The 141,057-nt window shown below is 40.7% G+C and overlaps 9 protein-coding genes across 14 annotated transcripts; 3 read left to right on the top strand and 6 right to left on the bottom strand.

The window, feature by feature from the left end:
* The first annotated feature begins 18,912 nt into the window (after positions 1–18,912).
* dnmt3ba (DNA (cytosine-5-)-methyltransferase 3 beta, duplicate a) lies at positions 18,913–36,252 on the top strand. The gene is made up of 26 exons (XM_074681262.1): positions 18,913–18,975; positions 20,307–20,439; positions 21,315–21,460; positions 21,681–21,861; positions 21,971–23,682; positions 23,763–23,862; positions 23,960–24,019; positions 24,139–24,194; positions 24,506–24,643; positions 25,065–25,127; positions 25,230–25,379; positions 25,469–25,576; positions 27,408–27,537; positions 27,641–27,766; positions 27,854–27,898; positions 27,987–28,066; positions 28,213–28,325; positions 28,498–28,681; positions 30,338–30,422; positions 30,587–30,732; positions 30,882–30,972; positions 32,228–32,376; positions 32,472–32,557; positions 33,720–33,789; positions 33,886–34,004; positions 34,138–36,252. The coding sequence occupies exons 2-26, from the start codon at positions 20,316–20,318 to the stop codon at positions 34,277–34,279; spliced, it is 4,404 nt and encodes a 1,467-aa protein (XP_074537363.1). The 5' UTR covers positions 18,913–18,975; positions 20,307–20,315; the 3' UTR covers positions 34,280–36,252.
* Positions 36,253–39,891: 3,639 nt separating this feature from the next.
* LOC141798792 (uncharacterized) lies at positions 39,892–53,425 on the bottom strand. Its single transcript, XM_074680642.1, has 9 exons — positions 52,658–53,425; positions 51,300–51,524; positions 50,170–50,328; positions 46,251–46,322; positions 44,984–46,159; positions 44,784–44,903; positions 41,586–41,635; positions 40,334–41,507; positions 39,892–40,247 (listed from the first exon to the last, which is right to left on the bottom strand). The coding sequence occupies exons 1-9, from the start codon at positions 53,288–53,290 to the stop codon at positions 40,092–40,094; spliced, it is 3,765 nt and encodes a 1,254-aa protein (XP_074536743.1). The 5' UTR covers positions 53,291–53,425; the 3' UTR covers positions 39,892–40,091.
* A 2,197-nt stretch (positions 53,426–55,622) lies between these two features.
* Positions 55,623–63,680, top strand: LOC141799803 (oxysterol-binding protein-related protein 2-like). Its single transcript, XM_074682166.1, has 14 exons — positions 55,623–55,732; positions 56,027–56,172; positions 56,275–56,368; positions 56,733–56,808; positions 57,238–57,372; positions 58,214–58,311; positions 58,407–58,589; positions 58,780–58,887; positions 58,972–59,061; positions 59,152–59,278; positions 59,728–59,847; positions 59,943–60,066; positions 60,155–60,245; positions 61,651–63,680. The coding sequence occupies exons 2-14, from the start codon at positions 56,136–56,138 to the stop codon at positions 61,751–61,753; spliced, it is 1,386 nt and encodes a 461-aa protein (XP_074538267.1). The 5' UTR covers positions 55,623–55,732; positions 56,027–56,135; the 3' UTR covers positions 61,754–63,680.
* An 838-nt stretch (positions 63,681–64,518) lies between these two features.
* On the top strand, positions 64,519–74,696 carry LOC141798905 (proteasomal ubiquitin receptor ADRM1-like). Of its 2 annotated transcripts, none has more exons than XM_074680835.1 (10): positions 64,519–64,622; positions 68,842–69,069; positions 69,152–69,268; positions 69,355–69,478; positions 69,571–69,657; positions 69,794–69,896; positions 71,558–71,799; positions 73,408–73,565; positions 73,963–74,065; positions 74,342–74,696. In XM_074680835.1, exons 2-10 carry the CDS (start codon positions 68,860–68,862, stop codon positions 74,443–74,445), a joined length of 1,248 nt encoding a protein of 415 aa, XP_074536936.1. In that variant the 5' UTR covers positions 64,519–64,622; positions 68,842–68,859; the 3' UTR covers positions 74,446–74,696. The 2 variants fall into 2 exon arrangements, with proteins under 2 accessions (XP_074536936.1, XP_074536937.1); XM_074680836.1 differs by lacking the exon at positions 64,519–64,622 and adding an exon at positions 67,499–67,690.
* Positions 74,697–76,217: 1,521 nt separating this feature from the next.
* Positions 76,218–83,621, bottom strand: LOC141798904 (CDK5 and ABL1 enzyme substrate 2-like). Of its 2 annotated transcripts, XM_074680833.1 has the most exons (9): positions 83,026–83,621; positions 82,488–82,580; positions 81,079–81,156; positions 80,822–80,921; positions 80,563–80,734; positions 80,377–80,474; positions 78,404–78,510; positions 78,061–78,265; positions 76,218–76,668 (listed from the first exon to the last, which is right to left on the bottom strand). In XM_074680833.1, exons 1-9 carry the CDS (start codon positions 83,565–83,567, stop codon positions 76,528–76,530), a joined length of 1,536 nt encoding a protein of 511 aa, XP_074536934.1. In that variant the 5' UTR covers positions 83,568–83,621; the 3' UTR covers positions 76,218–76,527. The 2 variants fall into 2 exon arrangements, with proteins under 2 accessions (XP_074536934.1, XP_074536935.1); XM_074680834.1 differs by lacking the exon at positions 81,079–81,156 and having other exon boundaries at positions 76,219–76,668.
* Positions 83,622–85,233: 1,612 nt separating this feature from the next.
* xkr7a (XK related 7a) lies at positions 85,234–94,266 on the bottom strand. Of its 2 annotated transcripts, none has more exons than XM_074680830.1 (3): positions 93,418–94,266; positions 88,697–88,896; positions 85,234–88,524 (listed from the first exon to the last, which is right to left on the bottom strand). In XM_074680830.1, the coding sequence occupies exons 1-3, from the start codon at positions 93,951–93,953 to the stop codon at positions 87,569–87,571; spliced, it is 1,692 nt and encodes a 563-aa protein (XP_074536931.1). In that variant the 5' UTR covers positions 93,954–94,266; the 3' UTR covers positions 85,234–87,568. The 2 variants fall into 2 exon arrangements, with proteins under 2 accessions (XP_074536931.1, XP_074536933.1); XM_074680832.1 differs by lacking the exon at positions 93,418–94,266 and adding an exon at positions 92,591–92,788.
* Positions 94,267–95,542: 1,276 nt separating this feature from the next.
* Positions 95,543–108,762, bottom strand: rap1aa (RAP1A, member of RAS oncogene family a). Its single transcript, XM_074681393.1, has 9 exons — positions 108,634–108,762; positions 106,842–106,972; positions 104,541–104,628; positions 102,640–102,708; positions 102,475–102,531; positions 102,238–102,378; positions 99,953–100,096; positions 99,158–99,276; positions 95,543–96,242 (listed from the first exon to the last, which is right to left on the bottom strand). Exons 3-8 carry the CDS (start codon positions 104,595–104,597, stop codon positions 99,187–99,189), a joined length of 558 nt encoding a protein of 185 aa, XP_074537494.1. The 5' UTR covers positions 104,598–104,628; positions 106,842–106,972; positions 108,634–108,762; the 3' UTR covers positions 95,543–96,242; positions 99,158–99,186.
* Positions 108,763–113,097: 4,335 nt separating this feature from the next.
* kdm5bb (lysine demethylase 5Bb) lies at positions 113,098–132,554 on the bottom strand. 3 transcript variants are annotated; one of them, XM_074681130.1, is made up of 29 exons: positions 132,176–132,554; positions 130,711–130,788; positions 130,220–130,342; positions 129,760–129,930; positions 129,245–129,301; positions 128,339–128,494; positions 128,115–128,208; positions 126,507–126,643; positions 125,751–125,801; positions 125,399–125,557; positions 125,167–125,286; positions 124,914–125,072; positions 124,360–124,541; positions 124,110–124,272; positions 123,908–124,027; positions 123,623–123,817; positions 123,151–123,332; positions 121,252–121,376; positions 120,467–120,617; positions 120,229–120,343; positions 118,000–118,355; positions 117,384–117,522; positions 117,113–117,292; positions 115,877–116,038; positions 115,324–115,788; positions 115,151–115,235; positions 114,607–114,815; positions 114,261–114,515; positions 113,098–114,095 (listed from the first exon to the last, which is right to left on the bottom strand). In XM_074681130.1, the coding sequence occupies exons 1-29, from the start codon at positions 132,326–132,328 to the stop codon at positions 113,958–113,960; spliced, it is 4,680 nt and encodes a 1,559-aa protein (XP_074537231.1). In that variant the 5' UTR covers positions 132,329–132,554; the 3' UTR covers positions 113,098–113,957. The 3 variants fall into 3 exon arrangements, with proteins under 3 accessions (XP_074537231.1, XP_074537232.1, XP_074537233.1); XM_074681131.1 differs by lacking the exon at positions 125,751–125,801; XM_074681132.1 differs by lacking the exon at positions 129,245–129,301 and having other exon boundaries at positions 132,176–132,553.
* Positions 132,555–135,533: 2,979 nt separating this feature from the next.
* Positions 135,534–138,221, bottom strand: tuba5 (tubulin alpha 5). The gene is made up of 4 exons (XM_074681259.1): positions 138,046–138,221; positions 137,346–137,494; positions 136,229–136,909; positions 135,534–136,017 (listed from the first exon to the last, which is right to left on the bottom strand). The coding sequence occupies exons 1-4, from the start codon at positions 138,146–138,148 to the stop codon at positions 135,718–135,720; spliced, it is 1,233 nt and encodes a 410-aa protein (XP_074537360.1). The 5' UTR covers positions 138,149–138,221; the 3' UTR covers positions 135,534–135,717.
* Between the last annotated feature and the right edge of the window lie 2,836 nt (positions 138,222–141,057).

Below are 141,057 nucleotides of genomic sequence, written 5' to 3'. Positions count from 1 at the left end.
ATGAAACTGGCAACTTGCCTCTGACTTTTTGAATGAATATCTCATAAATAATCTGTTTTTTTATATATCAAAAGTTGTCATCAAATATCCCCAACACAAACAACAAGAAGTTTTTAAAAATCATTATGGGCATAGTTATGTGGTTAAGAGCCCTGCTGCGCCTTCTTGTTGACTCAAGACTTAACTGAGACTTGAAAAGAGAGGACTCAAGACTCAACTTAGACTCACAGAGAAGGCAACCAAGATTCAACTGAGACTACAAACAGAGGGTATGTGAGTCTCAGCTGAGACTCAATCAGAGGAGACTCAAGACTTGACGGAAACTCAAACAAAGGAAACTCGAGACTTGACTCGGACACAGAGGGGGCTCAAGACTCAACAGGACTTGACCAGATGGGACTCATAAACTGAATTAGTCCAAAAGAGAGGACTTGAGACTCAACTTGAACAGAGGGGACTCGAGACTCGAGTCTATAAAAAAATTAAGCTAATGCGAAAGTGCAAAAAAACTGCAGTTATTCAAGACTCCACTAGAGGATCCATGAGAGTGCTGCAAAAACACCAAAAACCCAAACACACCAAGCCAAAAAAGACGATTTTTACAGCAAAATAAACATGTTTAGAGCTTGGTTCAAAGTTATAAAATGTAAAAGTTCGTCCCATATAAGGACATGGATAACTTGGGCTGGTTAAAGGCCAGCCTCTTTACGTAATCTAAACTCTAACAAAGCTAGGTCTCAATTTGTATTTCCACCATGGCATCCTCTGACAGCAGATCTTAAAACTCTGTATCAGAAACAAATGGGTGATGTCACAGAGAGGACTTCCATACATTATATGGTCTATGGGAAAACATTGTGTATGCTCATCATCTCACTATAGATATATTTTCAAGAACTGAAAAAAAAACTTTGTACTGTGACATGTGTGTACATGTGACATATTTTTTAAATAAAAAAATAAGCAGTGAAAACAAATTCATCTTCATTCACAAAATCAACCATTTTCCTCCAATAAGCAGTAAACTGCTGTGACTCATGATGAACATCCTGTAGTCTTTTTTCTATACTTTAAATGTCCAGTGTAAATTGTTTAAAGTTGGGTATAGATGATAAAAAAATGTAGAAAGCTGGGACAAGAAAAAAAACAGCATACAAAGAAAATAAAACTGGGCTAAACAAAAACCTAAAACGAAAAGTAACTTTTTCTGATTTGCCTCTGTTTCAATATTTATTATACATGTTAAGTTAGAAGCCTCGAGTATAAAACAGTTTAGTTATGAATAATTAGATTGTAAGAATTATTATTATAATAGTAAGGTTTTTTTGAAGGGTGTCAGTAGTGCATGTATTCAGGATTTATAAAAAATTTCACCTTTGTTGCTTCTGTGTCAAACATGAGGCAAAAATCACATTAAGTTTTGTCAACAAATATAGCAAAAAGTAGAGTCAAAACAGCCCTTTGGTAAGGTTAAACTAACAACATGTCTGTGCAAGTAAGCCCACACTGGATACATTTCCATATTAATGATTTCCTCTTTTCGGATTTGTCACATCTATAGGACTGTGACACAAAAAAGGGGTGAAAGTTTCTAGTATTTTTACACACTTAAGAACCTTAAGAAGGCACCAGGGGGTAAAAGCATCACAAATCTTGCTCATTTTGAGACTTTTGAGAGGATAAAGACGTGAATGTGTTGAGTATTTTACAAGAAATCAATTGGTTTAAGTAAAGCTAGAGTATGAGGACACATTTGAGGGATGTAGTCCTCCCTTAAACCATTTATTGATCCCTCTCATCTATCCTTAGGCCATTTCCTTATAGCATTCAAATGCTGTCCCTACATAAATGAAGCTGTTTAATAATCAATAGCATTATCCTACTATGTAACACTCATAGGAGCAGTTTTCTTACAGTGAGGTTTGTGATTTTTGATGCTTTGAATAGAATACTAAACCCAACATTTGAATACTTTAGCCAAATTAAAAATCCAACTAGTCCTTCAACCAGCCGACACACACCGATAAATTGACCAGGCCTCCGATTGTACTCCCATAATAAACCAGAAACCCCTCCTCCTCTGAGAGGCGATCATCTCTCAGCACCACCACGGTGGTTCAGCTGTCAGACCTGCAGGCAGGGTCACGCCTCCTCACTCCTAATGAGGCAAAACTGCTGTAATTATGCTCACAATCCCCCACTGAGCGCTTTCCCTGCACCAAGAGGTGGACAAGTCCTGTCCTGGAGGGCTTCAGCAGGGGCTGCCTCACACTAAGGTACCCCACATCCAGAAATAAACCCCTCACTAAATAATCCCAACCTGATGACAGCAGATTCACTCCTATATGTTTACACTCTGACCTGAAGCACCAACATCTGGATTAACTGTGAAGCTTATTACCCTCTCTGTCCACACACTCTCGTCTTCATCCCACGTGTTCCAGGGGGCATGTTTTCCAAGGGTGGAAGAAGTGTCCGCATACTTCTCTCAAAAGGGCACTTGACTGATTTTAGTGCACTCCACACTCCTGGAGCAGCCTCTCCCTCCTCCATTTTCATCTTGTTGAACATTTCAGCAGCTTTTGACTCAGGAACCCACCAATATCTGCTCTCCAACATCCAGGAGCTGGCAGTCTTAAGTTTTTCATCCTCTCTGTTTCAAATCCTTCCTCATGGTCTAACTATGGCAGAGTCTGTTTGAGCTCTGCAGTCTCACCACTGGCATTCCTCAGAGTCCTGTTCTGGGTCCCCTACTTTATCTCTCTGACTCGTGATATCAGCTGTTTAAATGCCTTTTATTACAAATTATAATGAGTGTAGTTAAGTAGTTAAGGACTTTGGTTTGCCTCCAATAGTTGACTCAAAACTCTCAAACTTAAGATTAAACAGAGATGAAGTCAGGACACAGGACTTGAGAATCAACTCAAGACAACAGAGGGTAGTTAAGACTTGACTCTACAGAGGGGACTCGGGACTTGTGCAGAGAGGTCTTGTGGCTCAACTTTGCCTTGAGCAGAGGGGGCTTGGGACTTCATTCAGACTTGGACAGAGGTGACACAACTCAGAGTCAAACAGGCAAAACTCAAGACTGAACAAAACGGATAACTGAAAGAATTCAAGACTTGACTTTTTCCAGAGCAGATGGGACCATAGACTGTATACAGAGTGGACAGCGAGGCTCCGCCATTTACCATTGTACAGTTTTGAAGCCAAAATACCCCCGTCACAGGCGCAGCCATTGAAGCAGTTGTGCAGCCAGAGTCTGCACAGTAGAGACTGTGAGGGATTCTGGGAGAATCTGAGTGGAGCGGAGTGACAAAAATAATATTATTTTTTTCCTTTCTATAGTCTAATCTCTTCTTGGCTCTACCTCCTGACATATTTTACAATCTCTAAAAAAATTACACAAGAACGACAGCTGTCAATCGTCTTTAAATGTGACGTAAAACCTCATTTTTAACCTTGTATAACTAACGAAAACAAAATTTTTCAGAAAAAAAGAGGGCTTGAATACAAGGCAGCCAATTGATATCTTCAAATCAACACAACAATCAAGACAACAAGCTAATAAATCCAACGAAGAAGAAAAACGCGGCACTGTAAACAAAGAGCATAGATGGAAGACGTGCAGCGTTTCGTCCAAGCTTTGTTTCAGAGGAGACTGTGTGCTGCCAGGCTGTCGTAGGGTAAGTTACGATTCTCATGACCAATCAACGATCTGCAGTGTTGTTGCTCCACCTTCTGAGAGCGGATCGGTTCAGTCTGGCACCCATATGAAAGGGTCCCAAAAAGTGTGACAACTTGTCTTGGTTATTTGGAGATATGTCCCAGGGTAAGTCAGTGGAAATGCCACAAAATGAGCGCCGTACCGAGACAAACCGAACCAGTCTGCTTGATGGAAACGTGGCTTTGGATATGAAGGATTCAAGAATCAACTCTTACAGAAACAGAACAGAGAAGACTCGAGACTCAAGACCTGGACATAAACAGAAAGGACTAAACTCAGACACAAGGTTTGGTGAGTTGAGTACAATACTGGACATTTAAAAAGAAAAAAAAAGTTTAACCAAAAAAAGAAGGAGAGAAAAATATTACGCCAAATAGACGGTCCAGAGTCGATTAAGAATTCAGATGCATCGTTCAAAGTGCCACCTTAAATTTCATTCATGTCACATGTAAAAATAAGACTTTTCAAGACATTTCATGACCATGAATTTGTAAAGTCTACCATTGTGGAATTAAAAGTCTGTATCTTTCTCCAAACTGCAGCAGACTAGAAGCATAAAGTAGTATAACACTCTAAAGCTTGAGTAAAGTGTATCTAAATTGAGTCTAAGCACTACACCACACTGATGGTATCACTGCGTGCTCAGCAACCACACTCAAAGTTTTTCTCTGGGGCTGTTTACACTGCTAACAAAGAGGATGTCTGCAGATCTTGCTGTAAAGAGAATTCCTGTGTAGTTGCAGTGTAAACAAACAAAATCTGTCTTGGAGGAGGGTGCAACAACCTCAGCAGAGCTTAAGGGGGGACACAGACAGTAAACAGAGAGACAGACAGTGACACAGAGCTGCTAGTGTTAGACTGAAGACGAGTATGAGAGGCAGACACACTGTGAGGGGGAGTGATGGTGAATCAGCCTCTGTAAGAACGACAAGTTTACCCTGCTCTGCCCCATGTGGATCTCCCGGCGTGAAACAGTCAGAACGACACTTTGATCACCACTGCCCCCTCATGGTGAAGACGGATACTGCACCTCCTTTGTGTCGGCCATCCTGAGCTGGACCCTGTCCTGCACATGACCAGCACATCAGTCACCGCATGTTGTTTTGGCACAGTTGTAATTTTTACAATCATATACTGTTGAATCTTAACGTTAAATTGCCCGATGCACACACTTTAAAAAAACAACACCTTACCACTGGTTGTATCGGGACAGAAGAACTGTTCATTTGCAGTTTTCATATGCAGTGGTTGATAGGTTTCTTGCTGCATCCTATGGAAGGAGAGGAAGGTAAAATCAATATTTTGTTTGTAGGATTCCTACAAGGAAAATATTTTTCATAATCTGAGTGAATTCTTTTAAATTAACAGGATATGGTTTTGTAAGACATATGCTTCTTTTCAAATATTGTTTTGGGATGTTAAAACCCTTAAACCCCCTTAAAAACCCACAGATCATTAATCTAAATGGCAGTTCTAAGCACATTTTCTTACAGGTTATGAGCCTCACAGGTGGCTGACACACTGGGGATGTTGTCCAAAATTAAACACTAAGAAAAAATTCTATTAATGGAGGTTAATATGACAAAACAAATCCTCAAAGATCTATTGTAAGATTATTGTATTGTTTGAGGCAGAGTTATCGTGTTTCATTAAACTACAGTAGAATAAGAGATAATTCATCACTCGGCCCTTGAAATTGGACAAAATGCAGCTATGTATAAGATTTTTCAATTATAAACAAAGAGTATATATTAAGAATAATTTTACAGTATAATCATACTGCTTAGCCTTCAGATTACACATGCTTTCTCTGAAAGTGATGATTAAATGCCAAGTCATCAAGGATAAAAAGCTTTAAATGCTAAATGATTTGACAGTAAGCACTAAACAATAACCCTCTTGTTACCTGAGCAATAATATACCTTTTAAACAACACCCTTTATTGTATGATGGCATCCTAAACAGATAAAATTAAGCTCATAAACTTCAAATGATGCCAAAACATCAAGAAGAACCTTCATCAAGTTATATTTACATCAAGAAAAACAACACATGTTGTTTTCAATAGATGTTTCATTAATGAATCATTTAGATCCCCCATTTCACCAGCAAGGTAGCAACTGCTCTTTTCTGAGGTATAAAACCCTGAATCACACCTTTAAAAAGTTTTAATAATAAACTCCAAATGAAAAGGGTAGAAAAAATTTGATTTTTGTCAGAGTAGTTATGTTTATGTAGAGAAATTTGTATTTGGTGGATCATTTCTTTGTTGTATCAATGCCTCCTGGTGAATCATCATATCCTTGGAAAGAATGTTTCTTTCGCTATTGAATGGTGCCACATTTGTAGGGACCATGCATTTGTGTCTATGAGCAATATGCGCCAACGAAAAAAAATGCCAGATCTTTCCTGCCAATGCCAAAAATATGCCTTATGTTTATAATATTGATAAACAATAATAAAAAATGAGGAAAACATATCTGAAAAATGTTTTAAAACATCTGAGAGAATATAAACAAGTTTCCTATGAAGGATTCAGATTTGGTATTTAATTCTCTTGGGAACAACTTGCACATGTTGTTTGACTTTCGAATCAGAGAACAGTGTTTTTGTTCCTTTTTTTTATGATTGGGCGACTGCCTCTCCAGAACAACCGTCAGGGTTTTGTTCATACTGATGTCGTGTTGGATGTGAGATGAGATGAAGCAGCGTGGAGCAGACAGAGAGCGAGCTGACTGAATATTTAGTGTCTCTTTTAAAATAAACTCTCTCTTTGTCTGTTCAGGCAGACATCAACGACCAGCCAGAAGTTACACACACACACACACACACACACACCCTCACACACCAGTCTGGCATGGTGAGGGGCTGCAGTGCGACGCGAACACACACTGACAGCCTTATGGGACCGTGATGGAGGGGGGTTGTGGGGGCTGTGCTGTGGGTCAGGGCCCGAGGTGGCTACAGGCCATTGGGACACTGCAGCCAGGAGACGACAGAATGGGCACAGTCACCATGGAAACACAAGCGGCCCAGGCAAATCGTGGCAACTGGTAACTAAGTAACAGGAAACGACGGACCATAGAGGGCGATGAGTCTGGTTAATCACAAGCAGAGGGGGAGCACGGGGAGAGAGGAGGGACAAATGACAGGAAGATAAGGGCCTCTGCTCCTCCAAAGTGTGAGCTCATTCCCTCCACACGTGCTCCGCTTTGACTCTGGATTAGTGTCAGTGAGAGCTGGAGAGGAGGCCTCCACCCATTTGCTTTCCCCCTCATTTTCTTTGTAAATCCATGAGGGGGTGTAAATGAGCACACAACACCAGGAGAGGAGCTGGAGTGCAGCCATTCAGCTGAGCTTCTGTGTGTGTCTGTGTGTGTGTGTGTGAATGTGATATTAAAGCAGCTTTGATCAATATATTTACAATGAAAGTGGAGGTTGAAGGCATGAAAAAGCTTGTTTCTGCTTATTAACCTACAGAGAAAAACGATCCACAGCTCTACGTCTACTCAGCTTCACAGGGCTTTGAGGCTCCTGTGAGGTGATTTTAGGAGGTTATGAAATGTATGGAAATCAATATGATGCATCTGTAGAAACAACAGAAACACACCAGACGATCTAGATCTGGATCTTACTGTTTCCACCTGGTCAGTGTCAGAAATAAAGGTTTACAGCTGCAAAAAAAAACCCAGCTGGTTTCTGTTTTCCACAGCTGAGGTTTACAATGTCCGAAACATTTGACTGTTAAAGGAGAAAGTAGAGGTGTCTACAGTCTAGCTCAGGATCAGACAGGTTTCTATTCAAGTCAATGTGTCATCTCATACTGGATCTGCTCTGCTGTGGTCTAGTTGCGTCCCTGCTCCGGGACAGATATGTAAAAGTAAATTGAATGGGACGGGAAGTACTGCACAAAAACTAAAACGCCTGGAGACTTTCAAAATAAAACAAACTGACTCAAAACCAGATTGTTTTAGCTTGACTACAACAAGAAACCGACACTGCAAGTGGAGCCAGGCCAGGAGTCAATGGGTAAAAAAGGAGAGGATTATTAAAGGGGACATATCATGCTGATCCGTGATTTAATACTTACATATAATATAATAAATTTGAAAACAAGACCTTACACCCCCTGAATTTTCAAAAAATGAGATATTGTACTTTTTCTGATGTCCTAGAATGAGTTTTGATGCCTCTGAAAATAGGTCATTGACATTTGGCTTCGAGATTTCAACCTTCATGACGACACAAGGATCCTCTCTTTTTATTGGAGTAATCTGATAAAGCAGCTCCTCCTCTGTGATGTCAGTTAGTCACACAACCGCCACCGAGGGATACACCCACCCGGTTTGACTCACCACACTGAAGCGTCCTGAGATGATCTGTGTCCAGGTGGATTTTCTTCCTCCTGAGCTGCAGAACCGTCCGGGTCTGACTCGGTGTCCAAAACAAAAGGACGTATCCTACACTCTGCCACTTTATTAGTGCTATCAATGCCTTACGGTGAAGTTTTGGCAAACAGCAAACTCGCTCGGTCTGCTCCATTCAGTGTGGCGATTTTGTAAATACTGCCATGCTGCAAACACCGCCCCCTGGCTCTACCCCCTCCGCCCCTCTGATAGACCTGACCAATCAGAGCACAAAGGGCTGTGACGTTGCGAGGTTACTGGAGGTCATTCTCCAAACGGAGCGTTTCAACGAGATCTTCAGAATGGCCTAAAATGAGGATATTGAGAACGCCATTGTGGGGCAATGAAGGAACTAAATGACATGTACCGAGGGCAGAAATGCTTTACAGGCATCCTAGTCTGGCATAGTGAAAAGGAGGAACAAGCATGATATGTCCCCTTTAATGGAGTTGGAAGTGAGGGAACTCCTCGGTCTCACAACTCCAGCTGTCTGGTAGTCCTGCAAGTTAACGGACTGCAAATGCAGCCAGTCCAACAGAGCAGAGCTGGACTGCAGACACATCTGGTGTATATACAACGTCAGACTGGCCACACACAATAATTGCACAGCTCTGACTTTCTGGTAACTGACTATTTAACTTAATAGTGTTCAAGTGTGTGACGAACAAAGATGCAAACTGCTCTTCCTTTGTGCTGCCGTATCCTTGACCCTTTCAGGCTCAAATTCAGTTTTAGTTACAGAAAAAATCTGATATTTGTGGAAAAATATCATATGGGGTAGTTATATACAATTCTGACTCTTTTTGAGAGAGACCTTCACATGCAATGCATTCTGGGATGTTGCAACACTGTAATAAAGCTACCCCTAGGGAAAAACCCAGAGGAGATAAAATCTAGTAATAGGCGTGTGCTGTATATATTCAGGATTCATCTTATGCAGTTTTGGTTTCAAATTAATGGATGTTGGTAGTGAAATGAAATTACCTGAAATGATGCCTTGAAAATCTGTTTTGGTGAAACCAAGGAGGCAGCCATGTTAAAAGTGACACAGCTCAGCTAATTGGTGGGATAGTGGGAAACTGTTTGTTGCTAATGCACGACTAAATTCTGCAGTGGTACTTCTGAGAAAAAAAGGCTCATAAAATGTGGATATGGAGTTATTACGTAGCTAGCAATTAGCTGTTGCAAATCTGCAACATCTGCCAGGGTTAACAACACCAGCACATTAGCTATCACGGGTTTTTGGCCACAGTCATAATTTGAAAAAATAAATACCAAACATGTGAAAAGGTCTTTACAGTATTTAACAGCATTTGACTAGATTCTTTAAACAACCTGTTCATAGATACATCACTGAATAAATCTAAAGTGTGATTTTTCCCTCAAGAGGTGGTGGAGACCAAAAAGGGGAAAAGTTGGGTTGAGGCAACCAGGCAGTAAAAGAAAACAGACCCTTAAGTAAACAGATTTTAAACTGAGTCCAATTAGTTCAGGGGCCGTTTACAGGACAACGGTTTTAGGGTGAAATGCAAATTTTTGTTGCGTTTATACGGAAACAGTGTTTCAGCCAACCTAAAACACAAACTTTTGAAAACGGCCTCCAGAGTGGGATTTTTCTGAAACATTGCTGACACCTTTGCCGTGAAAACTGTAAGCCAGCGTTTTAGTGGAAACGCTGACATCACGCTCTGCTTCGTGAGTGCATACAACCAGGGGCGTATTTAGCCGTTTGGGGGCCCAAGGCAAACCCAGTCAATGGGGCCCTCCATGTCCTTGTAACTCATCTTCCTCAGAGCTAGACTGGCCTTCCCTGGGTCCACTGTCTCTTTCCTAGAATCAAGGCATGAGACAGTGCTAATCTTGTACATGGTAACTTAACACAACTAAATGCATTTACTCAAGTTCTGTACTTTAGTTTGATTTTGAAAAAAGTGAATACATAATTTAGTCCACTTTGTCCTGGATTTGAAATCTTTTATGGTCAAATGAATCTTATTTGTTCCACAGTGGGGAATTTACAGAGTAACAGTAACAAACAAGAAAGTATGCAGTGAGAAACATTACAATAGTTAAATATTGAAAAAAAAATTTAGTAAAGAAAAAAATATGTAAATATCAAGCACAACATAAAACTGGAAAAAAAAATCTACTGAAAGAGGTGATATTTACAGTTCCCATACTTTTTGATACTATTATTTTAAAGTTAAAGTATTTTTATTTGACCCCCTGTCCAGTGAGTTATGTATCAAAAAAAGAGATTTTGTACAATAATTTTTATCACTAACTTAAAAAAGTTTGATTTTGAAAAAATTATCCTATTTCCTGGGCTAGATAAAGACCTTAAAATCCTAAAAGTCTATATGTTTATCTCAGATCAACATTGTTTTTATTTCCGACTTGGTTGAAAATAAGAAAAAAAATGGAGAAAAAGTGTTTTTACCACTTTCTTCCTGAATCAAATGTGTTGTAACATGGAGTAGCCCATTGAATAAGAAGGGAGGGAGAGTACCCAAAACGATCATTAAAGATTAAGCCTTTTGATGTATTTTGAAGCATGTGAAGTAAGACTTAGAAAAAAGAAATGCTTTCAATTGAAGACAACTTCATAAATCAGTTTTTAAGAGATGCTTTGGGGACCCCTGGGAATCTTGGGGCCCCAGGCAACTGCCTGTGTTTGCCTAATTGTAGCTACGCCCCTGCATATAACAGGACAACAGAACTGTTGTGACAATCGGCGGGAACTACCATGTTGTTCTTGTGCTGCTCAATCTGCTGAATCTGCTGACAAAATGTGCATATGTATCTCCACTTTTGCACTTAGGATTCACCTATACACCAGATGATCGGCTCAACTCTACTTCGGTGGAGATCTACCAAAAGCGACTTCTGGACAAGACAGTTATAGCACCACCTACAGGCCTGGCATGCTTACTACAGCGTTTTCAGTCCCTCAGCGTTTCCGTGTAAACACTGATTTTTCTTCATTTCAGTGAGACTGCATTTCTTTCAACCAATAAATACAGATGAGCTCTAATTTACCTTCACAGTACCTCATTAACAAACTGACACTATCAGACCACATCACTATAGCCGTCAAAAAACGAACCTGCAGACATTGAACATGCTCGACATAATTGAAACAATCTGGACTCAGTAATAACAGTTCTGTCACAGTTACTGTTGCATGGTAACAAAGCTGATATGAGCACCTGATTTGGTAACATTGCATTCAGGAGTTAATCCACTTCTCTACCTCATCGTCTTATTTTTACACGTTCACGTCTATTTCTCTCTGACAGTTAGCTTTCAGAATCTGATCCCACCAAAAAGAAACTAAACAGCTTCAAATTGAGGTGACTGACTGTGACTCATCTGCGGTGTCTTTGGTCTCCTGAGCTGAGTTCAAGTCTCTGCAAGTTGATTTCCATAGCTGGCTGACATTAAAAAAAGCCACAGGATTTCTTAATGGCATCAAAAAAAACTTTCTTAAGAACTCTTTTCACATAAAGTGGAAAAAACTGTGCTTTTAAAGCTATGCTGTGTGTAGCCTTAGCTGAAATATTTTTTTTATGAGACATGATTAAAACGGAATTAATGAAAGTGACACTTCCACTTACAACCCTTCCCCTCACTCTTTTTCTAAAGACAAGTTTCTAACCAAACTTAAACACCCCTCTGTAGTCTGACATGCATCAAGAGGCCCAGAGGAAGCCTGTTTCTTCAACACAAAGGCAGCTTGTATTTGTGACCCCAGTGACCTAACCACCGCTCGTAACTAAAGCTTTATCTGTGACACAACATCTGCATCTTGAACCGGCACGAATAAACGGCTGAAGTGGTCAGAAATTCTGCTGGACGGGTTGTAAACAAGAACAAGCAAAAGAAACAGCTAACCCGACCACTTCCTCTACATTCCAGTACAGCTGATTTCCATGTTCGATGGACGCCTCTCTCACACACACACACACATGCGTTCGGGATGTGTCAGAGCACCTGTGCTTGCAGCCCTGCTCATGCCAGTGCTGCTCTGCCTCGACAGCTGTAATGGGCTTACTGCAGAGAGACACAAACACTCCCTGCTGCCCAAACACTCTACAGCTCTTACTCTGTCCTGATGATTGGCTGTGACGTGCTCATGGCGGCCCCCCACGGCTGCACTGACATCCACTTTAGTACGTCTGTGTGACACATCTGATTGCACCTGTCAGGCTCTGTCTCTTAAGCCTTATCCCCTGAATGCTCCCTCTGACCTTTGCCTCCCTGTTTTCTTCCCCCGTTCAGACTTTTCTTCCCTGGTTTTTCAACCACGTGTTGTTTCTTTGCCTGAACCATGTGTCTGGCTCCAGAGAGGTTTTTCATCTACAGAGCCTAAAATTTGCCAGTAATAGATGTTTGCTGTTATAAGAATCATCTTTATGGAAATGTCTGTTTCTTGTCAGTAATCATTAGAAGAAACAAGCACGAGGTGTTCTTTAATGCTCTTCTATTGCAGTCAAGTATTTCCATAAAGAGCTCAAACCAACAATTTGACAATCCTTGTTTTTCCACTTTCTTTACTTTGTTCCTTTGAAAGTAGCAAAATACGAAAAATCTATTCAGAAATTCATCAGGGAGAGAATAATGAACTGGAAAGAAAGCAAATTTGTGCCAATAATCATCTGCTGGACTGTCCATCTGTGTCTGCTTTATGTACAATAATTCATATCAACTGCAAAATTTAGCATGTCAGTTGTTTGTAATATTTCCCTACTGCCCCCAAGTGGCAAAAAACTTAACTTCAAATAAAATAGGGAACCATTCTATTAATGTACAACCTCACTGGTCAGCACAAGATTTACTTGTCAGATCAAGAGGTCAAGATTTATTCATGCTTTATTCTGGTAGGCCCAAAATACTGTTTATCTTACGCCACAATGCTAATATGCTCTACTACCTGGATGTAAACAAACACAGATGACGGTATCTTGTCACATGAAATGGTTTGGCAGCTTACTGGTCTAGAAAAGTATCATGTTAAACTGGTATAAAATTTCTAAAACAGTATGTAAATGCATATGGGCATAGGGGAACAGATGGCCAGGCAGTCTAGATTGCACTAGGGATATCCCGATCCTATACACTGATCAGTATCAGCGCCCAATATAGCTATTTTTGGAGGATCAGATAGCATCAGATCTCATTACATAATCGGGACCAATCAAGTTTTCATGTGTTTTCAGCAAAGTCATGCTTTACAGCTGCTGTAAATCAAACCATAATGTAAACATGTCTTTTGTGTGGGACTACTTCTTCTTGGAAAGCAATGATAGTAAAACAGCGTCTTGCAACGTTTGTAAAGTGAGTGTTCCTCTAGGAGGTACCAACAGGGCTCACTTTAATACAACAAATATGATTCATTGTTTACAACAGAATCACCCTACGGAGTACAGGATTTATCGGAGAAAGGTGTCATATGGGATCTGTATCGGCAAAACTTATCATGAAAAAATCTGTATCGTGATATCCTTAGATTGCACCCCATAAGGTTAACCCTCGAGTGGACAGCCAAGGTTTAATCTCCATTGTAGCAGTTTGCAGCCAGAGTCTGTGCTGTAGAGATGATGAGGAATTCTGGGAGAATCTGAGTGGAGCCGGGTGACAAAAATAATATTTTTCTTTTTCTTTCGAGAGTCTAATCACTTCTTGACTCCACCCCCAGACATATTTTACAATTCCTGGAAAAAATACAAGAGAACGGCAGCTGTCAATCATCGTTAAACGTTACGTAAAGCCTCGTTTTTAACCTCTAATAACTAATGAAAACCAAACTTTTCAGAAAAAAAGAGGACTTCAATACAAGACAGACAAATGATATCTTCAAATCACCAGAACAATCAGACGTGAGAAACATTTCTACGAGGAGTCATCTGGAATGGCTGGAAAGCCTGATTTTTTAACCTAACTGCAGCCAGCCACCAGGGGGAGCAGTTTTTGAGGAGAGCTCATTTCGAGCCGAGCAAGCGGACGTCCATTTTTTTTTTTCAGTCTATGGTCATTCCCCATTGCCACACTGTTTCCTACTCTATCCACTGTCCTTTCTTCTCCAATTAAAGGCATGAAAAGCCCCAAAAATAACTTTAAAAATGCATGTTGACATTAAACTACAAGGACAACTGGTGATGCCAGCTCTTCTGATGTTAGCTACATTTAGAAGATGCTGTTATATCATTTTTAGCTGTCATGACTGTGCTCAGATTTGACTCTTTTTTAAAAAAAAAATTTTCCTACATCAAGACTAGTCAGTTAAATCTAAACTGAAAAGTCTGTTGATATAACAACTAAATTTGTCACTTTAGAACAGTCTTTAATGCGACAAAGTGTAAGTACAAATATAATCTTGTAATCAAAAGATATTGTACTCTTGCCAGTATTTAAATCAATCAGCAAAGAGAAGTGCCTGCACATTCCTCAGAATCTGCATTTTTGCACAGATGTACTTTTCTAGACTTCAAGCATTCTTCAACAGTCATACTTAAAGCAGCGGGCTGTATAGACTGATGGCCGGGTAGTTAAATTGTTCTGAAAAGCTTTACTGCCTGCAGAGTGACCGTTCTCAAAATGATACTCATTCATTAAAGTGTCAGACAAATAGCCATTTCCCCTGAGTGCTCCCAAGGACCTTTGTGTTCTTTTTTCCAGTCTTTCCACCTTGTTCCCTGACTTTTATGCATTTCTTTCTTACCACACAGCATGACAAAAGTGAGAGTGGTAAGGATTTTTCCTCTGATACCTTTATGTTACACAATTGATAAACTAATTTATGAAGCAAGAGCAGCAGTGACATATTGCATAGTAATGGCAGGGGGTTAGTCAATAAATGATTTGATCCTCTGACACTATGGAATGGTATTTCTTTGATATGTGATGAAATAACATCCTCTATTCTAGGTTTGCAGGACAAGAGAAAAATCTTGATGACATTGGGATGATGTTACAAACTGATATTTGTATCAGTATATTTGTAACCTGTAACAGGTTTATAGTTTTAAAAAAGCAATGCTTTTTAAAAAATATATATATTTCAAATTATTTTTAAGTATTCTAACCCATGCTTTTTTTTCTTTTACTTTGTAAATGCTCATATTGCAGAAACAATTACATGGCCTTTCACTGAACGACCCTACTCCATACCCTGAGTTAATCACTAACAACAATGGCTAAACCCTAAGCGTTTCTATCCTTGACTAGAGCCAGACTGAGACTTAGTCAGATAAAAACTGCTATCGGTGATTGGATTAATTGAATATGTTCTTACATACTTTAGGGCAGGCTCTCAGATCTTACTGCGAATTATTCCAGCTTGAACAAGTGCTTTCTTGACTTGGTCATTCTGGGAAGGGAATTTATGGTGGGGTTTTTCTTCCTTTTGTAGGCATGGTCACAATTAAGACCCCTGAATTCCTTTGTCTGACCTTTTAACCCATCACATGATCAAACTATGAAAAAACGTCAAAATTGCCAACCTTTTTGAAATCATTTAACACCTTCCAAGAACCCACACACATCTCCAGGTTTTTCCCCATTTAACTATCACTGAACACAAGCTAAATAAAGGGAAGTCAAAATCCAATGTCTTTCTCTTTCTCCTGTCTTTGATTACCCCTCTCCTCTGGGAGGAAGGGCCAGTGGAGGTGTGGTAGTGCAAACAAAGCCAGCAATGACCCCTATGACCCCCCCTTTGGGCTACCATTGGAGTGGACTTTAGTGCACAACAGAGGGTGTCAAAAAAGGCTGACATTATCCTTATAACAGCATTACAACAAGACATACAGGGACAGTTTGATGTTATCAGTATTAAAGCAGTATTTCACAGGGTAGGAGGGTTCACACATCACTGGTTATAAACCTCTGTACACAACAATAAACACTGGCAAACACATAATCTCAAACCCTTTGTGATCCTTGTCTTCATGACTGACATAAAAAAATTACTCACACGTCATTCTGTGTGGCACAACTGTATTATGTATGATGTTTGAAGAAAACATCATACATAATACAAAAATGCTGTAACTTTTTTCAGTCATGCAAGCCAAGAACAAAATAACAGTCACACTTCAAGGGAAGCAATTCTCAGAAATTAAATGCAAAGTTATCTAAATTGGTGCATTTTACCTAACTGTGACATGCTTAAAGCGACTTCAAGGACTATCTGTTTGAAGTGGACTGCAGCAACACCTTAAACTAGAATTGTGTGCACACTGTTGTGATGGCGTGACTCTTAACAAGGGGTGTGTTTGTTTTGAAGAATGAATGGAGATTGTATTTTCATTTTAACACTACTTTTCTATGTTCCAGACAACTTTTTACCGCATACAACGCGACAAGGTAATGTATTTATCAAATTACGTAGCACTGCTGTTTGAACGTTCCGACAAGCAAATTTTGTCAGTTTGTACCATAGTTTGGTGGCAGCCTAAATCAAATGCTACTCACAGCCTGACGCTCTGAGACATGTGTAACATGTAATGTTAGCAAGTCCTGGTTATGTCCTGCCAGTACTCGTCTTCCAAGCAGAGTAAACACAACCTCAGTCAGAAGCTTTCTTCTGCTCTTCTGTCCTTTTGCTTTTTTGCCAGTCCAGTTATAGTGTGCACCATTACCACAAAATCATTCCAAGAAATCCTTTTAAGCAGCACCAGTCAGTCTGGATTTAAAAAAAATCTACTTTTTTAGCCCTCACAATAAAAATATATTACTGGATAGTACAACAATGGCTTTGTTCTATTTAAGATATATGACCAAGTGTAAACAAACACTCTTCTCTCCCTGTCCATGGGAAGATGGTAAAAGAGGAACTTGCTTAATAAAACTATTCTCAGCAAAACACCAACCAGTGTCACCAGCGAAGACATCCCTTTAAGCACATTGGTTTCCTGAGCTTCTACTAGACAACTTTAACGCTAAATAAGGTAAGTAAATCCATTTGAAATACCAATAATGAGGATACCAGAACAAATTGTATGCTACACCAACAGTTCATTATGTGCGGCCATAACCAAATCAACACCATACTCTCTAAATATCAAAATTATCGTATTATCTGAACAAGTCATTGACACTAAGGATGCAACAGACACACATAGTTCAGCAAACTGCAAGAAAAGGCCTAAATAGTGACATTATAACCTTACTTCTTGGGATGAGGTAGTTTGTTATATTTTGAATATTTTTTAAAAGGTAACTGCCTCATACCTTTGAAAGTTAAGTAATTGTAAAACCTTCTTACACTTTTACAAGTACTAGAGATCTGGTCTGTCCTGTTTGGTGTTTTACGTCTTTGCATTTGTTTTCAGAAACCTAGCTTTGCTGATTTTACTTGCTATACTACCTAGCTTAGAATTCTGCTTTGTGGATTAAAAATGTAAACAGCATATAACCTTGATATAATATATAATATGCTTTGAATTACATAAAATATAATATTTATATATAATTAAAAAACATCAAAATTCGTAAAGTCTAAACTCTCAGAGTTTGGTGGCCACATTTGCAAGCGATTTGAAATGTGAAAAGGCTCTGCCGTTCGTTTGAAAAAGAGAAAATTGGTCGCCATTTTGGAAAACTAAGCTAGCCCATAACAAGAAGGGTACTTGCGGCATTTCACATATCATTCCACTGACTGCCATTCAATTTTATGTAAAGGGAGCAAAGCCTCACTTAATGCCTGGTTGTAAAACAGTCTTTGTGAACGTTGTGAAGGTGGTGTAATGGCGACCGTCTGAACATGACGACACAAAATGGCAATACGATACGCTAAAGTTTCAAGCTGTCTCATTAAAAATTCTAATTATGTTAATCTTAATGGACATAACACCGTGTGTCGCCATATTTTTTCGGCTTCAGTTGAAAACTAACCTGCTGATACCGTCGCGATGGAAGTGCATGTTGGTCAAAGGACAAAGCAGACATTTCGCTGCCATTACAGAGAGAGCACGAAACGTGTGTTACATTACTGTGTAATAGTGCAACTATAAACTCGTCGATAAGAAGTCTTTTTTTTTTTTTTTTACTTTTTCGAATTATAAATATATCAACGACGCTATTTAGGGTATGTACACAGAAAACAGACGAGGTATCATGGAAATATTTAAGCTTTCAGACGTCGCTGCGCTGGGGAGTAACCGTCCCGCCTCTAACGTATTTTTAACGTTTTTTTTCATCGGCGTTTATAGACGAACTCCCGCATTTTATTTTTTGTCTTATATTTCCAGTAACGAGCACACAGATCCATTATACAACAGTATACAGTATGCAACTCACGGTAACTTAGGGTATGACTGTAATGTATTATCGGCTCGTATTCGGGAGAAGTTTCCGGGAAAATCTATGACAAACCGTCAATCTTGATATCTAGAGGTTTCGATGGTAGCGATGTGGAACTGGTATCTCACTCGTCAATAATCAATCGCACAGCTCTCGTAATGTTTATTTTATGATAGCTTTCCCAGTAGCAATACAAGTTGTTCATCGCTGTAAACAAACCGATAAAATATGTTGCAATGTTTGGCCTGTTGATGCAGTTACTGGCGCAATGTGTGGTTTCATTTTACGACTGATGCACGAATCAAGTGTGCTGTAATACTTGTTCCTCTTCGGCGCAAGGAAATTAACAGTGGTTTCGTAATACCGTGGCGTGTCAATCGCTAGTAGCCATACTATAGGACAGCCCCTCAGTATCGTTCCTCCAATGGATCTTTTCCATACAACGCGGACGTCATGAGGGTCGGTGGTTCGCGTCTGTGCTGTAGGACGAAGCCAAGAGTCAGCAGGATCGCTTAAATCTATAGGGGAACCACCACGGTAAGTTACTCATTGTTTTCTTTGGAGAAATCCTAAAGCTTCAATTCCAACAACACTTTCTCCTGTAAAAGCAGGCTTACGAGTGAAACACATGGTCCATGTTGTTACCGGTCTGTTGTTAATTCAGCCTTCTGCTGGCTTGCAACACAAAGACCGGCGAGCTCGTGGAAGCCCACGGCGATCATAGTAGACGGGCTGGAAAGCCGGGGAGGTTCTGACGTCCTGATAATCATCACAGTTGACTTTGATTAGTTTCTCTTAACCGTTTACTGTTGCAGTATGATGTGAAAACATAGAAGATGATATTACACCGTACTACACGGCTTCGTATGTTCCTCGTTTTGGTTTGCTTTATTATTCTTTCATTTTCAAACATACAAATCGCGACTCCCGGCGAAACCAGACTGGAGCCTCATGTAATATGAAACTAGACAGACCCAGACAACAGGAATCAACACCGGCCGGCACTGACACGTTGTTTCTTGAGAAGTATATTGCACGCTCAGTGACAGGAGCTCGTTATAAAGCTCAAGTTTCTTTCATGGTGAAAAGTGGAAGTTGCACACTGGGACGTTCGCGGCAAAATACGGACAACGCGAGATTTCGTTATCACTTTCTTTACATTGAGGAGGAAGGGGAGGGGAAAGCAGAAGCGGCGTGGCTCGAGTGGCCTCAGCCCCTTTGCACAGCCCAGAGCGAAAATGTACACAGAAGCCGAAAATGCCCAGATTGAAGGAAAAACCGACTGACAGCCTTCATCCTTTATCTTTCACAGTCAGACAATAGAGGATTAGAAACCACCCCCCTGGCCCAGTCTGATCCACCACCCCCACCTCTGCCATTCTGCAAAGGGGTAGGGGTAAACACCGGCTCGGGCAATACTGACAGCCATGTTGTTCTTAGAGAAAACCATGAGGACATTGTCATGAAAAAAGTGAAGGAGTATGAACCACAGATAAACCAAGCTGTTCATCACAGGATGTGTGCAGGGATTGGAGTAATGACAGCAGAATTGGCACAAAGAGCGTCTGATACGGGCTAATTACACAGGACCCAGTCATACAATTTGAAATTACTATTTACATTAAACAACAGCGACAAAAGATGAAGTAATTTCCTGTTTTACATCTCTAAATGTACTAATAATCTTTTCAGTGAAGCCGTCCTGTGTTAGTTTAACATGTAAACATAATTTCAAAACAATAAAGAGAGCAATGAAATATAACCAAACAGGACATGGTTATAATATTTCATAAAAGTCAGAAATATAATTAAATGTGTATTCTGCGTATAGGCTTTTTATTTCATTGTTGTCATTTCATTTCTTACAGGGCTGCAGGATGACCAGTTCAGCGATTGTGATGCCAGGTGTCATCCATGATAAATCCAGTCGCTCTTATATCCTGACCTGGGTCAACAACCTGTTGAAGACAAACTTTAGAGATGTGCGGCACATTGGCTCAGGTGACTTTATCAGTATAAGTAGAACTCTAGTTTCTCTTTGCGTAATCACATCAATTGCATACATGAATATAGTGAATTAATGGGTTTTCAACTGCCGCACAGCTATTTGTAAAGCTGCTGACCTTCGCTGTTGTACGGTTCTCTTCACATTAAGTTCTGTTAAGTGCTAAAGTAGGTGATTCTGCTCAACACAGAAGTATATCAACACTGGTTTAAAGGGACTCAGTGTCTGTTAGCTGTTATATATGACTGCCATGCAGCTCAGGGAACTCAACCCCAACTTTGTAGCATTGGGAGGGCTGCACTCTGTCATTTCTAAGCAATACCACCTGCTCCAAGTTTTGTCTTTTTGTCACAAAAATATCAGAAACATGGACAGATCTTGTGTTGTACTTTGACTCATGTGACAAAGATGACTACAAAGCCAAGTCTATCTGCTCCCAGCTGCAAGATCCCAAACTCAGGGCAACTGTCATGTTTCTCAATCAGGCCATGAAACTTTTGCAATTATCAGAAGCATCTGCAGATAGACCTGATAAGCTGCTCATTCTGGAGGAAGCCAGTCACCTGCTAGATATCTAGACCTCTTCTTTCTTTATCCTCAAGCTGCCGCCCATTTTCTCCTTTTTGTACTCAAAATATAACAGCTGCCTTTACTGTTAAGTGGGGATTTTTTTTTAGATATTCATAAGCAAGGACATCTCTTTAGTATATGCCATTCTTTAGCAAGAGATGATCAGAGGATGCCATCAGACTCAGAGGATATATGCCGTTGTGTCTCACAGCCCAACCCAATTAACAAAGAATTGCTCTTTCTCCGCAAAAAAAAAAAAAAAACATTGTGATTTATTCTTATATACTTGTCAATCCTACAGGTGCTGCTCACTGCCAGATCGTGGACTGGGTTATTCCTGGATCCATTGACATGACCCAGGTGAAGTTTGATGTAAAAGGTGACGATGACTGTCGGCACAACTTTCGTCTTACCCAAGAGGCCTTTGCCAAACACCGGATTGTAAAGGTTGGCACACCTTGTTTTCACATTTGCCTTTCAATAGGGTATCATAAGCACATTGCTGTATCTTTACTCTTAACATTAAACACAGAAATCCAAACATTTTCCTCTAACTACTGATCTAAAACGTCTTCAATGTTTATTAAAGTTTGTTTGAATTTTTATGTAACGATTGCGTCATTATTGAATGATAAAAAGACTGAAACTATTTCATGTTTTGATTTAGACCATTCCAGTTGAAGAGCTCATCAAAGGGGATTTCAGATGCAGCTTTGATACGCTAAAGTGGTTCAAAGCTTTCTTCGCTGCAAACGAAAAAAGTGGTTATGATCCTGTGAAAGCTCGGAACAGCTGTGATATCCGCCCGATCCTGGAGGACACCATCATGTTGCCCAAAGCACGTACATGTAAGACATCATTGTGTTTCATTTCAGTGGTAAGCTTAAGCAGTGTGCTTATTTGCACATCAGTCACAGTCATCGTGCAGTAATATTTCCCCTCCTCTTACTTTGACAGTTAAACCGAAAGTGGAGTCAGACGAAGAGGAGAACTACACTGCAAAAAAGTTTCCTTACAGTAAAGAGTGGAAAGAAATTTACAGCTGGGCTGACCAGAGTGGGCTTGGAAAGGAATTTACATTCTGCCTCATTTGTAGGAATGACCTGGCCACGAACAGGAGAGGCCTCATTGAACTCAGGCGACATGCGGACACACAAAAACACACAAAAAAAGCTTTGATTTGCAGAAGAGCTCTACAGCTGAGCCAGTCCCCCGAGCCACTGCCTTGCAGCGAAGCAGCCCTTCGATTTATACAGAAAAAGTTTTACACTGACTCTGCTGAAGGTGAACAACTGTCAAGATATTTTGCACGCTCTAAACTGGGGCCACATTACGCTGAAGATATCATGTCTGTTTGCCAGCACACTCCTTACTGTGTTTACGTTTATGGAGGGGTAACACTGGAAAAGGACGACACTGTCTCTGTGGTCCTTCTTGGGTTTTTTGATGTCGACGCCTCAATGCACTGTACCCGATTTCTGGATGCTCTTCCGTCAGTGGATGGTGATGAAGATCAGGCAGCAGCAGCCGTGGTTGAAACCTTGAAAAAATTCAAGTTACCCACGGAGAATCTTGTGGCTGTGTACTGCGACGGTAACGGAGCAGCTTCAGAGAAGATCTGCTTACAGCTCAGGGAACTCAACCCCAACTTTGTAGCCTTGGGAGGGCTATACACTATCGCTGATGCTGCTCACCGTGCTTTTGCCAAGGAGCTCTCCAATCAGGTCCAGGAGTTGATGGGCGACATGCACGCTCATCACATTAACTGCTCTGAGAAGAACGATAACCTCACAGCTCTTTTTGGCTCAGACGTCAACACGGACGCTCTGTCATTTCAGGTCAACGCCAGCTGCCTTAAGTTTTGTCTTTTTGTCACAAAAATATTAGAAACATGGACAGATCTTGTGTCATACTTTGAGTCATGTGACAAAGATGACCTCAAAGCCAGGTCTGTCTGCTCCCAGCTGCAAGATCCCAAACTCAGGGCAACTTTCATGTTTCTAAATCAAGCCCTGAAACCTCTGCACAGTTATCAGAAGCATCTTCAGATAAATGAGGAAGCTAGAAGAGTGGATATGCTGCTGATTTTAGAGGAAGCCAGTCGACTGCTGGATATCTACACGTCGTACTTTCTTCATCCTCAAGCTGCCGCCCGCTTCCTCAAAGAACACGATCCCCAGATACTGAAGAACAAGAAGTTTCATCTGTCGAGCCCGGAGCTCAGTCTTGGAGGTGTTGAAGACTTCCTGAAAGAGTCTGAGGCTGCAGATGCACTACCGCAGCTCACAGAGGACGTGTTGTCTTTCTACATAGCAGTCACAGGTTGCATCGCAGAGGAGCTGCCTCTGAGTGAAGGAGTGCTGAGGAGCATCGCACAGCTGCTGAATCCACAGAGCAGGGACAAAGTGACGGGGAAAGCTGTAGAAGAACTCGGGACCAAGCTGGGAATCTGCAACTCTCCTGAGGAGGTCAGCCAACTAACAAGTGAATTCCTGGTGTATCAGCTGGCAGAGGAGGGAGAGAAGGAAAACCAAGAAGAGGCTTCACTGGAGACACACTGGGCCAGTGTGCTGAAAGACACCAAGCCATCCTCTGTGTTCAGAAAGCTGGTCCTGACCCTGTTGTCCTTCCCGTGTCCTCCACTTGAGGCGCAACAGGTTTATACCCAGGTATGCAAATTATATCACCAATCAAGATGTTTTCTGTGTGTGATAATGTCCTCATCTTTAACCACTGCTCTGCTTTTCAGGCCTTTGAAAGTGAAGATCTTGCAGAGTTCTCGGAAAGTGAATATGACATCACGTCTGACAGTTTCCTGTCCGAAAAGGAGTCCTACGTCTACACTGAAAGTATGAGGTTTCATCACCTTTACGGGGATGATAAGTATGATTTATTTTACCGTATGTTCAGGGTTTTAAGCATTGCAATGCATCACTTATTTTCCAGATCTGAATGGACACTCTGGGTTGGTGAAGCCATGTGAGATCCGCCTTACAAATATAAACGGTAAACATATATCAGTTTTATCCAACTGTAGCTCACTGGCTGTATATAAAAATATATATAAAAGCAGAAGGTCACAGATCACGCATCCTAACACATCATATTTTTGTCGCCCTCCAAAGATCTGAAGGATGAGAATGGTCATATTCAAGGAGAAAACGGCATCATTTGGAAAGAGGTAACACATTTTTTTCCTACATTTGTTTTCTGCTTTCCTATCTTCTACAGCTACAGAGAACTTGAGTAAAGAGAAAGGTTTGTGTTGCGTTTAAAGCAACATTCATGAAACTAGGACGTGGCAAAACTGTCTTCCTTCATTAGAAATGGCTTCAGATTAGTGTCGTAGTTCTCGCTCTGATCCCCTCAGTCTACTAACACTCTTTTGCTCTAATCTTTTTTTCACCGAGAAGGTATGTGTGTGTGTGAGAAGAACATTTGCATGTGCATGACATTTGATTTTTGGTGTAATGGGAGTGTGTTGTCTCTCAGGAGGCCGTTAGGGGGAATTATGGCTGGGAGAGCAGCTTGCGCCAGAAGCCACAGGCCCGTACAGTGTTTCAGGCTGGTGCTAGCGGCTGGTCCAAACCTGAAAATCTTGATAAAGGTCCGGAGTCCAAAGATGAGGGGGTAGGTATACTTCAAGTATACTACCAGAATACCTCTGGGCAATGACAGGCCTCTTTGACCGCGGCTGAAACATCACTAGGAAGTCCAAAAAACTTGATGCTGCAACATCCTGAACTAAAATCAACACGAGTGCATGATTGGACGGTTAGAACGAAGGGAGGGTTCATCACGTCTGCATGTTTTGAATCTTGGAAAACTCTGATCTGATTGAAATCGCAAGTTATGTTGAAATGAATACTAAAAAAAAGAGATAGAAAACTTAATATCTTTTTAAAAGAATATGAAAAAACAGGATTAAAAAATTAACAACTCAGAAAACTAACCAGAACTGCTGCTAGCATTTTATAACAAATGCACACTCATTTTCTTACTGTACTATCTACCTCAAACTTTTTATCTATAAATACTGTCAACTTTCCAGGCTGAAGACGAATCACCATCCTGTAAATCAACACCAAGAAGACGTCGGATACAGGCCTACCAGGTAAAACAACACTATCAGGAAGCTCTTGTCAAAGGCATACCTGTATGTAATTTTCGTTTTGTTTCTAATGTGCTAATGTTTATTTTGCTCTTTGGTCTCCAGGATGGAAAAGGGTTTCCAATTGGAGAGCTGGTATGGGGGAAAGTTAAGGGCTTCTCCTGGTGGCCTGGGATGGTGATGCGTTGGAAAACCAAGTCGTCCCCTCCTGGTATGCGGCTTGTGGAGTGGTTTGGAGACGGGATGTTCTCTGAGGTCAGCAGAGCAAAAAAATATACTCAATCAATATGACGCATGTCACATTGGCTGAGATGACTGTAACATCTTTGATGTTTTTGTTGCAGATCTTCACGGAGGGTCTTCTGCAGCTAAGGTTCTTCACCAAGTGTTTCTGTCAGAACTCGTTTAACAGCCTGCCCACCTATAAGGAGGCTGTCTTCCAGATTATTGAGGTAAGACTCAAAAAACAAGAGAAGGGCTGGGCAATTTGGCCTCAAAAATAAAATCCCCAATTTTTTCATTTTTTGACAAGTTCTTCCAACCTTTTAAAGAAAACAATAAGTATGAATGACAGAGATAACCGAAAACCAGTTTTGATTTAATTTTATCCAAAACTTAATAAAAGTAACCTCTATTTGACTCTTGGAATTGAAGTTTCAGCTCTTCTTCTGTTTCAATATCTTCACTTTGTAGTTTTAAAGGAGGCAGACTTATTTACATTCACATTGAAAGCTGCACCATTTTATACATTTTGAATCTAAAAATACAGCTAAGAAAAGTGTGTACAGTACTGTTACAGTGCACTACAGCACTGTTCAATTATATTCTACTTTTAAATGAATTAAAAAATGCTGTGTTTAGTCTATTTGTATTTTTGTTAAAACTATAGCCTGTTCATCCCGTAATTTTAATACAAACAAATAAGCAAAATTAAATGATATTCATTCTAGTGGGCACACAAAATTCATGCCTCCCTGCATAATTCAGTGCCCTGGTCGGGGCACCCGAGTCTAAAAAGTCTGGTCCACCCCTGCTCGTCAGAGCGCACCTCGATGCTGGTTCGTTCTGTTGCTCTGTTTGTTAGCGGGTGGATTTATGCTGAATAAAGGATTAAGTTGGTGGAATAGAAGGAGTTAAGTGAAAGACAGGACTCAGCTTTCTCCCAGGTAAAAGTCAAACACTTTCTCACTCACGTCTGTCCGAGCAGCGCAAAGCTCTGGTCCATCGCCCATCGTCATCACGTCTCCCTACCCACAGTCTATTTTCACAAATGATGATACGTCCATATCGCCAAAAAGAGGGGATTGTCTTAAGTAGAGTGGGGTTGTTCTGAGAAAAACTAATGTATATTTCTAAAACATCAAAATATAAAAATTATCTCAGTATCTTTTTGAAGTTTTACGTGTCGGTCACATCATTAATAATCTGCAGGTGAACCTAAAAGCATCCCGGTTTCGTAAATGTTTCAGATCTCAATCAAACTCCTGAAAAGTGACAGATTGAAAACAGAGGATTGGAGGAAAGAGGTTTAAACTTTTACTGATGAGAGGTCTAGTTCATGTTGAACTCTTTGAGCTGTTGATACCGACCATGAGGAACACGTGTCCGTTAAGGTGCTCGGTGTCAAAGACGCACAAGAACATTTTTATAACATTCTAGTTTCTGTTGTTTTGTTAGTGAATTGTTGAATCACGCTGCACACACGCAGAGTCAGCGCTTGCTGCGGTATAACCGTGAAATCGTGGGGGAGAAAAATTCAAAAATTTCATTTTTTAATTCGTCCACATGAAAAATTTGAATCAATCAATATAATCGATATAGCGCCCAGGCCTAACTGGGAGCATTGATCAGCTTTTCTGTTTTTGTTTTCTCTGTGTGCAAATCTTCGTGCACATTAAGCTGCTGTTAATCACAAATAACTACAAACAATCTTCATGATAAACATCTGAGAGCAAGTTTTTCTGCAGCAGGTCACTGAGTATTTCTATTTCTGCAGTATTAGCACTTTATGAAGTTAAACTTCAACAAGACAATTTTGAATCTACCTGAAGTGAACATATGGGCTGCCACAGCAGCTTCAAGACCTGAATATTTCCCAGAAGAATCAAACTGTCAAGCTGTATAAACTTCAATCAGGATGATAATAAAACATCAGATGCTCCCTGCCTTTCAGTTACCTGAGTTATCATTCAGCTTTCGTAATTAATTCATGTTTTATGTAGAGATACATCAGGCCGACTTTGCAGAAGCTGGTGATAAATCGTCTTAAACACTCCTTCGCAGGTGGCAGGTCAGCGATGTGAGAAGTCTTTTGCCTCAGCAGAAGGGAATAAAGAAAAAGAGCTGAATCTGATGCTGGACTGGGCTTTTGGAGGATTTCTGCCTACAGGACCAGCAGGATTCGCACCTCCAGGTAGGAATTTACAGTGGACTGGGTCATACTGTATTAGAAAGTACATGTGTCAAGCTTTCCTGTCATGAAATGTCTCTAAAATTCATCTTTTCTTGTCTTTCAGATTCTGCTCTCTATGATGGACACAGAGACTCATCTGACTCCACCCTCTCAGACTATCAGCCTCCAGCAAAAAGGAAATATGTCTTCAAAAACAGGGCAAATGCAGCTGCTATCGCCTTCAACAGAGGTATGATTATGGTCTCCACAACCACAAAAAACATCTCGGATTCCTTCCTGAGTTTTGATGTAATGTGTGTGATTTGTTCCTTCACAGAATCGATACCAAAAAAGGTCAAAGAGAAAGGCAAAACAATCGAGGGTAAGAAGTCAGGATGGTGTGGCTGTTTGTCAGAATCTTTGATATTCACGTAAAATCCTCATTCCAAGTTATAACTTTGTGATTTCAGATGTTTGTTTGTCTTGTGGATCCTCGGAGATCAATGTGGCTCACCCGTTGTTTGAGGGTGGTCTTTGTCTAAGATGCAAGGTAATCCAGTCACGCTCTAACTCTTTTTACTTCCTGTGGTCTGCTTTACTCCATCTCACCTCAGTGTGAGTGTCTAACCTCCATCTGAAACACAGCTGCCATTAACATCCTAAATGCTGCAAAACCACCTTTGTCACCATTTACAGATGAACTTCACAGAGACGCTATATCGATACGATGACGATGGCTACCAGTCATATTGCACCGTGTGCTGCGCCGGTCAGGAGGTCATTCTGTGTGGGAACTCCAGGTGTTGCAGGTAAAGACCGCTCAGAGTAATCAGTGTTGATTATTCTCCACTTTAAACAGTTTATTTTATTTTTAGTCATGTCGTTCAAAAGCTAAAATTTGAAAAATCTGAGGCACCCTGAAAGTGTCTCTGAGTTTACACACTGAGCTGATATTCACTTGTGTGCTCTTGTCACTTCTAGATGTTTCTGTAAAGACTGCTTAGACATCCTGGTCAGCCCGGGAACCTTTGACAAGATGAAAGAAATCGATCCTTGGAGCTGCTACTTCTGTAAGCCGTCGCAGTGTGAAAGGAACCTCAAGCTCAGACCAGACTGGAGTGTGAAGGTCCAGGATCTCTTTGTCAACGACAGCGCCATGGAGTTTGTACGTACAACACAGTTTGTTCACTCTTTGCTCTTCTAGTTTTCTTGCTATTTATTTATTTTTTTAATGAATAGTGCTTATTTGTATGTGTCCATTCAACTAGTGTTAAGTAGGGCTGCAACGATTAGTCGACATAATCGTCGACGATAAAGATTCATCGACGCAAATTTTAATAGTCGACGCGTCGTATTATTGTTTTTATTGTCGTTGTCACATGGTGAAATCAAATACCAGGGAGTAATACTCATTTGTAACTTCAGTTCACAGCATGAGGTGCTGTGTTATTGGATACTCTTATGGGAAAAGATCTCAAAGTTCATACGTGAGGAATATTGATGAGGAAAAATCTCCATTCCCAGAGAGCACTGTGTGCTGACGGAGGCTCTGCATCTCCGGCTTGGACAGCCTGACAGCCCCTGGTGTTTAGCTTCTGATAACGGGATTTAGAGAGTCTCCTTCACTCTCTGTTACAGACAGTTTTTCAGGATCTGAGTCACAAACTAGTGTCAAAACTCCCCTAACTTTTGCAAAGAGAGGACATTTATCTGATGGAGCTCTCACTCTCAAGCTCACACTGCACCGGTAACACTCAGCGGGGAGGAGGAGGGGCGGAGTGCGCATGAGTGAAGTAGCGCATGTAGAGAAACGAAACTTAAAACATTGTCATGGAGAGCTGGGAGAGAGTCAGACGGGATCATACAGAGAGCAAAGCCCCAATAAGCAAATAAACATTAGAAAACAAGCCCAAAGTTACTAATAAGCGGTCTGTCCAACACTGCGTACAACAGCTTCATTTCCCTTTTACCTCCTTCATTCATTTTGAGATTATTTTTTTTTTGTCTAGTACTTACATTTTTTTATGTTATTGTGAATGAAATAAAAACAAATAAACAAACAAACATGACACAGGGCTGACCAATCAGAGGTGAGAACCTAACTCTGGGTAGATGCAGTGAAAATGCAACACACAGGTTGAATTTTAAAGGTCTGCACATTTTAAAGGCCAAATTAGGTTGAAACACAGAATAACCATGATTAATCGACTAATCGGAAAAATAATCAATAGATTAGTCGACTTTAAAAATAATCGTTAGTTGCAGCCCTAGTGTTAAGAGACACCTAACAACATTCAGTTATCATGTGGCTATAGGTTGTTTTGGCGATCCTATTTGGTTCAGTACAGTTTGTTACGTTAGAGCCTGATCCATCTTGAATTTTCACAGCAAACTGTAGACTTGGGAGCTTCAGACAGGAAGTGAGCTGGCTGCTAAATGGCTTTATTCTTTTTTTGGTGTGTAACAGGTTGAATTTTGTAAACTCTTCTGAAGGAATGGACCGGAATGCTGCTTCTGTGGTCGAGATGTGTGTGCATCTTTATAAAGATGTAGACTGAAAATCCCTCTATATGATACTGCCCAGTCATTTTTGCATTAGTCTACAGATATGTGCATCACAATCAATGAAGGAAAACATCACTTCTAGTGACAGGATTTTCTTAACTTAACGAATTCGTAAAAAAAAACATTGCATGACTGTGTGAAACTGTTGACCCTCAAAAATTTAAACTATAGTAGAGAAGAAACCAATTCCCACAGGCATTTATTTTTGCAATTAATAATTTCTAAATCAATATTTGTTTACTCTTCCTAATCACAGGAACCTCACAGAATCTATCCCTCCATCGCTGCTGATCTGCGCCGACCAATTAGGGTGCTGTCACTTTTCGACGGTATCGCTACAGGTTGGTCCATTAGTTATGAAAAAATCTACTAAACTCAGATGAATTCATAGAGTCTTGGTTGCTTAGTATGTAAAGTTTATCAGGACAATACCATAGAGTTTCTGTTGCGTTTCTTTATCAATAACCTAAATTTACCCACGCTTTCTGCTGTGTGATCGCGACAGGGTACCTGGTGCTCAAAGACCTCGGCCTGAAGATTGATCGCTACATCGCTTCAGAGATTTGTGAGGATTCGATCGCTGTGGGGATGATCAAGCACGAGGGGAAGATTGAGTATGTCAATGATGTTCGCACCATCACGAGGAAACATGTGAGTACAGGCCAGACTGATTTTATGACGTATGTTGTTTAACAGAGCACACTGAAAACAAACCTTTTTATATATCTTAATTAATATTACTTACATCTGTGCGTATGTATCACACTAAAATACTCAAATCACTCTGAAATATGTTGCAGCTGGCCGAATGGGGTCCGTTTGATCTCCTGATTGGAGGCAGCCCGTGTAACGACCTGTCCATGGTCAACCCTCTACGGAAAGGATTATTTGGTAGGCAGCTTCCAAACCTCTGCTTTTGAGTGATTCTGTAATTAGGGGAACATTTCATGTCCATGGGATATACTTATCAATTTTACAAAGTATTCATTTCAAGCAATGACTAATTTTGGAGCAGGTCATTGGGGTGATATTTCACTTTTATTTAATACAGAAAGTCAACAGGTTCCATCATTTATTTAGCTGAAAAATGCTGTATTTGGAAGTTTTGGAAGCAGTTTTTGTGCTGCCCAATTTCTCAAATGTCAAGTTTGCTCTTTGAAATTAATACTAGAATACATGTTTGTGTTAATTATTTTCAGTATTATTTGTTTCAAAAAATCATTAAAACATAACAAAGAGGCAAAAAAATGAGAAAATGTCAACTGTGTGACCATGTGGTTTTTGTGCCATGATTCTTTTAAATTTTGGCTAAACTGTAAAATAAATGATGAGGGGCATTTCCAGGGAGTGTGGTCTTACAAAGAAATGTTGAATAACTCTAAATTCATAATAATATGGATTTATGTTGAAAAATAGTCACAACTTTTGTCCATTACACAGTTGACAAAATTATGCTCCAAATTTCTTTTGGTTACTTAAAAATTTAAGAATGTATAAGAGCAGGGGTGGCCAACCTACGGCTCGGGAGCCGCATGTGTCTATTTGCCTTTCAGCGTGCAGCTCTTCGATCCATTCATAAAAATATATATAGTTAAGAGTAGTGGTGTGCCGATCAATCTAAAATATTGATATACTGATGCCAACGTTGGGATCAGTTTTGATCAATGTTTGGGTGTACAGGCTGATACTTAAGTTTCAGTTTCTCTTCTCTAGTCCAAATTTAAACACACAAACACAGTAAATCTTGCTTTGAAAGTTGGAAATGTTGTGATTTTCATTGTATGTCATTTCATTTATGTGTGATAGGAAGTGTGTTTGTAAGACCCTGTGTGTGGCGTGGCTCTCTGTAGTACCACTGTAGTTTTTGTGGCTCTTGGTCTCTGACTGGTTGGCCACCCCTGTTCTAGAGCTTAAGCTTGCCAACTTATGAATTAAGTACATTTCAGGTGCATCATTTGCAATCATCAAAAATTCAAAACAAAAAAGTACATATTTTTTTTCTCTTTTTTGGATACCTGAAATGTTCCCATAATTATGGAATCACTCTTTTACTTCAGAAAACAATGTATCTTTACTACAAGCATCAGTACCTTCAAGTCCTGTTTATTAAACCCCAGCTGTTTGTCCTCCTCTGTTTGACCTGCAGAGGGCACTGGAAGGCTATTCTTTGAGTTCTACCGCATCCTGTCCTACCTAAAGCCCAAAGAGGACGACGACCGGCCGTTCTTCTGGCTGTTTGAGAACGTGGTTTTTATGAGCGGAAACGACAAGTCTGATATCTGCAGGTTCCTCGAGGTGATTATATTTGATAATTAATTACAGTTTCATCTTAAAGGTGGTCAGAGTGAACCGTTTTTATGCTCATATTTTACATTCTCTCTTCTTTTCAGTGTAATCCTATCCTTGTTGATGCAGTCAAAGTCAGTCCTGCTCATAGAGCACGCTACTTCTGGGGAAACCTCCCCGGCATGAAGAGGTATACATTTACACACACACACACTATTTTATTTCCTCAGTTTTCTGGGGGGTTTTTTGGGATCACATCAGTCCAGTTCTGAAGTCTTTACACTGGCTTCCTGTTTGTCAGAGGATAGACTTTAAACACTCCTGTTGGTTTACAAAGCTCTGAATGGATTAGGCCCAAAATATTTCAATGATCTTTTGATCCCATATGAACCATCAAGACCACTTAGGTCAGGGGTGGCCAACCAGTCAGAGACCAAGAGCCACAAAATTACTGTGGCACTACAAAGAGCCACATCACACAAATGCACTTCCTCTCACACATAAACGAAAGGACATATGATGATAATCAAAACATTTCCAAATTTTGAAGTGGCATTTATTGCATTTTTAAGCGTGTTTCTATTTGTACCAAGAGCCATGTCAAAGACAAATTTTTGTTTTTACTGCAGAAGAGACTAAGTTTCATCCATCTATCTAGATAGCTATGAGCACATGTGCGACGGAGAGAAAAGAAACAGAAACTTAAGTATCAATCTCATCACCCAAGTGTTGATCAATACTGATCACAACATCAATATATCAATAATTTAGATTGAGTGGTACACCAATACTCATAACAATAATGAATAGATCAAAGAGCCGCATGTGGCTCGGGAGCTGCAGGTTGGCCACCCCTGACTTAGGCCATCTGGATCAGGTCTGCTTTCAGTCCCCAGAGTCAGAAGCAAACATTGTGGAGGCAGCATTCAGCTTCTATGCTCCAAATATCTGGAACAAACTGCCAGAAAATATCAGGTCTGCTCAAAAACTGAGCTCGTTTAAATCCATGTAGCAGACTCACATTTTTACAGTTGCCTTTTATTAGAGCATTTTAACGATTCATTTTAATAACTTTTCTTTAAAAAAAAAAATTGTATCTCTGCGCTGCGACTCTTATCTTAAAATCTGTTTTAAAATCTGTTTTAACTTTTTTTCTTTTAATCTTATTTTGTTTTATTGTATCTCAATAATTTTGACCTGCCTTTTAATTGAATTTTAATTGTTTTATTTCAATTTATTCTGTCTGTAATGCACTTTGAATTGCCTTGCTGAAATGTGCTATATAAATAAACTTGCCTTGCCTTACACCAGGAGGCGAAAGATCAGTTAACATGCCCTCTGTTTCATTTTAGGCCTCTCTCCACTTCCCTAGATGACAAAGTTAGCCTCCAGGATTGTTTGGAAATTGGCCGCACAGCAAAGGTAGGGGAGGGGTATCAGCGAGTGATAAGAATGCAAAATGTTACCAAAATATCAATGTAAATAAATGTTACTAAAATTCTTCTTCTCTTCCCTCAGTTCGACAAAGTCCGCACTATCACGACAAAAACAAACTCAATCAGGCAGGGAAAGACAGGGCCTCTACCTGTCAGCATGAACGGCAAAGAAGACTACCTGTGGTGCACTGAAATTGAGCAGTAAGCATTTCTGTTATTTTCCTTTGAAAAATAGGGATGCACTGACATTTATCTGATTCCAGTTCAAAGTCAGCTGTTTAACAGACGATGAGTGTTTTTTTTTTTTTAACTTCTCTGTCTCTTAAATCCTCAGGATCTTTGGCTTCCCCAAACATTACACAGACGTGAACAACATGGGCCGAAGCCAGAGGCAGAAAGTCCTGGGCCGCTCCTGGAGTGTCCCTGTGATCCGTCACCTCTTCGCCCCTCTGAAGGATTATTATGAATGTGAATAACCACTGTGAACATGACCTCCACCTCCGTAGCAACAGCATAAACCTACGGCCTTATCCTGCTGCAGTGCAGTGTTTTTAAAACCCTCTTTTCTCCTCTGAAATGCTTCACTCAGCTCGTGCTATTTTAACTTTGGCAGTTGCGTCTTTTTTTACACTGTGAGTTGTACGTCATCAACAATGGCCAGCAGGCACCGACACTTTGCTTTAGTTTTTGGGTTTCTTTTGATAAATGATGGTGCTGTTTTATAAACAATCATGTTGTTCAGAGCCTGGAACAGGAAGCAAGTGTACACGTTCAGCCAGCGTTCTTTGGGTTTAACTCAGGTTTTCAGTATCATGAAGCTGGTGGGAACAGAGGAGCAGCAACCTGAGTGATGTCATCATTTATAGTCCTGACACAACCTTGAAAATGCCTTCAAACTAACTCAAACAGCCTGTAGAGTTCCTCTCCCTATCTGAACAAAAACAGAATCCAGTCTTATGATACTGTTTCTTCAGGATCTCTCTGTGAAGCCAGTCAACCCAAAGAGAGTCGTCTCACTTGCTTCCTGCTCCGGGCTCACAGTCTCTACCTCAACACTTTTTTATCGGTTAAAAATCTGCAGTTACACTTTTTATATCCTGTATTTATTAATGAATCTGACAAACACTTTCTACATGATCTTTTATATTGTTTTATTGTGTAAGCTTACCGATTTTAGGTCTGATCTAATTATGTCCATTGTTAGCTGTAATTAATTCTGTAGTCTTATGAGCTAATTTTTATTAAATCTGTGATTTTAATACATTTCAGACCAAATAACATTCTTCTGATTGTGGTGCACCTGTGACTTTGGTCCAGAGTAACCTCCCTGGGTTTGCACATTTTATCTGTTTTTAAGGAAAGCTGTTTGTACAAAACCAAAAATAATGTGTGGCTCCTCTGTGAGTGCAAACTGTTTTATGTCTTTTTTTAATACTTCAACTTAGATGTTTGACTGTGCTTTGACTTTGACATGTTACTTCTGGGTTTTTAATTCAGTCTACACATACAATAAGGGATCTACGGATGATGACAGAGTTGTTAGCAGTTATCTCAGTGTCCTCAATGACTCAACTCGCTGTTTTTCTTTGTCATTTGTTTGTAAATGTACAGTTTGTGATTTTAGACTTCCCTGAGACAAAAGAGGCCTTTTGAAGATGGCACTTTGACACATTTATCTTTTTTGGCATTTTATTAATCAATTAATAATAAAAAATAATTGCAGCTAAATCTGTGTATCTAGTCCCAGCCCTAAATTGATCCTTAGCTGTTTGATAACAAATATCAAAAATGACAGCTGAGCATATTCCACAACACAAAATCTCAGAGTATTTTTTAAAAGATGTAAGGGCTGTAAATGCTTTTTAAATATTCATTTGAAGAAGAAGAAGAAAATTTGGTTTAACTATCCAAATTGTTTTAATCTGTTCTTTTAAAGTTTCTTTGTCCAAATTACCCAAGAAGCCAAGAATAAAAACTCAAATTGGGATGGTGAAACTTGGTTAGTCAGGAGTATGTCAGCAGTAATTTGTGACCTCAATTTAATGAGTGACATTTCCATTTTCTTTAAATCTTTGGTTTTTTAAAAAAAAAATCTCTAAAAATTGAAAGAACTGTTTGGATGTGTACAGATTATGATTGTAGTTTGTTTTTTGACTGTATAAATGGATCATGTTAACTTGACTGAAGGTTCGCATCATGGAGCTCAATCACTCTTTTGCCTCATTTATTGTTTGAGATTCTATGTGGTGCTTCACTAAAGGTGCTAACTTAGCATTTATTGTTCTGCTTTGATTTTGTTTGGTTGATTTTTACACACCAGCAAAAAGTTTGAAACTTGTTTCGTAGGTTCTTGTTCTGCTGTGGGACTGTTAAGATTGTTTGTGCGTTGTTTTCATGAAATTACAAAGTGATGTTGGGGATGTTAAGTGCGATGTGTAGCTCATTTCTTTTGAGGGAACAACAAATGGCATGTTATATTAGGACAAAGTGAATAAAACAGTTTGACTAAGGCAGGTGTCCCATGTGATTTCTTATTGGGGTATTTTTTAAGAGTAATAAAATTAAACTTCTCAGAAATTTAAGTACAAAAACTTTGTGAATCTTTGTAGTAAATTTGCTCATTGTGAGTCACAACCTGGATAAGAAGTTATTTGGAATTTACTGAAATATTCAAAAAGTTGAACTTGTCAAGAAAGCAACAGTATATGTACATTAATTTAATGATTTGGCCATAGGGTGATAGAAACTGTTAAAAAAATAAATTTATAAAGAAACATGAAACAAAAATTAACAAAACAAATTACAGGTAACTCAAAATGAGATTTGTGAATATTTCATGTAAGTTAAAAGTATTACTGTGTCATGTAGTGCAATGCTTCATTTCCCATTCATTAAAAAACATCCTTCATTTTTTTTCACACTTCTAGAAAAACTGAAATGTCACTTTGAAACTGATGACATTTCCCAGGGTTTCAGTATTCGGTCCATCCGAGCAGGAGTCGGACTCTGGTTGGTCGGTTTTATGTCCAGTTTTTTTGCCCCAGGCACTTCCTTACCCTCCTGAACCAGTTTCATTACCTCTGCAAAGGAAAGCTGAGCTGTTTCTGTCTCAGTTTCAGATGTTTGGTTTTCCCGGGAATCAGAGTCTGGATCTGAAAGTGTCCTCTGGTTCTGCTGCTCTGCACTGCAGTCTGCTGATGTTACACCAGGTGAAGAAGAGCTCCACTGTTTGTAGCTGGTCTGGTCTATCGGTTCCACAAACCTGGTGATGATTGAGAGGGATTATTTTCAACAGTTCAGGAAATTTGAATCAAGTAATAAACTAAATATTAACCTAAAACTTAACTAAGAAATTGAACACAGTCATGTAAATCTGTCAGTTTTCACTAATAGTTATTGTGCTGCTTTAGAAGCTGAGGGTAAAATGTTGCCTCGTATTACCGCACTTATTTTGTCCTGGATGTTTAAGTCCTCTTTTGAACAAAAAAATTTCACCTTTTTGAGAAACGAAAATATTGCACAATTGGTTGTGTAAGCAGTGCGAGTTGTTTAAATATTTAACCTTGATGAGGATGGTCTGGTTTGCTCCTGTACCTAGCCTGTAGCTAATGTAAGTATTAACTTTAGTCTGTTTTTAACTCATTAAAAGCTCCTCACAGGAGCTTTAATGTCACACACAAAATTTAATACTCAGATAATTTAGTGACATCAACAAAAATAGATTATACCTTACAAGCTAAGGTTAAGTTAAAAAAAATCTGACTTAAAACCCACATGCTTCTAACCAAGAATGTATTTTTAAAAAATTAACGGAAATTTTAAAATTGGTGGTTTACAGTGTCTGTTTTTAAAGTGCTTAACAAATAAAGTTGGATTGGATTCAAATGAATAGAAAATAGCTATAATCAAAAAAAAAACAAAAAACACACACATTGATACAAATAAATAAAATTTTATGTGAGCTAATGAAAGACTTGCGATATGAAATTAAAAAAAGGAAGAAAGAAAAGAAAAGGGAAAAAACAGGTAAATCAAAAGAATAACGTCAGCATTAACTGATTAACTGAGATGTTCAGTATGAAATACTTCAAAACTTGTTATATATGTAAGTTATATACAATTCCTTAATGTGTCGACATTTTAAATTCTGAATACATTTGAAGCCAAAGTTGCAAAGATGTTTCAAACCTGTTGTAAAAGAACAGTTTCATGTCCAGGAGTTTCTTTTCATCCTTGCTGCTGCTGATGTTTAAAGTCTTCAGTCCGTCCTGAAACCTCCGATCAGATTCAAAGTCATAAGAGTCAAACCTCGAGAAAACAGACTCCATTTAAACTGAATTAATGTTAAATTCATCCAAAAACAGTTGATATTACAGGCACATATCTGAGAAATCAGAGCGCAAGGGGCACATCCGTATTTACCCCTTATTGAACACCAACAAATGTTACCAAAGAGGAAACACAGCCGACAAGAAGAGAAGAGAATCAGCTGCAGCGCCCTCTCAGGTGAGTTCCGGTACTGCATGTCAGGTTTCGTTTAACGTCCTCCTGTACTTTAATGAAGTAGTGCCGTGTTTTCTCCACCTATACTACACCAACTCTTTTTTGGAGCTACTTTAATTAATCTTTTTTCACCCGTGAATGTTTGATCTGATCATAATAATCACACAGGATGATACGTACAGGTTTAAATAGCTGTTTGGGGTAAATGTCCACACCAGTGACTGGTTTGATTGTTGTTAGTGGCTGTTTGGGATGGATCCAGGATTTCAATTTGGATGGGCCGTAAATTACAAAATTTAGTACATTTTTTTAGAAATTTTTTTTATTTGTAGATATAAATATAGAACTCTTACTTTATATGAATAAAATCAGATTTGTTGCTTTTTGATCCTTTGACATTTGATAAAATTTTATAACATAATAGTGCACCAAACGGCAATGGCTCTCAAAAGTATTGGACAAAGAGTAGTGCTTTAACGCACCAATGAGCTGCACCACCTCAGCTTTCCATGTATTAAAGGCTTTAAGAGCAGCAACATTAACCACAATTAATAAAAGACAAAAAATCTAAAGTCTTTCCCAAAATTATTCTGTAGTCCTACTGGTATAACATAGGCTGAATGTTTTTTTTTTTTTTTTCACCAAACAGGCCAAAGATTGCCAAACTTGGCTCATTTTATAAATACAGGGCATCTAACAATAGCTAAACAAGTGTAAAGTGACAAAATTCTTTAATATTCCTCTTTAAAGACGATTTTTAAATAAATAAATAAATAAAATTAAAAAAAATATAAAAAATTCAAAGAAAGTCAGACAGTTGGTGGGCCTGGGACAATTGGGCCGCCTCAGGTGTCTGTGCATTTTTCATCTAGAGCTGGGTTGTGTTAGCTTCAAGTTAACATGAAACTGGGTTATGACTGAAAAGAGGACCCTCCACTGGGAGCTAACCCACATTGATCTGTGTGTGTGTGTGTAACATTAGAGGATGCACATGTGAAGCGAATAGAAACACAACACCACATGATTGTGTGACCTCCTTCCTCCAACTCGCTGTCCTTGACCACAGCAGGTGGAGACAAAGTGTTTCAGCTGATCTGCTGTCAGGAAATCTGATCCCCCTCCCTCTGCAAATCAAAACTGTGTCATTTAAAGTTTATTTAACAGCCTCACAACAAGCTGGTGTCCTCTGATGTTTCGGCTGCTGAGTGACACTGACAGTGACAGTGAAAGTCAGGATGACCCAGCAGAGGGAGGCGAGGGATGATGCGCTTGACACGCGAGGAAATCTTATCCCATTAACTTCTTAACAGTTACTTTTTCTTTTTCGAGTGCGTGACGTAACAGGCTGAAGCTGCGTCCTGCTGATAATCTAATGACACGTCTCACACCTCAGAGAGAGTTTGACTCGAAAGCATCAACAGCAATGAGTTTAATCTTAAAACATGAGATTATTCTCTACAAAATAACATAAAGATTATACAAAATTGAAAAGAAAGTTTGAAACTCAGACTATAAGTGCAAAATTTGTTTTACATAAAGTTTAAAAACTGTCAATACAGATGATTTGAGTTCGAAGTATGAGAAGTTGAGATTAAGTCAGACTGCAGAAGATGAAAACTTGAGATGAGCTTGAAATTCAACATCATACAAACACTCTCACAGTTTAGTCTTCCTGCATCACAGCTGTGTTTACATTTGAACATTACATCTCAAAGTCTTAATCCACAGCTCGGACTGCCCTCAGCTGTCCTGAAGGATCACGATAGCTGCTGATTCTCCTCGGGCTCACTCACAGCTGGAGTCTCCAGCCACACTCGCAGGGGGAGAGTACCTGTGGAGCGGGAGTTTGCTGTGATGAGATGTTTGTCTCTGGGTGAAGCGGGACGGACGGGAGAAGCAGAAAGTCAGAGAGCTGCTGGAGCTGCAGTCGTAGTTTCCTTCCTGGGGAAAAAAGAAAAGAAAAGACTGACACTCTACACCCTGACATCTCCTCAGTGAAGGTTTTTCTGTCGGTTTGTTTCACTGACCTCTGAAGTGGAGGTGCTCTGGCTGTGTCGCACACTCTGGCTCAGACTCCCCCTCTTCTCCTCCCTCGGCGCTCGACTGGCCTCCTCCCTCTGCTTCATGAACCTCTGGTTGACGATCCTCGTCACGCTGTCGTTCCTCTGCAGCGGCGCAGCAGGAGGCCTCGTCGGAGCACGTTCCAGATTCTTCAGCCCGCTCTTCATCTTCTGCCCGGACCCCACACCTGGCTTATCTGCCCGGCCGCTCACCCTGCGCAGGAACTCTGTGACCATGCCGTAACGGTTGGCTGCTGCAGGTTTGCTGGGAGGCTTCGTGCTGCTCACAGGGCTCTGGTTCTGTCCTCTGAGGCTGGTTTGTCGGGCCCACGAGAGGCCGGTGTGGCTTTGGTGAGCCAGGTTCCACAGTGCTCGGTCTCTAGTGGTGGACTGTGTTGATGAGGAGGAGCTCAGGTTAGCGGACGATGGGGGTGAAGATGGACTAGATGCAGAGTGTCTCCGGTACAGTTTAGGAGAAGATCTGGACCGCTCCACTCGGCTCGGCGAGCTGTCCATGGAGGTGGAGATGTGGTGAGAGCGAGCAGAGACCAGGGAGGGGCTCAGGACTCGGGATGGACTTCTTCTCGGAGTCACAGACCCTTGTGTTCCTTCTGTCTGCTGAGCTACACTCACCATCTGTGGCTTCGTGTTGGTCTGAACACACGAGCATCCCCCCTCCTTTGACCTCCCCTGTAGCCTCCCTCTCGCCTCCTGTGACCCGCTCTGCAACGCCTGCTTCCAGCTGGCCGTCATCTCTTTCATGTCGTCGCTCAAGTTATTAGCCGAGCCCAGACAGAGCTGAGAGAAGGAGGTCGGCGGTGTGCACCAGGGAGAGGCTGAGTTGAAGGATTCTCTGTCTGTGACGGGGCTTTGCTTCAGCTGAGCCAGCTGGACCCTGCGAGCTGACGGGGGGCTGTAGTAGATGCGGCAGGCCGACCTCTCTGGAGCGGTGTGGCTTCTCTCCAGGGACATCTGCTCAAAGTCGAGATCAGGGAAGCTGGGCGGCATGATTAGATGGTCCCACGTCTTAACCGGGTCCTCTCTGTCCAGCTGCGCAGCGTCTTGGCACACATAGCACCAGTTCTTCCTCTTACAGCTGTGTGGAGGAAACTGTCGCCTTCTCCAAGTGGAGCCATAGGATCTGTGGAAACAGCCAGTGATGTGTCAGATATGATCAAAAAGTTCAGACTAAAAGACAGAAAGGGAAGAAAACACTGACCTGTTGGCTTCAGAGTGGCGTTTGTCACTGAAGACGCTGCTGACGGCACTCTGAGCAAAGAGAGAAACATCAATCAAAATCAAGAGCTCTTTGATAGACTGTTTCCTCATTGGATTGGATAAATTGTCCTGATTTATTTCTCTTTTTTCCTTTTTTTCACCTTTTGTTTTGCTTCCTGCCCTGCACACCACAACTGGATGCACATCCAGTCGTTAATAATGAAAATGGACCACTTACACGAATGGTGAAAAGAGAAAAAAAAATATTGCACGAGCCAGGTTAACACACCATCATTGCATCAAATTTATTAAATTTAATGGCAGCAGACCCCACCATGACAGGCAGTAGCATAAAGCTGTTTTAAAGATGGTGGACATCATGCTCATATGTTACAGTTTAAGACAAAACACACAAAGAGAACGAGTATGAAGGCATCAAATTAATTCTTTGAGTAAGTATGATGATGTGGAGATATACAGCAAATCTAATACCAGGAGACACAAGATTTTTGAGGTTTATCACTGTTTTTTTGGATTGAATTTGTTGAATACAAGTTTTCCAGAACGTTCTCCAGCATATGAGCCCTTGTGTTTCGTTCCTCTTCACTTAAACTAATAGTGTTACCCAAGGGGCAACATCCGGTCAGTAAAAATGAAGCCTATGCAGAAGTGCTAAAAGTCGCTGTTCATCTAGAATCTGTTTGAGGCTGGCTGCAGAGAGACTGCAAGTTACGTACACACCCAGCCATAAAAACAGACTTTTACAGCATTAAAAAAGATAGTTACAGCCTGGTTAAAAAAACAGTTTGGGTCTTAAATGCTGATTTCACTATTGTCTCACACTTTACGTTGAATTTTTTTCTAACTTTTTTGAAGAAATTAGGATTGTTTGATTGTCTAATCAGAGACACAGCTCAGGTCACGTGACTGGCAGGCACCCTGTAGCTGATCAAAAGGAAACTCATAACCAGCGTCATTGCAAATGTTGCTGCGTCCACGGATTGGCTTCAATTCACGGTTTCAGGAACAGACAGAGTGTATGGTGTGGACCAAAAGATTATGTTTTTATTGTATTAGGCTGTATTGCAATATGTGTCTGTATGTGCAATACTGGTGATGTGCAATTTTGTGTTGTTTGTTTTATCAGATTCTGGAGACGTGTAAGCAGCAGGCCAGTCCAAAACAAATTTCCCTAGGGGGACAATAAATTATATCGTATCATATCGTAACGCATCGTATCGTATCGTATCGTATCGTATCGTATCGTATCGTATCGTATCGTATCGTATCGTATCGCATTGTATCGCATTGTATCGCATTGCATAGCATCGTATTAGGGATGTACCATATTGGATTTTTGCCGATATCCGATATGCCGATATATCGTAACCCCTTTTGGCCGATACTGATACCGATACCGATATCACAAGTTTGTTTGTTTTTTTCACTGTTAAGAAAGCTAAGTCTTTCCTGTACTGCTGTACTGGAATTTGTATGTTACTCTATCGGCAGAAATTTTCATATCTGCAGAAATTTTCATATCTGCCGATACCGATAAACGTGTTTTTAAGCTTTTATCAGCCGATACCGATATTGTGCCGATAATATCGTGCATCCCTACATCGTATCGTATCGCATCGCATCGCATCGCATCGCATCGCATCGCATCGCATCGCATCATATTGTATCGTATCGTATCGTAGCATGAACCCCCTCATTCAGCTTGCGATTTTTCCAAAATCTGGATTTTTCAGAAAACATTGTTTTGAGTAACATAAAACTGCAGTTTTGTGTGGATGACAGGTCTAAACATATAAAAATATATGCGGTTCCCCAGATACCCGGCCATGCCATGTACTTGTGTGTTTCAGATTTTTGTGTTGAAGTCTGGGTTCTTTAGAAATTTTGCTGATTAAATATTTTGGTTAAACTGGGTGCTCCCTTTACCCCTTACTGTCTCCTAACAGTTTTACTGTTTTCACATTGTGTAAGGTTTCAAGTGCAAATGTAGATACTTCTCAAATATAGACCTTTCAGCTCAAAGAGGTCAGGGATCAGAATATGAAGATGTTTTCAAATGACATTATAGAGTAACCATAAAAAACAGCTTAATTAAATAAAATTGTAAAAGTGTAATGTTTGTTTATTATTTAACACTGCAGTTCCTTGACTGACCACTTGAGGTTGGGTCTGATAGTGAGTATTTATCCCTAGAGGACAGCTTCTTGAGACCAAAAGACAAACAACTCTGGTCTGCTATCACAACAAATGGGATTTAATACTTTAGGAAATCCAGATTAGTGAGATGATAAATTAGCCTTGGGATGAACTGCACAGCTTTGTTAATTTTACCAGCCCTTAGAAAAACTTAAAGTTGACCCTCTTGTCTAAATTTGGGCACTGCTGGTCTTCAGACTTAAAACATTTATTTTACAACCACTGGGTAACTTAACAGTGAATTCATCCTTTATTTCTCACTCAGACTTGAGATGTGTGATGAGAGATTTGAGAAACATGGTCATTTCTAATTGCAAATAGCTACACAAATAGCTATCACTTTTTAACGACATACATGTTGCATCATCATGTTTGCACTGTGATGCAAGGAAGCTAATGTTAGCGTTTACATCAAAGCCTCCACTGACAGCTGCTAGCATGGCTTTAGCACTCTCTCAGTCTTGTCCTTTTCATGGCAAACTCCTTCAGCCTCTGAGGAGAGGAGGGATTACTGTCTAGCCAGCAGGATCAAGAGGAAAACAACCATTAAAGAAATAAATCCGTCTCCTCAAAGCAAATCTTGTGCCATGCTGTGCAAAAGACACATCAACAGTTCAGTGGCGCTGACTCAAATGATGGATTATCTGAGGTGTGATAAAACTGCTTCTGTCTCTGCATGTGACCAACTAGGTGGAAGCAGCAGAATAACAGGCTGTATCTCTGATTGGTCCTCGACAATGCGATGGATCAGCTGTGTGTTTTCATGCAGTAGATTTCAACATGTGTCCTGTTTGGCTGCAGCCCTTACAAGAGATTAGCCCAAATCGTCTGGCGTGAGTCTTCTCATGACGCCTGCTGACTCCTGAGAGTCACGACCACTTGTAGCCAGGAAGAAGGATCATGGTGAGGACTTCCTGCTGTATCACACAGACTCACTCACAGCAGGGGGGGCACATGCTTGAAGGGAAAACACGTTTCTTACCTCAGCTGCCTTGCCTTGTGTGGCCTTGGTCTGACTGCCAAAGTCGACTGGATCATCCCGGAGCTCTGTGCTGAGGTTTTGCAACAATCGCCGCAGCACAGACACAATTTTGTCTTTACCCTGAACAGAGATAAACACACACATTTAGACATTCATGTTGAGTTATTTGACCTTAAAAAACGTGTATGCTTAAGGTTTACCTCTTTCCCCTCAAGCCTGGGTCCTTTGACTTGACTCCACTGATGGAGGATCCACAGAATCTGTAACGTAAGGCACATTTTGGGGTCCCTGCGGTTGTCTGTTACATCAAACTGGGAGGAAGTTGCTTGTCCAGTTAGTTTTTCTCTCTCTTTAACTTCTGTGGTGCGTAGATCTTCAGCACCTGCCTGTTTACTCAGAGCATGAACATCATGATCCAGTATTCCAGCGCTGGATTCCAACACATGTCCAACCCCAGCGAGTTTTTCTGAATGTTCTCCTGTAAGAAGTGTCTCCAGTCTGCCTATGAAAGCCAAAAGCATGGCCTGGAGAAGCTCCAGAGCCTCGTTCAAAGACCCCGGTGGAGAGAACCTCTGGTTCTTGCTGTTTGAGTCCTCTGTAGGAGAGGTAAAAGCACTTGAGGGACATGAGGAATGCCCATTTTTTGGTGGTGCCATCAGGAGCTGAATGGCTGAACTCAAGATGCAAGAATGATCTCTGAGAGCCAGAAGACTTTCATAATCTTTCACTGTCATACTTTTAAAACCTTCATCAGTTTTCTTGATTTTACCCTCAGGAGTGTCTGCGGGGTCCATCTTACCACCCACTGGATCTTCTCGTGTCCCCTGACAAGCAGTCATTGTCCTTTCAGTCCGTGATTGATTGCCTCGTGGAGATTTCTCAACATTACTCTTACTTTTCTCTGCTTCTTTCTCTTGACTTTTCCCAGATGTTTTGAATCCTTTTTTCAAACTTTGCTCTCTTCCTTCGTCGTCCTTAACCTGCATGGTAGCTGCCGTGTTTTCCTCAAACGCATCCCGATTCTCTTCTTCTTCCTCTTCCCCTCCTCCTCTTCCCATTTTCTCTCTCAGGTCGCTCATTTCCGTTCGCAGTCCCCGGTTCTCAACCTCCAGTTCAACAATGCGCCGACTCAGGAGCGTGGCCTCTTCTTCCACTAGTTTAAGGTGAACTTTGACTTCAGCCTCCCTGGCACGAGCCGAGTGTCGTTTGCCCTCAGGTAACTGATTGGCATCGACGTCTCCATAGGCTGAGCGGTATTTGGCCAGCTCTTCTCTCATTGACTCACTCTCAGATACCAACTTGGTGAGCTTCTTGCACATGAGAGTTAATTCCTCTTTGGCAAAGTGGAGTTGGCATCTCAGATCGGCGCTGTCATCCTGGAGGGGAGAAAAAACACAAGACACTCTAGTCAGGGGGATGAAGAGGTGGCTTTAACACATCTCAGGCTGAATAACAAACATAACAAACCTCAATCTGCTGAGAGAGTCTTTTCTCAGCCTTGTTAACAGAGGATCGTATGCTCTTCTTTTTCAGAGTTCCCTGTGGGGAAAATATGAACACATAAATTGACTGGGAAACAACACAAAAACAGAGCAACTTGTTATCAATGATCTGTTTAAAGAAAGCACTGATATGCCTAGATTTCTCAAAAGTAACACGTTTCTTGTTCCACCGTCTGAGACACTTTGGCAGCCGATATCAGCAGAAGTTAGGCTACAAAGATAAAATCAGCCAAAAGCTCAGATTAGAATCCTGGATCTAACAAATTCATAACATTTTTCAGAAAGATATTGGTCTGCTTTGTCTGCTTAGCTTTATATACAAACAATCAAAAGTTGGGCTGTAAGCTAACACCCCTAGAGCTCTCAAATAGCCCACGCTTTGAAAGCTCAAACTGTAAACTTTCAGTGGTAGTGTGATTTAATGAGTTGTTTGATTTTGTAATACTCCATATCTGGAGTTTTATTCGCCAGAAATTGCTTTAATTATGTGTAACGGGCGAGTTTGGACATAGGGCGTGTTTCGTTAGCTTTAGACAACGCCAGGTGGACTACTTTTCTCTTCTAGCTGTGGTTGGGCTGTGACAGGTTGTTCGCCTAGAGCCGACGTTAACTTCAAACTAAATATCTAAAACTGAAAATGCCTACAGGATTCAAGGTAAATCTCGTAAAGCCAGAACAAGTTGAAAACGTCTGCTATGCAGCTTCGACGCGTTAACGGTCCGCCATTAGCTCCGTACAATAACAGTACACCGCGGGTGACGCATCACTTTCACAGTTGGAGAAGATATCACTCCGCAACTATTTATTTTATTACTCCGTCACTAAACAGATAAACGGTAAAATACATATTTTTCGTCAGCAAAGTAAATGAGGTAAATTATCTCAACCTGAGGGAACCAAGAGTTTTTAAATCTAAAAAAAGATCGAGAGACTTACAAAAACAGGTACTGTGCATACTGTGTTACATAAAACATGTCCGGCCACTATGCTAACCAACTGCCGTCGTTAGCATCACATTTACCAAAAAAAAAAAAAAAACAAGGGAGTGGGCAAACTTGAAAAAAAGGGAGCTATCAGCACAAAGACCAGAACAAATATTAATATAATAATTCAGTAAAAATATGATTCGAAATATTGATAATCCATTTGTGGCTCTAAGAGATGCATTAAATACAGCAACTGTTCGGTTGTAATCTGATCTAAACTCTTTTCCTGGTCAATTCCTTCCCCTCTCTCCATGACCGAGTGTCTTTGTTGAGTCTGAGCATGAGAGGAATGTCAGATTCTGTCTGGCACCATTGTCTCGCTGCTAGACACTAGACAGGATGTCACTGTGTTAATAATAGTCATCTTCTGCTGCCTCGAAGTGAAAAAAATAAGTAGCTGGTCATAGTATTTTAAATCCAAGGGCAGAGGGCCTGTGGGCTGTGTAGAAACTGTACACTGCAGCTTGAAAAGAAAAATGAATAAGAAATATTTAAATAAAAATCTGATGCATTTCACAGGAGGTATTCTGAGTGTTTGAGTATTTTCATTTAGTGCCCATCAGCTCCCAGCTTTGGTTCCTCTTCCCTCTTACTCACATGGATTCAAGCTATGTTTTGCGCTGCTAGATTAGGTAATCTAAGTGGATTTCCCTGTTGGGATCAAAGGGACTAGCAGCTGTCTCTGATGAGTAGCCCAGACTGGGCTCATGCCAGAGCATTGAATCCTGGATTAGAAATGCACGATTTGTTATCACAGGAGCCACAAAGGCAAAAGGAGGCCACAAGAACAAAAGATGGACTACAAATTCACTCTGTCAGGGTGTAGTATTCACTGTTTTGACAAAAGCATATCAGGTGGAGATGTTTGTAGGTCACTATGCCGCTGCACAAAAACCCGCCTTTATGAATGCCAAAATACACACTGATCCATATTTAGCCAAGCTTAATAAAAGCAGAAAGGGGCAAAGCATGAGAGAGAGAGGCTATTTTTATAATCTCTTGCTCCCTCCTCTCTGTCCACTCAGCTGAGGATATCAGCTGTGCCTGGAGTTCAGACTCCAGCATACCAGGCTGCTTCACCCCGCCCTGGCACCAGGCAGCTGCTCGCCGTGCCCTCCTCTCGTATCATTGAGCTGCACCAGGGTCATGTGTCACCTGACTTCACAAGGGACAACTGTCCGGGATGGGTGCAGCTGTGAAGCAGCAGAAATGTGAGGACAGATTCCTGACCAGAGGGATGGAGGCTATGTTTCTGTTCAAGATTTGGGTTAACGATTTTATAAAATAGCCTATTGTATAAAGATCTCGGAACAAAAATACACTGTTCTTACAAAAGTGGCTCCTTGGGAGGTCCATAAGATATAAAAGTACTATATTATTGGAAGCACATCTTTAGAAAACATTATGTGTTCATATGTGATGTATACTGCATCAAAAAGCTATTGCTTAAATCTCAGGACAGTGTGGAGCACTTTAATACCAAAATTTTCCCAATTTAACCGGAAAAATCTACACAGGACAACAAAATGCACATAACTTATTTTTTCATCTTAATCTTATAAATTCACTTTACACTGAAATTTTATCACGCTGCATCATATTGCACTGCATCGTATCATAGTGCATCTTATCGCACTGCATCGTATCGCACTGCATCGTATCGCACTGCATCGTATCGCACTGCACCGTACCGCACAGCACTGTATCATACGGCACAGTACTGTACTGCTCAATATCGTACTGCTCAATATCGTACTGCTTCTTGATGCACTGCATCAAATCGCACTGCATCATATTGTACTGCTTCTTAATGCACTGCATCGTATCGTACTGCTTCTTAATGCACTGCATCGTATCGTACTGCTTCTTAATGCACTGCATCAAATCGCACTGCATCATATTGTACTGCTTCTTAATGCACTGCATCATATTGTACTGCTTCTTAATGCACTGCATCATATCGTACTGCTTCTTAATGCACTGCATCCTATTTTACTGCTTCGTATCGCACTGCATCGTATTGTACTACTTCTTCATGCACTGCATCGTATCGCACTGCATCATATCGTACTGCTTCTTAATGCACTGCATCATATAGTACTGCACCGTATCGTACTGCTCTGTATTGTTCTGCTTCTTAATACACTGCATTATTTCACACTGCACCGAATCACACTGCGTACTGTAGCATTTCGCACTGTATCCTTATATAGTGTAATGGATCGTATTGTTTCCTTTTGTATTGCTTCTTATTGTCTCGTATCCCATTGTATTGTATTTTTTTCCTTATATTTTATCTTATTGTATTGGTTTATTTGCCTCGTATCTGAAAGTTCCCCAGCGCATCCTGTTGTATTCTTTTGTTTCATTTTGTAATGTATTGTATCATATCTCACATCTTGTATCTCATTACATGGTTTCATATCTTATCCTATTTTGTTGCACGATATCCCATTGCCTTGCATCTGATTGCAGCGTTTCTTGTCATATCCCATTGCATCCTCCTAATATATCAACACATTGTTTTTTATCATACCGTATCATAACTTATTGTGTCTCATTATACTCCGCTGTATGGTAACATATTTCATGGCATCACATCATACGGTCTTGAGTCGTTTCCTATCGTATCACAATGCATCTCATTTTATTGTTTTATATTGTTTGTAAAGCTTCATTTTGTATTACATCAAATCATATTACATCATATCACATTGAATCGTCCTGTTCCATATTATAGCTTATAGTATCAAATCATATCATGATAAAAAGATAAAGATAAAAGATAAAATATACTTTATTGATCCCCGAAGGGAAATTCATGTAATTGTTACTTATTTAACTTTATCCTGTAACTATAATGCATTTTCTTCTAATATTTCTGCTTCAGTATCTCACCTCCCTGGTTTTGTCCATCTCGGCTTGTAACACCTGTTTGGCCACTTCTTGTTCCTGTGTCTTCTCCCGCAGTGCCTCGTTTTCCCACTCCAGCTGTGAATTCTTCTTCTGCACCACCTCCAGCTCATTGTAGAGCCGCAGGGAGACGCTTTTTGCGACCTGCACACAAAGCAAATTCAACAGTTTATTCAAGCTCCGTTCATTGTCGAGCTGTAAGTGGAGCACAGGCGCAGATCCTATTTAATGAAACCATCTTTTTGTCTTCCTGTGTCAGATCATAATTCTTGATGATGGGGGTGCTTTTGGGTACTCTTTGTGGTATTTTAGATCTGCAGTTGTAGTTTTATAGTCTTGGATCAGCATTTAATGAAGAAATGTTCAAATTATTTCATAATCAGAAACTAGCACAATGTCAACAACCTCTCAGCTCCTCAGTCACCTTCACAGGCGCTGTGAAGGAAACCTTTGGCCCTTGATGTTTTCATCAGCATTGTTTTGTGACACCAGCATGTTTGTTTTCTTACAGCAGTTGGTCTGGAAAAATCTAAGAGACTTTACAAGGAAAAGCTTGTGACAGGAATTCATGAGTGGATTGGGGTTAGAGGGGGGAGAGAGGGGAGCGAGGCTTTTGGGAATTTAACACCACTGCTCACAGCCCGGCTCTCACTGCCACCACTGAGTCTCATTTACTGACCTGCCAGGACTCTGATTAAGATTACAGTGCTTTTGTGCTCATGGAGAACGACTCACCACATAATTACCCCATTTTAGAACAAAAATACAAACAGGAAGCATGATGAAGACATTTCAGCTAATGAAACTGTTGTGGTGCTGAAAAAAAACAGCATGGAGGTTTTTACGGCACAGTGAGCAGTCATGACTCAGACAGCCTCCGCCAGTGTGTTTCAGCACGATCGCAGTTCAGAGAGCTAGACTGAGAAACTGTTTGGTGGGTCTGACAGAAAATCTTCACTTTGATGTTGTAAACTGGAGCAGCTGTGATTCAGTCAAAAGCCAATTTTCGAGAAGGAGCTTTTACTAGATGTGGTCGGTGACTGAGTTCACTTATGATCGCACACAGAGCTAGAGGAGAAGAAAGCAGTGTAATGAAAGGGAAGTTGACCTCTGACCTTGATATCATGCTCCAGGCTCCTGACCAGCTCCCCGTCCACCTGTCCCGTCTGAGCCACCCGGATGCTGCGGCGCTCGGCCTTGCGGAGACGGTACTGCAGGATGCGACAGGTCTTGTTGGCCTGTTCCAGCTGGAGACGCAGCTCCTGGAGCTGGTACACCTCCTCTTCCTGGAACATGTCGCGCATCTCCAGCATCTCACAGCGAAGCTCCTCCACCTCATCCTGACAAAAAAACACACAACTTAAGTTGTCTTTTCAATGAACTAATGCTTATCAGCTCAACATTGTTCTTGGAGTACAAAGAAACATCAACATTATTTATTCTTGCATCTTGAGCTAACCTCTTTCTGAGCTTTGTAGATTTTCATGAATGAAAAATAACTCTAAATGTATTTACTGGTGGTCTCATTTGATTTTGTCGCTCAAATGGCCATCAGTATTAGTTTCAGCCTGTTTCATAACCTAAAATAAACACCCAACAGGAGCTTTAACGGGATTTTCGTTAATTTTAGACTTTGGACCTGTTGAAGGTGTTGGGTTGGAGCTGCAAATTTGGGAAAAGGTGAATCGTGCCAATTGGTACCGGGTGTGATGACTCACCAATGACTTGAGTCAGCATCAGGTGATGTTTAACACTTGAAATGTGAAAATGGTGAAATCACCTTGCTGATGTAAGAGTGATCTAATCCAGGGGGGATAATGACCCCCACCCCCAACCTCCTGATTTTATTTGGCTTAACTTGGACCTGCTGTGAGATTTTGAACCTTTTCAATCAAAGTCTCTCACAGATCCCACAGCTCCATGAAAGTTGATCACTAAAGGAATTATTTAAAAATATAAAGTCATCATTGACTGACTCTTTTCTTACCTTATATTTCTTTCTCACTTATATTTGACTCTTTCAGTCAGCATACTCAGGGCTTCAGAAACCAAAAACACCCAAAAGGATGTCCAACCCCCTTATAGGAGAGAAGTTTTATCTCTTTTGCTCACACAAAGTGCAGGTTTGATATTGCAGTCCAAATAAATGCAACAACATGAATGTGCATTACACTAAAATCTGAAGGTTTTGTCTTGGTTTAAATATTTAGTCTCACGTGTGGACAATGTGTGACTCATGGCTTTTGATCCATGTCTAAACGTTGTCCTTCAATCACTCTGCCCTCTCTAATGAAGCCTGACAGGAACATTTACTGAAAATCCCTATGGAGCCCAGTCTAAAGGCTTCTTATAGATCTCACAATGAAAATAACAAACACAAACCATCAAGCAAGTGTGGAAAACTAGATGAAACCGACTCATACAAACTATATTTTCAGTTGTAGATTAATTCATTTGGATTAGTGTCACTTACTTTTAAATACTCGTTCTCTGATCTTAAATCTTCAACTTCCCGGACTAGATCGTCGGTCGTTTCCCCCATGATGAGTTCCAGAAACGTCCCCGTGGAGTCAAACAAACCGAGTCCTCCTCCAGCAGCATCAGGCTGCAGGGCGCACGGATCCCTCGCTCCTTTTACGCACGGCTTTCCGTCTCCTGAGCCCTCGCTGTCCGGCCTCGAATAAGCTCCCCCGTCTATCCAGCTTAATTCATTGTCGCAGCTCGGAGAGTCCTGCTTGTTACCCTCTGAGGTGCAGTCTGAGATTTCTGAGCTGCTGTCAGAGGAGGAGAGTTTCCCGGACAGGCAGCCGGAGTCTTTGCTCAGGTCCTCTGAAGCGTTGCTAGCGTCGGAGAGTTTCCTCTGCGCAGTGGGGCTCCTCTGACCCTCCACCGCGGCACCTGTCGACACTTTCCCTGCTCGTCTCCCCTGCACTCCCGCTGATTTAATCTCCTTCCCGCTCTCGTTTCCTGACTGAGAGTCTTTGGAGATTTCAGCCCTGAGAGACGGATCCTTCTTCTTCTTCTGGGCAGAAACCTGCTGCTGCGTCCTGGCTTGTTTCTGGCTCCGGAGGACTGTCTTCATGCTTTTGTCTGCGTCTCTGCTCATCTTGACTTTTGTCCGCAACAGTTACCAGTGTTTTTTTTTAACGAGTGCTGCTTTTTCAGCTATGGTTGGCCATTATGATCAGACAGATATCCTGAATACTCTGCAGCTCACAGCTCAGTGAGGAGATCTGACTGGTCCCTCTCCATCCTGAAAACTGAAACTCCTCCAAAATGCTCTCAGAGGAGGAGACAGACAGGCTGAGAAACTCAGTCTGTTAATGACTTCCGGTCATTATCACCAGCATAAAATTAATTATTTTGACCCTTTACGATAATAGTATGCCATTCCTTTTATCCTAAAAACTAATATAACTTGTGTTCCACGATATGATTTTTCAAAACCGGGAAAAAACGTGAGAGATAGCATGAAACTGAAAGACAGAATGAAATATTATTAGATGAAATAATATTTGATACAAAAAATTGATCCAACAGATAATATTAAGATTCATTTCTATCATTATCCCTGATCTCCTATTATTTCATTTACATGCTCATCGGCAGGGGCGTGTCCAGGGTGTGGCCTGTGGTGCCCATAATCTCTACTTAATGGCTGATTCTGGACCCAGACCACACTTTGCCAATATTAAGATAGAAACATTTGCTTCCTCATAATGTAACTCTTACAATTCAGAACAACAAGAGGGTTACAATCAGATTTTGTTGTTAACACTGAAGTTTTTTTTTTTTTTTTTTAAAAGCATGGAAATGGTTAAAAAAGACAGGAGGTCTCAAGAATAAAAAGCAAAAAAATTAACACAGGAATCTACAAAATGTATTGGGGGCTTTAAATCCCAAATTAAAGGAAAGCATCAGAAAAATAAAATTAACAATAGATTGAAACAGTTAAAACAACAAAAGGTAACGAAGGATAAAGGATTTGGGGTCCTGACTCTGATACTGCCAGTGAAAATAAATTAAAAGTTAAATAAAATAAAAGCAGCATATGATTTTTTTTTATTGAAAATTGTAATCAATAACTTTTATCAAGTGCATTCAGTTTTAGCATGTTATTTAAGTATTTTTAAGGCGTGAAAGTAAATTATTATATATCAAAACATAGAAGTTCTAATATGAAAGAGGGTATTGGAAAATTTGTTGTTTATGCTAAATAATAATAATAATAATACTAATAATAATAATAATAATAATAATAATAATAATAATAATAAATGAATAAATAAATGAATGAATAAATAATCATAATAAATAAAAAAAGTCACTGCTACGGTGGGGCTGTGCCACACTATAACTCCATCTTATACAGCATAACTTGGTTTAAAATACTGACTGTTTTGAATTTATTTTTATTTAAGTGCATCTTTAAATGCTTTTTTTTTAGGGCTAACCATTCATCAGTCTGAGGTGGACAGCTGCCACCTGGTGGAATAAAGTTAGCATTACAAGCTCAGTCCCATCCAGGCCTTTCATGGTCATATCTATGTTTCCGCTCATTTATTAGGAACCATTCTCTGCTTTGTAAACAAACAAGGAGCGAAGGTCCTATAGTTATTAAACCTTGATAAAGGTAATTGTTTTTCTTTTTTCAATATTATTTTAGAGCTCAGTCTCTCGTCACAGCTGGTTTCTTCCGATCTGTGCGCTCATTGGACACAAAAGAAGGAGGTTCAAACACAGGAAGTTGTGATTGCTCAACGTGTTGTCTTCTGAGACATCCATCATGAAGATAAAGTAGCAACACACACATGAGATAAAGAGCTGGGAAAAACAGGCAATCACCATGGAAAAGGTAAAAGCTTCTTTATTGCATTGTCATCTGTATGTCAGCCCCAGATTCATAGATTATAGTAATAAAAAAAAGGTTCGTATTACAGTTTTGGTCAAGTTGAACTCTTAGCAAGTGGATGTCACAAGATATTCGATTTTTGATGGATTCTTCTCGCCAAAATGTGGGAAAGAACTATTGAATTAACTTTGTTGTAAATTTTAAATTTGTCTCAAAAAGTTCCCTTTGACGAAGTAAGAGGAAGCTCACAGAAAGTACCTAAAATCTTTGCCATTATGAAAATAGTTTCACATGTATCAAAGAGAGTAGTGCAGACAACTTTTTCTCTTACATTAAGAATATATAGAATAGTATAACACGTGTATAATAAAAAAATGTATTGGGTTATAGCAACAATAAAGATGTAAAGAAGTAATATGTTTGCAGTTGCACCATTACAGAGGTGAAGTGATACATTTAATAACCGAGGCTGCTATTTTTTAATTGTTCGATCTTATTTCAAGCATAGTCCAGCTGAGATGCTTTGACACCCTTTAAGAAATGTAACACTTTTTGGTTGCTCTCTATACTGGGTTGTGATTGGCTGATGGATCTGTCAATCACGGTGTCCTTGCCGCCTACTTCCGCCCTGTTCCATTAGGAGTTACTCATCGATTGTTAACATCAATAGAGCATTATTTTCGCTCATACTTTCAGGTATGTTAAAAACAATTTTGTTTTTGTGTCTCTTTGTCGTTGTTTTAAAGTACAGTGTTACTTTACACCTGTTCCTCAACGTCCAAGTGTCGTTTTTAATTCAGTCCATTGGCGAAGCTAACGGCTGGCTAGTGAGCTATCCTGCTAACTGCTAGCAGATGCTCTTTGGGGAACAGAGTTCCTAAAGGCGAGATTGTGTTATTATTTGCGTTCCTTGCAGGTAGTATTTCATTTTGTGCTCACCCGATCTACAGCCGCTATTCTGCTTGTTGTAATGAATTCGTGCTGTTGCAGGTTGTGTAATTGGCAGCCTGTGATGCTTGGAGAGAGGCTGGGCTGCAGGGACAGGCCAATGGTGGAAACATGACTTCAGAGTAACACTGAGTTACTTCGTCTGCTCAGTATGAACAGCGAGGAGGAGTTCTACGACGCGGAGACAGGTGAGGTGACCTGCAAAGGTTTCATAAACCCACACAAATCCTCACTAATATGTCCTTAATAAAACTCTTTACTGTTTCCTCACCTCCTCTTGTCCTCCACAGGGCTGGAGTCAGACGATTCCTGTGAAGTCAGTTTCAAAGATGCCCTGGTGACCGGTGGCAGCTCCACACAGGAGAATGGAGTGTGGGAGCGCAGGTAAGGAATTCTGCACAACTGTGGAATGCATGCATTCATGTATGTGTGCATGTTCCCACAAGACCACATATGTGTTTTGGGGGGGGTTTCTCTGTGCACACACTCACACGAAGACACAGACAAAGCCAGTGAAACCACATTTTTATTCTGATCACCTCATCTGAAGGGCTTCTTGAGTTTGCTGTTGGAGCAGACTGTCAAGACGAGCATATTTTCCTTTGAAGTCTCTTATATTTTGGTGTAGTACACTGTGTTCTCTCATTACAGGCTGCCACTGAATGTGCTTTGGCTCCAGAAACACAGTGATTTTTGTTGTTTTTTTTCAGTCATCTTTTTGACCTTATCTTGTCCAAATGTGCACTAGGAAAACCCTGCCGGCCGACATGATCTCCAGAAACAACTTCAGTGTTTGGAGTATACTGAAGAAATGCATTGGCATGGTGAGTCCTACCCAACTTATCAAAACTTGGCGATCAGTGATTTTCTATGAAGCTTCTCAGACTAGTTTATCAGAATTTCTCTCATCAAATGAACAGTTTCTTGGTGTGCCATGAAGTTTTTGGTTAATTAGTAAATAGTTGCATGTTTCAGCTTCAGTAGAGTGGCTAATATATCAATTATGATACACCATTTTGTTCTTCTCCATACTCAGACATCTCAAACAGGCTGTGAAATTGCAACTTTTGGAGGCAAATCAAAAAATCCAAAACATAATTGATGGAAATCAGAATTCAGTGAATATCAAACATATTTTTTGTTACACAACAGTTAAATGATGTAATGCACAAGTTGTGGGATCTGAGCTGGCCTAGAGCTAGAGCTGAATTTGTCTCCTAATTTCTCTGTTCCATCTTCATTTCTTCCTACAGGAGCTGTCCAAAATAGCTATGCCAGTTGTTTTCAATGAGCCGCTGAGCTTTCTGCAGAGGATTTCGGAGTACATGGAGCACACTCACCTCATACACAAAGCCTGCAGTTTGTCTGACTCAATAGACCGTATGCAGGTACTGCTAACTTTCCACCCTGTGGTTCTGCTTTTGTCACTTCTCAGCTTTGTCTATATTCAATTTCTTTTATTCTGTGTACAAAGCACTGCCAGGAACTAAATATAAAATACTGTCTATTTATGGAATTTATAGAATTTATGTACAACTACTTGGCTGTTGCCAAAAAAGTTCAAAACTTTCTTTTAATTGCTGCCGTACTAAAACAAAAACATGTTTTGCCTCATCCAAAGCTTCAAGATATTTGCTTGACAGTCTACAAATAATAACTATAGCTAGATGTATGATTTGTTTTCTTGAAAAGTAACCAGACTCTAAAGGGCAGAACTGAGATGAGAATAAAGGTGTAAAAGTTTCCGCTCTCTGTACACAAAGTAAATAAGTGAGTAACGTTTCTGATATAGCATCGTTCAGGAAAAGAGGTCACAACTTGCTTTACAGTAAAAGATTAAAAGTCAGAACAAAGATAGCTCAAAGACATTAAAAACAGACAAATTTCACTGAAGCAGATATTGACGGGATGAACAGAGGCAAGTCTTAACAGATTTGTCTTCTTAAACTGCTCTCTAACAAAAAGACCTGAAGCTAAATGAACTGGTGTCACTGGAAGCTTTAAGATGTTTTTGAATAACTAGGAGGCAGACACATCTGACTGTAGATAATCTGCTTGATAGAGAAGATCTTTGATCGCCTGGATTAACTTGTTATTTTATGCGTTGAGTGTCTTGGAATAACCTTTTCAAACAGAATCCATTCTCAGTTTTTCGTTGTTAAATAAAAATGATGAATGAGAATCAAACTGTACATTTTCCCTCTGACTCTGTTCATGTCTCTGTTACAGATTGTTGCTGCGTTTGCTGTGTCAGCTGTAGCATCTCAATGGGAAAGAACTGGAAAGCCCTTTAATCCTTTACTGGGCGAAACATATGAACTCATAAGGTATGGGGAAACACTCTTGATTAATCCCTTCATACATGTTTCGATCACAAATGATCAGATACCAACCCATTTGTTGTATTATTTTTCTTTCACAGAGAGGAAGAGGGCTACAGATTGATCTCAGAGCAGGTGAGCCACCACCCTCCTGTCAGTGCCTTCCACGCTCAGTCTCTGAAGCAGGAGTTTGAGTTTCATGGCACCATCTACCCTAAACTGAAGTTCTGGGGCAAGAGTGTAGAAGCAGAGCCCAGAGGCACCATGACGCTAGAGCTACTCAAGTGAGTCATTTAAGGAGACATCTGCACATCCACCCACTTTGAATCCTGGTATTTTTAGCTGTTTAGTTGCTTACTGCCATTAGAAGAAGCAAAATTCCAGATCTCAGACAGTTTTGTGGCAATATCATTGTACCTTAACTGCAGGAAAACAACACAAAAGTATTCTTCTAATTTACTTCTTTTCTAACAGACATAAAGAAGCATACACCTGGACAAACCCTTTGTGTTGTGTCCATAACATCATCCTGGGAAAACTCTGGATTGAGCAATATGGAACTGTGGAGATCGTGAACCACAGGTTTGATAACAAACACTAAGCTGCACGTTTTGACCTGATGGGGGAAATAAAAGCCTTTCCTAACTTTTCACATTCATTCCTCAGTACGGGGGATAAGTGTGTGTTAAACTTCAGACCGTGCGGCATGTTTGGAAAAGAGCTGCACCGAGTAGAGGGCTACATCCAAGACAAGAAGTAAGAGCAGATGCAAATTAACCCTGTGAATACACAGAGGGTGTGACTTGTTTCTCTCTTGACTGATTTTAATGTCTCTATTTGAACCAGTAAGAAGAAGCGGCGAATGATCTACGGGAAGTGGACAGAGTGCATGTACAGCGTGGACCCCAAGCTTTACGAAACAAACAAGAAGTCAGACAAGAAGAACGGGGCCGACTCCAAGAAGCAGAAACAGGTGAGCAATGATCAGATCCAGCTTCGGCTGAAATGCTGCTCACAGACTGTCTCTCTGTTTGTCTTTGACATGATTTCTCTGTCTTAAACGCTGAAGTTAATTGTGATCTTTCCTCCTCACTCTAAACTCTCCTCTCAATCGGTATCTTTTCCTTTCACATTAACATGCAGTGGCTTTAGTAGAAGGTAAGGTAAAAGTGTATTTGATATCTGTAGTGTGCTACTGCTGTTGTCTAGTTCCAGTAATGTTCAAAGTGTAGTGTATGATTAGATCATTGCCAGCACTGATCCATTATGTCTTGCAATGACATGCATTGTTGCTTGAGAGATGTCTTGAATTTGTGGCAACTGTAGTTCTGTGAGTCACCTGTTTGCATATCAACCAAGCAAGCTTCAGCTGTTTGGTCCACGTCTGACTGAGGTATTTATGATCTGCGTGTGTTTCTGTAGGAACAAAGTAGTGAAGGTGAGGCGGCAGAGGAGATGCCAGATGTTCAAGAGACTGTGACTGTGATACCAGGAAGTGCCTTACTGTGGAGGATAACGCCGCGGCCTGCCCACTCCGCAAAGGTGGGAATCACGTACACAAAAATCACCCAATCCGTTAAAAAAAAAAAAACACATCTTGATATAAAGGAACATCATGTGTTGTGTCATTTGTGTAGATGTATAACTTCACCAGCTTTGCCATGACACTAAACGAGCTGGAGCCCGGCATGCAGAGACTTCTGGCTCCTACAGACTGCCGGCTGAGACCTGACATCAGAGCCATGGAAAACGGGGACATAGGTGACGACAGCAGAGAGAATTTATGTCACACAGAAGAGTTTAGTTTGAGCGTTTTCTAACCTATTCATTCATAATGTGTGTTTTGCAGACACAGCAAACAAAGAGAAAGAGCGATTAGAGGAGAAACAAAGGGCTTCACGCAGGGAACGGTCCAAGGACAACGAGGAGTGGTCAACCAGGTAGGTGTCTTTCTTTTTTTAATGTGTGACTTTTTAAAGGGGCTGTGAGGAGTTTGATATATGCCGGATTGTAATCCACACTTTAAAATGAGATTATCAGCACCAATATTGCAGGTTACAGGTTACTTTAAATTGCTACTTCTTAGCTTCCCAATTGGGTCGTCCAGGAATGGCTTGATTTATGGCATGCCTAGGTCTCTATGACAACACTGCGTGGGCTGACCAACTTTAGTAGTGAGAAGAGATAAAACACAGAGATCTGTGTTTTTCTCTGCTAAAAATAATTTCTATGACTGACATTGTAATGATGGTGGACACTGGAGCCTAACTGTCAGACAGAAAAAGGACAAAAGAGCAGAAGAAAGCTGAACAGGAGCGTGATACAGCCCGAGCTAAAGGCTAATTAGCCTTTAGCTTGGGCTGTATCCCTCTATAAAACAGGAGCTAAACTGTTTGTGATAATGTTGATTCCAGCCCACATGCAGCAGTTATTCTGCAGTGGTCTGTTCAAACTTGAGAGTCTATCAATAAAATGAAGAGTGAGGTTACGTTAGCTCTGCTTGGTAGATGACTGGCCGGACATAGCTGACCAGGACTTACTGCTGTGCACATTACAGACATGTTTTAAGCTGAATATAAACGGCTCCTAAACTACTTGCAAACTGACAGTGTTAACTTGTTGTCACATTAGCCTACAGATACAGGAGCACCAGGTTAATATATAGCCGGCTGCTACAACATTTGCTCGATGTCGCGTTTCAAACCGTAGCGTTATGTAACTGAGCTGATAAATACCTTACCTCAGCACGTTGTATCCAGTAAAAAGCTGTCTCCAACAAAGAAAATTTGTTTCGATCTGATCTCCATTTGATTCCAAAACAAACACCCGCCTCACTAGAAGTAGTTTACGACAGTGTTCAGAGACTCTGGGCCACAAGATGGCAAGGGAGTGCAATCAAAACAGATCCTCCTCATAGCATCTTTGAGATTTATTGGCACTTCACCCTCTCTGTAACTTGTTATAGGTACACAAATGCTTAAGAAGTATAACATTTTAAAGTTAAGTTCCATTTTCCCCAGTTTTATGTGATGCTGGAGACAAACTAAAGGCTACACCAGAACTAATGAAGCAAACAAAAAAGAGCTGCTTAAGATGTGGAATAGTTAAGACACAAAACAACAAAACATGCTTGTTATTATGAATACTGCCCAATCTTTTTTCAATTGATGCAGTATGTGAGCCTAAGGGAATTAAATGAATGCCCTCTAAATTACTAGACCACAGCAAAAGAAGTCAGACAAAGTGTCTCATCCATGCCCCCTGGTCTTCACATCATCCATGTCATGCCATTGTCCCTGAAACACTGTTATTATAAACAGGTTTCACATGTTTTTCTCTCCCCAGGTGGTTTCAGCAGGCAACAAACCCTCACACAGGAGCCGAAGACTGGCTTTACACAGGTGGATACTTTGACAGGAATTTCACTGACTGTCCCAACATCTACTGACATGAGACGCACTCATACAGATGATCTCCTCTCTGATAGGATTCACTTTGTTTCTAAGCATCTTAAGATTCGTGTTTGGAGCTCACTGGTACTGTGTCTTTGTGGGAATCAAGGAAAAGCTTATCGTAGAGTTATCAGAGAGTTTGTCAGACTGTGAAACTGCAGAGAGAGAATTGTTATATAAAGGAGAATTTTTAGAGTTTACTTACTGTAAATGTGATATCTAACATCCTCATCTTCATAGGCTCTAATCTTAATAATAGTCCATATGTGTCACTCACCTGTTGAGGGCTTAAGAACTGCAGCTCTGAAGGATGTTTTAGTTCAGGAATCAAACTAGAATCTCACCCATAGATGCTCCGCACTCTTCTGTCTAGATACATTCAAATATCAGGGGTTATTTAAACACATCTGTTACTTTTATATACAAATACAGATAATACCTATTTGAATTTTAGATGTCTATTTTAGTTAGCTGTTAACGTCCCCTTAAAATGTCGCAGCCGTGATGATTTTCTGTGAATTGAGACTTACAAAAGCTGCTTTTAATCATGTTTACTCGCAAAGTAATCAGATATTCTTGGTACTTTATGTTGTTGTACGCTGTAACATAGATAATGTACATAATCAGTGGTGTCTGCATGCTCACCAGGATGATTAATTACACAAGTTAAAGCCATAAAAACCGCCTGTGCACTAGATATAATAGTGTGAAAGTGCTCATATGAAAGCATTAAAGGGACATAGACTGATTGATTTAAAGCAGGAGGTTTCTCCCATAATGTTGATGGGATATTCTGAGCCTTAACAGTCAAAACAATACTAACGCTAGTGTTATTATATTTTTTTTTTACCACTGACTGAGGTGTAATCATGCTCTAAATTTTGGAACTACACATCCCATCATGTGGGTGCTGTAAACAGGGAGTTAAATGTTGCCATGAAATCAGTTGGCTTGCTAGTTAGCTGTTGTTTGCTACTTGAAGTGTTTTTAGGCTCTATTTGTTCTTTTTTTCTTTTTGGCAGCATCAAAGGAATGCCAAATTAGCATCTTTCAGTTTCTGTTGGCGATGTGCCAATGGACTTGTAACTAACTCCACTGAATTGTTTTTATGCTCAAAACAACTTTGATACATGTATTTTTCTGGTAAGTTATGGAGCATCTAAAGTATGGTTTATTTTTTACATTTATTTGCAATACAAAAGTTCCCAGGATTTGAAGTTTGATATATTTTGGTTTAAAGAGAAAGTTATGTCACATTGACTGTTTTCAGAGTCCCCAGGTTGATGTCCTCACTCCATTTCTTCTCCAATCAAAGCTCAAAGCAGTATAAAAAAAATAGGACTGGACATTACAGCCATCATGAACCTATGCAAACTGCCCTCCTGAACTGTGAATAACAAACAGAAAGTGCTTCACTCCTCTTTATGTAGTGGCCATTGTGTGCTTCAAACACTACAGAAGCAGCAGTTACTGAATGTTGTGTGCTGATTATATAACCCTTACATACATACATACCTACATTAATCATACAGAGCAGTCGTTAGATGAAATAGTGAAGCTCTTTGTTTCCACACTAACCTTTACATAAACTGCACATGTGAACGCTCACTTTCAAAGGCACTTACTGTATTGTGAAATGTTCTTCTGTGTGTCCTCTCCGAGCTGCTCTTGACTTTACTCTGAATTGAAGCACTTTGTGAGGCCTGCAGACGCTCAGAGCTGCAGGTTCAGTCTCTCGGTCTTGTGCTCTTCACCTTCAAGCTCTTCCTGGCATCTCTTTGAAAATGTTTACATGGTTTATGCGTTTATCTCATGTGTTTTTCCCTCTTCATATGGTTATCCACATAGAACCACAGGCATCCATGTCATATGTGAGAAATAAATTATGGACTATTGAAATTACTATCATCATTGTTGTTTAACAATCTTTTCTTCTTATCATGTAATCAATAGTTCAGCTACAGGGTGTTTTATCATAAAATGCTCCTGTTAGACAACAAATGCACAACTTGTTGATTTTTGTCTTTTTGTGTGACTCACTGTATGTTAAAGTAATTACTAGCAACAGCTAGGGAACACTGTTCCAAATGTGCCTGTTTACAGTGTTTTGAAAGCATAGCATGCTTGTCGTATTACAAGTGTTTGGTTCTGTGTTATTGCTTTATATTTGGGAATAATGCTTTCAGAAATGAATAAGTGAAATATTCACTACATAAAACAATTCTTGGGGGTTATAAGGTAAGCTAACACTTTGTTAATCCCCAGGAAGAAAATTTGTTTGGCTGCAGCATTATAGACATATACACAATAAACAGTGGGAAAACAGTGCACAGTAAGATAAAATACAATAAGATAAGATTAACAAATAAACTTGAATAAAAAAACAAAACAAAAACAGACTAAAGTGAAATAGAATAGACTAAATTTTACAAAATCAAATTAAGCAGAAATATATCACAAAAAATAGAGTTATGTTTATACAACATTTACACACCAATGGGCTCTCTATAACATGTAAAGTTGGTTTTAAGGGATTTTTTAAGCACCATTTCAAGAATTAGGCAATCTAACAGTCGTCTCCATAATTCAGTGTTTACTGAATTATATTATTCACAATTTATTAACAATTTACAAAGCCATTTTGACCCATCACACCTTCTGAATAATGTAGTTCTTTTATTTTAAGCTCTAACCATGCAGGTCCAAACTGTTTCTCTACCTAACGTGCGCAGTACATTTAAAGCCCACGTTATTGGCATACGGCTCGACCAATCACAGCAGACGCACTGATGGCAACTAGCCAATGAGGACCATCTGCTATGTGTGTAACTGTTCTCCGGCTAAACGATATTTCACTGAGTGAATGTAAGTAAAAACGTCTCCTTTCACCTTGTCTTTTCCTTTCATATTAAGGAATTAGGCGTTTGTTTATTCTGTGTGAGTGAAAATGTGAAAGTGAAGCCTGACTGGAAACTAAATGGGCTTATAAACCGATGCTAGCTACATGATGCAGAGTCATCTGTGGCTACCGTGGCTGCTCCACTAGCAGTTATCATGGGAGCACTGGGATGGTTTTATACTCCGTTAGAAATCTCATTCTTTATCACAATGTCTGGTCATTCTTTTGATTTCATCTCAGTCTGTGAGATCTTCATTTCTGACAAGCGGTGACAAATATTGGTATTGCTGGTAGACTATAAACATGTCTAAAACAGAATTATTGTACAGTAACAACTTCTAATTTTAAACAAAGATAAATTAATATATCACTGGATGACATATCCAACAACTTCTAACCTCACTGATGAGCCTCTGACAGATGAAGTGAATAATATTGATTCTATTTACAGTGACACCTGACTGTGTTGGTTTATGATAGGCAGCTAGTGAACACATTAAGAGTCAAAGGTTACGACAAAAATGATTAAATGTACATTTAAGCAGTGAAAAATAGTAGATAAAATTAGACAATTTAACAAGTTTGTGATAACCATTGGTGTTTCTTGTATACCATTTATCGTTCCTAACATACAGTTTGTGGCATCCATCCCATGTCTTGATTCTGCTAAACTCAGGTGTCATAAAATAAATACTTCAATTAACGCATAATACTGTAGTTCTTTTAAGTATTTTGTGTGTATGCATTTTTAAGAGTCAAAACCTTTTTCTGAGTTATTTTCTTCAAATGTAAATTTAAATTATAATATTTTTATATTAGATGTTTTGACTTTGACTTACTAACAAGCCACCCTGCATGACTTAAGTGTGCAAGGATCATCTACAAAGTGTAATACTGACAAAAGATGTTGCTTAAATGTCCAATAACTTCACCCCAGACATTAACAATGGTAGAAATATTGATACTTTAGGTTCAAAAAGTATGCTTTTAGATTACTTGTGGGTTTATCTTGCTCCCTTTACTTATATTGTCATGTATAATTACCAGGGAGTAGATTTTTACTTTTGTTTGAGTACATTAACTGAAGTAACTCTACTTTTACTGATAGACAGCACTGAAATATTTCACCTCTTCCATCTCTGATTCAGTTGTTTGTTTTTTTTTTTTTTTTAGATTTAATCTTAGTCTTTTGACTTAGGTACCTTTAAGTTTTAGTGGCAGTTTAGTCTAGTTTAACACAAAAACTATAGTGCACATTTTCGACGGTACTTAAATGCACCTGCAGTTACATGCGCGTGTTGGACAGTCTGTCTAAACGACGTCTATCCAACGTCTGTCAAATCACCAAACGCCCGTTTTAGGAATGCTTTACGTATTATCTCTAAATACTAAATTGACAGATCGAACACATTGCGGGGTAAATATATCAGATTTTGATAGCCCGACGGTTTCCCACGAATATTTTCGTCTCACGTTGAAAACGAGATCGTCTCGGGAACGTAAACTCGACGTACTTTTGTCACTGTTATCAGTGAATTATTTTGCACAATTTTCGTAATCACTTTCGTTAAAGAAATGAACATTACACGTTAAACTAACGTTAAAATACCATTTAATGAATTTGCTATTTGCTTGCTGGAGGTTGCCGTTGACATGCCTGCGCAGTGCATTCTGGGTGGATGACTTCATATTGTTGCGCCTGAAAGGCGCTGGTGCTCAGCCTGTCATCACAAAAGAGATGGAGGATTTATTAAAGATTTCATGAAAATATGAAACAACAACCACAAAACTCCTCATGCGATGTCTTGCGTCGCGTTTGGTTGTATTTATCCGCCTAAAGACAAAAAGAAAAGAGGCGTCACTCTTCACGTCTTTCCGAAAGATGAGAAGTTGAGAAAGGTTTGGGAAAATGCTTGTGGACGAGTTCATTTTCCCGCTAACCCTCGACTGTGCTCTCGGCACTTTACCTCCGATGCTTTTAAACCGCCAAGGCTGGATAAAGACTTAAATGCTCCTGGGTATGAGCGAACACTCAAACCTGAAGCCGTGCCGACAATTTTCTTCTACAGGAAGCCTGTACGTCCTCTACGTCCTATACGCAGTAAAGCCAGCTTAAGAAAGACGGAAAAAATTGCTCTTGTTTGGCAAACACCAGCCACGCTCCTATACAAAAGGACACCTGGAACCGACCCAGCCCTGTCCGTTGGTGTTCAGTGCTACCCCACTACGACTACAACTGACGCAGCGACTGAGACGGAGGAAATACACACGGTGGACGCAGCGGTGCAGTGTCCAGAGGATATGAACTGTCATGTGTTTAAGGACCACACATATGTTAAACGGACTTTGGTAAACCTGAATATACTGTCCAAGTGCAGTCTACCATCAACACTGGAGGTGTGTTCCAATATTTACATCTTACATTTAAATATTTTTCCCAGTATCAGAACAATATATATTGAAGCTATGCTTAAATACAGTGATTGTGTAGTAAATAAATAGTATTACAATACAGAGCCCTAAAACCTCTGACTCAATAAGCATGTGGGGTGGAGCTATAGCAACTGGGGAAAAGATGCTCCTGATGGTGTGGCAGCTTCATTTTTTCCTTCTTACAGACATTTCATTCTGAATACCTGAAATACCTACAAGAGGACACATTTCTGATATGAAGTAACAACCCATGATCACGTTTCCTGCTCTGGATCATAACCACAGGATAAGCAGTTGGTTGGTTATCATCTTCTTCTTTCTTTCTTAAAATCTCTGTGCAACTCTGGACATTGAATACCAAACCTCACCTGATGTCTTATCTGTTTTTCACATCTCTGTTTTAGATCAAACCGTGGAGACAGTCTGTCGTCCAAAGATAGTTTAATGAAACAAAGTCCAGGAGAGATCGCGCGGAGGACTTTTGGTGCAAAGCAGCATTACGGCGGTGAATGAAGAAGTTTTCTCATCCAAATCAGAATCAAAGCAAAGCCTGGACGACGAGGAGGACTCAACATCAAGCACAGTAGACAGCACGTTTGAAGTAGAAGTCTACATCAGAGATCTTCTTATTCATGTTACTTAGTTTTATTTTGACTACATTTTAAGTTGCACTACCAACATTTTTCATGTTCTCTCATCTTGTTGACTTGTGCCTCATTTATGCTTCTGATCAAATGCATGAACATTTGATGATTCAGTTTGATGATCATTAAAATTTCCCTATGTGTCATCCACTTCTGTAAGATTAATAACTCAATAACATGTTGTCACCCAGCGTGATGACTCAGGTCAGACATTTGTTGTCTTTTCCCCAGCTTACCCTCAAATTATCCATGTGCAATGACATTTCGTGGTTTATTTGTAAGCAGAAGAACAAAACAATCAGAATTCCTTTTTTCAAATAAATCATTTAGTCATGAAGAAAGAGCTTGTTTGTACAAAAAAAGAAAAGGTAATAACTCCTTCTCAAACTGAAGCAAGAAAGAGCAGCACACGTAAGTTTCCATGGGCATAGCATTTGGCAGAAGTTAAAAATATGTAGGTTGTAATGATAAAAATAAGCTGCCTGTTGCAAAAAGGAAAGTTTATCTTCTTGTCAGTTACAAACAAAACCTACATATAGGAAAACAAAAAAGCAGAAACTTATATTAATAAGGTATCCAAAAGTACTGTAATAAATAAAAGGAAAAATTGAAAATGTTTTTTTTTCATATTTTCTCACAATTATAGGATTCTTGCATATTTTATTATTTTATTTATTATTTGTTATTTTTTCAGATTTTTTTTTTTTTTTTTTCATGTGTGGGAAAGTAACTGGTTGCTTTGGGGTTTCTTTAGTTCTCACAAAAATTTGATCAAAAAGAGGTCAATGACTGAAACATTGCAATAAATTTATTCTGAAAGTTGGCCAGTGTGCAGGATTTTATTTCTTAAACCACATCAGCTTTAAATTGATTGAATCACTCAGTAAGTTAAAACTCTGCCTTTCAATTCTGTTGTATTCCACCCTGAATATCAGAACACATCAGTATAATGTTAAAAAATGTTTGTGTTTGAGAAACATTTCAAAAAAGGAAATTTAAGGATACTGAAGTACATGAATGTAGACATGGTCTGTGTTTCCTGTGTGAGTCAGCCCGCCTGTGTTTCTCTGTATTTCTGACCTCCCTCTTCCCTCGTCTCCTCTCGCAGCAGTCCGTCCCACTCATCATGGCCTCTGGAGCTCTCTTCCCCAGCATGGTGTCTGGGTCTCGCGGCTCCTCCAGTAAGTATCTGGTGGAGTTTCGCGCTGGCAAGATGACCATGAAGGGCAGCACAGTGACCCCCGACAAGCGTAAAGGTCAGGTCTACATCCAGCAAACTGACGACTCCCTCATCCACTTCTGCTGGAAGGATCGCACCACAGGGAACGTGGATGATGTAGGTGACTCTAAATATCAGCATGTCACACCAGCTGGACCAATGTTTGACTTTGATAACCATTAAACATGTTTTGATTTAGGACCTGATCATTTTCCCTGATGACTGCGAGTTCAAACGGGTGAACCAGTGCACCACGGGGCGGGTCTATGTGCTGAAGTTCAAGGCTGGCTCCAAAAGACTGTTCTTCTGGATGCAGGTATGGCGCTGTGTTCAACAGAATATGTGTTTTCCTCAACTAAGAGCGACATAAAACCTCTAAAGATCGTGTGTTTTTGTTCACAGGAGCCAAAGACTGACAAAGACGAGGAGGTCTGCCGTAAAGTGAATGAGTACCTCAACAACCCACCCATGCCCGGAGCTCTCAGTAGTGGCGGCAGTGGAGGACACGATCTGTCAGCTCTGGGAGGTGACAGATCCTCTTCTGAGCGATTTTTATTATTTTTTCAAAAAATGAATATCTGTCACCCTAAAGTGTGTTTTTTTTTCTTCTCGTGTAAGGTGAAGGAGGTCTGCAGAGCCTTCTGGGTAACATGAGCCACAACCAGCTCATGCAGCTGATTGGACCAACCGGGCTGGGTGGTATTGGTGCGTAACTTCTTCACAAAGTCCTCAAACTCTAGAGACGATGCTGAGAGAAGATGCTTATCAGACAAAAGTCAAGAGTAAGTTGTCAAAAGAAGCTCACAGGAGAGTAATGGAGGATGTTTTTTTTTTATCACAGGTGGACTTGGGGCTCTGGCTGGTCCAGGTTTGGCCAACCTCCTGGGCAGCAGCAGTAGCAGCAGCAGCAGCAGCGTTCCTGCAGCCAGTAACTCCTCCACAAGGTGACTTTTTCCTGTCAAACAAACAGCATCAGCTTTCTAACACACACAGTTTGGAGCTTTGGTGGAGGAATATTTGAGATTCTGATGGTAAAGAAAGCATGATGACGATAAAGTGAGGGTCGGACAGGAAGTAGTATAGGTGAGTAACAAAGCCATGTTCAACACCTGCTGAGCTTTAATTTAAAGTAACAACTGGAGGGCTGCTTATTGGATACTTTCTCAAAAAGCTTTTAAATAATCCAGTAGGAAGAGTTTATGCTTTATTATTAAGTGTCTGTAGGAAGCCTTCACCAGCTCCTATGCAAGCTGCTAAAGTTTCCAATATAGTTCCCGCTGTGAACTCCACAGAAGAAGATAAAGACTACAAAACAATGTCTTTAAAGATTAGGCTAGCAAAATGAAAAAAAAAACAAAGTGAAAACTTTGTTTTGTTTGGTTTTGTTGTTTAAAATTCTGAATTTTGTCCTTATTTTTAAAATTCCAGGTTTAATTGTAGAAATTTTCCCTCATTTTTCTGACTGATTCTCCAAATTCTGACTTAAATCCTTAAATTCTAACTTAAGTCTGCAAAAAGTTTGACATCGTACCAGAATTTCAGCTTTGATCTCAAAATTCTCTCAGAGTCCTGGGATAAAATTGGTATTCACTCTCTTGATTTAGGATTTTAAAGATATTTTTTTTTTGTATTTATTTATTTAATTTCTGGCTGAACTTATACAATTTAAGCGTCCCTTTTTTTCTGTAATCTCACATTTGCTCATCCTAACTTATGGGGAAATTGTACTGAGGGCTGGCAGGAAAACTCCAGATTTGAACATGGACGTAGTCTCCCCAACGTCACCTGTCTGTTTCTGAAACAGAAAATGAAGCACGTCCGCTGTTGCGGCCATATTGGTAGTGGCAAGGACTTTGCGAACAGCTAAAGAGGAACCTGTCAGTCACATGACCTGAGCTGTGCCTCTGATTGCGTGAGCTTGAGATCGTAATATCCTCTAAACTGCCAAGTTAGAAAAAAATTCACCCCTGTACAGTGTGTGCCAATAGTTAGTTAGTGATAGTTAGTAATTAGTGATTCAGACAGTAGACGTTTTTTGAACCAGGCTGTAAATAGACTAATTTCTGCTTTGAAAATGGCTTTTTTTGGCTTGGTGTGTATGTGACCTCCGATTCCTTCGGAGCCAGCCTCAAGTGGACACCTGAGAAACAGCAGATTTTAGCTCTTCCGCATCGTCTCAGACTGAAGGTTGCTGCTTGAATTCGAATTGTGGTGAAAATTTCTTTCAGGAAGTTTGTCAGAGTTTTGTTCCCACATGAACACAGCTGAAGTAGTTTTCTTTCCGTACGTATCGAGGACAGAAAGAAACTACTGTCAATACTGACAAATCTGATGCTTGTTATTTGAATTCTGAATTGATAAGTACGACAGTCAAACAGTTTGTCTTCAGATGTGTCCTTGTTTAGTTACAGTCCAGAACATGATCGCCTTGTTACTGTAAGTACCAGAGTGCTGCTGTTTGCATCTATGGCAAAGAAACGACACAAAAGATCAATTTTTCATCACATCACATCAAATTAAAACTCCTCATGAGAGACTTCGATGTAACACGTTGCCTGTTTTCTTGAATTGTTCAGTTGTTTTTGTTTTTCTTCACTTCTCTCAGCCCGTCCACAGCTGTCACCCCGACCTCCACCTCTGCCACCAGCCGACTCGGCTCCTCCCAGTTGCCCACCACCCCCATCACCCCCTCTGCCACCTCAGCAGCCTCCCCGACAGCCACCACCCCATCCACCCCGGCTGTGTCCTCTCTGGCGGCGGGAGGAGCCAACCCCACTCAGCCGATCCAGCTGAGAGACCTGCAGAGCATCCTCGCCACCATGAACGTGCCGGCCAGTGGACAGGGAGGTGAGGCTGAGCACTGAGCTCCTGTAAACGGTGATTAGAGAAAACTCAAATGAACCCCTGAAGGAAAAAAAAATAATTAGGGTTAATTAGTGTAATTTCATCTAATTATGCAGCGAATAATTAGCTTTGTGAATCCGACAGTGTCTGTAACACTGTGTCATTTCCACTTAATAAATTCACTTTATCACAGAGGCAGGAAGCCTCAGTAAACAGAGCAGTCTGTCGCTGTTTTGATTAAATTTTACTGAGCTGCACTACATTAGGCACGGCTCTGCTGCTCGCTTCATAGAGACGATTTATCACCCTCACCTTCCCCACACTTCCTCATAAAGGTAGAGAGAGCTGGAGGCAGGAAAACAGTAAACAAAGAGAGGAGTGGAGAGCTGGGAGAGGAGTCAAAGTGACTTTAATCAATATTTTTAATAAAGGTGGACTCAGCCTCTTTCCAGCTGAGTTAGAGTTTGGCTCATCTTTCTGTTGTCATACGAGTCATTTTCTGCTGCAGCGAGTTGCTGAGTTTAGCAGGATGAGAAGCTCTTAAAACCCAGGGAGCGTCAAACAACAGAGTGAAGAAGCTAAACTGTCAGGATTTGGTGAAGTCTCATTGTTGAGCTGTTAAGAGCTGCAGACTTCCTCTTTCACACCTGACGGAAATTTACAGGACTTGAAGAGTGAAAACTAACTCACTCTCACTTCAGAGAAATGTTGTTGAGGACGGATTCTGACTTAGCTGACTTCTTGTTTGAATCTGTTAAAGTTTTCACCAAGTTGTGGGCTCTTTTTGTCCTTTGACAGTAATATCCCTGATCAGTGATGATTATTAAGTCAACTCTTTTCAATTGTTTCCATCAATGAAGGTGTCAGTCACATCTGATGCTTTGATATTGAGAAATTGGAAGTTATACAATGCAGTACTGCATGAATAGATTAAAATAAAGCCCAAAGAATTTAACATAAAGAGAAAAATATCAAAAAGCATCTTTCAAAACCCTGCTCATCTTTTAGAACCATCGTGTAAAGAGGTTTTAAACCTGTGGGTATAAGCATTGTCTTAAAGGGTCTGTGAGGAGTTTGAAAATGATCTTGAAAAAGTCTCCCCTATAGATATATGCCTGATTGTAATCCACTTTTTAAAATTAGATTATCAGCGTAATTATTGCTGGTTATAGGTTATTTTAAATTGCTACTTCTTAGCTTCCAGTTCCAGGACCAGGACCGGCTTGATTTATGGCACGTCTAGGCCTCTATGATAACACCACGCCAGCTGACGAAGTTTAGTAGTCAGAAGAGATAAAACACAGAGATCTGTGTTTTTCTCTGCTGAAATTATCGGAGCACCGGGCTGCCGGTAGCACTACATATAGCCGGCTACTACAACGTTTGCTTGATGTCATGTTTCAAACCGTCGCACTATGTAACTGTACTTGAGCAAAGAAAATTTGTTTCCATTCTCCATTTAATTCCAAAACAAACACACACCTCACTAAAAGTAATTTACGACAGTGTGCAGAGACTCCTGGCCACAAGGTGGCAAGGGAGTGCATTTAAAACAGATCCTTTTCATAGCACTTAAACTAATTTGTCAGATGTGTGGTTTCTCTCCTGCAGTGGACCTGGCCAGCGTCCTGACCCCTGAGGTCATGGCTCCCATCCTGGCGAACCCTGAGGTGCAGCAGAGGTTGACGCCTTACCTGCCTTCAGGAGAGTCTCTGCCTCAGAGCTCAGAGGAGCTTCACAACACGCTCAGCTCGCCGCAGTTTCAGCAGGTACACTGAATCACAAACTGATTTCCTAAGAAAATTGATTCAATTGGTGATTCGGTTTTACTGTATTATTTCCCTTCAAGTTTTGAAGTGTGCATCCAGAGTGTTTGAGATTTCATGTAGAACAGTCATGTGTGCGTCTTATCAGATATCCCTTTTTGTAACTTTTACTGCTGGGAGCAGCATCTGACTGCAACACACAAACCTCCCTCAGCTCTTGGTTTAAGCTTGTGGCTGAATTTGGCATTTATCTGCCCTCAGCTTCAGAAGAAGCGTGTGAAATTAAATCCTGTACCCTCTGTTCAGCTGGATTCCTCGCATCATTGAAGCCGCTTTGTTGGTATTTAGTACGTTGTCTTGGTTTTGTCCTAATTTTCTGGTATTTATCGTTTCTCTGCAGGCGATGAGCATGTTCAGCAGCGCTCTGGCGTCCGGGCAGTTAGGGCCTCTAATGAACCAGTTCGGTTTGCCTGCAGAGGCTGTGGACGCGGCGAACAAAGGAGGTCAGTGTTTGATCACTCAGGGACATTATTAGAGTACGCTTTACTGCAGGAAACTCTGAGAACAGTCCAGTTAATGGAGCCATTACTTTTTTATCACTGATGGAATATAACTCACCTAAACAGGAGTTTTCTTTGCGAACTGTTCCTTTTTCTTTTAGACTTTTCCTTTTCTTTAAATGTTGTTCAATACCCCCTCAGTGAGATGAGTTTATATTTCATAGAGTTGGGATAATCTGCTTTACCAATGATGTTTGCTTTACATTTCTCCCTCTGCAGACGTGGAGGCTTTTGCCAAAGCCATGGAAACAGAGACAAAGTCCGACCACGAGGGAGACTCTAAAGATAAGAAAGATGATGATGAAGACATGAGCCTGGATTAAAAACTACAAACACATTATTATTTAACATATTTATTTAGCTGCTTTTTGTTTTGTAACTATTAAACACTAAGGTTAATGATTGCAGTAAACTAAGTAGAAACTATCACTGAGACGTTGCTCTGCTGATGATGCTGTGTTCACCCTCCATCAGTGTTTAACTTAAAGTGACTTAATACAAAGAACACGTGTTTAACCTGCATGTCAGCTTCTAGTCTGAGCGACCTGAACACCAGGACAATAAAATCATGAGAAATACATCCTGTCTGCGTTGTTATTTAGAGAAGAAAACAGCTTCATTTTCACACAATAAATTATTTATTGATCTGAAAAAAAAAGAACTCCAATGGCTTTTCAGAGTCTTAAAAATATATCTGAAAAACATTCATTTGACAGTATGAAAACAATCACTATTCACCATTTGACAACAACTGTACAATTAGAACATTTTGTGCACTTACAGATGTGTTTGAACGTTTATTGCATTACGTTTCACCACCACACAAACACGGAACTGAACCGCCACCAAATCTTTCTCAGACGGGACAAACATTCAGAGATCTGGATGGAGAAATGTCAATGCTAAATATCACTGATGATGATAATAACATAGTTTCACTGCTGCTGGTTCCAGGCACTGTTTGCCCCAAACTGGAACAGTGTCTGGCACTTTAAGAAGAAACTCCAACACCTCTTCATGTACAAATACAACTGATCGTCTTTCAAAGCAGCACAGTCAGTTATCTTCCACTGGTTTATGATGGAGCAGAGATGATGTCGGTAATGTTAGAGCTATAGTTACGCTTTATATCAGGGATGCAGCGACACTTCTGGTCCAGTCTTTTCATTTAGAGCTCTATTGTTGTGGATGTGAGTTTACTGCATCGTGCGTTTTAGACTGTTTGATCAGTTTGATGCTGAAGTCAAACTATCATCATGATTCAATCTTGTTCATGCTAATTCATTCTGCTTTGTGAAGCTGAAACATAAAGATGATCTCATTCTCTCCACACTGATACTCATTCTTTTTATAAACTTAACTTTGTTTTGGATCTGTCCTCAGTATCAGCAGCTGCTCATGACTCAGAGATCTGTGAAAATGTTGGATCGGTGCATCCCTAATTTAACGTCTCTTTGGGTTAGATACAGTATGATGAGACATTCAAAGACACTAGAAAGTAAAATTCCTGAGAACTGAATATTTGACGACTAATCCAGTGCATTTTACAGAAAGAAATATCCCTGGGTAACATCAGAAAACAAAGACAAAACAACACACCTCCTCAATTCCTCAGATAAAACTGTGGTTGTTCTGTAGACCAGCAAAATCTGATCGCAGAGCAGCCACAGGAGTGTGAACTTCATTCAGACAAACACAGAAATGTGGCTGCGTAATTTTTGGCACAAAGTACAAATATTAAATCAGCATAAATTAAAAAAGGCCTCTTCCATCCGTAAGAACTACTCAATATCACATTTTCCAGCCACATTCGATCTACAGTGTCATGTTTCAGTCTGAAGATGCTGAAACGTGTCTGTGTCACAGTGGGTTTAAAGGCGTTTACGTAAATCAACAGTGATTCTTCGTCTCAACAATAAATATGAACGGGCTTGGTGTGCAGAGTCAGGGTGGAGGTGACGAAAAATCACAACTTACCAAAATAAAAGCACCATTAATGTGCTCATTGACCATCTCTAACATAGAGCTCATGATGGGATCAACATCAAGACGACACACACACACACACACACACACACACACACACACACACACACACACACACACACACACACACACACACACACACACACACACACACACACACACACACACACACACACATCAAACTGATGTTTGTGTAAACAAGTTTTCTTCATGTACAGTGAGTCACAACTGACAGAAATAAATAGTACCAGAAGTAACACCACAGCTTATTAACTGGTTGCTCCCCACACACACACACACACACACACACACACACACACACACATACATACACACACACACACGCACACACACACACACACACACCTGCTGATGTTGCTAATGAAACCACTGGAGTGTCAGGCTTCTCTGGATCCGGCCTAACCCTGCTGCACCAGTCTGCGGTAATGCGGCATGACCTTGCTCTCGGGGAGGTACAGTCCCATCTCCAAGGCAACCAGCACCGGGAACTCGAGGGGGATCAACTCTCGCCTGTTTAGACGGAAACGCTCCTCCAGCTTCTGCTCGTCCATTGGGAGACAAACAGGAGAAAGAAAAAGAGGATTAAAGAGCTGAAATGTGATGTGTCTCTTAACTTGTTAACCGTTACTCCTCCAATAATCTAACAGATCAGATTTTTCTGCAGAGATCAGGAGTGTTTGTGATGAATGGACTTCAAATTTCTTTTTCTTCCATTGGTAAATCTATGATGTTCAGATAAAACAAGAAGAAAATAATGATTGATAAGCCACAAGATCCTCCAAAATCTGAAAATCTGACTCACTTACTTCATCTAAAAATCAAGTCAAAACCAACCTTTTCAAAATAAAAGTCTACAGCACATGACCTCCACTCCCTCCTTTTCCTGTCTTCCAGTTTATGTCAAGTGTCGTATTATCTTTGTAATTATTGCTTCCTCTCCTACATCATTGAAGATCTATAAGCCATGAACACAAAACACAACCTTATAGAAGCTCTCTATAGCTTCTGTTTATACAGGTGTCATGTGACCATGCAGGACGATGTGGCTCTGGGCTCTATGCTGTCCCTTCAACACTTCTCACGAGTTTACAACAACGCCCCCTGACATCACAAGATCCAACGAGACTGAAAACTTCAAAGATAACTGCAGACCAACAACAGCATTTGATTTAAATTGTGAGGTTTCATTGTTGAAGCTCCGAGCCAATCAGCTTAAAAACTTCATTCTTTTTTTATCTAAAGCGCATCACAATGAAGATTTTTCTTCTTTTCTGTGAGTAGTACAGGCTACTGAATGATAAAGGTTTGTAGTCAGTGAGTCTTTCCAACACTGCCCCCTACACACTTCCCCTCCATTTGCACCTTTGCACACAGGGTTAACAACATTGAGTGTCATCCAAAACCTCTGAGTTTGAAGTGAGAGTAACTGGTCAAACTCTCCAACAGCTCGTCTGCAGTGAGACCGCTTTGATGACCAGTTCCTCATTCATGAGGGGAGACGCTACGTAAGTTCCAGTTCTGTATTTTTACCCCGCGTGGACGGAAACAGCTTTTGGCAGGATAAAGATAGCGCAGTCACACAGATGTCTCTGTCCCACATTGATCACAAGAACCACATCATCATCCTATTACTCAGCAGCATCACTGACTACCATTTTAACATTAATCTGATTCCAAGAACCCTAGGATGTAACTTAGTCCTTTTCAGCCTTGAAAACTGCACGCTTCTTGACATTGAAGTTTTTTATAGCTACAAGTAGGAAATGAGACAGATTGTAAAGATCGAAACGATCAGGAGATAATGTGTCTTTTTCTCATCATGTGGGAAGATTTTGAGAGTCTGCTAAATGTTAACACCTGTAAATTTGTTATTATTCACGTGATGTTTTTGTTTCCACTCTAAGATCTTCCTGAGTGGAAACTTCACTCACATCTATGAGCTGTCTGACTTCTGGCTTCCGCAGATCGCTGCTGATCTTCGCAGCCAGCAGCACGCAGGCAGCCGCCACCAGCTTCCTGTTCTGCTTGTTGAGGCGACCCTGCAGCACCAGCTTCTCAAAGTAAACAAAAGCCATCGCCGTGGTGACCGGCTGCAGACCAAACTCCTCGCTCACAGCCCGCATCTCCCGCTTCAGACTGGAGGAGGGGGGAGATGGGACAGAGATCTGTTAGTTTCGTAAGAAGCGGTACATCGTGTGACTTGCTTGCAGCAGATAAGAAAACATGAGGCGCAGAGAGGAGGATTTGAAAAGCAGCAATGCTACATTTATGTACCTTCTTATCTTGCTCAGAGTCAGCTTGATGTGAGGAAACTTCTCTCTGAACGTCTCATTCATGTCCTTCTTCAGATCAGACGGTTTCACATACTCCACAATGGTGGTCTGCAGGGGAGGAACACAAACAAAGCAGAGCGTCAGCACTGTTTATAACCACCACAAAGCTTCAGTATAAACAGCCTGTGTCGCACAGAGCTATGAAGTTACAGTCTGATGACACAATCAGCTCAGCAGCTATTAAACCATGTGAAGAAGACATAATGGATGCTTTTAACTCCCTGAGTAATGGCTGAAGGTTGGAAAGAGCTACGTTTATTGACTCCATCTGAACAATATACGAGGCAAATCAAACAGCCTGTCTCTCTCTCAGCTGAACACTCATGGGACAGCATACTGGGGCAAACTACAAACAGCCATCTACTTTTATTTGACACTTTTGAGCTCTTTGCAGCAGTTTGATGCTATCTCATCTGGAAGATGAACCAACCGCTGAACTTTCAGCTCCTGTTGATGAAATGATAGTTTGCTGAGGATCTGATGGAGCAGTCAGCACCTCCACAAGCTCAATATACTGTTAAAACTGCCTCCATTTAGTTAAGTGCTATTTTTTGGTTTAACCATGTTAGAAAAGAATCATTATTGCTAAGAGTTAGGACAACATTTATTTTTTTCCAAGACACCATTTTTGTCCAAATTTTGCTCTGGTTTGGTTTTGAGTCAAAATCCTGATCAGTAACTGATCAGTAACCAAAGAGGTAACTTTGGCCATGACCACATGTAGCCGGGTAGCTGGGAAACCACAGACATTTTGATATGCAAAGGCCTGTCATCCACATGAAACAGCAGCTTTATGTCTCTGAAAACAACGTTTTACAAAACTTTTTAGAAAACTCTGATTTCCTGGTTTTGTTTAGATCCCAGGAAACAGAGTTTTGGTTCTCAAACGTCACAGCTAAATGATAGGGGCTCAATCTGATTGGCTGGCACTGGTTTTACGTCTGAAAAACTCTGCCAAATATGGGTTTAGCGTGCTTTGAGCTGCGCTTACCTGCAGATTTTACCAGTAAGTGTGGACAAAAGTATTTATAAAAACTAACGATATGGGGATATTCCTTTTTTTGTTAATAACTGGCTATGTGTGTACAAGACCTACCTGGCTGATGATGCCTGTCACCCATTAATCAACATCAGTTGACACACTTACTGTGTTTAAAGTTTGACTTATTTATTTAAAGTGTTTCAAGTTTGACTTCTTTATTTATCATTGCCTTTACAGCTTGTTCTTATTTATCATTGGTTTAAACTACAGTTCTTATGTTGACAGTTTTATAATTAAAGTTTCTTGTTTTAATTTAATAGTGTTCTGTCTCTGTCTTGAATCATATGGGTATTATAATGATTTGTGATTATATACAGTATATATCCTGTGTATATAAATGAATTATATATATATATATATATATATCAGTAGAAATAATTTTGGGCACAACTCATTAAATGACTCCTGTGCTTGTGCTGCTGTAGAGACATGATGAAACACAAGATGGTGGTCTCCATATAGGGGGTCTAAAAAAGCTTTTCCAAGCTGACAAAGGCAAAATTTATTTATATTAAGGTGATTATACACAGGTGTGAACATATTTCTGGTTTTCATCTGCCATTTCTGCAACACCTGCCCTGCTATATGCTGCTAATGACTGTGCACTGCATCTTTACAGAGCTCATTAGAAGAAGAGGTTTGACTGTACCTCATGGCAGAAAATCTGACTTCCTAACAGAATCCCAGAACCCTGTTTTCTAGAAGCTTCCTCCACTGTTGCCCTGTTTCACAGTCATTACCATGAGTTTTGTCCATTCATTTAAAATGAGAAATTATGAAATGTAGCCCTATGCTTGGACCCCCAATCTGACCAGGCAAGTTTTACCTTTTCAACTAGAGCTAACACATGTATACAAAGAACAAACTCTCACCACGTATGACGGAAATATCAGCACCCTCTTGTGTCTCCCACAGGGCCACTGAGGGTCACTCAGAAGGTTAGGATCGTACTCCACTGTCTCCTCTGCACCTTAAAACACAAAAACACAGTTTGATTATGTCTGAGGCAGGTTCAGCTCAGGACGGGCAAACGTTTAATTCTGTGTTTGTCTTCGTACTCATGTCCTGAGCCAGGCTATTGTTCAGACGAGCAGGTGTGAAGCTCCTTGGCCCGTTCCCACGAAAACGCGTCAGAGGGGTTTGACTTATGCAGCTCTCCGGTGCTCCCCCGCTGCTCTTCTGCCTCACCAAGGCGTTGGTTGGATAAAGAAACTGGGCATACGACACTGTCTAGAGGAATAATTAAAGAGTCAGCAATAAGGCTGGTTTATAATTAATGGAAGCATTTCTGCTTTTATCTACCACAGAGACATCCACCTTGCCGTAGGCGCCCAGCTCCACTCCCTCCAGGGACGGCAGCAGGTCAACTGCCACCACAGACGACAACCTTTGTCTCTGAGCCTCCAGCTTCGTATCACTGTTCAGAAAGAATCACACTGATGTCATTTTCACTGCCCCGTGCTCTCACACCGCCCTGACCTGACAGACTGATGATATGAATGACAAAGCAGGATGATGGGAACGTAAAAGTGAAGGGTGGGTGTTCTCTGCTTGAGGGGGTGCTGTCTGTGTACCTGAGGTGAGCACTCTCTCCATAGGGCAGCACTGAGAAAGCAGCATATAGCGACCGCTTGGCACAAATCAGCACGATCCTGCAGGACACAGCAAGTACAGGCAGACAAAACAGATGGTGTGTCAGTCTACGGGCAGCAACCTCAGTGACAGCCGCTGGGCACGGGGTATTCATCAGCACTAGAGCTGCAGTGATGAAGAGATCAGTCACTGAGCCACTTCTATGCGGATCTACGTCACTACCAAAGTCAAAGATCTATCAACAACAATCTAAGGAGAGAGGGAGGGGACCTGGGGTGAGACAAGCGCTGAATTTGTTTTTGATGTTTGACTGAAGACATTTTAATTAAGTACAACCGTAGCAGTTGGCAAACTGGAGATTACGAATTAGTTTGAAGACTTCTGCCTCCATCCATGGGGTGCATGATTTAACCACTGGGCTCCAGAAGTGAATTTTTTCAAATATTTTTGGCATCTAAAGGCTTTTTCTTTTTATCAGGAGCTGATATTACCTTGCAGAGGCCCAACATGAGCAATCAACCAACAAACACCTTACAAATTCCCTTCTAGGCCTCTACAAAAATGTGGACAATCCACTCAGGGTTTACTCCATAGCAACACAACAACTGAAGACAGCAACTCTTGCACCTCAAAAACAAAGTTTGATATCACCAGAGACTTCCCATGAAACAGAAATCTATGCCACACCCTCAGCAGTCTGTGGGTCTCAGGGAGAAATATCATGTCTCTTCAAGGGGACGATTTGGCAACACTGAAATCCACCTCAGCTCAGTTATATAACAAAAAAGCCAAGCTTCAGTCAGTAACATGAACTGATTGGCTGCTTCATACAGAAACAGAAAGTCAGACCTGAGAGGAAACGTCACATCGCCACACTGGCAGATACACATGACTCAAATCACACATGTGGACATGAGATGTTGGGAAAAAAGTGAAATGGGATTTAAAATAAAAGGTTTGACTAGTGAAGAAAAATCATGACTTGCTTTTTCATCGTCTTCTGATATAATGAACCTAAACAAAACTCCTGTTTTCTTGCACTGGTGGTGAACCAGCTGAACAGAAAAGCAACTGTGTGATATTTCAGTCCAGGTTACCTAACTCCTGGTGCAAAAGGGTGTTGGATTTCAATACAGCACCTCTTTCGGCATTTGCAGAGCTTCTAAGGCTGATTAAGCAGCTGTAGTGTTGTTATTCCTCTGCATTATAAACTATGTCACTGTGCCAGAGTTAAGCAGCTTATTAAATACTAGCAAGAGGAGTTTAACTCTGCTTATGAGTTTAAGTCCTGTTTCAGATTTCACAGCCTTTGTTTATTGTTTGTTTCTCACTTTTCTGACAAGGAAACTACAATTACAGACCTGCTCTACTGTATACAATGCAAACTCACCTGCATCCTCTGGTATCGTACTGCCTCATGCTTTTAATGAAGTGGACTTTCTTTGGCACCTTAGGCCCTGGAGACCCAGAGACATTCCTCAGCCTGTGTAAAGATCATGAAAGGTGCATAAGAGCTTGATTATGCTGGAATAACATTGAACAAACAAAAGGCTGTCACATGACGGGGCTTGTACGTTCTCTGGAATGACCCAAAGCCTCTTTGCATCACAAACAAGGTGAGAAGCCTCATGGGAGGCAAATGGGTTAAATCCTACCTTGATTTCAAAAAGTATGTCCTATTTGAAAGATATTTCGATCAGACTGAGTCTAATATCCCTGGTTAGGCACAGGATAAATAATATACTCAACCCATGTTGTATACCCTTTGCAGTTATCATATATACATTTTTACAGGTTAAATGATAGCCCCAAAGAATATACTAGAACATCATCACCGCTCTTTGATGATGCCTCCTTCTCTCGTTCTATGCGGAAGTCAGTTCAGCTATTTCAGGCCCACGGTGAGACACCGACCCGTGTTTACTCACCTCTGCCTTGAATCCAGAGTATTCCCGGACGGAACCGGACTCAGCGCGACAGGCGTTGATCTGACCCGAGAGCACGGTTGGTGTCCAGCGGGCAAAGGGGACTGAGGAGTGTCCGGCGTCAGCGTCTCAGAGAGACTACAACTCTCCAAAAATACCTCGTTAGCCCCCACAGCGTTTGTCCCGGCTGGTCCCGGGGACATTACCAAAGAAGGCCGGTAAGGACTGACCACCCCCTGTAAACCGGAGTCACTACCGGCCGTACCGGGCTCTGTCACCTGGGAGACCAACCGTGGGCCAACTGCCGGTTGGGGCACGACCGTTGCTCCTCCGTCCCCGTCTCTGAGTCGGAGCTCCTCGCCGGCTTTTTGGTCGGTATTTCCATTATTAAGTTGACACGGAGGCCGTCCATCGAGAGAGATATTAGTAAGGAACAAAAGAGCCGCCTGACGCCGTTTGGAGTCCTTCGCTTTTCTCCGGTGCTCTCTGTGTAGCTTTGCTGGTTTACTGCCGGCAGACTGTAGACCGCAGACAGCGGTCGCCATTCTACTTTAAAATGTGGTTGTTGAATGCACAGAGAAAGACTAACTGGTACCAGGATGTAAGCCCCGCCCCTCTAAAAGCTGATTGGCTGATAGGGAAATATGCTTTATTAAGGGAAGTAATACTTCAATATAATTGGATGAAGACAATTTTACACAAATATATTCTATTTTCACGTTGTTGATTGGCTGTAATCTAACACATAGACTTTTAGCAGGGGAGCGGTGTATTGAGGACAAAGGCAATGCCAACATAAAGAATTGATTGATTGGTTTGATTTGATATGCTCACCAAACCAACACATAACAAGAAAACAAACACAACCAAGTCACCAGGCAGTAATATGTTTGCAATATTTTTGAGGAGCCCGCTTTATAAATCATATGTTGAAAAACCAGATGGCTAATTTTGTCATTAATTTATCAATTTTCAGATTTCTTTAGCTTGTAATACGTATATAAGGAAGTGCAATACACCATACTCATGGGCTTAACACATTATATTTCTCAGTGTGTCTATCATCTTGATAAGTCATCTGAGTGATTTAACTATACTCACAATCTTTTTTTTTTAATTCAAGAAATACTCAGACAGGTTTGTAGGATCTAAGTCATTCACACATAAGGGTTTTGTTCCTTCTGAACTGAAATTTCCTTTTGAAAGAAACTGGAACCAGTGATTTATTTTGCATTTCTTGACAAGTCAGCCAAATGTGAAACTGTGATTGTGAGTTCAAAGAGGAGCTCCAGCAAACAGCCTGCTTGTTCTCCCATTTCTCTGCAGCAATAAGAGTTGATGTCACGGTTTGCTGAGGATTTTGATTTTGGTTTCACACCCCATTGACTTGCAATGAAGCTTGAGTGACTGTTTTTTTCTCTAAGAAGTGTGAAAGCATTTTCCTCTTGAGTGCAAGTGAGAAAAGAATAGGCTGATGGAAATCCTGAATGCTGTATTATTCTCAGCGAAGAAAATTACAGTGATAACAGCATGCCAGAGAATTAGTTTAAGGATAAACCAATGTAACGAGAGGTCGCTGGATTTACAGCGCGTAGTAATGACAGTTTCAGTGCTGCTAATCCACTAAAACATGGCAACACAGAGATTGGCTTTACTCTCAATCCAATCAGATCAACCTCTCTACCTCTATATCTATCAGAGGTATTTTGAGACTTAGTTCAATAAAGGAATACCCAAAGATGAAAAAAAATCTTCTTTGTTCATGTTAAATTAGAAATATAATTCATGATATACATGTAGTATATATGTTTTGACCCCAAATCTTACCTGGCGAGTTCCACCTTTATCATGCTCTCTTAAGGAGACTCACCGATTGGTGATGTCACAGTTTGAGTGACTCTCATGACACTGACGTGCAATTCTCAAAGGACTTTTTGAACGAGAGCGGCCTGTAGTCTCACTCTGACACACATTTTCATCACAAATTGAACTTTGCCCTTATTTGGTGTTAGCATCCAACACTGAAACTTGACTTATAAACCTGTCAGCTAGAGCTAACACATGGGAAAATAACGACACCCTCATCTTTGGTAAATATTTGAACACTAACACAAAGAAAGAAACACCTTCCCCCACTAAATATCAGCCTGTATCACAACAGCCTTCATCTTGTTTATAAGTATAAAGTCTCGCAGGGAAAAGTCAGGTAAACACATTGCTCTTTATTTTAGCAACAACAACAACATAATGAAATTGTCTTCACCTTCACATTAATCCTTGTTCTTCCTCTGAACAGCAACAGTCTGGTATGACCAGTTTAAGGCTTTTTGATTCTAGCTTTGTGTTTGAGGTACAGCCTCGCCCAGCCCCTGCCACAACACGCCCATTTCATGGTACACTGTGTGGTTGGTGTGTGATGGATTCAAACAGTTAGCACCATAGTTGAAGCCTTCATGGCTTTGTATGGTAGAGGTGCTCTGTGGGCTATTTCTTATTTCAGTGTCATCTGGAGAAAAAAACAAACAAACAAACAAAATGAAACAAAACAAGCAGACTGGACAGTGTTTACAACAAAACTGTCAGATCTCAGTGACAAATGCCAAAATAACCCCCCCCTCCTCCAAAACATACACCCATACACATGCTTGTGTGAGCTCACACACACATACACGCACAAACACAGTCTAGAAATTTCCCTTTTGAAAGTATTCTGTAGAAAAGTAACCCTGACCAAAGAGGGTAACACTTGATTTTACAGGTCTCTTAATTCTACAGAATTCAACTCTAGTTCAAATATAGACACTATTCAGAAAGTAAACCTATAGATGAATTGTCTTTTCATGCAAGGTTTGTGTAACCTTACCTGTATAAGCACATTTTATGCAGTTAATCACATACTAAGTATAACACTGAATGAATATTATATTCATTGGGATAAAATTGATATTTTTTCCATTTTCTTATCTGGAAATCAATGATTTATGCAAATCCAAAAGTTACTTCTCTCTTTTTATATCATATAAATCTGTACCAAATTAAAGCTCATATGAAGAACTCTGTTTGTGTTGATTATGGCGCCCCCTGCTGACAAAATGATACCTTTCATCTCCTTGCTCACCTTTTGTACATGTGTAAGTAGTGTTGTCTGACTAAAAATACATCCTGATGTCTTTTAACAGTCAAACACTCAAGTAAAAAAAAAGTTGTTTCTTCAGTGTGCTGTCAATCATTTGGTCTGGCACCTACCCCCTCACAGCAGCCACAGGCTTTAAATATCAGTCCAGTGTGCTTAGCAGGTTATCCCTGTTGATTTCACTCCTCAAAGGGATTTAAATATTTCTGCTCAAGTGAATTTTTAGAAAACTACGAGAAAGTAAGCGACCTGTAATGTAAAGTGTTACCAAAAGAACCACACGCCTGAACCATCGCTGATGTCGAAGCTACTCTGAGTCTGAAGTCTGCGGCTAATCCTTTTTTTCTTTACATTTTTCAGACGACATAGTATGGACACAGTACAATTACAGACAGTGCTGTCCTCTTTAAATTACTCTTAATTGTACATTTTAATTTACATGAAACTTAAAGTCTGCCCTGTTTACTGTGAAAGATGGATGCAGTATGAAAATACAGCTAAGAGTCCTATCTGTAGAATTCTTCCTTAAAATGGAAAAGGAAATAATAAAGTAGTTATTTCTCAGTACATACACATTCTGATGGAGGTGCATTTGTTTGAATGGTGAACGCATGTCCTGAAAACAACAGACTGTTTGTAAACACACACAATGTCTCGTTTTTTTGTTCTAGCTTATCTAAAAAAGAACAGTAGCACAAGAATGTTGCAAATCCCACTAACTGGGTGAAAAATGCTTGAAGCCTTGTCACAAATAATCACATTTTCAAGTTTCTACATTCAACTCAAATGTTGCTTTTGAACCACCATTTAGACCTGAAGCAGCTTTCTCAGAGACTCCTTCAACATGAGTGAATAGCTATGGAAAAGGATGACTGTGATCCTGGGTACCTGTGCTATATTTACTGTAGGAGTGTTATGATAACAGTGAGGTCTTTAAAAGCCTCAAACTACACTACTTCTTGTTGATGAAGTGTTGGTTCTAGCTGCCATAAGTAATCATGCATGCTGAGGGCTCGTCTCTGTGGCTGACCACCTCGAGAGGTTGTGCTGGAGCCCCTTCACTGAGGAGGACTCTGTGCCTCTGATTGATAATCGTGCAGCTCTACTCGTCTCCGTTTCTGTGCTTCTCTCTAAGCTCACACCTCGTCCCGTACCACAACCTGACCTGAGAAATGATACAGAAACCAAAATATGCACCATCATTAGACAACATCACAGCACTTTGCCTTTTGTATGAAATAAAGACACCACACTCTGTCCCGCTCGCCGCCTGTTCGTCTCCACCGCCTCAGGGAGCAATGAAGCGGTCGTGGAGCTGAAACAGACTGCTGGGTGGGAGTCTTCCACCTGCCCACTTTATTTCAGGCAGGGTGTCCTCACTGCAGGGAGCTGAGTCACAGCACCGTCAGCACATCACACAGTGGTCTCGTACTCCATCACTTCTTTGGGTGTTCCCAGACAGCGGTACTGAATCCTTGGCGTGACCGGGGCAGCGCTTTCGAGCACCAGGATGGTTTTACGCAGCCGGCGGTCGATGAAGTGAGCATCCCAGGCTGGGTACTTCTTCCTGGGTAGGTCTATTCGAATGACCGGCCCCTCAGTCCTGGGTGACAGATTTTTAACTGGGGCCTGAGCTCCCCGTGGGGGTCGTACCTGAAACACATCCCCATCCACCCCTGGACCCTGCTCTCTGTCAGAGCCTTTAGTTCTCTGAAGGGTCCTTGGGGGGCTGCTCACCACATCAGGAGGGAGGCTGGAAGCTGGGGAGACCAGAGCCTCCACAGGCACCTCTTTCTCTACAATGTAGCCCCACCCTGTGACTGGGCCATCAGGGTGCAGCAGACAGTAGTACACAAACATGAAGAAGGTGCCCAGAGCGTAGCTGCTGGCCACCACACACACCATGATGACGGCGTAGAAGTCTGAGGTACGAGGGCCGCGGTACAGGTACCAGGCCGTGGTGAGCGACACATTCTCAACGAACACAGTCAGGCTGTAGATGAGCATCCTGCAGCGAGTGCGGCCTTCTCTCACGCTGAACCAGCAGAACACGTACACAATGCCCACCATCATGTTGTAGATGATCTCCTCCCATTTGGACATGCAGAAGTCTGTTTCGCCCTGGATGATCCAAAACGTCATGATGCACCAGTGAGCTACGATGAAGATGCCAAAGTAGAGCTGGAACACGGAGGCAAACAGGGCGAAGGCCAGAGTGCGGGCCCCGATGGTGAAGAGGTGCCACAGAATCTGAATTATGACGGCCTTGTAGGTCATCGGAAGCTTATCATCTCGAGAGTCCCTCAGGACTTTCTGATAGGAGGCGATCATCCAGGCGAGAGAGATCAGCGAGGCAGAAGCTGATAGGCCTGCCGGACACGGGGAAGGGGGAGGAGAGGATGAGCATGAGAGGTTAGACAGGATCGAAACTGTTTGAACACAGCACAAGTACACACACACCTGCGCTCACAAGACATTCAGAGTCTGGGCTGCAGGAGTTTGACTGACGGGAGCAGTTATTGGTCATTTTGTGACACTCACCCTGAAGGGGCAGCACCTGTTTGGCCTGGATCATGATGCTGAGCTGAAGCACCAGCTGAGGGGCGCTCTTCAAGAAGGACTCCAGCAGACGCAGCATGCTGATGTCAGCGCTCTCAAACATCATACGCCAGTAGTAGTGACGGCGCTCTGCATCTCGGTGCCAGCGGCTCTGCACACCCAGGTAGAGGGCGTGGACATACCTGTGGGTCAAAGGTCACACTCTTTGTCACATTCACATCTGTCCTAGATGTTTCAAAATGTACTCACTCATTTAAAAAAAATAATATCAGATAAAATTGTAGGCACACTGACTCTAGGTGTAGTAAGGAAGAAGTATAAAGAAGCAGGCCCAGAAATCCAGCAATAGGAGGCAGACACATTCTTCAGTGAGCTAAGTTTTGTTGAATAAAAGTGAGATTGGACAGAATTTTAGGTCTTAAACTTCAAAAACTTTTGGACATCAAACACAGACTCTCAAAAGTCATAACTCATTATTCCAAACTCTGGGAGCTGTCAGTAGTTTCTGCCAAAGAGCTGCTTTCTGCTCCTCAAGGATTTAGATTAAACTGAAACTGAACTAAGCAGCTCTGTGGTTTTAATTTTAGTGCGGGCATCGGAGGGGGGGTGAGCGTGGAGCTTGTCTGCGATCTCTTTTCAAATAAAATCAGTCAGAGGGAGCGAAATATGAAGAAAGACGAAGAGAAAAGAAGTCCTGATAAATTCCCCCAATCCAACCTTCAGATTAAAGCTTAGAGAGAAAGAGGAGCTCACTGTGAATCCCCGTCATGAACTCCTGAGCTTTGCTGACACACAGTCCCTCCTCTGTCTGTGCTGGTTTTATGAGATCCTTGTGTAACTTTTGCACAATGTGCTGTACACTCTGTGTACAGCACATTGTGCAAAAGTTACACAAGGATCTTCCAGTAAATACACTTGTATGTTGATCACCTTCAACCTGCAACATACAGGGTGTAATATAAACATATCCAAACAACAGCAAATGGTCCTGATCTGTCTTTGAATTACATAAGGGATGGGCATCTCTACTCGCGACAAACTACTATTGTTCAAGCAACGCCCCCTCCCCTTCTGCTGGGCATCTTGCTCTCTTGAGTAGTTGTTTTGGACAAAGGATAAGCAAAATTTGCACTTAAACTCAGTTTTGTTCTTGTTTTTGAAGAAATTTCTCAGAATGCTTTTACAGCTGATGAAATCTGCAGTTTCCTCCATTTCCAAATCTCATAAACCAAAACCAGTGTCACCAGCACCTGGTAAAAAATGATTACTAATGCGTTGTTTCTACAGCAGTTAGCAAACAACATCTATAGATGGATGTTGCAGTTCAATTTTTATGAATGAACACTTATCTGAATTATTTAATAAGAGGAAATTTTTCAGACAGAAGACTTAAACTCTAGTTTAAGTCTTCATTTGTCAAAAGAATGTAGATTAGTATAAGGGCCTGAGCCCGACCACAGGGTCAAGGGAAGACCCCCTTGGAGTGTTAAGGATTATTCTTCCTTCAGTGTGTTTGACCCTAAATTATGTGCTTCCTAAGTGCTCCAAGTCGTGCTGAATTTTGCACAAACTTCAGTCATGGCGAAAAATGTATGAATCCAGTGCTTTTGTTCCAATGTGTGCTCCATAGCGCCCTCAAACCTGAAAACTCAACCTCACTGGTAGGGATGGGTACCGAATTAGGTACTTTTATAGGTACCAACCCAATCGTGTCAAAAGTACTGGGTATCGATTCACGTAAAATCAAAAGGTACCATGTTTAGGTACCTAAATGCATCCTTGTGACTGTGAGGGATTGAAGAGTAGGTGATTTTCCACACTGGACATGAACACAGCATTGCAATGTTATATATTGAAGAATAAATATGTCAAATTGAAAAAATATATACTTTATTATTAAACAAACTGATATTTTTTACCACATAAACACAAAAAGTACTGAATATTGGTATCGTTGAGTACCGGTACCGATTGCAGAGTACCGGGCATCGGTACAGCATTGTCTCAAATGTGAAAGGTAACCATCCCTACTCACCGGCTACCTCAAGATTCATGCCTGAAATATTTTGTGCATAATTATGCCAGGACGAGGGAAGGGTATCTTTGACATTTGAAGCGATACGGTACCGATAAGTAACAATACCGATGCCCAGTACCTGGCAATCGGTATTGGTACTTAACGGGACCAATTTTTGGTACTTTTCTGTGCTTATGTGAAAAAAAATCTATTTGTTTTAGCATAAAATCTCTTTTTTTTAGTTTAACATATTTATTCTTCAATATGTAACCTTGCAATGCTGTGTTCATGTCCAGCATGGAAAATCGCCAACTCTTCCAGTCACAAGGATGTGTTATCGTACCTAAACATGGTACCTTTCGATTGTACGTGTGTTGGTACCTTGTACTTTTGACAGAATTCAGTCGGTACCTGTCAAATTACCTATTTCCATACCCATCCCAAGCCAAGACCTAACATATCCTGCTCCAAAAATTGAGTTATTTGTCAGATTTTGCTGACTCAAAGGATATCAACTTGAACAAGCTCACTAATTAAAATTATTATGTGTACACTGGACACACTGACAATGAAAAGTTAGTAAGAGATTTTTCATAACTCATTGGGTGTGGCCAGGACATACGGCCAGTTTTTTTTTGCTACAAGCAAAACTCAATAGCTATAATGTCCAATGTTGGACGTGGACCAAAACACACACAGATGTTTAGTGTCACAGCCTGAGTGTATCTACGTGCTTTTGTACAGGTGCATGGATGTGAGGGCCTATTTATTGCTGTTTGTGACTTTATTTTTATTGGTAACCTTAAGTACTCAAATGAAACTGTAGTTTTCAACAATCTTTAGCACAAAAATTGATTTTTTAAGATAAATCCATTTCTTTCAGCAGTGAGAATCAGTGCAATCATTGCTCTGTTGACACATTTTCTTCCTCTCCTCACAGATCCAATAAAAGAAGTATAAATGTCTGACCTCTTAGTACATTACTTTTTTAGATCATAACCTTGAAAAAAGTAATCTACTAGTCCTGATGTAATCCATTACCTTTATCATTACACTCTGCAGAGGACGACTTAAGCTATAAATGTCTCAGTAATGGCTTCAGAGAGAAAGAAAGAGGAGCCCTGTGTCAACAGGCCCAGTGAACCACGAGGGAGTTTATGTAACCCTTTTCTTGTTCTGGTTCCTGCTATACAAAGCGAGCCGAGGGAAGTAACACACTGAGAAAATAGAACACATTTATGTACACTAATGAGGGTCAAAGATTCACCCTCTCACACACACAAGCATCCACACACACACACACACACACACAGTGAGTTTCATGGCGTCTCTATCTGTAACACAACCCCACATCCTTTCTCCTATGCGCTGACATTTAATTCTAGCAACCGGCCTGAAGTGATCCTGGGTTCAACCTGACTATCTGTGTATCAGTGACGGATCACTCCTGAGTTAACAGCCAAGGGTAAAACACACAGCGGTAATCCTCTTAATGTGCAGACACCGCTGGTCAGAGAGCTGAAACAACAATAAACACACACAAAACAGCTTTAATGGCATTACCGGTAATTCTGTGCTGCCACAGTGTTTTAATGTGCTCCTGGACACACACACACACACACTTAGACAAACACACACACAGAGGAGATTCCAGGAGGAAACAAGGGATCAATATATATTACCCATAGGGTTGCCTAAAGAGGCAGGGAGGAAGAGACCATAGGCGCAGACACAAGCCTGCTGATAAATCAAACGATTGATTTGCATCTGATTTTATTATTACACATTATTCCTCTTTCTGTACCATCCCAGCATGTCTATAAATCATCTCTGAGTATTTTGACTAACTCTCCTCCCACCTCAGTTCAGCTGAATGCTTCCTTCTGACTGGCAGCAGTTCAACCCTGTCAAAGCCCATCAGAGCTCTGGAGGCTTGAGCACCACTGCCTCCCCATCACCGAGTGAGCAGCTGACCTACAGACCCACTAGCATCCATGTGAGAGTAATGCCACAGAGCGAACACGGCTTTGTTTTTCTCTCCCAGAGCACACGCTTGCTAATTAAACATGTTTGGGCTCAGCGCGGGGAAACAGACAGTACAGTCTCAGGAGCTGCTGTGAGATTTGAGAATATGGATTTTTACAAACATAAAGAGAAGGAGCCCCAAGCTAGGAACTGAAAATACACTACACAGGGATGGGGAGGCGGTGCACACACACACACACATACACACACACACACTACTGCAAATAGGAAGCAGCTCTCATGACATTTACTCGTTTTCTTCCGCTGTCAGGCTGCTTCTCACCCAAAGCCCAAAACACTCAGGGATTTTTTTTTTCCACACAAGCAGATTGGTGTTGATGATTTTCCCTGGAGATGATTGACCTAAAAGCGCGTCAGGGGGCTAGTGAGGGGGGCGGGGGTAGATGGGTGGAGTCTCCCTTTTTTTTTTCCTGAGCTTGGTTAGAAACGTCAAACAATACAAAAAGACATTCTGGCATTTTGGGCACAGCCTTCCCCGGATTATGTCTCCTTAATGTTTGGCTTCGGGGAGGGATGCCGGGCACTGGGGATTCATGTGCACAGAGATATTCAAACACACACACTGGGCAGACACACAAAAGGCAGGGGCAGATTGAGTAGTTTTCTTCTTACATGAATCGTTATGAGTGTTAAGGCTTACCTCCAGACCTGTGCCAACTGAAAGATGTGAATGATAGCCTGGAAGAGCCACATGAGGACCCTGCAGCAGCTCAGGGCTCCTCCCCCGGTGCCCGGCCCAGGCAGCACCCCGGACGCGGCGGTGCGGCCAGCGCCCCGCTCGCCGCTGTCCTTGGTGCTGAAGTCGCTCTCTTCCGCTCCCGATGCCGCCACCACCGCGGCCGCAGCCGTGCCGCTCTCCACAGTCTCTGAGAAATCGTAGGCGAACCATCGGAAGCTCAACACCTGCACGACCAAGGACGGGACTATCACAAAGACCAGAGTCAGTGCAAAGTACCAGTAGTCACTCCTTAGGTAGTAGTCCGCGGCCAGCCACAGGTCTGAGGCCCCGTCCGAGAAGAAGACCAAAAGGGCGCACAGCGTCCAGCAGCAGTCCGGGAGGGAGTAGCGCTGCTCGGCTGGAAGGCGCTGGGGAGGCCGCGGGTCCGACCTGGGGGGACACTCGGGTGGGATTTCGTTTCGTATAGAGACGGGTGCACCATCAGATTTCGCGGCCATGTTTGTTGTAGGGAAGAGAGTGAGTAAGAGATGGGAAAATGATGGAAGGGGGGGAGGGGGGTCGCGTAGCCTGTCGGTCTGTATGCATGCGTGCGGGAGAGAGGGAGGGGAAAGGAGGCGGGGAGGAGAGCCAGGGTAGGTGGGAGAGATGGGGAGTCACCGCCGCTCATCGATCGGAGCGATAATACAGAGAAATAGGATTTTAATGGCGGTGGCATAAAAGCTGCAGGTCTGAAGCTTCCTCTGCTTGGAAAGAGGGGTTCAGGTGTTCGATTACAGCCGAGGTTACGATCGGTCATTTCCTGCACAGGTAGCACGAGCTCCACTTACACAGCAGAGCCAGATGCACTGTGGTATAATCCAATTTAAGCCAGTCCGACCAGAAACTATCATTTCTAACATAGAGGTTTTACTGAAACAAAAATATCATATTAAAGTTAAACAAAGAAAAGTTAAGAAAAAATAATAATAATAATTCCACAAACAGATCAATAAGAAGAATTATAAACCTGAAATAAGAGAAAAAGTATGTCTGCAAAAAAAACTTGACAACTTAAGACTCCTCCAGAGATCACAGCAGCAATGAAATAGATGATATCTTGAAGAAAAGTAAAATAATAACTTTTAAAAGATTCTTCTTGCTCTTAAAAAAATAAATAAATGCACACAAAAACGTTTCACAATCGTTTAAAGCAACTTATCTATGAGGTATTAACATTACATTTCATACAAAATCCCTGCTGTTGCTTTTCAAAACCTTTTCTTCCTGTGCAAAAAGGTTTTACATTTTTGATAATTCATCATCTTACCCGTTTCCACTTTTTTTCCTCCATATTGGCCTTTTATCTCAAATTTGTTGTGTCTGATTCATCTGTGTTATTATAAACCACATAATCTTATTTTGAAACTGATTCGTTTATCAAGGTGAGGTTGATTTTCGCAGGTTTTTAGTTCATTGATTGACCGAGTAAAATTAATCCCTGACACTGCTTTGTCTAAATTTAAGGGCACACAAAGCAAATATGTTAATTTCGATTCAGAATATTTTTGTTAAAGCCTTAAATTTTGTAAACCAGGCTTGCGATTGTGAGATTATCTTTTCCACTTAAGTGCTGTCACATCTAAAGGAGGCCCTCGTGTCTCACCCGTTTCACTGAGGAGGAGGAAGCTGAGTCTCCTGCCTCCATCATGTGATCACAGTTCCTATTCTGCCTTCAGGTTCCTCTTTCTCTGCTCCTTTCTCTCTTGGCTCCAAAACTCCTCTGCTAAAGCTCTGGCGACTGGGGCTTTGGCTTTTCATTTCTGTCGACAGGAAACACTACAGTTACACTTTAAGCCTGTCGATGCTCTCCTGGAGGTATCGATCCTCCCGCTACTGAGAGTCTCGAGCGATACATTACCAAGTGCAGCCACCGTCTGCTGTGGAGGAAACACATGACAGGACAGTAAAAGTGGTTCTGTTAGAAAATCAAAACTGCAGCCATCTTGAAATATAAATCAGAAGCTTTGTAAATAAGTTCAACGACATGCAATAAAAGGAATAAACGAGACCAAAAGTAATGAAAATGTACTAAAATTTAATCATTCATAAAAGCTGGAAAATCATCTGTGACAGCAATATTAGAGTTGGTTTAGTACAATATATTTTCAGCCTCAAGACACAAATCAGAACCATTTTCCCCATCAGTCTATAAAATACTAATTTCCTTAGCTTTATTATGCAAAAATGGAAGTAGAATATATTATGGGAAATATGGAAGGCTTGCAGCTTTCAATAAAAAACAAAGTCACTTAGGAAAGATGTTATCTCATCAATACACATCCTGGTAAGTAGGAGCGAGTAACTTATGGACAATGATGCATCTTTGTAGACATGGTTAGTGCAGAAATGTACGAGAAGGCCAACATTTCACTTGGTTCCTTTTGCAAACGTATTGTCACAAATATGCCAAAGATTGATGTTACTTTGAATAAAACATTTTAGTTCCCATATATGGATTTAATAAACCCATGGTCTCTCCTTTTACACTGATATTTCCAAAAGAAAGACACCATGAAGAAGAGAAAAAAAAGAAGAAACCAAAAACAAACAAAAAAAGAGTTGTCACCAGGCTGACAGTACAAAAACTGATTCCTTTGCCATTAAAAAGCAAAGATCTTGAGAGTATGTGCCGTCTCCTGCCATTTTGCGAGTGGTGGAGTATCTCTGTCAGCCTTTTTCAAAACGCTCTGGAGAGGACTTGGAATGCTGGCACGATCCACTGGGAAACTGTTAATCATTACACGTTTCTGCAAGCAGGACAAAAACAATGTCAGGACATATTTAACTACATTTACTGCCCTGTGCACATATTCTTCTGCCAAGTAGGGAAGTCACAGTTAGCAAACACAGATTTCACAAAGATGAGTCTTTAAAGTTTATTTCTGGTGTTGATGCGTGTCTGAAAACTCAACACTTTTGTGGAGGATGTTTTGTAGAAGTTGAAAACATGCTTCAGATTTAGTTTTGAAAATGCTGAAATGAGCTGTTCACCAGGATGTTCCTCTTAAGTGCTCCGTCTGATGTCTTGTTTCTTTGAGTTGGTTTATTGCATCAGTATTAGAGATAGACCGATATGAACTTTTTGGGGCCAATACTGATACCGATTATTGGTAGGCAAGGAGGCCGCTAACCGATATTTGAAGCTGATATTCATTTTCAGTCAAAGTGAAAATATTAGGGATGCACGATATTATTGGCACAATATCGGTATCGGCTGATAAAAGCTTAAAAACCTGTTTATCGATATTGGCAGATATGAAAATTTCTTCCGATAGGCACAGCCGATAAGGTGCTATTCAGTTAGGATTATTATTATTTTCCATCTGAAAAATAAGCTCCTTAAATAAAATGTAGCACTTCATTTATTTGCACTGCAGAGCTCTGTGTCTGTCACCAGGTTGTTACAGTAGCTCTAAAATAATCGAATGCAACTTGGTTATGTTTAAAAATGCATTGTACATTTAAAGTTCACGTGATCTAAAGAAATTATTTTTCTGTATTTCAACACTGAATGTCTTGAGTTTGAAAAAATAATACATTTCTTATTTATGGTAAAATCAAATGTTTTTTTGTCTTGTTTTATGTGTGTTTCTTAAACAAATAAGACCGTCACAATAAGAGTAACATATAAATTCCAGTACAGAATAGACTTAGCTTTCTTTACAGTGAAAAAAACAAACAAACTTGTGATTATCGGTACGGCCAAAAGGGGTTTGATATATCGGCATATCGGATATCGGCAAAAATCCAATATCGTGCATCCCTAGAAAATATTGGCGTAAAAAATTTGGAGCCATACAAACTCCAACACTTAACTGCAATCAAAGTCCTTCAAGCATATGTTTATTAAACAGTTCCCATTTAACTTTATAAAGTTAAATTTAAACTTAAAAAATAAATGACTTAAGTTTTTACAGTAAATAAAGTTTTCAAAAATGTCTATGTAACTGCAATAAAACTGGACAGAATTGAGTTTGTGCTGCCTTTTACAGGCATGTAATGCAGCTGAATTAGTTTTCTTTTTTTTTAATGTTTTGACCATCTAGGGCTTCCATAGCATAGACAGGGAGAAAATTTGTGCAGAGAAGCATTAGAGCCAAAACAACAGTTTTGTATGGGTTTCATATTGGCCGTCGGATTTTAAAAAAGGCTGATCTCGATATGCCCCAAAATGCCAAATATCAGCCCTGATAATCGCTCTATCCCTAATTAGTATCTGTGTATTGTTATCTTTAAATTGTACATTGTTTAAGTTAGGATTACTTTAAAATAAAGCGAAATGACATCGAGAGAAGTAGCACCATGATTTCTTACTGGAAGAAAACACTGCTAGAGTTTTAAGAACATGTGCCCATTGTTATCCTTTCAAGCAACAGTACACAAACAGACTTCAGGGTAAAATGAGTTAGATTAAATAACAGCACTGAGCCCTGGGGAATAAAACTCCAGTTTGGCTTTACTTGAGTGAAATGAGGTTACAGAGGCATAAACATGTCTTAAATGTGAACTGATGGAAAACAGGAGCCTGATTTTAGAGCTGAACAAATTTAACTGATGTTGGAGCCTCTGGCTATGTTGGTCTTGATAGAAAGAGAAGCAATAAAAACAAACCTCAGCTCAGAGGAAAAAGACTGAGAGTAAAACCTCAATTCAAATGTGTCTTCCTCAAAGCTGTTACTGTCATGAAAGGAACACAAAAGAAAGTGGGGCTGGTTTTCGTGCCAGGTGTGCCACGGATAATTGGAGCAGCCGGGTTTCTGTGTTTTTATTGCAGTTTGATAAATAATAAATGTAGCCTTACTGTATTACTCTAACCACCTACAATAAATACTCCACATGTCAGGGACCTTAGGGAACTTACCAAGGGATTCAATATCAGATACATTTCTTAGAAACCAATCAGTTAAAGGGCGGAAAAGTAAAGTGAAATAGCAAAAAGACTTAAGAGACAGTCACATTATGAAGTATGATGCACTGACTTTCAAATGTCAATTAATCCACTTATACTGACACATATTGTTATTCTGTTATGGGAGAACCCGTCATGAGACATCCCCCTCCTCAGGGGTGAATAAAAGATCTGATTTTTATATTTGGGTAAAAAACAGTTGCGAATTTAAAACAGCAGGTGGAGCTAAATCATTCAAGAAAGACTCAAACAAGAAGATCTGCATAAAAAGTTACATAAAATATGCATCAACTAGAAAAGATGAAGCCTATCCTCTATCTCTTCTTTCTGATAAAAAAGACTGAAGACATATCTGAATACATTTGTATACACTTTGCTTCTTTCATGTCTGTTTTATCATTAAAGGGAAGATGCTGAACACATGCTTGGAAAAGAGACTGCAGCACAAGGCAAAGAGGAACTAGAGAGTGCTTCATTAATTCAATTTCTCTCCCAAAAGATTTACTCACACATGAGGAAGAAGTGCTTTAATGACTCATCATACTTCAAGGATATCTGGAGTTGCTTTCAACATCCATTTGCTGCGTTTGTCTTTCAAGTGCAACACAAAACATGCCTGTGTGCTAACAAAATTTATCAAATTACTTGAATAATTACTGCACAGAGGCTCTAAACCTTCAGTGACAACCCAGTGCTCAGGAAGCAGCAGCTCTTCAAATGTCTGGAATAAATTTCGTTTCAACACCCACTCACCTGGCCCGGAGCTACAGTGGGAGGGCGTTTTAGAGCAGTGTGCAACCTGACTTCTTTTTTGTCTTCTTCTTTTCCATCGGCGTTTTTCTGTTGATCTGTCGCACCAGATCATAGAAAATCTAGAGCAGAGGAAGTTTGGATGAGTCAATATTTTGCTTCAGATCTCAACATCTCAGCTTTTAGTCATTTTACCTTCAAATAAAAAGTGGATATATGTATGAAATATGGAGAGTGTCAGTTTAATCAGAGAAAAGTCAGTGATAAATATGCTGTTTTCACTTCACACTTCAGAAAACGAAGCTGCGCTCTGTTAAATGAAATTTTCTAGGTGATACTAAAGCGCAAGCTCACAAAAAGACGACTCAGCAACAACAACCAGTTGATTTTATAGATCAAAATGAACTTTAACCACCAATTTAGTATGTTTTTCATGTTAGTCAGCAGTGTCAAAGGAAAACTGTGGGCCTGGTTACTGTAAGTGTTGCTAAACAGATGAAGCATGAAGAAGGAAAGTACCTATTACATTTTGGACCTGATCCAGCTAAAACAAGTCAAACTTCTTCCTTGTATACGCACAGTAAATCATAAAATCAGGCTTTGATGTCGCTGCAGTAGTAACACCTTAAATCTGCATGAGCAGCACAAGGAGTATTTCATTTTAAAATCAACTTTTACACTTTAAACCGCTGAGATGATGAAGCTCTTTTGTAAATGAATCCAGACAGGAAACATTTGACCTTTTTCTCTTTACCTTTACAGCACAGATCTGTATTTGTGTGGTATTCCTGTACTTACCTCATTAACATTGATCTTTGATTTAGCTGAAGTCTCTAAAAAGGCACAGTTGTTCCACTGACGAGCCAGGTTCTGACCCTGCTCCTTGCCAACCACACGCTCGTCCTCCAGGTCACATTTGTTTCCCACCAGGATCATGGGAACCTGATCGATTAACAGAAATGTCACAGATCATCCAAGCGGCCTTTTACTCAGAACAGTATTTCTATTCTTGCACAGATGTCTATAAATTGATTTTCTTCAGCTACAACACAATATTTCTGGTTTTTGATCTTGTGTTCTTAACAGCAGAATGTTGAAAGTAAAGCTTTAAATAAAGACACACTGAGCAATCAAGAAACGTGCTATGAATAAATAAAGCGCACACTCAGCGTGCTGTACATCCTCTCTCTAAATTAAGAGATGAAGAGGGTGAAAGAGGCAGACAGCGTCTAACAGCAGCTCTGACATTTACACCCCGTCACAAAGTTCCTGTCCCCCTCCTCGCTGTGCCCTCTCCCCCACAGAGCAACTCTAATGAGGGAGTGACGAGCCTGAGAGGAGACACCGAGAGATTACACTGACTCACACCAAAAGGTTATCTCTGAAGAGAGACTCTTTATCAACTGAAGAGATGCTCTGTGTTACACAGCAAGTCATATATTTCAAGTACTTAACACTGATGCACAATATAGAATAGAATATGATATTTTTTCATTATTATTGTGGGATTTTTTTGCCACAGCAGCTCACAGAAAAAGTGCAATAATGCAGTAACAATAAAAAAAAAATAATAATATAAAATTAGAAATTTATAGAAATATAGAAAGGTAGAGAAATATGACTATTTACACATTAACATAGGTACAAGATGAGTACAAAGTTCAGCACTTAACATTGAAGAATGAGTACTGGGATGGTGCGCAAAAAGGCTTGTATTTTTGAATACTGGATGGCATATGGTGAGAGCTCAATATGCAGTACCATCAACTTGGTACTAGGGATGGGTACTTTTCACATTTGAAACGATACGGTACCCATGCTGGGTACTTGGCAATCGGTAGATACTCAGCGGTACCAATTTTTGATACTTTTTTGTGTTTATGTGGTAAAAAATATCAATTTGTTTAGAAATAAAGTACTTTTTTTTCATTTAACATATTTATTCTTCAATACATAATCTTGCAATGCTGTGTTCAGGTCCAGCATGGAAAAATGTCTACTCTTTCACTCCCTTACAGTCACAAGGATGTGTTTAGGTACCTAAACATGGTACCTTTTGATCTGACATGAATTGGTACCCGGTACTTTTGACAGAATTCAGTCAGTACCTATAACAGTACCAAATTCTGTACCCATCCCTACTAGTTTCTGATTTAAGTTATGTTTCTCAAACGTGGATGAATTTCAGTGACAGTTTGGGAGGCATAAAGTTTTCATCCTATATAATTGCACTGTTTCTATTGATATGATTCCCTACGTGCATCACGACTGCCTGTCAAGCCAGAACATGCTGTTCTGAACAATATATGGACTCTACTGGACCTTTATGAAAGTTTACTGTGCCCTCCCACACCAAGATGTTGGCAGTAGGTCCTTAAAGTTCTGAGGTGGGCCCAGACTTATCTGTCAAAGAACATCCCACAGATGTTCGATTAGATCGAGATCTGGCCTGAAGTCGTGCTCCTCCAGAACAGTTTCTTTTTTTTAATCACTTCGTGTTCCAGTTCTGATGCCCACGTTCAAAGTTTAGGCACTTTTGGCCGTGGACAGGAGTCAGCAACACAACAAACTGTGATGCAGTGGCTCCTAAGGTGGATCGGCCACTCCCAATGTACATCCCTGAGCCTTGGCCACCACGTCAATCCTGTTCCATGTTAGCTGTTTTTTCTCAGAGCTACAGATTTGGAGATGCTCTAACCCAGCTGCTCAGTCACTGCATCATAATTTGGTTCTTGTTTAAGTCACTCACAACCTCAGACCTGCCAATTTTCTTAATTAGAGAGCAAAATGTTCTTTTCCTGCCTGGCATAACTCACCAACTGATGCCTGCCATCATGACAAAATTATTCGTGGTGCTCACTTTACTCATCAGTGATCAGAATATTATGGCTCACATTTTTGACTCAAACACATCTTCATAGATATTGGTGAGAGACATGAGTTGTTGTTTTTTTTAATCTTTGGAGGCATGTATGGTGGCATTTACATTATCTTCCTGTGGCACTCAGTGCTTTTCTACCAATAACTTATATCCTCTACAACTACTGTCACAAAGTGTTAAGATAATAACGTATGACACTCACGTCCTCGGTGTCCTTTACTCGCAGGATCTGTTCCCTGAGATCCTGTAGGTCGTTAAATGTCGACTGTGCAGTAATGGAGTACACCAAAGCAAAGCCTTGTCCGTTCTTCATGTACAGGTCCCTCATCGCCGTGAACTGTTCCTATAAAGACAAGAACAGAGGGAGGGGAACGTCAGCAGCCTGTTTGCTTTCATCTTCTGAGACGTCTGACTGAAAACCAGCTCCAGTGTGACTTACTGTTCCAGCTGTGTCCAGGATTTCAAGCATACACTGCTGGCCATCCACCTCCACTTGCTGATGGAGAAAATAAACAGGTTGAGAGTTTACCTCTGAGAGTTAATCACTGGGGGGTTTGGACTAAGTAAAGGAGGAACAGGAGGAACAGAAGGAGTGTGAGCTAACCTTTCTGTAAGAGTCTTCTATTGTGGGGTCATACTTCTCCACGAAAATGCCTTGCACGAATTGGACTGTCTGAAAGGAAGAAATGAAACAAAAGAAGCATCAATCAGGCAATCATCACTTGTAGGTCATCTTAAAGCCACTCCCCACAATAAACACACAGAGTCTAAGTTCAAACAATCATAAAACACATCCAGCTGTGAGCATTTCTAATTTACAAACATCGATCATTTGTGTTGCCGAAGCTGCACAGTACATGACTCACTCTTCTTTTTTCCTCCCACTCTCGTTTGTCTATTGTTGCCTCTTAAAATACCAACCAATATTGAATCCACAGATTGACAGTCCTCGACTACAAAGCAGGTTTTGTCATTAAGAATCAAATTTGTCGTAACTGTCCATGGAGGCTTTATTTGAAAACAGAAGAAGGCACATCCATGGTACTGAAATGAAAACATGCTTTAAGTTGTTCATCACAAAATCCATCTGTTTCCTGGCTGCTTGCGAGCAGATGCACTCGTTAGCAAGCCATTAATAAATAATGGTAAAGCCTAGCATCATTTAAGCAAAGGTGTCAAAAGTATTCACATTCATTACACAGGGTTTAAAAGTCCTTTTGTAGAAGTTAAAGTATCGACTTGAGCTTTTTACTTAACTAAAAGTGGAGAAGTACTGGTTTCAAAACTACTTAAAGTATAAAAGTAAAAGCAATATGAGGGGGAAAAATGCCACAAAGGGACAAAAGCTTAGGCTATGCCACAGAGGCCTAAATTGCACTCAAAAGGCCATGATGACTGTTAAGTTTCGATTTCGTTAAAATTTTAATGTTGAAAAATTTGGAGCAGCTGGTGTTGACCAATACTCAACACAAAGGCTAGATTAGAAGAACTAATCTTGGCGAGCCAAAACGTTCGATTACTTTATTTAGACACTACTACAACTAGGTATGGGTACCTTTCACATTTGAAATGATACGGTACTGATGCCCGGTACCTGGCAATCTGAACCGGTACTCAACAGTACCACTCTTCTGTACTTTTTTTGTGTTTATGTGGTAAAAAATATCAATTTGTTCAATAATTAAGTATAATTTTTTTTTTCAATTTAACATACTTTTTCTTCAATGTATAACCATAATGCTGTGTTCATGTCCAGCATGGAAAATAGTCTACTGAGTAATTTAAGGTTACTGTGGATGATTTTCTGAATAATTATTATCTTTTTCACAACAGCCACCATACTTAGAAGGTGCCGTTTCCTGTTTTGTGCCAGCTGAGCGCGGCACTGGGTCTTCTTCATGCTAAATGACTGTCATGATGCACAGTGTGTTCACCTGGCAATGGTTAAATAAATGTTTGAGTGAAAACTTCACTAGGCTCAGACAGAGTTATGTTTATATCTCCCATCCAACCACAGTCCAATTCACTCTGTCCGAATGGCGCTATTTATTTGGATAGGTTTTTATTTTTTGTGTGCGTTTGTGTTGTTCTTTTTTTTTCTAAGCCGAAAGGAAACTGGAGTAACAAGACTATTTTTTAAAATGTAGGGAGTAAAAAAGTACAGATATTTGTCTGAAAATGTGAAGAATAGAAGTAAAAAGTTGGCTAAAAAATAACTACCCCGAGTAAGTATAAATACCCCAAATTTCTACTTAAGTAAGGCAAAGAAGTGTTTTTACTTTGTTTCTTGACACCTCTGCATTTATGAGTAAAAAATAAGCACATTATCTCCCTTTAACGTTTAAAAAGTTACCCAAAAAAGTCTACCCCAGTCCTTTTTTGTTCTCCTCATTTCAACAAACCATCCCTTCCCTGCTAACTGCATCGCACCAAACTAAAACAAACATGTACAGACATAGTTGTTAACACAGTTCAGTCCCAGCCTTGGCAGCAGCCGTCACTTACCAGTGCTGATTTTCCCACGCCTCCTGATCCCAGCACCACTAGCTTGTACTCACGCATGGTGGGCAACTTCACTAGACAGCACAAAGGTCTGTGAGAGGACAGAGGAAGTGAGACAGAGGATCTTTGTGTCTTTTTCAGCTATAGGAAAAGAAAACATACAACACCGCTACAGTCTTGAGAAGCTTTAACCTCCTCTTACTCCCCGTGTGAAGAGAAAAATGCAGCTCAGACCAACTTTGTAGCAAAGATTGTTTGAATTTAAAGCAGCGGCTGAATCCGAGTTGGTCATATAAACAGTAACTGAAGTAGAGAAGCTAAGTGGGCTCAGCTGATGTCAGTGTGAACACCCTGTCAGTACAGTATCCACAATAATGAAAAATCACCAGTGACATCACAACATTAAAACGTTGTTCCACTGCCAAAAAATGAGCTCCCTTTCCCACCCACTACCAAGGGACTCCAGCTGTCATGACAATAGGGGCGTCGCCTTTACAACATACACACAGAAGAAAAAAGTGGAGGAAAAGCAACCAAAGACGAGTTCCTCAACTCCACAAACTAAGACCAGCGTTTCACACAGCGGTTAAACTTAGATCAAAGATTAGTTACGTGGAATTAATTTGCATTCTTTGACCCATATGAGGCGTATTGGACTCACAATAGATCCTGAAAATAAAAGAGCAGTCGGAGGTAATAGTTTCAGTGCCCTAAATAACTTCAACTCATTATAATTCAGAGAAGAAAAGGCCACAGAGAATGACCTATCACCAACTCCATCAGCCTGACACAGATTAGACGGCTGAGGTGGCCTAGAAAAAATGGCAGCCGGGGAGGATTCACAGGCAGGGAAACGTTTGGGACAATAAGGAGATGATTTATTTGAGAAGCAATTAGATCAGCCACAGATGACCATAACTACACTTTTTCATGTGTTTACTCTAAACATTTCAAAAATGAATCACCAAGCTATTGACAGATACAGGTGTCACCTTCATTTATGTACTGCATGTTTGAAAACAGGGTTTATGAAACAAACAGAATGACAAAAATACCCCAACCAGCAAACAACAAAACATGCAGTTTGTGCTGCAGGAAGACAAAACAACAAATTTTGTTTGCGTCATTTGATGTGAACTTTGATAAACAGACTGAAAGGGGATGTAAAACCTGAGCATTTGCATCCTGAGTTGCACTCTCTCTTAAGAAAATTTCAACTCGACACAGGAGTATTGTGATGAAACGTTCAACTTTATTCCACCTTTTCTGTCACATTCTTTCTGTTTTAATAGTTTACTTGTTTTTGCAGGTGTAGAATTCTTTGCTTAGACTGAACAAGCAGTGCTTCAGCGTTTGATGTTACAGGAACTGTGATAAATGCAAATCGAGGTGTTACTGCTCTGACTGTGCACAGGGTACACGGTTTTTATCTCAGATGTGTGTTCAGAGCACGTTATACGTGAATTGTATTATTATATTATATTATTTAGAAACCTTTTTTTTAAAAAAGCTTTAATTCATTTTATTTAGAATTTAAAGAGAAGACAGCGCAAGACACATTACATTTGCAGCTAGGGATCAAATAAGTGAGTTTTCCAACATGTACAAAGGAACATGAAGTGCAAAGTGCTTTACTCTGTGTTTAAATCCTATTCTGAAATGCAAATGTGAACTCATTTGATGTTCAAATGTCAAAGAGGGGGTGATGCACGTTGAAGTCTCATTTAAAAACCTCTTTAAATCTAGTGATCGCACTGTGGGATATTTGTCAAATGTTGCGACAAACAATACAAGAACCACTCTGTCACACTCAGCTGCCATTTGCAATTCTAACTACGACGTATGAAGCACCAACAGAAACCCACAGTGTGAGACAGGCACACGAGGCTCTCTACAAAGAGCCATTGTGATGGCCCTCCTCTACTCAAGTACACCACACAAACAGAAAAAGTAGATCAGAGGGTGCACGCATGACCACGACACTGAAATCATGATGGGGGCGAAGGGGTGCACCTCAGAGCATCACCAATATGTTTCCAAAAGTGAGCAAACTGCCCCGGGTGTATTAATGTGGATACCACAGTGACATCAGATAAGAAACTACAAAAAAACATCAGTTTTCCAAGTAGCAAGCATTCACAACCTTCAACCATCCTACTCATGAATTTTTGTGTATGAGCAACAAGCAGTTTGGTTGTTTGACAAACAGCTCTTGATCACTAATGGAAAATTTTCACTATCTACTTTTCTAGAAACTGACAAAGCCTTACAAAGAAAAAAGATTGGGGAGATAAATCAACCTACTGTGTACACGCCTGCTGCAGATGTCAACTCCCTCTACATCTGGGGAGGATGAAGGGGGGCGGCAGATCCTTAGGTGCACTGATGTCAGCGGGCAGGTGCTCAAAATGTGAAGAGAGCAAGGCTACACTGAACTGTGGAGACAGGAACTAAGCTTCAGTCAAATGAAATATTCAAATGTTCTCATTTATATCCATGCATCATTACTGGTCTATGAAATGCTGGTCAAAAAAAGAAAAGAAAAGTTAATATTTTGTTCATAAATTTAAGAAAAGTAAAGTTATGGGGACTTTTGTAGCCTATTTGAGCTGTGTGGGTTTACATCATGGGTTCAGGCGGTGAGATGTTACATGTTACATAACAAACATAACTGGCAACTTATTCCTTGAAACACCTGTTGCTGATTTACAGTTGGAAGAAAGTTTGTCTAAAACATTAATTTATAAAAAGTAAGACAGTGTTTTTTTCACATTGTAGCCAACCGAATCTCAGCTCAACTTCAACCAAACGGACAGTATCTAATCGGATGTGTGTCAGTGCCAGAAGGGGGCAAATGGGTTCAAACTTAGCAGAGGAACACAAACATACTTCAGGCTTACGACCTTAAAGGAAACTATTTCAACGTTTATTACTAAACTGTGTCTTCGAAAGTTAAACGAACTCAGTAAAGTTAAGATTCGTTGATCAAAAATAAAGTTATTATCGTGACAACTTGTAGCATAGTTGGTTTCGAAAGGAAGGGTGTGGCTATTAGTTTCCCAATGCAACAGATTCAAACTGACAACGCCGTTAAAATGACCATTTGGAAGCAGCAGTAGAGTGAATCTTTATAACTTTAACATGAGTTTTACTTTAAGTTAAATTCGGTACCAACAAGTAGCTTTATTACAGTCTTGCCAGCTCAAATGTTAGCAGTAGCTAGTAGCATTCCGTGAGGGCTAGCTCAGGGTGTTAGCATGAAAAAAATACAGAGTGCTGTTTGACAGAAATGTTGTTTAAACAAACGCTAGCTTCGCATACAGAACATAAAACCTCAGCTCAACACCAGTTATTTCCATACACACATGTAACTCTTCTTCAGGTTGCCAAAACGGCTAACTTTACTTTTCAGCTATGCCGGTGTTTCGTTTCGAAGTGTGACCTTGTTTAACTGATGACTTCTAGCCGATTTACTAAGTTCTTCCCGAAGTGTTATTACACAAAAGGAGTCATCTCAAGTGCTACTTTTTTTGGTTATCCATTATAATGTCACAAATATATTAAGGGTATTTTGATTTTAGCAGAAACTGGATAAACAGCGCTCAGTAGGACGTTTTCCGAGGCTAGTTTAACTACGACAACCACAGACGCATTCAGCTGCAGTTAACAGGGTCACACTTAAGATCAAAACACCGGGCTAATAAGTTAGTTAGCCAGTTAGCTTTGACCTGATTTCGGGCTAATTTCATTAAACGTTTGAGCTTTTAGACGCTAACTAGATTTCTAAGTTGATCAGCAACAAATAATCTCAAATCAGAAGACAAAGAATCTGATTTAAAACACTTTTTTACATCGATAACCTGTTAGTTAGTCATTAGCTGACGTTAGCTTCAGAACCTCTGGGTTAGCTTGTAAGCTAAGCTATTTTTCTCACAATAATTATTTCACTACAGAGACGCTAGAACTCATTTTAGCGTCTCATCCGAGACAAGAATCCGTTTAGGGACTCATCATTAAAGTAATGAAGCCAGAAGCTGAACAATTAGCCGTTTAATTGCTAATTTTACACAAGGGAAAAGCCGCTGTAGACACTTACCGTGTTCCGCTATGTGTGCGCTAAATCACACTGTGAATGTACGGAAGGGTCGAGACAGCAGCTGCTGATTGGAGAAGGATCAGCCTATCACAGCGATCCAGGTGAAGGTACAATCCTAACCTCTTAAATTTAAACACACTTTCATTCTCGTCTTTTATTGTGTTTCTTATGAACAGCCAAAAGTGGTGTGTGAGGAAGCTTCATCACTGTCATGGGGCAATCTTCAGAGTGACATTATAATTACTAAATAGTCCTCCATTCCTCCTGTAGAAAGAAATCTGCATGATATTTTTTTGTTTCTCCTCCAGAAGATAACACTTTGGGGCACTTCTACACATTTTTTCAAAAATTTTTTTGATGCTCTCTCTCTCTCTCTCTCTCTCTCTCTCTCTCTTTTTTTTTTTTTAAACATTTTCCTTAGCAAAGGGATACTCTTAAGGATACTTTGACCTCTATCTTTCTCAAAGGAAAACTATAGCATTATAATTTATTTTGTTTTCTCCACTCAATGGGCATCATGGAAGGTATTTTATCATACAAAGAAAAAGCAAAATGTCTTATTTTTATTTCTAAACACAAACAAGTCACTGTTCTCATATCAACAGAAACAACAGCAAGAAAAAAAAGTACACTGAGTTGTGAGACAAAACAGAAAAACAGTATACCAGTAACAAAGAAAAGACACAACAGAACAAGATAATAACAAACTAAAAACCCTAAAAAAACAACAATTGAAATATGACATTTTAACCACAGACCAAACCGATGCCCTCTGCATATTCAGATATGAGAAATGTTCACACACAGTACCTCTTTAAGTATAAAAAAAATATCACCTTCAAAATAAGACTTTCCTGTTTTGTTTAGATTTTCATGTGCTAGGTGCCTTGTCTCTGTTTTTGCACATACATTTTTAAATTAAATTACTTTTTTATATTAATTATCTTTGCTTTTATAGTTTCTTTTTAGACCAAAATGGTCTAGATACAACATACAGTACATAGATACAACAACAGTAAGAGTGCATTTGTTTAGGAAGAAGAAATCTGAGATAGTTTAATGGAATGTGAAAAGGTAGTAAACAGAGATGTATTTTAGAAGGAAGCCCTTGATGGACAAACATTCAAACATTTTTTTTTGCTTGTCACATTGTTTTTACAACTACAGATAGTCATTATTTTCATTAGTGTTTTCTTGCAGTTTAAAGTAAAGTCAAGTTTTGATCTGGTCTGCCACACCGACCAGGCTGTTTGTTTCTAAGATCACAAGAAAGTGATCCTGTTATCATAAGAAAATAAGTCTTGTTATCATGACTTAATGAATTTATATGTTCCAATGAAAAAACCACAAATGCTATCTCATGATTGTAAGAAAATAAGCTGAGCTTGTGAAAACAAGCGGAAATGACTTGTTATCATAGTAAACAAAGGCAATAAAACTAATGAATGCTTATCCACTGAGAGTATAATCTTCAAGGTAATTTGATTGCTGGATGATGTATTTAATTTATAAGAAGATACCATCTTAAATTTTTTTAAAAAGTGTTTCATTCTGGGATGAACACTTTGAGTATATATCTTCATCAGAAAGCTCGAGTATCCCATAACATCTCCAAAGTTTCCATGTGACGCTCAAACATCCACAGAAGAAGAAAACATGCAGCACAGCAGCAGGAGAGAAGAAGAGCCTGGATTTGAGAAAGTAGCACAGCTGCACTGAGAGCTGATGTTTGGCAGGTGAAGTTTTTAGGTGAAGTTTGAAGTTGGATCCAATGAAAAATGCTTTGATGCTCCCCGGGAGGTTTCAAAAGTTCTCGTGTTTGTTTTACTTTGAGATTTTGATTTGCATTGTGATGGGTTTTGTTTTTTCAGTCCATATCTGCCTCATTTGTACAGTCAGAGCATGTTCTTTTTTATTTTGGTCAGATGATGTCAGTCTGAGCTGGTTCTGTTCCTGTTTCTTTGGAATATTAGAGGCTTATTTCAGGATGAATACAGTCAACACCTGGTGAGGCGGGTACACTATGTCATAATCAGCTACAGTCACTGTGGTGGTGAATCGTCAGACTTTTTTTTAAAATCTATTAAGCAACAAAGTACGGAACAGGAGTTGAGTCACACTCTTAAAATCATTTCCACTTTACTAGCTTAAGAGTTTCATGTGTTCACAATCGTGACTCACTGAAGACCAACATCTAACTCAGCCTTTCAGCACCTTCAGGGGTGGAGATCTATTAAAGTGATGTGAAACAAAAAAAACCAAAGTTTCATTTTTCATTCTGAACTTTAGGAACATTTTTAAACACTCAGTTTGCACAAACCAGACTGAATTATCTGTGTTTTGGTGGAACATTTGACACATTAAGACACACTGAATTGATGAAGGTGTGTCGCATTCCCAGCAAACTCTAAATACCTCCCTGAGTTGATCATCCTCTTTGACACTGACATGCGTCCCTCTGTTGCTGTGTGTTTGTCTGCTGAGCCTCTGTGACTGTTGGCCACATGAAAGGCACCCAGCTGGTCTCAGCACAATGACTGAATGGATTATATGAATTACTCTGACTGCATATCTTCCTCATTACGCTGGCTAAATATGGAGCTCATGACAGACAAAAGGCTGTGCTGCTCCATCTGATGTCTTCTGACCACAGTCACGTCCTGTAAACTGGGGACAGGGTTGTTGTGATGCTCCATGACATGTTACCGCCTTTTCAAAACAGAGGGATGAAACAGTTATGGTCACATGTCATAAAGAACAGATATGAAGGTAATAAGTGACAGCATGAGAATAGAAAACCAAACAGTCCATAAACACTTTATTGACCTATGATCTCATCATGACCTGAATGACTGGTAAAAAACTACTCTTCGTCAGGATCATTCATGTTTACAGTGCTCTGATCCTGAAATAGAGTCATTCCTCTCTTTGGGTTTTGAGTCTCATGAAATAGTCAATAGGCCTCTGTGTGTTTCTATGTTCATAAAGTTTGATGTTTTCCCTTATTTTTAGCTTTCTTCATATAAATCCATGAAGACACTCAGCTTCATACGTGTTTTTGTAGAGTACTTGTTGTTAATCTCACATTAAATATCCAAACATCTTTTTTTTGTTTTGTTTTTAAAAAATGCCCCAAAGCATATTCTACTTCCTGTTTTGGTCATTCACACATTTTACCCAGTGATCAGACACAGCTGTGGTGAGCCAGTATGAAAAATACCATGACCTTTGAACTGCAGTTAAATGGCACTCAGCTGTCGTTACTTTCGCTCTGAACTATTTTACCTCAGCGGGACTGTTGGTTTCATTTTTTAATCTTTCTTCCCTTCAGTATTTCTCCTAGTCTCTCTTTTTACTAGGTTATGTTTAAAATTGAGAGGGTGTAATTCAGGCGTAATTCTTAATCCGTCCCAAAGGGGTAGCCGTAGCTCAGGCTGGATTGTCTTGGCTTGGAAACCAAAGGGTCACTACTTCCTGTCCTGTTGTAACCCAAAGGGTTGAAAATAGGTCTGATCCCTGGGGGTGTGTGTGGTATGTTCAATAAAAGAGCAATAATAATGGTGATAATAATTCTTTCCCCTCTTTGGTTTTCTGTCTCCAGTGATAACCTCCATGTTTAAAACACCACTGCCTCTTTCCCCACTCTGCTGGTTTCTGGCTCCCCCTACTGTGAGAAATAGAAACTACAAGTGTTTGCAAAATTGATTTACATGTTAGCTGATCAGAATAAAAATCCAGGATTGTGATAAGATGCATTACAAGGTATTTCAATTTGTTAAACTATTCAGTTGTTAGTTAAAAAAGAGATGATGACACTTTATGATTCAGTCAAAAAGACAAAAAAAAAAAGGATTTGGGAGATGTAGTCCTTAAAATTTAGGGTTTGGTTTGCATCAGCTTTGTAAAAGAGGTTGTAAAATCTATTTAAAGATATATATCTTTTAATCTGAAGTGAACTATTGTTAAATTGTTTTTTTTCCAGCATCTTCCAACCTGTGTCTGGTTATGTCTATACAAATAAGTCTAGTCGTGATGAGTCAATTTGATGTTGAGGTTTTAACATTGATTCATTCACAACCGTTTAAACAAGAAAAAAGCGTTTTTTTAATTTTTTTTTAATTTTTAAAGATGAGTGTAAAAATGTTCAGATTCTGACTCTCAAATCTTTTTGTGGAGTTTGAAATGAGAGAGCTGAAGTGTTGGGCTTTTGGAAACCACGGTTAACTTTAACTTTTAATCTTTTTAATTTGAGTGTTTCGAACAGCATACTGATTAAACTCCAAAATAATTACCATGTCATACACAAGGCTCGAAGATCAATCTCCCTGTTACATCCATGGAATTAATTTGTGTTTTTTTAAGACAAAGGAAAACTTTTTCCAACTTTTAAGCAAGAAAAAGAAACGTTTTGGATAAATATTTACAATAAGTGACCATTATAGCTCCTCAAGTAAAGGACGAGACGTCTCCATAGAACAAAGGGGCTTTATTCCACAATATAAACTTGTAACATCTTCAGCTAAACCAGGTCCTTCCCTCAGTAACTCTCTGCTGGGTTACACTCTGCGGCAGCTCGTCTCAGCAGCGTCTCTCTGTGCTACATCGTCTCTCCACAGCAGCGATCCGTCTACCTGTGCAGCTTCTTGTACATGACACCATCATCTCTAAAGCACCAACACATCTCAGCAGAGATCAAGCCATTGAAGTCAATTCAGACAAAAATTATTGCTCAGATAAATAAACCTATTCTACAAAAAAAAAAGGTAAAGAAAAAAAATAACGGGAATAATTATATTATTAAGATGCATGTACTAAACACTGGATTTCAAAGAAAAAACTGTAATAGTCTTTTTTGGGGGGAAAGTGTATGAAAACTTTGACTACAGTCCCGTCAGCTCTGGTTTAACATGCAAGGAGGCTCCAGAGACGATAATAATAACCCTCCATTTACCCTCCAAACCGGGTGTGTCGTGGTGTAAGACTCCTTTGCGCTGATGTTGTGGAATCCATGCAGCACGCTTCACATCCTGTGTTTTTTTTTTCATTTAGACGACCACAAACATTTCATAAGAAGAAAGAAATATATATAATATTTATATATGTAAAAATACAAAAAAATAACTAAACATTATAGTTCTGGACAACAAGTCAAAGAGGAGATAGCACCGTTGTTACAAAAGGGTCGGACAGACAGGACGGGATGGGATGGGACGGGGGTGAGGGGAGAGAACAGGATCAGTGACACATCCAGACTGGTGGCTCGATTTACGGACTGATGACGGGCGGACATCCCCGGCCGTCCTTCAGGGGAAGAAAAATTCTCTTCATTTACTCATGTGTCCATCGTTCATCGTACACCTGACACAAATGTAGTCCTCCTTTTCTGCCATCTCGGCCGTGACGCCGACACAGACTTGGTGGAACCACTGGTTACAGCTGCCGTCACACTGGACCCAATCCACCTGCAGGAAACAAAAACACAAGACGCTTTGACTAAGGACGATTTAAAACTGTTATCACTGGGGTTATTTTTTTAGTCATTTGGTTTTAAAAGTTGTGATGGCATTGTTGATGGTTTAGCCCAGGTGTTATACAGATCTTTGTATGATAGTTTTTGTTCTTCTCACCTCATCTCCCTCTGGTAGTTGGCATCTCTCTGCCGGACACACAGCCATCTCCTCATCAGAGTCATCAGACTGGGAGAAGTCAGAGCGTGGAGAGGAGGAGGTGGAGGTCTGTCTGCGCTGCAAGTTCTTCTTGTTCATCTTCTGTCGTTTGTGAGAGTGCTTTTTGACCTTCTCCCTGTGCTCCACGTCTGAACCTCCTTCCCTCTCCAGCTGCCGCTTTGCTTTCTTCTCTGAGCCGCTCACACTGATGCCGTCCTAGGATCACAAACAGGACAGATTAAACCTGACACTGATGCGGTTTGGTGCAGCTCTGTACAGACTTTATTTTGTAGTTGGGACTTTGTACCTGGTTGAGTGGCAGATTATTTCCCTGAGAGTTGAACTGCGTGTGTTGGTCACAGTCTGTAGACTCGTCCTGCTGTGGAGACGAGCATCTGTTGGTTTGCTGGCTGCTGGCTCGGTCCAGTAAAACGTGGTAGAGGCTGTGGACCTCTGGCAGAGACACCTGTAGCAGGAGTCCATCCACCATCAGCTCCTCCAGATCCTGGCTCAAACCTGCGGCACAGAAAAAAAGAGAACATGAACAACATAAACGATAATGACCCCAATGATCAGGGCTGCAGGTAAAATGAGTGAGATCTGATCACTTCATGGCAGCCAGTGAGTGGTTTCTGGCTTCCTAAAGTCACTCTAGATGGTATATTTAGTAAGAGTCAAAGTGTTGAATCACTGCTTTTGCATCATGAAAATTAGAAAAAACATTTTGCAGTGTTTGGGTGCTTGAACAGGCTTCTTTGTAGAGCAGATTTTGGGTCAAAAACAGAATTTTACGCAAAGCTAAGAATTTCTTTTTTATTAATTTCTCTTGATCAGAGTGAGATGACACTGACCCTGCAGAGGTATGCATCTCTGCTCTGTGTAGAAGACGGTCTGAGCATGGCTTGTACGATTCCACTCCGGAGTCAAACATGGAGCCTGTAACAAAAGTAAAAATCATCAAGTTATGGGTTAAAAAGTTTTAAAGCTACAAAAAGCGTTTGAAGAAGAAGAAGCGGTAGAAGACCTGAGAGTTGGTGTCCCAGCGTGTGAGGGTTGGAGGAGTTCCTGGTCTCTCTTCCAGCTCTGGGAGGTGACACGTCTGTGAGATCTGCTGTGCCTGCTGCTGCCAGTTAACTGTCCTCTCTACCAGAAAATGCAGAGCGTCACCCTCCGGCAGGCGAACCTCCAACCGCCGCAGAGACGCCAGCAGGGAGAGGACTTTGTTCAAGGAGGGCTTTTCTGATCGCTGGCACTGCGGACAGAGCCATGGCTGTGTTTCGCAGGAGTCTGTTGTGTCTCTGACGCACACGCTGTGGAAGGCGTCCCTGCAGAGTTCACACTGTAGCATGGCACCCATGGGCGCCTTCTGACAGACGCACACCTTCAGGTCCATGCAGTCTGCTGTGGGAAGGAGCTTTGACTCGTTTGCTGCCCTGAGGTTAGAGAAAGCCTCCATCTCCCTCACTCGCAGCTCCTCCAGAGTCGCCATCTGTGAAAACAACAATAAAAGAGTCCAGTAATGAACTTCCTCCTCTCTTCTCATGGAGAATCTTTGTGGAGCTGAAAACCGTACTCACTGCAGAGGTAGAATCCTTTGTCTCTGAAAGAACTTTCTCCACATCGCTGAGAGTGTTGAGCCGTGGCGTTTTCTTCTTGTTACTTTTTGGCGAGTCCTTCCCTTTCTTGGCTTTCCTTTTTGGAGATCCAATGTTTCCAACTTCGCATCTTGGGCACAAGACCTGTGTCAAAAACATGAAATCGTTTGGCTTTTACATCAACAGAACTACAGGAGAAAAACCCAGAGTCCAACTGATTAAAATCAAAATTCTTTTTTACAGAGTTACTGATTTTGAGTCCTTCTCTTTTTGTTTAGTTTTTTTGTTTTTGAGAGAGTAAAAAAAGGTGGAGGGGGGGTGACAACCTTTTTAGACTCTAACTCTCTATGTTCATAAATACCTAGTTTAGTTTACAAAGCCTTGGTTTGTGAGATTTGTGCTCCCGTGAATATCTTCATTTTTAGAATTGTGATGTTTTCTAAAAAATTACAATTTCAATTTTGTTTCAGGGTGTGAAAACAGCTGGTTTAACATCCAAGTCTGGATTCTCAGATCTCTCAAGTTCAGCCATTAAGAATCTATTTTCACATCAGTGTTAGCTTCACTTGTTCATTAATATTACTGCAGGAAACGGTGTGTTTTGAACATTTGCCCTCCTCTGAAATGTTTCCAGTAGATGGAAAATTTAAAAAATGGTGATCACAAAGCCCTGTTTCCACCAAGAGGTTCAGTTCGGTCTGGCACGGCACACATTTTACGGTGTTTCCCCTGACAGATCCCTAAATAACCAAGACGAGTCACACACGGGTGCTAGACTAAACCGATCTGATCTTAGAAGGTGGAGCTACAACACAGCAGACCATTGCTGCATTTCTTGTGGCGGCACACGGACTTCTCTGAAATGAAGCTCAATTGCGCTTTGTATCAAGGAGCTACATGCCAATCACAGAGAGGATGAAATGCTGCATAATTCCCATCTAGCTCTTTGTTTACTGTGTCACCTATTCTTCTTCGTTGGATTTATTCGCGGGCTACACTGTGTTGCACTGCTATGGCGTCTCGCAATAATTTAACAGATGCAGCTTTTGGCATCCGGCTTACACACCGCCTACCACGAGGGGGCATGGTTTGCTGTGGAAATGCAAATGGGATCAATTTTGACCATACCAAACCGTGCCAAACTATACTGGACCGAACTGGACTGCTTGGTGGAAACACGGCTTAAGAAGACCTCACTGGCTTGCCGTCCATTTTTACCTCCATTAAGGTGAGGGTTGAGTCTTTGTGAAGGAAAGTTGCAGCTGCAGATTCCTTCCATTCCTGCACTTCCACCATTAAAGATTCGAGCCGGTCTAAAGGCTCCAGGTGGACCTGGATGGCTTGTCCTCGCAGCACCATATCAGAGAGGCTGTCGATCATCAGGATGCAGCCGCTGGCCTGCGTTAAAGAGGTTATAATTGTGTGACAAGGGAAATCACATCTCCGTGAAGATGAATGAGCGGTGACAAACTGTCCAGCGTGAGCTCACCTGGAGTTCCTCAGCTTCTTGAAGCCACTCTCTGGCTTTACGGATCGTGTCTTTCAGGAGGAGACAGTTTGGGAGGTAAGCGGGGATGCCGGAGGCTTTCTCAGCAGCAGCACTGAGAGTCTCTATGGAGTGAGGAGGTCTGTGTGGGCAGAGAAACACATGATTAACACATCTGACAGCATCACATACTCACCCAACAAAAGCTCTTCAAACATATCTGCAGGAACTTTCTTAAAGCTGTTTTTTTTTTTGCTGCTCAAACATTTTATGAAACAAATCATGATCTGAAACTCTTTGACTTTGATTTGAGTTATCAAGCGTTTTGGGCAGGTTGTGAGTGTAAACACTGGACAACAGTGTGAGCCAATGGAATGAGAGCAGAACGGAACGTGAGGCTCACTTTTTGTTGATCTTGCTGAATATTCTAGCAGCAGCATTTTGCTTTAGCTGAAATTAAAATAAAGCAAAATGAGGAGGAATGGCGTAAAGTATCATTTATCATTTTTAATCATGACGACAGCAGTGACACAAACTTACACGAGAAACATCTTATGGATGTGTTTCCTCCCTGCAGCTCTGAGGCTCATGTGTTGTCATGTGTGTGTGCTGCCCTCACCTGGCTTTCAGCAGGCTGCTCGCCTTGTCCTCCCAGTGCTCGGACACAGTGAGCAGCTCCTGCAGGCGTGCCATGGCTTTCTCCACAGATGGGTGCGGCTCCAGGCCGACTCCCTGGTCAATGAGCCGCCTCATGGTTTCCAGAGTGAGGGTGGCGGGCTGAGCGCTGGCCTGCTGCACGCCCTCCAGCCAGCGCGCCTGCTCCAGCCGCACTCTGAGGCGGGGCAGCTCGGGGAGCTCCACGTCAAAGTCGAAGCTGACGTCCAACAGGCTCTGGATCTCGGCCACGCTTGGAACCTCGTCTGCCAGGACCTTCTCACTGTGCTGCTGGAAGTCTTCGATGCGATTCAAGAGTTCCTGGACAGAAGAATAAATTTCGTTAAAATAAGACTTTTTATTTCTTGTTCAAAGTCACCTACAGCATCTAGAGCTGGGCTCCAGCCTGACAACATACTGTCAGCACCTGTGCTGACTTTAGGGAAAGTTTCAGTTTGGTTTGTAAATGTGTGACAGAGTGACTCCTCTGTTTTTGTTTATGTTTTGGTTTTCCGGGGTTGCGTTGTAGTGAGTGCTTTTGATTCTATCGACCCAGGGTCCGCAATAGGTGGACCCTGGTCCACATCCAGACAACGGACCACCTCTTTGTGGGCCCAGTGCGGGAAAAAAAACACAGCACCCTACTCTCTCTGACTGATGCAAGGTTAGATTGGCTGAGAGAGAAAGAGTGATTCATGCTTGCATTATGGGCTGTCATTCCCATGACAACGATGCACTGATTCCCTGATAACTACGCAAGCTGGAAATCACACACCCTCCTCCTTCAGTGTGTTTTCTTTGCATGGCACAGGCAGCGGGAACGTCTTTGCATCACACCCGGCACCTGACCTCAAAATGGCAAGTCAGACAAAGGTGGACACTGAAAATCTGATCTGATAAAAAGTGAAAACATTAAACGCCATTTTGAGAAGCGCCACCATGATTTTGATAGAGAGTGCCCTCCAAAATCAGAGCTACGATCAGATAAAATGGAATTTTAATGGAATTAAAATTTAGAAAGAGAAGCAGTTTCTCTCCTCTTTCCAATGCACCCTTGTGTATGTAAAAAGAGGGGGCTCTCTACTGAATGTGCCATAGTTTTTCTTTTCCACCTTAATGACTGAGGTTTTGACAGTTGTTTACCAGAGGACAGTATGAGGGTTTAGTTTTGTTATTTTAGCTAAAAGGAAAGGGACACTTTGTTTTACTTTTGACATGTATGTGAACATTTGAATTCTCAAGACGCTTGATTCACCTTTAGTGAATGTTGTTGTGTATTTATTTTTATTTTATTGAGTTATACTAAGTAAGAAAGAATGTCAGTGTGATACTGAAAATAAATGTTTTTGTGCCTTACAATAACCCCTGATTATTACTGTACAGTACACCCAGCCTAAAACTACAAAAGATAAAAACATAAAAAAGTAGTTAAATTAAAAAAAAAAAAAAAAAAAAAAAAAAAAAAAGCGGCACGCACGGCTGTGGACCCTTGACTTCCTCAAAATTTATTTTCTGGACCTTTTACATTTCTAATTGAGAACCCCTGCTGTAGATGATCTCTGATGTATCAGTTAGCCCGTTAGCTTGTGTTTTGTTTTTGCTCAAGTGTTGAGCTATCCCACACGTATTTCTGCTCGGGGTTTTGTGTATTTGACGTGATGTTTGAGCCTTGGAGACCCTTCGTCTGTAAGTGGGAGCACACAAGTTGATTTAATTTTGTTATCAAGAATGTTACTTTAGTTGGTCAGAGTTTTATACTGATTTGGTTTTATTTTTGTTATGTTACAGTTTTACAGTGATGGATTTAACCCAAAGTAAAGTCCAAGTAAAGCAAACTGTGTGTCTTTTTGAAAAGTGTGGATCCCTGTTTGCTCCCTGTCTAGCTGCACTCACAACATGTCATGTTTATGTTTCAATCATGTTTTTTTTTTAACTTTCCATTTAAATACAACTGCTCAGCTTTTTCTTTTTTGCACTGCAGTGTAACACTTCTTGATCTCCAGGTTGTGACCGGTCAGTTGACCAGCAGAGTCTAAGCAAACGAGTCACAGGTTGTGTCATGTGGAGAGGCTGTTCAAAATCTGCTGTTTGAGTTCACACAAGGTGCAAGATCGCAGAAGTATCTGCCTGGCGTAAATTGAAATAAACAATCATTTTCTGTCGTCTCAGTGAGCATCTCTGCCTGGCCGCTCACCTTCAACAGGGGGGCTTGGAGGAGGCTACAGGAGAGGTTATACAGCTGCCTCACAAACGACCTCAGCTCCTCCACAGTCAGCTGACTGCACGATTTCCCATTTCCACAGCGATACCTGAGGGACAGAGAACAGCAAATTAAAAAGTGAACCCCATTAAGGCGCTAATCAGACTTCCCGACTTACGAAAACACACGGGGAAATGTGAAGACTGCTAATCTAGGAGTGTTTTAATCCTACCTGGTCTGCCTCTTCCCGTTTAAAAGCTGCTGTGCCACAGAGGCGCACTTCTCTGCATCCTGTGTGACCAGACGTAGCCGACGCAGCAGGTCGTTGTCAGGGAACAGCTTGGACTCTGATTCAGCGAGAAGGGAGCGAAACACTGGAAGACCTGAAGATAGAACATCAGATTACTCACAGCCCGACACGTTACATAAGATTCACAGTTTAAATAACCTGCAGCTTCTTATTTTTCAGTATTTTTAGCCGCAGCGATAATGTTTGTTGTGACATCTTCTTAGCAGATCTATAAAACTGACTACAGGGCAGACACTTCGGCTTAAACCATTACCGTACACTGGCACAGTAACTGAAATATATAACAATAATGTTGATCAGGATGTCTAAACAGTTTGAGTGAGACAAATGAGGCTTTCTGTTTCCTTTCCTAGCTTAATTCCCTTGCTGAAGTCTCTCCTACATGGGATGGTGAGAAGGCAAGGAAAGGATCCAAGCATTTAACAGAATGTGACATCCGAGCCTCTGAGCAGTCGTTTTAAAACAACATCAATTAACTATAGAGCCCGGCACAGCTGCACCGTCTGAGGGCTGCTGTACTTTATGAGCTCTGTCGGATGAGAACGAAGGTTTACTGACGTCTTACATATTTCCTTTCAATCCAAAACAAAAACAGTGTATAATATGCTGCTAAGCCTCTCTTTGCATCAGTTTCAAATGAGCCAGCTGCACGCTGTCCTACTGATACCAACAGAGTCGGTTTGTTTTTATTTTCATTTCCTGCAAACCTTTTTTCTTTTCCAGTTTCGCCTCTAAAGTCTCCGTAACCAGGACAGCCCAATCATCATACAGCTTCGCTCGCTGCTTCACAGCCTCCATCATGGGTAAGAGGTCGTCCAGTGTGTATCTGTAACTGCAAAACCAAACAGAGGAATCGATTGTCAGAGTTACGGACATTTTTATTTATATAGCGCTTTTCAGAACTCAGACACTTTACGATCGTCAAAATCAATACAAGCAAGGAACAGAAATCAAACAGAACAAAACAACAGTACAATCACAAATAAAAGCCAATTTAAAAAGGGCGGCTCTGTCCCCCCAGGTTCGGTGCATGGTTCTGTAAGAGGGAGACAGGAGGTTGGCGTGTGAGGAGCAGAAGTTTTGGGGAGGAATGTGATAGTGGAGGAGGTCAATGAGGTAGGAAGGGGCCTGGTGGTAGAGGGCTTTGTGGGTGAGAAGGAGAATTTTAAATTGTATGCAGAAGGGGACAGGAAGCCAATGAGGATGTTTGAGGACAGGGGTGATGTGGTCACGGGAGCGGGTGCAGGTGAGGAGGCGTGCAGCAGAGTTTTGACTGTACTGTAGTTTAAGGAGGACTTTGGATGATGACCCACAAAGGATGCAGTTACTGTAGTAAGATAGTAAGAAGTATTGAAAGTGAAACTTAAGTCCTGAATGGGATTGGTGAGGGGCTTGGGGCCAATAATTATAAGGTCGGATTTATTGTAGTCAAGGGATAGGAAATTGTGGTGCATCCATGTTTTTATTCAGTGAGGCAGTTAGTGATTGTGGAGTCTGTGTCTGGGGTTATGGATTTGGTAAAAATGTAAAGCTGTATGTCATCGGCATAACAATGAAATGAAGGCCATGTTGACAGATGATGTCACCAAGGGAGAGCAAATATATAAGGGACAGAAGGGGACCAAGCACCGAGCCCTGGGGGACGCCTTGAGCCAGAGGAGCAGAATCAGAGGAGCAGTTGTTGATGTAAATAAACTGTTGACGGTCAGTGAAGTACAATTTCAGCCAGGAGAGTGTGGTTCCAGTGATGTTGATGGTAGGGATGGGTACCAAATTAGGTACTTCTATAGGTACAGACGGAATTGTGTCTGGAGTATCGGGTATCAATTCACGTAAAACCAAAAGGTACCATGTTAAGGTACCTAAATGCATCCCTGTGACTGTGAGGGAGTGGAAGAGTGGTCAATTTTTCATGCAGGACGTGACCACGTTTATATATTGAGAAATAAATATGTTAAACTGAAAAACTTTGAAATTCTATTATTAAAGAAATTATTGTTTATTACCACATAAAAACACACTAAAGTACCGAGAATTGGTACCGTTGAGTATCGGTACCGATTGCCAGGTACCGGGCATCTGTATCATATCGTTTCAAATGTGAAAGGTACCCATCCCTTGTTGGTGGTATGTTTCAGACAGGAGAGCAGAATAGTGTGGTTTATGGTATCAAATGCAGCTGTGAGGTGGAGGAGGAGAAGAATGTTGAAGTGGCCAGAATCAGATGACAAGAGAAGGTCATTTGTGATTTTGAGTAGGGCTGTTTCTGTGCTGTACTGGGGAAGGAAGCCTGATTGACATGATTCAAAATAGATATTACTGGTGAGGTGGGACTTAATTTGATGGACGATGGTATGTTCCAAGATTTTTGACAGAAAGGTGAGGTTAGAGGTCTGGGTTTCTTCGGAATGGGGGTTAGAGCTGCAAGTTGGAGTTTTTGGGGACTGAACCAGACTTGTGGGAGGAGTTGATGATTTTCATTATGAGAGGGGAAACGGCAGGGAGACAGTTTTTAACCAGGTCGGTTGGGATAGGATCCAGAATACATGTTTAAAACATACAGGATTCATGTGTACACAGGCTGTTGAAGAAACATTCATACTCACTTCAGTGTGTAGTCAGCGACAGGGCAGGAGCAGAGGTCGTTGATGTGATGCAGACAGACCAGGACCCCAGGGCTACAAGGACAGGTGATGGCTGACAGGTAGCAGGTGGTCCTGCACTTGATACACTGCCGCTCGTCGTCCTGAAGGTGATCGTATTTAGCCTCCTTGATAATAAACACGCCCTGAAGGTTTGGGGCAAGAGAAAAGGTGTTAGATGCAGAGATGACAGAGTGTGCTTGTTTTGTAGCTGGTTCACTGAAAGCTTGAAGCCTGGAGCTGCTGAAAACGACACACCTCATGTTTACACAAGCCACGAAGAAGTCAGATATTGCATTGAGGTAATGAAAGCCAAGTCTTGTTTTTAAATGTTTGTATGATGTAAGAACTGGTGAGGAGAGGAGATCTGCGTGCAGGTAATCAACACAAAGCCTGAAACCATATCGTTCTGACATGATGACGATCACTATCTCACCATTTTCTTCACTTTCTCCCTCAGCATCTGCTCCTCTTTGATCATGGAGACCATGTCTCTGTGCACAGCTGATGCCAGAACCACATCAAGTACTTCAGCTTTGGAGGCCATGTTGCACACCATCTCATCATGTGAGAACACATTGTACCGGTGCAGCATACGATAGTGATCCACACACTGTCTGCCCAGAGGCATCTACGGTTACATGGAGGAAAGAAAAGACGTGTGAGGAAGGAGGATGTTGTGTTAAACTTAAAAAAATGTTCATCAGTGATGGGTGCTTACCCAGTCAACAGTGCAGAAGTTGACTGCCTCAGCAAAGTTGAAGCCCTGATTGAAGCCGCTGTGATAGGCTCGCGGAAACGTGATGACGAACTCGCCAGCACACTGATTCGTTCTGTAAATCTGACGGCGAGAAGAGGAAACAGTTGATGTTTCTATCTTTAAAAATATCAGCTGTGGTTTCTGTCACATGGATTAAACATACTGGGACTCCATGCGCCATCAGCGTGTTGGGGTTCATGATGGTGACCAGCTGGTGCAGCAGGTCCGGCTGAGACTCAAACAGCTCTGGAGCCAGTTTCCTCATCACCTCCTCCAGCTGCTCTGCTGCAAAGCCAGGAGCTCCGTACCAGGTTTTCGGCTCCCCCCTTCCAGTGAGGACAAAGAACGCCACATTTAGGCTGGTGAAGAAAAACCAAAGTCTGACACCACATCTTTTTCCTTCCTTATCTTACCAGTGCAGGTAGTTGATGGAGTAGCTCCAGTGATCCTCTATGTGCCAGCAGAAAGAGGAGAAGCACATGCCGACATAAAGCCACGGCAGCGTCATCCCGCAGATGTCAGCTGTCACATGAGTCAACACGGAGGGATTCATCATCGCCAGGTTGTTCAGGTTCCAGCCACACTTGAGGTATTTCTGCAAAACAAAAGACACAAATCTGTAGATCACTTATTGAGGAAGGACGATCACTCGAACCAACACAGAAACATTTTACGACACGGACATAAAAACAGGAGCATTACAGTGTTTAAGAGCCGCGAGTTCATGGGCAGACTGGGATCATGTGCTGCTGTAAGAGCTTTGCTGTGACGAAGTGGTCAATGAGGGATGGAGGGTGGGGAGTAGGGGCATTTATGATTTTTATGTGGTAACAATGTGTGATTTTTAGGAGTCTGTAGAACGACGGTGAGTGCAGTGAACCAGCATGTTTTAATGTTTTCATAAGTGTCCACAGTCTGGGTGTGAAACAAAGTAAATGAGTCCATATACTAAAGGTTGCGGGTGTACCTCATCTGCAGGGGAAACCTTAAATTTCCCGTTTGGAACAGGGAATCCACTCCCAAACTCCTTGGAGGCGATATCAGCTCCATATTCAACAGTAACGTCCTCCTCGATGGCTCCGACCAAACGCCAGAACTCTTTCTCCACCAGCTCTGTGGGTACCATCTGCAACAGACACATGCAAGAGGCATGAAGTCAAATCCAAAACACTCACAGCGAGCAGGACTGGCAGATTTGAGATGAAAAACTTTCTTCTTACATGAACTGGCATGTTGAAGTAATCCGATTTAAATGCGTCTGCCATTTGCCCAAATGCACGCAGCGAGTAGTCTCTGTACGCTTGTTCAAAGCCAAACGCCTCGTGAGGTTTGTTGCATTCCTGAGGGTAAGTTAGAAAGAACATCGATGAGGAGTAGACAGACTTGTTGTTCCCGTTGTTCCGATAACTTGCAGAGCTCATTATTTAACAAAACACAGGAGTCTGTTTTCACCTGAGCCAGACACTTGGGGCATCTCCAGTCTCCTTTGGGGACGTCGTGCAGAGGGGGGATCAGGCAGAACGTGTGGTAGCTGTCATCACAACCGTCACACAGCAACAGACGGTCTTCTTCTCCCCCGCTGCCACACACCAGACACACAACCAGATCCACCTGAGAACCACAGAAGGGGAGAGGAGTGTGTTACAGATCTATTAGAGGGGCATGAAGACTGAGCGCATGAAACAGGAACCTTTCAGAAAATAAAGAAAGAAATGAAGGCCCCGTTTACACTGTACATCCCAGTCCCTCAAAGAAACAGCCAAGACAGTTAAAACACTTAAACCCCCTGGTTTAGACATATTACCTGGTATGTGACTGAATCTGTGGGAATCACTGGAGCCATTTTTCCTTGTTGCTTTAATGAGACACAGAACAAACGGCCAATTTCAGCGTAATTTTGATTTATGCAGCAACTTCAGCTGCCGGTTATCACAAGACAGGAAGACTCACAACAGGGGTAAAGAAAGACAAAAACACAATAACCTTCAGAGTAGCTGTCAGAGCTACAAAGAGGGAGAAGTAAAGATCATACAGCCGTCTCAGAGAGACGAGCCTGCCTCTTTACATTTGGCTGAAGAGAATCTCAAACCACTTCCTGAGGTGGTGTGAGCTCTCAGGTTTCATTCTTTATGCTTCTTGGATGCAAGTGTGTGTTGTTTTTGGTGACAAAATAGCAATTCAATCCGGGAGAAAATAGGCCGTTGGTAAATAAAGCTGCCAGCTCAACATTTCTGGAACAAAGTCTTAAAATGGTTGTGACAGGTTGTATTCCTCCGGTAAACCGTCTTTGTTGTTGTGTTTTCTGCATGTTGAAGGCACTTCTACTGTGTTGTATGTAAATAATCATGGAGACCTTTTCACCAGCTAAAAAACTTCCAATGATTGGTCCTCAAATTAAATATGGACAGAAAATACTGAAACAAGTTCAATGATAAATGTTTAAAGCAGAGCCTGTACTGTGGATGCTGCTCTCAGCCGACAAGCTTATTAATTTTTGATCAAGAAATGTGAGATCACATACGTCTCGACCAAAGAGGAGATAAAAGACGTTTCAACTCACTGGGCTCGGGGGGACGGGTGGGATTGGTGGGACAGGTGGGGCGTATTTCTTGTACCGGGACTTGGATTTCTCAACTTCAATTATTGGCTCCTTAGTTTCAACTGGTTCCTCTTTCACTGGGATGGGAATCTCTTTTTCTGCAAGAGATCAGGAAAAGATTTTTAGATCATAATGGAGTCTATCGTTGACAATTTACCTCCTGTATGGAACATTTATCAGACATATAACATGATGTCTCTGACGCTTATAGAGGGTATGCGTTCACATCACTTCCCCTCCTGGACACGCCCACTTCAGTCGGACTGAGTGGCAAAACAAACCTCACTTAGCATTGTGTAGAGCGGAAGTAAACACATCTGGACCGGTTAAAATGTGGAATAGGGCATGAAATTAAGGAGAGTTGGACTCGGCATTGATTTGTTAAAACTACCAAGGAACCAGGGGTCCACAAACATCAACATGTGGCCTGAAATGTTGTTGTTGTTGTTGTTGTTGTTGTTTATTTTAATATTGTAATTATTATTATTTCTCTACTACTTAAGTTCCCTTTTTTCTACTTTTTTAATATTTAGTGTTTTTCTGTGCTTTTCTCTTCACAACAATTGTACCAAGAGAGTGCAGCTTCAACCAAAGTCAAATTCCTTGTATTCTGGAAATACATAGCGAATAAAGCTCATTCTGATTCTCATTCTGAAATCCTATCCTGACATTTAGCTGTACTTAATTTTAACGCCAGGAAAACACACAATGTGAAGCCTGAAAGCTTTAAAAGCCTCTACATGATTCAATTTACAGTAAACAGTGTATTTACCAAAGTGAATACATATATTAGCTATTTGTACTTTTGGTATTGACCATAGGCTGTATAATTAATAGACATACAGTCTCTGTGATGGTATTTAAGTATAGTTAATATCAAATACTTTAAACGACACAGCTACAGATGCTTGTGCTGAGTTCCCCTTATTTGGAAAACAATGTTAGCCTCAGTTTAAGTTAGTTGAATCATGCCGAGCACAACACGCATAATCACACATAGACAAAAATGTTTCAGTTATAAAAAATATGATGAATGAAAAATGCTAACATTTGGAGATTTAGTAATTTAGGGAACGATTTAACCCAAAAATGCAGCATAAATTGACGTTAACTGACACAAAAAGGGAACTGCGAATCCAGCTTCTGTTGCCTGGATTGTTTCAGTAAATTGTAGGGATACATCAATTTCTCTTCTCTTTGTTTTCTCAGTGCCTGTCAAAGATAGGTCTGTCTGCTTTTCAAAAATGTTCGTTCAATCAACGCGCAACAGCTCTTCCCCATTTTTTGATTTGCTTTAAAGTTTGGACAGTATTTAAGCCAATGCTGCCACTCATCTCCCTCTATCTGCCACTGCATAACCGCAGCGCCCCCCGCTTGCTGTGACATCATGTGCATACCCTCTATTGTTATGGGTCGTAGTACTTTCCAGCAATTAGAACAGAGCCTCATAAAAAGAGCTATTTTTCTATCTAACAGGTGTAAAATGCTGAATGTGTCAAGTAGTGTTACCTTAATAAATGTAAAATAGTATTTCTGACAGATTTTTGACTTTGATCTGATGAGTCTGACCTGGTTCCTTCTTGGCCACAAAAGAACCCATCCTCCTCCTCAGGTTGGGCTTAGTGTCACCGGGCTCACCTGGTTCAATCTTCACACAGGTAGTCTGCAGATAGAGAGCAGGAACATTAAAACAGCTCAAATGGTTTAAGAATGAGAAGCTCATTAAATGATAAAGTGCTTGTTTGGAGACAGCTTGAGTCAGGTGTTTGTTTCGCCACTTCGACAACACCCACCTCACACTTCATGCGCTTGGCTCTGCGAGCGTTTGGGCAGGGCTCGGGGGTCTGCACGGGCTGCTTTTGAGCCTGCTCCTGCAGCTTCTGCTCCTTGATGTCCACGATGTCTGCGCTTTCTGTGATCTCCACCGGCTGGACGGGCTTCTGAACACACTGGAGGAGAGAGTAAGCTGATTAAAAACCACAGCTCATTAAAAAAGCATCTGTGTGCCTAACTGGAAATACCTGTATGTTCAAACACAACAATCAGTGAGAACTGTTGATGTTATGTTACTTAGTTCAAAAAAGGGGTCACGTTTCATGGTTACAAATTCAGCTACTAGCTCTGATAGCACAAACAGGGACAATATATCAATCAATCAATAATGTATCAGGGGCTAACAAACATGGTTGAAGGACTGGGTTCTACTTTTTCTAAGACTGGATAATGAGTTTACAGTTTTCATAGCCAGGATATAAAGTGGCCATGATATGTGTGTCTTTAGCTGCAGCTGTCAACCAAAACAGAAGTGAAAAAAGGAGCAACATGCCAATAAGGAGTTGAAAGAGAAGTTTGAGCTGGGAAAATGCATAGAAGCAATAAATATTGAAACTTTAGGAGTTGTGTGTGAGTTTTTTGTTTATGGAATGTAAGTAGAATTTGAAAAGCACAGAAGAAGAAAATCTTAAACACACAAAGAGACTTATATTGTCTCCTATGTCATTACAGCTTAAATTTCAGAGTTGAGGTTTTCTTGTTTGATCTTTTTTTCTTCAGTGAAACAGGTTAATGAAGGGGTTAAATTCACAACACCACATCTGCAAATATGACACCAAGACGCTGAACATCCAGCATACTGTCCAGCCAACATGCAGTGTGTTAATTGTGAGGCTGAACGGCTTCTGGTCACGGCACAAACATACCTGTTCAAGTTCAGGATCAGCCTCCAAACGCATCAGTTTGGAAGCTGCCTCTGGGGCCTGAGGCAAGAGAGAGCTCGGGTAATTAAACAATTTAGAGTGACCCGGCCGTGAGGTCACACAGCACCAATCCCACAACAGCGGATAAGCTCTCTTGCAACATGTATTGAAAGATTAGGGGGGGAAAAGCTACCAAATGACATGGCAGGACACCAGATCAGATTAGTTAACTCTTCCAAAAAACAGAAAAAGACGTTAAGTTCTAAATTAAAAACAAATGACACAAACTGCAATCCAATACAAAGCATGCATATCCTAATAATGCATTTGTTTCCTGTTATTTTAAAGATGACTGGATTTTAACTGTTTCTGAATAATAAATGTGTAATTTCACTTCAAATGAAGTCACTGCTTGTCATAACAATGGAATAGAAGAGTAGTTAAGCATTATTAGGGCTCTGTTTGCTGATAGACCACACGCTGTTTGGCTGATATCATGGTGCATGTGTCCAACTCACCAGCAGGTTAGCTCCGCTCTGAAACAGATTGTAGGGATAGAGTATTTTCTCATAATGCCCTCGCAGGTGTGAGCCCACAGCTTTGCCAGGAGCGAATCCCATTTGTAGTGCAATCTTGGTCCATCGCCTGTCCCGGCACACAATGTCAAATCCACCATCCTCTGCCACCAGCTGGAATAACACACAGGTACAGCAATGATCTGAGTTATTTCATAGTAAAATATTATGAAATGAGTTCTTTCAAGGGACAATTTTTTTTTTCCTTTGAGAAAAAATGCTTTCCTTAACAGCGTGGCACACTGTAACCTCAATTTTATACTTGAACTAGAAAAAACACCTTTCCAACACAATCAACCAGATGAGTAACTGTATGACAATAGAACAATTTATGACAGAGCTTTCTTATTGGATCATATCAATCTAAAATACTAGTTTGGGGTGACATAAATGAATTAATGACCTTATTTAGCTTATATAAATCCAGAATCTTCCTCTCCACATGAGGAATCTTCAAGGGACATCCCTGCAAATCCCAAAATTTGGCAATCTGGTCCAAGAAGTTGAGCTTGACTCTGGTCTGCGCCTGGGAAAACATACAATAAAAAAAACATCAGTTAGCTATAAATAGGTTTTTTACAAGAGAGTTAAACTGTAATCTGATACAGGCTGATGTGCATCCAACAACACCGGATACAGCATCTTTTTGATGTAAATCATTATTTTTTTAAGATTAAAGTTAAGATTTGAAAGACTGAGTTAAACATCATTTATTACATAACATTCTCTAAAAGTTGATGTCATTGTTGTTCTTTGTTATTACCAGAGCAGCTGATCAGACACATTCAAGAGATTAAAAAAATAGTTAAACTGATATTCTTTTTAATTACTTAAAAACCAACAAAGATATCTACAGTCAAATAATAACTTCTGATTTCCTCTAATTGCACATACCTCCAGTTCATTGAGCCTCTGGATGCGGGGAACAAAGTGGAGTCTGTCGACATCACAAGCAAAGGGAGGCTGCCAACCCTAAACAGACACAAAAAGACACAATGGCACATGAAGGTTAATACAAACAAAATGTTCCCCCTGGATAGTTTTATAAATTAAGTTTAATGGAATACAACTTGTGCATTAATCCTTATATAATTAGCTATTTTTGATATTTCTTTCATATTGTGGCCTCAAGATAGTGGTTTCAAAAAGTGGACTGAAATTCTCAAAATGACCTGAACCACTATAAACCAAGGTAAGGTTTGATGAGATAAGGAGATAGACAATATTTCACACTTTCAAAACAATTTTGTAATCATGTTTGGCCAAAAGTACAAAGACCTCTCCTGCGAGAGAAAGACTCAAGCAATCTTTTTGCATTTGTAATTCCACACAGTGATCAATATGTTTGTGTCAATTTTACACATGGCCTAATATTTACATTGGTAATAGCCAGAGACCCAAGTTCTTGTATTAAGTCAGTAGCCAACATCCCCCACTGGCACACAAAATGGCCAGATGGAAGACTCACTCACCAGCCCAGCTTACCACAAAGCCAACATGGAGGACGACACCCAACAACACAGGCTCATACATGAACATATACAAGAAATTCAAATTCAATGTACACGCAAAACAAATGCCATCCCATGTGACACAATTAGTTAGAACACAAGTTTAGGAGTCAAAACTTGCATTTTTAATACCGTAAAGTGCTCTTTGTGATTAAATAATAGTCAACTTGACCCATAGTAGGACATTTTTTCTGATGTGCAATTATTAATAAACACATTTAAAAGCAGGATCGCGCTCAAATAAGCATAACTAACTGCCTGTTGGCCAAAGAGTGATGGATCACAAGAACACAGAGTGACCCAACTGCATCATGATGCTACTCCACAAATAATCCATAATTAACGTCAGCTGCAGGGCTCTCAGGACGTCTAAGGACAAAGGAGGATAAAAAGCTGGAATTTTCAACACCTTTGTGTATTTTATTGTAGTATCAACATTTATAACCCAGTCCAATGGCTTCCGCATATCCACCTAAATGTCAAAGCGTCAATTATGACAGGTTGGCTGGTGAGCCCTGAGCTACTGTTAGCATGCTACCTAGCCAAGTGGTTCAATGACTGGACCTCTGAGGCTTTGTTGACACGCGGTGAATGTCGATTATAATTCACGTTAAACACTCTGGGACATGTTTAGTAATCATAACCAGCGCAAAATTAACACTAAAGCACAGCTACAGTGGGAATAATGTGAGAACAGAGGTGGCTAAGCTGTGGCAGCACAAAGAATGAACACAGCCGTGTCTCCGCCATGTTGAACAGTCCCTTTAAATCCAGAGCGCTCCGTTCATCTAACCGCCGTCTCAGCGCTTCAGCATCCGCGAAAGCTTTAACGTCTTTCCAGCACTCACCGGAGGCGGTCGGACTTTGCAAATGCCAGTTTTCTCAGCGATGGGACGGATCTTATTGATGAAGGCATACGGATCTTTGAATTCCTCCCAGCTGGGCTCGAAGACCGGGCACTCCGGAGGAGGCTTGAACTCGTCCGGCCGAGGATGGCTCATCGTGTCGGACCGACCCGGCGGTGGTAGCTCGGACAGGAGAGGTCACTCACTTCCAAAAGTAAACAGTTTTTAAATAGGGCGGTTTAAATTATTTTAAAATCCTGTTTGTTCACCGTCAGACTCGGTGGCAGTCAGTCGTCATCAACACGAGAGGAGGCAGCTTACACACATACAGGCTACAAACACACACACACACTTACACACTTACACACACATCCATGCACAGTGAGGAGAATGTTCCAAGGCAGTGAGCACGTCCGCTGAAAAAACTAGACACCACTCTGCTAATATTAATATGTGTGTGATTTCTCTGACTCTATTGGGTTTGGATGACTTCTTTATATGTTTCCAGAGAAACACATAGTTTAAGCCATACTCAGTATTGTATTGCTATAATTCAGCGAATAGTAGTTCTGAATACATTTTACCCATGTTACATAAATTCATCATCTCTTGGACAGTCACAGCTGCAGTGTTTTCTACCCTATGGCTGTTATACTTGTCCCTACGCTTCAAAATGTCCAATCTTTTTTTGTTTTATTTGTTTGTTTGTTTTTTTTTAACTGGTTTGCTTACTTTTGTTTATAGAATTCTTACCATTTATTTATTTTTATTTTTATTTTTTACTGTTTACCACTTTTTTCAAAGATATGAAGTTAAATTCATGCCAACAAACTTCAGTTACTACAAACGTGAAATAAACATTTAAGCCTGATTTGTTGCACTTATTGTGAGACTGTTTGTGTGCAGCCATTATAAGGTTGAGGAAGTTAGTCAGCCTGCTTATCACCAATTTACTAACATGCCTGAACCTCTTTGTCAAGATATCCGTTGAAACTAAACTGCTCATTGTTTTTATGTGTTTCGTCCTGCCAGAAATAACTAATGGAAAAAATTATTTGATGTGTTTTGCTGCCTCAGGGTGCTTGCTTTTACATGGTCCTATTCAGACTCTCATAATATCACACTGTCCCTGTATTGCCTTTGCTACAACTTGTAGCACTGATTTTTAAGTAGCCCACTGCACCAAGGATAGCTCAAAGGGATGCAGATTTATTGATCAAAATGCATTTTTAATCATAAAGCTAGTTAAAATCTAAGTCAAATTGTACAGCAATACTTCAGTGTGTATAAAAACCCCAAATTTGAAATTTTCACTTTAGTAAAAGTACACAAAACTTGACATATTTAAACATATAAATCAAATTTCCTCATCAGGGACGGTAATGATGGCGTTAGAGCATTGTATTACCTAAATATTAACAATAATCTGCTCTGAAATGAATACAATAATCCAAAGCTATTTGAGACACTTTAAAGATATTTTGCATATTTTGGGAGGATTAATTTGCGGCACAGCATCAAACTTTTGTTTTTAAACTTAAGAAGAGAAAAACTATAACTTCCAGATGCTTACTGGGGCTAAAAACAGAGTACTGTCCTCTAAACTAGAGTGAAATAAGATGAGGAAAGGCAAAGTTATATAAACCTGGTATGGACCTAAGACATATAAACCCAATCCATTAGCCTAAAATGTATACCAGAATTTTTTTTTCTGTGCTATTCTAAGTCTTTTATTCGATTGAAATTTAAGTTGTTGGGGTTTTTTTTGTTTTCATTTATCACAGAGACCTAGGTCGTATAAACAAATGAACATGCGATTATGATTAGTCCTCCACAGGCTCAACAGAATAGCCTACAGGGACTCCTTTAAAGGCAGATTGAAAATGACTGCATTCCTGTTTCTCCACAGTACATAAATAAACTGTTATTCAAACAAAAGTAATGTCCAACTTTCTCTGTACCGCGTAAACGAGAGATATACACCTTTCTTTCTTTCTTTCTTTCTTTCTTTGTGGACTGTTTTATGTTTACACTTGACGCGGATGGATCTGTTCAGGTGACACCTTCACGGCTACCGGAACTCGTTGTTTAAATAGAAGGCAAGCGCTGTTTGATTGGACCGAGCTCGTGAGCGTTTTGTAACATCACTGTCATCTTCAACTGAAGGATATATAACCAGACCCTCGATGAAAGACAATCATCTTCTGACATGAGTTTTAATCTTTGCAAATTACTTTACTTCAACTCAAGTAACCACCAGTTCTTCAGGTGCAGAAATCATAAAACTGTTAAAAAAGATCACACCAGGAAGAAGTCATGTGCACTGAATCTGAGCCAGGTATGAGAAAACAACTAGAAACAAAATATACTTAAACTGTTAAAAGGATTGTATAATGCTTTATTTATTTTTATATGATACCAAAAATATTAAGGTGTTGGTTGTCAACACTAAAAGTGGGCCAAGTTCTACTTTGTGATATAAATGTGTGTTTGAGTTATGATACTGCAGTCTGCTCCAAACAGATTCACATGGGATTTGCTTAAATTGTGACATCACTACTTGGTGAGTTTGCATAGAAAGACTAAAGAAAGTTAATAATCAAGTTCACAATTTTGTATTCTTTGTTGCTGGAGAAGTTGTGGTCACCTGTCAGACTCTCCTGGTCAGATTTGTGATTTAAACATTTGACCTTGTTTCATAATTTAAAGGAGGAATAAAGATCCATACACTGTGCAAAAAGCTCATACAGATTTAATAAAACAAACACCAGCATCCCTTTTTCTTTGTCACTGTTTCACAATGTGTCATTTTAAGCAGGGAAACACGAGAAAAACTTTGTAGCATGCAAATAGTGGAGGAAAGTTATCAAATGCTAGTGCTTTAAAGAACCTTAAAGAGACAGTAGTGGAAATAAAACATTTCATACAGGAGTTGAAAGGGTTTGGAAGACAGCAATCTGAGATTTTTAAAGAATATTTAGGGATTAAAGCCATAAAAAGTTGTAAACAAAGCTATTAGAGAGATAATACAAAGACTGGAAATTAGCACAACACCCCTTCTTTAATCTTACAATGCAGAATGGAGTCATATTACCTTTGGTAGTTATATTGTGATACTTTAATTGTGCACAAATTGGATATATCTTATGCAAAAAGTCACAATGCAACTATTTGGAAAGTGAAAATGTCAGTGTAGCTTTGTTTGTTAGTGCTTTTGCGTTTTGTTTATTCTTTCCAGGACATATTTTTAATCAATGATCAGAAAGACCGCTTCTCAGAGAAAGAGAAAAACATGGAAAACCCCACAGTCCCCATGTAAGAACAGCTTTATTAAAACTTCCACTACAGAGAAAGTGCTCATTATTTATACCCATCAGGCTCTTCTTATCAAAGTAATTTGGTAAAAGGAAAAATGTGTGACAAAAAAGTTATAAAACAGGAAGTTAAAAAGATGTTCTCTTTGGTAATCTTAGGCTGAAAGCAAACAGAGGGATGAGTGAGTACAGAGGAACATCATTGCAGTGCAGCAGCTGAAGCCCAGAGGCTCAGTATTCTTCATCCTCATCCTCATCCTCAGAACCGATGCTAGAACAACCCAGCTCCTCGTAATCCTTCTCCAAACAGGCCAGGTCTTCTCTGGCCTCTGCAAACTCTCCCTCTTCCATCCCCTCACCCACGTACCAGTGGACAAACGCACGTTTGGCATACATGAGGTCGAATTTATGGTCAAGACGTGACCAGGCCTCTGCGATGGCGGTGGTGTTGCTCAGCATGCACACGGCCCTCTGGACTTTGGCGAGGTCTCCTCCAGGAACAGCAGTCGGAGGCTGGTAATTGATGCCAACCTGTGGAGTTGAAAAGAGTACGATCAATTACCTTGATTACTGCCATAATCTCTGACATGAGGAGCTGTTCTCCAACAGCTTTGGGGGCTTCTCGTGTTGCCTGTAGTTCTTGAGGTGCACTTATAAACTGATATCTGTTAGAAGAATTTAGCCGTTATCATCAGATGATGAACGACAGGTTTTGTATTTACCTGCAGAATCAGCCTCTCACCTTAAAGCCAGTGGGACACCAGTCCACAAACTGCACAGAGCGTCTGGTCTTTATATTGGCGATGGCAGTGTTAACATCCTTTGGGACGACATCCCCTCGGTACAGCAGGCAACACGCCATGTACTTCCCATGGCGAGGATCACACTTGACCATCTGATTGGCTGGTTCAAAGCAGGCACTTGTGATCTCAGCCACAGTCAGCTGCTCGTGGTACGCCTTCTCAGCAGAGATGATGGGCGCATAGGTGACCAGTGGGAAGTGGATCCTGGGGTAAGGGACCAGGTTGGTCTGGAACTCCATGAGGTCCACATTCAACGCGCCTTCAAACCGGAGAGACGCGGTGATCGAGGACACAATCTGACCGATCAGTCTGTTCAGGTTGATGTAACCAGGTCTCTCGATGTCCATGTTGCGGTGGCAGATGTCGTAGATGGCCTCGTTGTCCACCATGAAGGCGCAGTCAGAGTGCTCTAAGGTGGTGTGGGTGGTCAGGATGGCGTTGTAGGGCTCGACTACAGCTGTGGACACCTGTGGAGCGGGGTAGACTGCAAACTCCAGCTTTGACTTCTTCCCGTAATCCACAGACAGACGCTCCATCAGCAGAGAGGTGAAGCCAGAGCCGGTTCCTCCTCCAAAGCTGTGAAAGACGAGAAAGCCCTGCAGGCCGGTGCACTGGTCTGTCTGATGGTTGCAAAAAGGAAGGGAAGACAAAGTTTAGCATTTTCAAGAATGTCTGAAAATATTGCTTTCATTTGTGTCCAGTCAGTATACAACTACAGCAAATAGTCCGTTAGCTTAGCTTAGCTTAGCTTAGCTCATTTTCTTATTTTCTTAAATCCAAAACCTTATCTAAAGTGATTTCCTGCTCAGATTACACAGCCATGATATTTAGCTGTTATTAGCGTGGTTTAAGTCTTATTTCTTTTTCTGCAGGACTGAAATAAGCTGGACTGTTTCTTTATAGAGCAGGCCCCTACGAGTAGAGAAGATAACACTTTTAGCTGACATATTAATAATGTTTCATTCACTTATTGCAGACAGTGATTTCTGTCTTCAAATCTCGCTCCTGGAGCTTGCACAATAACAACATCTGTTGATTTTTATCACAACTACCGACCATTTTGCGAATCCGCTCCATGACTGCATCGATGATGTCTTTCCCCACGGTGTAATGTCCGCGAGCATAGTTGTTGGCTGCGTCCTCCTTTCCAGAGATGAGTTGCTCAGGGTGGAAGAGTCCTCTGTACGTTCCAACTCTCACCTCATCTGAAAGAAAGGTTGATAAGAACAACGGCAGTTTTGTTTGACTTGTTAGCTCAGAGTGGTCGACCTTGTTGACTCCTCAGCTGGGTCTGTTCATGTAGACAGCTTGGATTTGAGTATTAAATGATAAAATATGGAACTGAATTAAGTAATCTTTGAACATATGAAAATGCTCTCTTTTGCTTATTTGAATCATATAGATAAACGTCCAGTTCGCTGACGCCTCACCACATTTTCCTCTCCAGGGCTTGGCATGTAGACCTCTAAACTTTAAAATGAAAGTGATATTGTAGAAACATTAATCATAGACTACGTACACTTGATGTGGCTTTAGTAAAGCGCAGGAATAAGCAGAATTAGACCGAGTGAAATTTGATATTTCTGGAGACGTGTTTCGTTTCTTCAGGATGAAGCAACTTGAGCACAAACTGAAGGATTTTAGTGAGAGTTTGTTTTTCCTGTTCCGCTATCAATCCACCTCAGCTCGTCATTTACATGTTTAAATAGCAGGCAGACAACAAGGGAAACAGAAACACTCTGAGACGACCACTCACCGACCACAGTGGGCTCCAGGTCCACATAAAGCGCCCTCGGTACGTGACGCCCAGAGCTCCCTGTGTTGAAGAAAGTGTTGAACGGGTCTTCACGAGAGTTCATCTCTGGTGGATTGTCAAGGAAGACGCCATCAGGCCCAACGCCATGCTCAAGGCAGAAGAGCTCCCAGCATGCATTACCTGTCTGCACACCTGCTTGGCCCACATGGATGGAGATGCACTCTCTCTGAACAGAAACAATAACATACAGGTGAAAGGTAAGGTGTACACTAACTTTTGCATAAGCCGTTGGTTTAATACCCACTGCAGTCCCACCAGCTCCATAATTTGACTGAAACTAACAGATACTATCTCTTTTCGCTGATGATATCCTGTCGTTTGTAACTGACCTATTAACCTTGTTACCCTTATTACTTCACTGCCTGTCACAGTACAGAGCAGCTTCCAGTTATAACACACTACAGGTGAGATTCTGCCATTGGATGATCAAGATAGAAACATCAGGTCTTATGATGAAATGGGACACCAAGTCCATGTTGTGTTTATGGCCTGTTCTTTTCTTCCTGTAACAGTGCAAATATGTTAACACGTGTTGTGGTTTGGTGATACATCAATAAAGTTTGATTGGTTGGTGGATTGAATATTGTTGTTGTTGTTATAGCCAATAACTGATATTTACCAATATTGATGTTGGTAAAAACAAAAAAAACCCCACCAATCTGAGATGGTGTGTTGAGGTAGTTCAGGAAGAAAGAGTGGCACAATCGAGAGAAAAGACGACCATGAAGAGGATCAAGGGATGGAGGGCCCGTGATCAAAATAAGTACATTTTGTCTGTTTTTTTGATCAAAAACAGGAAGAGAGACATAAAAGAAGAGAGTCCAAAGAAAACAATATTACTTGGGTCTTGAAAGATCGTTCAAGATGCTCTGAAAATGCCAGCAGCTAATGAGTGAATATCGGCCGATACTGATATTGATGCTGATACAGCGTGCATCTCGAGCAAAAAAAACCCCCCAAAAAACTAAAAGAAAAATATTTAAAAAAAGTATTTTACTGTGAAATAAAAGCCAACAGTCAAATAAACATTCACTGTTTACAAAAAGGATTTCTGTTTTGGCTTCTCTGCCTCTGTACAAATCAAGCGTGCTGTGTAAACCCGTCTGATGATCCCCTCTATTAGCCGTTGCTCTTGTTCTCAGTTCTCCTGGCTGTTGAAAGTAAATAATGTCAAAACACGACAGGCTTATCCCAACACTGTACTTTTGCATTTTCTAAGTGCTTCCCCGCCGTCAAGTCTCTACATGTTGAGAATTTCAGCTTTTGTTTTCCCTGGAGGAGGAACATCCCCTGAGATGATTTTTGAAGCCGTTGAGTGACATGTGAGAAACAGGGGGAGACCAAAGTTTGAGGTATGAATATCTATTCAATAAAAAAAGAAAATAAGATAACCTTAAAGGTTTGCAGAGGGTAAGTTTTAACCTAAAATCTTATTTTTCTGAGTTGAAAAAGGAAGCTTTGAACACTTCCTGGCTCTCAGCCTGTCAGTGATTATGAAATCATAAAACCATTAACGCTCACAGAGCAAAGAGTTATATAAGGACATCATTAGGGCCTACTTAATGTTGCAGGTTTGTTCATTGGCACACACAAAAAAAGTATTTTTTGGCATTTGGAATAAAGATTTTAGGATGTGTTGCAGCTTTGATAACAATCAAATCTTATCATTTACACCTTTGTTTGCAAAACAAAAACACTAATTCCAGCGATTTAGAGGAAGAAGGTACAGACACATCCAGGAAATGGAGCATATCACTAAATATAAAAGGTTTCCAGGTTAACTTTACACTTCTGCCATGAACTGAAAATGGTCTTACCATGTTGCCTCAGATGATAGAATTTGCTTTTTTGCAGGATTTAAGTTGTAGCTCCTCACTGTTCCCCTGCTCTGGGAGGTAATCCTCGCTCCACCAGCACAGCTCCGCTCTGTCCCGCCTGCTGCCAGACGCTCTTTATACCTGCAGACAAGCTCACCGTGCTGTCAGGCCGATCAGGTTTTTTTTGTTTTTCAGTGTCTACGGGAGAGGAGGGAGTAGAAATATGACGAGGGATGGAAACATTTCGCCTCATTTATATTGTTTAAATGCACACTAATCTGCGCAATAAACTCACTGCTCATGAAAATTTGTTTGTATTTATCAATTTTGAGTGTTTCAGCTTTAAAATTTTTGACCATATGGTGAGACCTTTAGTTTAATACCACACTGTCATATGATTCAAACCTGCTTCATTGCTACAAACTACAACAGAATAAAATATCTGTCACACAGAATCCTTTACTTTGGACACTCAGTTAAAACTTATAAACTCTCACTTTTTGTGAGTTGTCTTTGATGCTTTAAATTCATGGCTGTATTATTCTGGATTATTGACCAAATTACCATCAAACAAACAACCTTGGTGCCTGCATGGGTTAAAGTAGGCTGCAGCTGCACTATGACAATAGTCAACTGCTTTGTTTCATTTCTGTTTCAGTGTGTCAAGATGAGGAGGCGCCTTTGTTTTCACTTTCTGACCTTTCAAAATAAAGGTGGAAGTTTCACAGTCTTATTTTGAAAACAGAAACAGTGCTGCATCTGGGTGTCACCAGGTGTACACTGTGTTCACACTGTGAACACATTTTATCTGTCCAATCTGAATCAAACTTAACTTTCACTAAAAATATTCATTTTTTCCACTTTGACTTGAATAATAATTATTTGGTTTTACTTTTAATATTTTTTCTTTTATGTTTACTTTCATTCTTTTTTTTTTACTATAACTTGAATTTGTTTTGTAAAGTTACGTAAATTCTCAAAACAAAACAAAAAAAACCTTTTACTTGAATTATTATATGTATATATATTTTTTGTTTTGCTTTGTTCTTATTCATCTCATCAGCAGAATAATTTCTGCCTTAAGCCTGTACCAGCTGAGTGTGTGTTTTTTTTAGGATACTTCTTGCTTTTGGAA

This window comes from Halichoeres trimaculatus, unplaced genomic scaffold, assembly GCF_033239565.1.
Source record: "Halichoeres trimaculatus isolate MK-OKI-2021-1 unplaced genomic scaffold, fHalTri1.1 fHalTri1_scaffold_11, whole genome shotgun sequence".
Classification (NCBI taxonomy): domain Eukaryota; kingdom Metazoa; phylum Chordata; class Actinopteri; order Labriformes; family Labridae; genus Halichoeres; species Halichoeres trimaculatus.
The sequence above is the reverse complement of the archived record's forward strand: the minus strand, read 5'-3'. Positions and strand labels throughout refer to the sequence as shown.

What these genes read in the sequence shown, in the direction of transcription:
- dnmt3ba (XM_074681262.1), top strand. Translation starts at nt 20,316, where the DNA reads ATGACCAGTTCAGCGATTGTGATGCCAGGTGTCATCCATGATAAATCC. An exon ending in CGGAGTCCAAAGATGAGGGG is followed by an intron (nt 24,644 to 25,064) that starts GTAGGTATACTT and finishes TCAACTTTCCAG; the next exon opens with GCTGAAGACGAATCACCATC. An exon ending in ATATCTGCAGGTTCCTCGAG is followed by an intron (nt 32,377 to 32,471) that starts GTGATTATATTT and finishes TCTTCTTTTCAG; the next exon opens with TGTAATCCTATCCTTGTTGA.
- LOC141798792 (XM_074680642.1), bottom strand. Translation starts at nt 53,290, where the DNA reads ATGAGCAGAGACGCAGACAAAAGCATGAAGACAGTCCTCCGGAGCCAG. An exon ending in GCCTGGAGCATGATATCAAG is followed by an intron (nt 50,329 to 51,299) that starts GTCAGAGGTCAA and finishes CTTTGTGTGCAG; the next exon opens with GTCGCAAAAAGCGTCTCCCT. An exon ending in CCAGGCTTGAGGGGAAAGAG is followed by an intron (nt 44,904 to 44,983) that starts GTAAACCTTAAG and finishes ATCTCTGTTCAG; the next exon opens with GGTAAAGACAAAATTGTGTC.
- LOC141799803 (XM_074682166.1), top strand. Translation starts at nt 56,136, where the DNA reads ATGAACAGCGAGGAGGAGTTCTACGACGCGGAGACAG. An exon ending in TGAAGAAATGCATTGGCATG is followed by an intron (nt 56,809 to 57,237) that starts GTGAGTCCTACC and finishes TTCTTCCTACAG; the next exon opens with GAGCTGTCCAAAATAGCTAT. An exon ending in GGCCTGCCCACTCCGCAAAG is followed by an intron (nt 59,848 to 59,942) that starts GTGGGAATCACG and finishes TCATTTGTGTAG; the next exon opens with ATGTATAACTTCACCAGCTT.
- LOC141798905 (XM_074680835.1), top strand. Translation starts at nt 68,860, where the DNA reads ATGGCCTCTGGAGCTCTCTTCCCCAGCATGGTGTCTGGGTCTCGCGGC. An exon ending in GCCAGTAACTCCTCCACAAG is followed by an intron (nt 69,897 to 71,557) that starts GTGACTTTTTCC and finishes CACTTCTCTCAG; the next exon opens with CCCGTCCACAGCTGTCACCC. An exon ending in GGACGCGGCGAACAAAGGAG is followed by an intron (nt 74,066 to 74,341) that starts GTCAGTGTTTGA and finishes CTCCCTCTGCAG; the next exon opens with ACGTGGAGGCTTTTGCCAAA.
- LOC141798904 (XM_074680833.1), bottom strand. Translation starts at nt 83,567, where the DNA reads ATGGCGACCGCTGTCTGCGGTCTACAGTCTGCCGGCAGTAAACCAGCA. An exon ending in ACTCTGGATTCAAGGCAGAG is followed by an intron (nt 82,581 to 83,025) that starts GTGAGTAAACAC and finishes ATCTTTACACAG; the next exon opens with GCTGAGGAATGTCTCTGGGT. An exon ending in AGCTGGGCGCCTACGGCAAG is followed by an intron (nt 80,735 to 80,821) that starts GTGGATGTCTCT and finishes TTATTCCTCTAG; the next exon opens with ACAGTGTCGTATGCCCAGTT.
- xkr7a (XM_074680830.1), bottom strand. Translation starts at nt 93,953, where the DNA reads ATGGCCGCGAAATCTGATGGTGCACCCGTCTCTATACGAAACGAAATC. An exon ending in CAGTTGGCACAGGTCTGGAG is followed by an intron (nt 88,897 to 93,417) that starts GTAAGCCTTAAC and finishes TTTGACCCACAG; the next exon opens with GTATGTCCACGCCCTCTACC. An exon ending in ACAGGTGCTGCCCCTTCAGG is followed by an intron (nt 88,525 to 88,696) that starts GTGAGTGTCACA and finishes CGTGTCCGGCAG; the next exon opens with GCCTATCAGCTTCTGCCTCG.
- rap1aa (XM_074681393.1), bottom strand. Translation starts at nt 104,597, where the DNA reads ATGCGTGAGTACAAGCTAGTGGTGCTGGGATCAGGAGGCGTGGGAAAA. An exon ending in GCGTGGGAAAATCAGCACTG is followed by an intron (nt 102,709 to 104,540) that starts GTAAGTGACGGC and finishes TCTTCCTTTCAG; the next exon opens with ACAGTCCAATTCGTGCAAGG. An exon ending in CAAAGATCAATGTTAATGAG is followed by an intron (nt 99,277 to 99,952) that starts GTAAGTACAGGA and finishes CCTCTGCTCTAG; the next exon opens with ATTTTCTATGATCTGGTGCG.
- kdm5bb (XM_074681130.1), bottom strand. Translation starts at nt 132,328, where the DNA reads ATGAGCCATCCTCGGCCGGACGAGTTCAAGCCTCCTCCGGAGTGCCCG. An exon ending in TCCATCAACTACCTGCACTG is followed by an intron (nt 124,273 to 124,359) that starts GTAAGATAAGGA and finishes CCTCACTGGAAG; the next exon opens with GGGGGAGCCGAAAACCTGGT. An exon ending in AACGGGAAGAGGCAGACCAG is followed by an intron (nt 120,344 to 120,466) that starts GTAGGATTAAAA and finishes TCTGTCCCTCAG; the next exon opens with GTATCGCTGTGGAAATGGGA.
- tuba5 (XM_074681259.1), bottom strand. Translation starts at nt 138,148, where the DNA reads ATGAACTCTCGTGAAGACCCGTTCAACACTTTCTTCAACACAGGGAGC. An exon ending in TGGAGCGGATTCGCAAAATG is followed by an intron (nt 136,910 to 137,345) that starts GTCGGTAGTTGT and finishes TGCAACCATCAG; the next exon opens with ACAGACCAGTGCACCGGCCT. An exon ending in GGTGTCCCACTGGCTTTAAG is followed by an intron (nt 136,018 to 136,228) that starts GTGAGAGGCTGA and finishes TCAACTCCACAG; the next exon opens with GTTGGCATCAATTACCAGCC.